Genomic DNA, 122133 nt, shown 5'->3' with positions numbered 1-122133 from the left:
GCAAATCGTGCCTTAGGAATAAGGCAGGTTCCTCCAAGTGCTACATTTCTGACTTTCTCTACTTCACCAGTTGGGCCTGGGCTGAGGGACCACGGTTTGGTTTTGCTTTGTATTCATCGGCACACCATGCACCATTGACTCGAATCCTCCCGACTCTCCGGGGTATGCGGAGGTGTGAGCACAACCCTCTCTGTCTGGGCAGTAACCGGGACACCCCGGTTCTCCCTCCCCTGCCCTCAGTCCAGCCGGGATCCGAGGGCAGCGCCGGCGGAGGAGGATGAGCCGGGCAGGGAAAGGTCCCACCTGGAGACGCCGGGGAAGTGCTGACCGGCGACGGCTCCTTTCCCCCTCGTCCGGTCCTGTTCTCGGAGCAGACTGAGGTCAGACACTGTCGTTAGGGGCGTGGAACAGAAGCAACTGGTGGACTTTTGGAACATCATGAAAGGTGGGTTTTAGAGAAGCAATCCGGAGCGCCGTTACCTGGAGGTGGGGGCGGGGGAGGGCAGACCTCGCACCCCAGCGCTGACGACACACGGGCTGCCTCGCCACGAGGACAGGGTGCCCCTCCACGGCGGGGACAGCAGGTGTCTTTGGGCTTCCAGGGACCCGCGCGGGCCGGAAACAGGAGAGTATACGAGCCTTTGTAGACAAAGTCCAGGGGACGGCGACACGCCCTGGTCCTTCAGCCTCGTGCTCTCGGGGCTTCCCGTGCTGGACCCGACCCCTGTCCCAGGCGTTCGCGGGGTGCCTGACTCCCGAGTTGACATTCCTTGGGCAGAACGGCAGCGGAGCAAAAGGAAGGCTCTTTGGAAGGCACCAGCCCGCGCCTCTGCGCTGCTCTCTCTCTCCTTCCGCCCTCGTGCGAACAGCCTCTCTCGTGGGAAATTCTCCGAGGACGCGGGCCAGCGCCAATCAGGGAGCTCGGCACTTGCCCCCAGCGCCGGCCACCTGGAGCGGCGATGCGGCTCTGGGGCCGCGCGCGGCCGGGACCGAGAGCGCCCCCCCCCCCCCCCCAGCGCCGGGCGCCCGGAAGGACGCGAGCGCAGACCCCGCGGGAGCCGCCGCCAGCGCAGTGCCGCTCAGCCTCGGTAACGGGGCGCGGTGCTCCTAGGCGCCCGGGTCCGGCAAAGGAAGCAAAGGAGGGAGGGGCGGGCCGAGGACCCCGTGGGGCATCGGGGTCCGTGCGCGCGTGGATGTGCCTGGCCAGGGCGTACTTTTGAGGGCGACTCTGCACCCGGTAAGCGCCTCCCGTGCCGCCTCCCACCGCGCGTCTGGATCTGGACCTCAGCGCTGGCGGGCTGGGGCGCTTCCGCGGTCGGCTCTCCCACTTCGCACCGGCAAGAGGTGGGCGACTCTGGCTGCTGGTTGCGATGTCCCCGCCTCCCGGCCGGACTCTCTGGGTCCCTGCCCAGGAGCGCACCGTAATCCTTTGCCTTCGCCCCGCGTCGCCGATCTGCTCCGCGGCACCTTCCTCCCGCCGGGCCCCACGCGGACGTGGCTGCTGCGCCTCGGTGCCCACGACCACCCGAGGACAATGCAGTGGCCGGAGCGCGATCTCTGGGCGCGCGTGAGTGAGGGGTGCGGGGACCCTCTTCAGTCTGGGCGGCCAGGTTGGTCCGAGCGTGTGGTTATTTCTGGGCCCACCTGGCCACCCCAACTCGGTTTGCTGCTGATTTTCCTAAAGTTGTACAAAATAGGGAGGGAGGCGGTGCATTGGCGGGGTGGGGTCAACATCCCTGCCTATGTGTGTGGGTCCGGAGCAGAGACACCGGCGCGTCCTCCTGAGGCCGCAGAGCTGGCGGCCCGCAACCCCATCCCGCGGGGCCGATTTGGCCAGCGGGGCTGGAGGCGCCGACCACAGCGAAGCCGCCGCTCAGTGGCCTTGGAGGAGGATTTGGCTCACGTAGAGAGTCCAGGGAGCGAGCAGAAAGCATTGGGATCGGCCCCGCGTTCTGCTGCTCGCATCCCCTTCGCCCCGAGTCTGGCCCCGATGGGGCGAACTGAGTGAGGGGCTCCCGCAGGCCGCCCTCAGGGGTGGCTTCCTGCGCCCCCAAAGCAGCGAGAGAGGCAGGGGTGGAGCTGTCTTCTCCGCCAGCGCCCTTGGGCTGCACACACCACCGATGTTTCTCTGCCACATTCGGGCATTCCTTTTCCCTGGGTGGATTTGTGGGAACCTGGAAGTTTGCTTTTCTAGCAACTTTGGAGTACTGGGGCAGGTATCCAGTCCAGAGTCCGGGCCGCCGGCTGGCAGTCAGCTGAAACGCTTTCTCCGGTCCCCAGCCCTGGCCCACGCTCAGGGCCTGGCTGGAGAGCAAGGTCTGGAAGGAGGAGGGCCTCATCCGCAGGGCTCGGGGCTCGCGAAGAGGCAGCCAGCCGCAATGGGCAGGGGCTGACTTCGATGCAGTCGGATCTCTGGGCCCCGCTACCTTCCCCAGCGTCAAACCAGACTCGCGGTGTATACTGTGTGAGAGACAGTGACGGGAGCCTTGAGACCCCGCAGGTTCACGCTGCCGGAGATTCGCTGGGATTCGGTCTTCCGCGGGAAAGACACCTCCTTTGTGTGCTGGTCAAGTTCTCGTGAGTGCATTCAGATGCTGCCCCGTTCCTCCAAGGGGAAGACAGAGCAAATGAGTATTCTCTGAAAACGGTTGTACTTTCTCAGATCCCTCTCCGGGTTCCAGCTCTCATCCCTGAGAGGTAGAGGTGGGGGTCACGTTGACACCCAGGCAGGAACTAAAATGTGATCCTCAAGGTTCAGTGGGGACCTGGGCCGGGTCAGCAGCATGACTTCCTCACACCATTCCTACATCCTGGGGGAGGAAATGAGACAGGACCAGGTGTGAGTGGGGAAAGCCTCTGAAGTCCTTTGGGGTGGGGGTGGGGGGCCCACACTCATGCATCGAAACCTTAGTTTTGGGCATCACTGGCATTTCTGCCAGACCTAGAAATCTGCATTTTGTGACCTTGTGGGAAATTGTGCTTGGGAAAGGCTCCAATGCTGGGGCTAATGAGGGCAAGTCCCTCATGTTTTGCTCAAGGATCTCTGTTTTGTCTCCAGCTCGCCCAGCTGTAATTGGACATGAGCTCTGCCCAGTGCAGAGAGCACCTCTGTCTGAGTCCAGCATCACCTGGTAACGGGAGAGCCTGGCACTGGCTCACCCACACCCCAGGCACAGGGAGGGGTTTCCGTGAGAGCCCCTGCTAACTTGGGAAGGGTGCTGGGGCGGATCAAAGGAGGAGCTGGGAGTCCTCCGGGTAGCTTCTTACAAGAGAATGATTTGGCCCTGGCTTGGTACCCCCAGGTCTTGCCTGTTGTGAAAAGTGCGCCGAGGTTTAGGGTCTGTCCTGATGGTTGTTTACACCAAGGACAGGTGCTGCCACGTATGGAGGGCCTTCTGTGTGCCAGACACAAGGCTTTGCGAGGTCAGTGTTCTTATCCCCGTATGTCACACGGGGAGACTGAGTTTGGGAGAGGTTAAATAACTTGCTAAGATCGAGAAGCTGAGCTCGGAACGCAGGCCTCTCTGGTTCTGAAGTCCCAGCTCCTTCCACAGAGCCGCTCTCCTCCCATGAAAATAGTCACACGTGCAGCAGCTGAAAACCCGGAGCCATTGTGAACAGGGACCGGGACTCGTGGTCACAAGACGTATCTGTGACCCCGGTAGACTTCAGGGATCGTGCTGGCCTGGGAAATGCACCCTCTTCATTCCCCTCGGACTCAGGGGTTTAATCCACACACAGCGCTCAGCTCCCTCACATGGAAAATGCAACGTGCAATGACATACTACTTCCGTAACACCCATTTACCAAACTTTCCTACACTGGTGGTGGGAGAATAAATCGGTACAGTTTCTTTGGAGGGCATCGTGGGGACATCTTTCAAAATTTGAAATGCCCATGCCATTGACACAGGGGTTCCGTCTCCAGGAGTTTAACTTGCTGTTATGCTTGCCTGTGGACACAGAGACATACGATAGTCTAGCATTGTTTGAGCTGTGGAAGATCAATGGGCATGCTCAGCACAGGGGGCTGGCCAAATAGCTGGTGGTGCTTCCAGATAGTCACATACTGTCCTATTCACCCATAAAAAAAAAGAAGTAGGAGAAACCTACTCTGAAACTGGCATGGAACAATTTCTAAGATACGTGGCTAAGTGGAAAACATGCTTAGAGCGTTTATAATATGCTCCTGTTCGTGGAGGAGGAAGGAGAGTTCCAGGCTATTTGCTTGTCAGTGTGAGTAGCTATATACACAAAACCGAATAGTAGCTGTTGCCTCCAGGGAGATGGACCTGTAAACCTTTTGTATCTTTCCCATTTCAAACCACGTGATTACATTAACTAGTTTAAAAAATCCTGTCCTTGCTCTGTGCCTGACGGTTCTCTTGAGCTCCTCTCCAGCTGGGTAGTGTGGAGCTCCCCCCACCCCAGATTGCGTGAGAGGTTCCCACTTGAATAAAAGCCAAAGCGCTGTGCGACCACACCGGGCCCATAGTATCCGGCCATCCAAAATTCCTTTCAATATGCAGGCTGCGCTTGGAAAGCTGGGGTGGAAGAGGTGTTCTTAGACCTCTCTGAGCTGGGTAGGCAAGATCTGATGCTCCAGCTTTGAAAGCAAGATGCAGAAATATAAACTGCCCCTGTTTTTATTGCCCTAATGTTCCCTATGCAGGCCAAGCATCAGGAACCGGACGGCGTTAGTGAGGGCACGGGAGGAGCACCGCGGTTGAGCATCTGACAGGGTGGAAGGGGTGTCGGAAGGTTTATTTCTAGTGTTGTGCTTGGGGAGAAAGAGAGATACACTCGAAAGAAACAGTTTGGAAATTATTCTGGGGTTGAGGGCTCTATTGCCTCAGCGGAGGGGTGAAGGTTATTTATGGGAGTTGTCCTGCCATCAATCAGTGTGTCCCTGAATGCTCCTTTGGGTGCTTTTTATGGGCACAGATGCTGGGCTCAGCTGTCGGCCGCCCCCCCCCCCCCCGCCCCGCCTCAAGGATTCCCTTCTGTTGATCATTCATCCTGAAGGCCAGGGGGATGCACCAGGGGATGGAGGCAGGGGATGGAGGCATCGGGCACTGCCGTCCCACCTTCAGGTAGGACAAGCTGTTGCAGGGCAGAAGCCGTGGAGGGAAAGGCTTGCTTCCAGCCGCGGGACATGGGGCTCTCCCTCACCATTAGGTGTTTAGCCTTTTTGGGGAGCATTCTGTGTTGCACTTACTCTGCTAAGCACTCTGCCCTACATTATGTCATTTAATCTCTAGATCGGGTAGGTGGGGGAGCCCCGGCTCATTGCCATCAAGCACCAACACCTTTCTGCTCTCCCTTCAGTGACTTTTCTGTTCCCCGCACAGTAACCTGCAGCAAGGCACGGTGGCATCACACAGGCGCTCACAGACTCGGGCTGGGGTATAACAGCATGTGGCCAAGCATCCCGTGCTTTGGGGGATGATCTGGAACCTTGGCATTCCGGATAGGTTTGCACAAGGCACCGTTCGGGGACAGAGCAGTCAGCCTCCTTGGTTTGGATTCCCGTCTCTCTCCGTTTCTACCTCCAGGTGTGTGTTGAGGGCCGGGCTGAGTGGACTGTGCGTGTGGGGATCCCTGGGGACGGAGGGAGGGAGGGAAGGAGCAGTTGCCTCTGTGCTGATGAGGCCCTGTGTCTGCACCCAATGAGCAGGGTGAGCAGGGTGGTCCCCGAGCCCCAGGTCCGCGCTGGGAGTCGCTCTGCTGTTTGGGAAAAACAGCCCAAGAGCTGAGCTCACTGCAAACCTTTCTCCTCCCACGCAGCTCCCCTGCTGGGGTTCACCTCTGACTCCCATTCCGCTTCAAAAAGAAACAACTTGGATTTCTCCCCAAATAAATTCTGGAGCACACAAGGCAGCCGCTTGTTCTGCCGCTGCCATTGCCCACAGCAGCGAGAGCAAGACGCCGGGCCTGGCTCTCAGCTCCAGCTGCCAGAACCAGCCAGGAGGCCAGATGCCCCAACTATTTTTTGTTAAAGTCCCCTTTTGACACAGAAAGTGTTTACATACCATACTAGTAGGGCGTGATCAGTGTAACCACTTCTATTTAGAAAATAATCTGTTGTTCAAAGCACTGGGTGGGCAGAAAGCCGTGCCCAGCATGGCCCTGGGCATGAGTTGCCCAGAGATCAGAGCAGGAGAGGACCTTTCCCGTCGCCCGCAGGGCTCTGCGGAGCACAGGACACGCTGGGTGGAGTCACAAGCCCCGTGCTGGCTTGTGCGGAGGGGCTAAGGCAAATCGAAGGCTGGCCCAGATGGATTAGTAAGGTCCTTTTGGAGGAGGTGAGTTTGCTAATTGGGCCTTGAAGGCTAAGTAGGATTTTGATAGACAAATTCAGTAGAAGTGGCTAAGAGAACAGCTTGGGCAAAGGCAAAGGGTTACAATAGAATAGAGAGTATTATACTAGAGTAATACAAAAGTAAATGAACATCAGTAATGCCATTGCTTACCCAGCTTCTGCCACAGACATAATACATGGTAACTTTTAGGTCCCGTGTTTTGTCGTGTATAATGTGCTCCCGTGTAGAGTGTGTACCCACGTTCTTGGCCCAGACTTTCAGGAAAAAAATCTTTTGTTTTAATTTTTAACTCAGTTTTTTTTTTATCTATTTATATTCAGAAACAAAACCAATTATCGGACTCAGTTCACCTCACCACTTTATTCACGGTTTTTCACCCGTTCGTCCCTTCCTGCATTCAACACACAGGACCCGTGCGTCTGGGCCGAGTGCTCGGCTGTGCAGGGAGAGATGAAAGGAAAAGCCACGCCCCCTGCACCCTCCGGGACCTCGAGCAGACCTCGGAGACAGGGCAGGCTCTGTTCCAGACCACTGCAAAAAGTGAAGGTTGCAATAAAGCCAGTCACGTACAAAAGTCACGTTTACACTATAATGTAGTCTATTAAAAGCGCAATACCACATATCTAAAAAGCTTACATACTTTAAGTAAAAACTAATGCTGCTGGAAAATTGGTGCCAATAGCCTCACTCAGCTCAGAGTTGTCACAAACCTTCCGTTTGTAAAAGTCGCAGTATCTGTGAAAGCCCAGAAAACCAGCGTGCCTGCACCTGGAAGAGCTCATGAAAGGCGACAAATGCCACAGTGGAAACAGGGACAAAGGGCTGTGGGAAAACGTAGTATGTTTTCAATAAATGCTGATGCTAAAATAAAGAATCAACATGATAAACAGCACCAGGTACCCCCCAAGAGAACAAAAAATTATTTCTTTGGGTTTGGCCAGTGAGTATTAACTACTTTTGTTCGTGTCCCAAAATCCATGGAAATTGTGGCGTTCTCTGGAAAACACTGAAATATTTACATATTAAAATGGATGAATACATGATGATCTTGAAATCAGAGAGCACCTTATACTAGATTCCAACACAGGCACCAAGTTTTAAGAAAGAAAACTGTATGGAACAAAAGATTTCAAGTGAGAACATTGTGTCACCCCATTTTTCTATGAACTGGGGGAAGTCCGCCAAGATTCTGTTTTGGGGCAGGACACCCTCAGCCCAGCAGGGAGGCACCCGGGCTCCCCAGGAGGACGGTGCCGGCGGTCTGCAGGTGGTGATGACTTGGGCAAGGACGACTTCAGAGGAGCAAGGAGGCCAGAAGCAGCTAGCGTTGGGCTGAAACATGAGGGACACATTTTCAAGATGTCAACACATATTTATTGGGTGTCACAGGGGACACAAGGTTGAGGCAGGGGAAAACAAAATAGCCAAAGCCCCTGTTCTCATGGGGCTTGAAGTCATTCAGGGGAAAGGAATTTATCACAAAGTAAATGCAAAGTGACACGGTGGGAGAAGCTATGACACAGAGGTGCACGGCATGGTAAGAGTAGGTAAGGAGAGGTCCGGGCTGTTTGGGAGGACTCGGGAAGCCATCCTGAAGACTTGCTGGCTGAGCTGAAACCTGAGGAGTGAGTGGGCGCTAAGGAGGCGAGGGGAGCTGGGGCTGGGAGAGGAGAGTCCAGGCAAAGGCCATGGCTAGAGAGAACGTGGCATGGTGAGGCACCCAAAGGCCAGTGGACTGGGGTGCAGAGAGAGAGAGGAGGAATTATCAGATAAGCGGGAAAGGTGGTCAGGAGTTAGAGCCTGCGACCTGATCAGCCACAGTAAGGATGAGGATGCTGATTGTAAAGCCACGGGGAGTCACGGAAGCACTAAGCAGGAGGGTGAGGGTCAGATTTTCCCATTTTAGGAAGATCGCCCTGACTATACGGTGTAGACATTATATTTGAGGTGGTCAAGCGTACACACAGGGAGACCTAGTAGGAGACTCTTGAAGTGGTCCATGTGACAGGTGACAGTGATTTAGATGGGGATGTCTGCAGTGGACATAGAAAGAAGTAGGTTTGGCAGGTTTAGAGTATAAAATAGACAGGAAGTGATGGTTTGGATGTGAGAGGCAAGTGTGAAAGTTTAAAAAAAATTTTTAATTTATTGATTTGAGAGAGAGAGACATCAATTTTGTTGTTCCACTTATTGACGCATTCATTGACTAATTCTCGTATGTGCCCTGACCAAGGATCAAACCTGCAACTTTGGTGTACTGGGACAACACTCTAACCGACTGAACTACCCAGCCAGGGCCTTGGGAGGGAGTTTTGAGGATGGGTCTAGACTTCCAGCTTCGTAGCAGTGAGTGGGGGTACCGTTCCCTGAGACAGGAAGCAGTGAGAGAGGACCAGGCTCTGGGGTGAGCATCGCAAGTTTGATCTCAGCCATGCTGTGCTTGAGGGGCCTTTGCACCATCGGAGTCGGGAGCTCAGCAGGCCAGGCAGACAGCTAAGCAGGGGTTTGGAGGAGAGGACTGGCAGAGGCTGGCCCCAGTAAGTCACCGATGCCAGGCGTGACGGAACCCACGGGATGGATGGTGCTGCCCAGGGAGGAGAGGGGAGGGAGGCTTGGAAGAGAAAGCCTGGACGGACTTGCAGTAGGTAAGGATAAGCCTGAAAAGGGCACAGAGAAGGGCGGTCCTGAGAGAGAGAGAAAGACACACAGGAGGTGGAAATAGCATGAAAACCGAGGGTGTAGTATTTCCTAAAAAGAAGAGAAAACATGGCTTCTGCCGAGAAGCCAGTTAAATGAGGACGGATACAAGCCCCTGGGCTTTGGAAACGTGGAGGACAGGGGTGGTGCAGGCCAGCGCCTCGGTGGTGCGGTGGGCGCGGTCAGACTGCAGTTGGTGGGCGAGGGAGGGAAGTGGGGAGTGGATCTTGCACGTGTGAGTAAGCCTTGCTGAGGTTTGGCTGTGATGGTTGTAGTTAGGGTGGCTTCATTATGCTGCTTTTCTTTCTAATCCTCATCCGAGGACTTTTTTTCATTGCTTTTGGGGTTGGGGGAGAGAGAGAGAGGGAGGGAGGGAGAAATATCGATGTGAGAGAGAGACATTGATCAGTTGCCTGACTGGGGATCGAACCCACAACCAGGGTATATGCCCTGATCTGACTGGGAATTGAACCCATGACCTGTTAGTCTACAGGATAATGCTCCCACCAACTGATCCACAATGGCCAGGGCTGGTTTCATTATGCTTTAATGGGAAACAATTGAGCACACGTAAATACCAGTGGAAAAGATCCAGTTGAATGGAAAAGTTGTAGGTTAAAGGAAGGATAATTCATAATGCAAGATTCCTAAGAAGATGTGTGAATAGCATGTAATGTGCAGGTGGAGGGGCTGGCTTCAAGAGGGGGAGGCACCACTCTTTGGGCCAGCTGGGGAGAAGGAGGAGAGGACACGGCCAGGTGTCAGTGTGTTTGTATGGGGCGGTGGGAAGATGAGGGTGTTGCCATCGAAGGAAGGGCGGATGGCTGGGAGACGGGATGGAGGAAGGAGTTTGTTTAATAGGGGTGATGAGCACAGTGAGGAGAAGGAGTGAAGAAAGTGGAGAAAGGTGATGATATTGGACCACTTATTGGCTATGTGACACTGAGCCCATTTTCCCACCTGCAAAATGGGAGTAGTGGCAACGTTGCTTACTCCACAGACTTGTGCCTGGCCTGTAGCGAGCGATCAGCAAACGCGGGCTGCCGCTTTCATCTCCGCCCTCGCCATCGGCGCAGCGCTGCACGCAGAGCGGGTCCCAGTGTAAAACAGTCGTCCCTCCGACCTCCCAGACTGTTAGTACCTAAGAAGTAGATGGACATCGCCCCACCCACACTGGTCTCGCTTCCCATCGCCGAAGCGCCAATCTCTTTCTTCTCTAAGCGCTTGGAAGCTTTTCCGCTACTTAATGCTGAGGGATTTGTACGTGGTGCTTAGCCAGGGCGGATTCTATTAAGGAATTTAATCATATGGGCAGGGCACTGGGCCAGGGTGAAGAGAGAAGAGGTTCAATTAATTCAACAGCCCAATCTCTTCTGACCTCATTCATATACAGAGGACATTCATGCCTTTATTCCTTTCTGTTGGAGCCAGCTTCGGGCCAGGCCTGCCCCCAGGCTGAGATACGGAGATGAAGAGGGGTGGTTCCTGCCCTCCCCTCAGATATTAATCTGATCGTATAAAAATTGTAACGACTGTACCATGTGCTGGGAGCACAGGAGAAGGAGACCCTAGGGTGCACAGACTAGGCAGGGAAGGCTTCCCAGAGCAGGTCGTGTTTGAGCTGGGCTGTGAGGATGAACTACCTTGCAGACAAGGGAAGCTTCCTGGGCATTGTAGGCAGAGGGAGGCCAGAAAGCTCAAGAGTTGGCGGGGGAACTGACACTACACACAATCCAGTAATGTCAGAACGGGAAGGAAGTGTCCGTTATGCAGACGAGACGAGAGGCTAGACCGCAGAGTGGCTGGCGAAGGACCTGGACTTGACCCCGTAGGAGGCGCGGAGCCGCCGCAGAGTTTTGAAGAGAGCAGAGGGACCGGTCAGGAGACAGTGGTGCTAGGGCAGGCGAGGTCTGACCGGAGACCATTTCCAGCGATGTGGGTCCGAGGTGTGGCCGTGGGAGCGGGTGAGCCAAGTGAAACCGAAGCCACCGGCACTGAGGAGGGCATGGACATCGGAGGCTGCGGTGACAGAGAAGCCACCTTTGTGCATATCGGAACTTTCTGGGGTGATGGCAGAGCCTTAGGTGCAGGGGAGGCGATTGCTCCAGTCCTCGGTGAGGAAGAGAGAGTCAGCCATGGGGCAAAGGACAGAATGAAGAATAATCGAGTAGCAAGGACTTCAAAGGAATAAGGATTTTCACAAGATAATGGAAATAAAACACCCACCTCTGATTCTGGGAAGCAGAACAGATTTGTGAAAGATTTGAACAGTTGCTCCTTATTGCCAAGGTCAGGCAGACACCACAAAACAGGTAGGACGGATTTCCAAGGCTCCAGACCATCAGGTACTGCTTGAGGACACCATATGGCAGATGGGTGCCACCAGACTCAAGAGCTCAGACACCAGCTGAGTCCCCATGGTGGCTCCACAATCCCTGATGTTGTCCTGGGCATAGTCCCTTCCCAGGCCCCTCAGAGAACCACTTCCAACCTCTTTGCTGAGGTCTTAATGTTGCTGAGCACGTCCTCTCGCCATGGCAAAGGAGTCGGACAAACGGCCTCCTTCATCTCAGAGAGCTGCTAGTTCAACACCCCTCTTCTCTGAGCAGGCGGGTTTCTGCGTGGACCCACTTCTTTGTGGGGCATCTGCTCTATACTCAGTGCTGTGCTGGGCACACTGGAGGGTTCAGGAAAATACCAGGCATGTCCATGCCCTCAGAGATCTCATGGTCTAATTAGAAGAGCTAGAATAGAATACCTGGAATAGTCAGAGTTGGTAAATACCTTCTATAGTTTAAGGTAGGTGGTTGGGTACAGTCAGGGAAGCGGTGAGTGCAGTGCCACGTCTGGACAGGAGTTAAGGGGGATGGAAAAGAGAGGGTGAAGAATCTACTAAGGCGACCTGCAGGGTTTTGGATGGTAGGGGGGAGGCCTGAGAAGGGGCGGTGCCATTGGGAGAGCCATGGAGTGCTGGGGCAGAGGCGCAGAGCTCAGACTGGGAAATGGGCATTGGGAGAGTCTGCAGGCTTCTCCGGGTGGAGGTGGGCGTGGAGCTATGTCTCTGCTATGCTGAGATAAGGGGAAGCGCTGGGAGGGTGTGAAAGACATGTTTTCACGAAGGGAAAACAAGAGCTAACTGGGAGCCAAATGGAGACAGTGCGAGTACCAGGATGGAGAGGGCCATGCTCCAGAAACTGAAGACTGGGTGAGACTGGCGGTTGATTGGATGTGAGGGGACACGCAGGGGGAGACGACTGGGATGACTCACAGGTCACTGGGCATGGGGACTGGGTGGGTGGTGGTGCCATTCATGAGGAGGAGGAGGACTACAGCAGGAAAAGCGCTCTGGGGGAAGAGCAGGTAAAACGATGCTTCCTGTTTGGGACCATTCGAACTGTAGGGTCCCTCGGGGTAGCTTAGTATCCCGTGTCTGGGGCCACTGGGGAGTATGATTCTGAGACCCAGGGAGAGTTCGGCCCAGATACATAGCTCCGGGAATCATCCATAAACAGGGGAATGAATGCCTAAGGCAGGCGCGCTGGGCAAGGGTGGAGTCTTGGGAAGGACTCGCACGTGTTAGGGGAGTGGCCTCGAAGAGACAAAGAGGGAGGAGTCCAGGTGCCCTGAGTCAGACCAGGAGAAGCGGTGTGGGTGGCACCCAAAGGTGTAATGCCTGGTTCAGAGAGGCCTCCTCTCCCTAGCTGCAGTGCTGTGGTGGGCTTAGTTCCCATCGTCGTGATGTGCCCTACCGGTTCTTAAACAGCTGTAAGCACACCCCTGCGTCCGTCCACCTGTTTTTCCACGCAGCTACATATAAGGCTTACTGGGGCTCAGACACTGGGCCGGGTGCTGGAGACACGAAAGGCAGGCAAGCCCCCTGCCCCTGGGAGCCTCTAGGCGAGTGTTCCTCAGCCCAGTCCCTGCTGACATCCTGGGCCTGGCCATTCTTTGTTGTGAGGGGCCGTGCTGTATTTTCTAGAATGTTCCACAGCATCCCTGGCCCCTCTATTCATGAGATGCTAGCAGCATCACCCCTGCCCCGATTGTGACAACCACAGATATGTCCCGTCATGGCCAAATGTCCCTTTGGTGGACAAAATCACCCCTCCCCAGGGAGAGGATTCAAAGTATTACCAAACAAATGATCACAGAAATAAAAATAAAGTTCCCAGTATAAAGATGCTCTGAATAAAAACAAGCCTAGGTCCCATGACGGAGAATGAAAGGGGCCTGCCTTTGGGTTCGATCATGAAGCAAGGCCTCATGGGTAAAGGAACAGTAAAACTGAGGCCCGAGGTAGGAGAAGGAGCCAGTCACGGGAGGAGTGCGGCGCTCAACCTCCTGGCCAGAGAAGCTCCCAGGGCCAGAAGGGGGGTCTGCAGCTGGAGGATCAGAAAGGAGGGCCATTGGCTGGGGCCGAAGGGAAGAGTGGTGTAAGGTGAGACGGGAGAGGTAGGCATTCTAAGAGTCGTCCAAATACTTGTGCCGTGCTCCCCGTAGGAATGAGACGTGTGTGGGTTGTGTGAAGAAGATCGTCCTCTGCTGAGAGGCTGTCGGTGGGGAAATGACTGTGGTGGTTCGGGCAAGAGACGGGGGGTGGCCTGCAACTCGGCAGGGGAGCTGGAGGGATGCGGATGGACTGGGGCTTGCCTCCGTGTTCCTGAGGCCTCGTGTGTTTTGGTCATACCCGAGGGCTGGCAGTACTGATTCTGGGACCACTCTTACTTTATTCAGTAGCATTTGTGGAGTTCCCGGGTGTGCCTGGCGTGTAAGGCACTGTCCCACACAGCTCCAAGTCTGGGAGGGAGAGAGACACTGGACAGCATCATGCGGAGGTGTGTGATTCTCCGAGCCTGAGATGTCGCGGAAGCCTGTGTGGAAGGGGCACTAACCAGCCTGGGGGAAGGAGGAGAGTCCGTGAAAAGTGGGGGAGGTAGCACCTAGACTGAGTTGTTACAAACTCAGTTAAAACCAGTGACGTGCAGCAGAATGGGCGTGCCAGGCCGGCCCAGCCCCGCATAGACCCGGCGAGGGCCAACAGCACAGCAGGGCAGAAGCCTACGACCCAGGGCAGGGGCAAGTGAGAGGGGGCCAGAGGGCTTGGCAAGGGCCAGAGGGGCTGGCAAGAGCCAGATCATGACAGCAGATGCAACCGTTGGGTCTCAAGGGGCAAGTGACAGTGTGGCAGAAACAGGGGCAGATGAGAAGTGTGGGGTCTCCAAGCTCCTGGTCCAGTGCATCCTCCTCTGGCTACCACAGACTCTCTCTGAAGTCTGGGACTGCCCAGGACCACTGAGTGTCCCCACGGTGGCTCCTGAGGGCCTTCCCCCGCCCCCACCCCTTGCGCACGGAGCATTTGCAATCACAGGCCCGGCCCTCGCTCCCCTGCGCTGGGCTCTCGCTCATGCTGCTCCCTAAGCCCTGAAAGGAAACCCCCAAAAGAGAAACCCCAAGACTGTTCTCACAGTCAAAATAACTACTCTCCACTGAAGTGCTGAAAAATGGGGGGTTTCTTTAGTCAACCAGCAGCTGCTTCCAATGGTGTAGAAACACATTTTATGTGAGAAGATATTCGTGATCTGTTGTTAAATTATGAAGCGGTGTGTACACAGTATAACCCCTCCAAGTACGTGAATATGTCTCAGAGTAAAACAGAATGTTAACAGTGCTTATCGGCAAGTGGACAGAGTTATGGGGGATTTTCATTTTATCCTCTGACTTCTGTACGCTCACAATTTTCTAATGCACAATCATTACTTCTATGGCAAGAAACAAGCAGCAAACAAAGCCGCTCTGGGCATCTATCTGGTTTCCCCGCCCCCTCACCCCCCCTTCCCCAGTGACTGACCTCGGGCTCCTTGTAGACACAGCAGCGTTTCCTCCAGGACTGCAAGCGAGACTAATTCATTAAGTGCTTTCAGCCCCGAAGATGACAGGAGCCAGGAAGGCATCAAGTCTGGTTACTACGACAGCCGGTAGCCTTGATGTCTGTGTGTGTATTTATTAGCGGGACTTGGTGTACCATCCTCCCCCAGGCTCCAGGACCTTTCCCGCGGACTTGGATAGAGATCTCATTCTCAACCTGGCACAGCCCATCGGTCAGAATCAAGTCAGGGCCGGCTCACCGGGGGATGAAGACAACAGGAACCCTGGCCGAGGACGCAGAATGAGCTTGGAGGACTGGGGTGGGCGAGGTGTTGGGTGAACAGAGGGCTCAGGAGCAAACTGGATTCTAGGGTCCCTTTCTTTAAGCTAACAATGATTGAATGCTCTTCCTGCCAAGCATTGAGTATTGTTCTTTACACGCTTTTTCTCCATCTAGACTTCACAACAGTTCTGTCAGGGATTATTCCCATTGTAGAGCTGTGGAAACTGAGGCTCCAAGAGTGTGCACAACTAGTTAGTAGCAGTGCCTAGGTTTTCACTTGGCTGTTCCTTCACCGAACACCCCCTTCCCCACCCTACTGCCGCCTCCCTATTTAATGGATACTGCTTTAAGTCGGGATTTTATTGGAGAATATTCTATTGATTTTGGCTTGGAAGTTGCACAGCATGGAGAAGATGCCATATGCCATTGTTAAGTGGGTGGGTGGATGGGTGGATGGATGGGAATGAGTGGATGAATGAATGAACAAAATGATGACTTTTAAAGGGTCCCATAATCATATAAAGGCAGAGAGGTAATTGCATTAGTGACTGATCTCATAGGTAATTGCTACAGATGGATGTGACCAGGACTCAATAGCTCTGTCTGTTCCCCACCCAAGGTTAACAAGGCATAACTATATGCCTTTAGTGGAAGTCAACACCAGGGGAATCATTTTTTAAATATTTTATTTGTTTTTAGAGAGAGGGGAAGGAAGGGAGAAAGAGAGGGAGAGAAATATCCGAGTGTGATCGGTTGTCCCTTGTGTGCCCCCTACTGGGGACCTGGTCCGCAACCCAGGCATGTGCCCTGACTGGGAATTGAACCGGCGACCTTTTGGTTCTTAGGCCAGTGCTCAGTCCAATGAGCCACACCAGCCAGGACTAGAGAGGCATGTTTTGAGTGCTGGAGAGAACTGGGATCATGTAGGTATGTGGTTCAGTCAGTCCTTGCAGATCAGATGGAGAAGCGGTATCAGTCCTTCCCATGCACAAAGCTAGATGGGTGTTCTTTTCATTTGCAAACCGATTACTGTGTGTCCTAGCACTTTGCCTGTAGGGCTCCATCCTCTGGGTCTAGGGACACAGAGCAGCAGGGACGCCCAGACAGTGTGCTTCCAGGGCCATTTGTGAGGGAAACGCTTTGTTAATTTCTTTTCAAGTTTGTATCAAACCAGCAGCCATTTCTTGGCTCAAAAGAAGAGACGCTTCTCTCCATGTGTGCGCTGTCCGCTTTAGGAACGCTCAAGGTTGGTTACGGGGTCAGCAAGTACAGAGGGAGGGATGCTTTGGTGCTCATTTCTTATCGCCTTACCCACCTTCCTGGCTGAGCTTAGAGCTCACATCATTCCTTTCCCCAGCTCTGAATTAGTCAGCCAGCAACAGGAACGAAGGCTGCTGTGTCCAGGCCGCCGAGGGAGCCTGGGAGAGAAATATCTGGGCCAGCATGCCGGCGCTTGTCTCCCGGGAGCTCACAGCTGCCTTGGAGAGAGACTGGGCATCAGTGTTAGATTACAGGGCAGTGCCGTGGCCGTGACTGTGAAAAACACAGAAGCAAAGGGGCCGTGGGACACTGGCCTGGACAGTTTCTTCTTCTGAAAAATGAAGGCCGTTGGGCTGGTCTCTGCTTTTTCCTATTTGCCTTCTCCTCTAAGGACATGTAGTTCCTCCATAATGTGCAGACTAATGAAGTTCATCAGGGAAGGCTGGAAGGAGCTGACGTCTTCTGAGAAAGGGCACAGGACCCTTGGGAGAACTGCATCTCTGCCTGAGAGCAGCTTCGTGGTCCCTGGCGGTAGGCTGTAGCAAGTCCCATTTTACAGATGTGGAAGCCGAGGCCCAGCCCCCTCTCCCCAAATGGCAGGGAATCCTAATGCGGCCTTCACTGTCTGAGAAGAGATGCTTTCCCGGAGGCCTCAGCCAGGTGTGTGGAGGAGGCAGGCTTCCTCTCCGTGACCTTCCCCCAGACTTCGCCCTTGCTGCTTCCTTCGCCAGCCCATCCAGTTTGGTTTGGGGAACTTCTTTTAAAAATTATTTCTAAGAGCCCTGGCCAGCAGCTCAGTTGGTTGGAGTGTCGTCCCCATATGCAAAGACTGTGAGTTCAATTCCCAGTTAGGGCACATATGAGAACCAACCAATGAATGCATCAGTAAATGGAACAACAAATTGATGTGTCTTTCTTTCTCTTTTCTTTCCTCCCTCTCTAACATCAATAAATAAAATTAAAAAAATTATTTCTGAGAGATCACACGCATACACACTGAATGAGCTCTTTGTATTTTATTTGGGAAATCATAAATGGCTCTCAGGCTAAATGAAACCTGAACCAATCGGAGAACTTCCCAAGGACCTCAAAAGAAACAAGAGTCACAGAGCTGGCGGGAAACTGAGCTGATGCAGACGCCCTGTGGGTGCAGGGTAACCTTGACGAGGGAAGCACTGGCCAGCGTTTTATCTGCCTCTGTGTGTTAGGACGTCGATGCTGTCGTGTGCACATCGACAGGCTCCTGATTGCTCTCATAGCATCAGGGCAGAAGGGGGAGAAGAGAGTTCGCATTGGAGGTGTAGGGGAACATAGCCACACACGGAGAATGAGCATTATTGGTTCAAGTCCCATGGACAGGCTCTGGGCTCCTCAAATAGAAGCAGCTGCCCCCACTCTGATTCAGCCCCCCGACAGCTCAACTTCTACGAGCACAAAGACTCCCTGTTACATTTCACTCCCTTCCTTCCTGTTTCTCTTCTGTGCAAAGCAAGGTGTCAGGTATTGGTAGGGCAACAAACTGGCCCAAGATTCCCCCCAGCTCCAGCACTGAAAGTCACATCCAGGGAGCCCTCCGAGTTCCAGGCGACCCAGGATGGTTGGTCACCCCGAAGGCATGCCATAGCTTTGAATGAAACCCCTGTCACAGGAGAGCGTTCCCTTCGGAGGTGGTCTCACATGGTAGCTGAGAGCGTGGGCTCTGGGTACCTGGCCAGGGTGCATGCAGATCCTGGCTCTGGTCCATATCCATGCCAGACCCCGGGGCAAGTCAGTTGGGCCTCTGGGCCTCAGTTGCATCATCTGTACAATGGGGATAATGTTAATCTCTACCTCAAGAGATTTCTATGTGAAATCATATGAACCAACACATGTAAAGCACTTTTATTTAGAACAGTGCCTGTCTCATAGGGAGAGCTCAGTAAATGTTAGGTACAATTGTTATTTTGTCAGCATATGCCTGTTACAAAGATCATAGACTTTCAGAATTGATGGGATATCTTCATAGATGACATCTCAGTGCCCCCAGATTTAAAGCCCTTCACACGTCACAGTGACACCCGCTTCCGTGTCCGCCTCCTGCCCTCTTTTGCTTCCCCCAATGGTGGTAATTGTTGCAGCTGGTGGAGGTTTGTTGGAACGGCCTCAGAGGGGACGCCACTTCACCTGGCGGCAGGACAGGTCGGGTGTGATGTCTAAGCACCTTTCAGACTTGAATGCGCCCACAAATCACCTGGAGATCTTGTTCAGCGTGGGACCTGATTCAGCAGGTCTGGGTGGGGCCCAGGATTCTGCATTTCTGACAAGCTCCTGGGTGACACCCGTGCTGCCGCTCCAGGGACTGCACATGCTCCGAGAGCAAGGCCACACCAGGGATCAGCCTGTGTGAGTCCTAGCGAACGCTCTGAAACCCACTTCCAGCTAGAGTTCCTCAGGTTAGAGCGTCTGCCCTGGAGGCAGGGGCGGGAGCTGCTCTGAGAGCTGGAGGGGAGCAGCCAGGCCTGGATGCTGGCGGTGCTGAGACCTTGCTGAAGCGTGCCGCAGCTCGTTCCAGCGACCAGGGCTGGTCCAAGGCGAGTGCTTCCGTCGTCCCCTTCTCTCCCGCCTGGGTCCTTAGATTTCCTCTCTTGCGTGGTAGGTGGGGGAGCATAGTGCTCCCTCCACCAGGGCCCCGGGGTCACACACGGTGAGTGCCGGGCCCAGCAGGTGACTGCAGAAAGGTTCAGAACTGCTGGCCAGAAGAGGCAGAAGCCCCAGGGCTGGGCCCCAAGTTACCCCACCCCCAACGGCCCCAGAGTGACCTGGCCTGGGAGAGATCTGCTGCTTCCTCAGCCACTCAGAACGCAGACTGTCTCCGCTTTGGGTGGATGGACCCAGCTCTCCCAAACTGACAACCTGAGCCCCAAAAGAAGCATAAACAGCAGAGCCCTCACACTCGAGACGTCTTCACTCTATAGAGCCCTCTTGCCGTCCCTCACCCCCGCAGCGGAGTGATACTGCCCTCGGGCGGGCGCAACCAGTGTGCTCTCCGCTCTCTGGCCCGTACGAGTGCGGGAGAAGGCTTCCCGGGAGAGGCCAGAGACGGAGCCGGACCACCGATTCTGCCCGCTGCTGCCTGCGTTCCCTCCGGCCAGGCTTGTGCTAATTCGAAAAACGGCTTTATGGCAAGGAGTGCTGAGAGTCCTCTGTGGACCCCGGCGCGGCCCGGGAAGAGCTCCGCACACGCCCCCTCTCCAGTCCACGCGCCCCCACGTCCGCGCTCCGCAGCCGTACACTTCTAACCCCCCACACGTCTGCGCGGTGTTCTGCACATTTGTAGCTGTCACTTCGGATTGCCCCCGCATGGCTGCTCCCCGCCAACTGGGCCTTCTTTCTTCCCAGGACGTTCCCCAAGGACAGCCCGGCAGTGATAAAGCCTTCCACGTTCTTTTGTTCCTCTTACTCGGTGAACCCCAGCCCCAGCCCTCAACCCCTACCTTGCAGAGCCTGCCCAGCCCCCTGGCATCCCCCTCCCTGCGGCAGCCACTTGGGACGCAGCCTCGTGCTTCCCGATGGATTCAGCAGAAGCCGAGGTTCCAAACACAGCTGCCATCCCACCCCATTCCCCTGAAGGAAAGTAATGGCGTTCTGATGCGCCTCCCAGCAAGAATCAGAGTAGCTGCACCCCAGAACTGTGCCATGCCCCTGCCATTCCCACAGCCAGCATGGACCTCCGAGGCTGTTTGTCATTTGTCTGATTGTGATGGAAAACAACGCAACTGCCGTTAGCATACAGTTCAGTGGTTTTGGGCACATTCCCACTGCTGTGCCACAGCTCTCTAGCACTGTTCATCCCGCAGCACTGAAGTTCCCACCCACCCACCTTCATTTCCCCTCCCTCCCCCCGCCCTTGGCAACCACCTTTCTGCTTTCCGCTTCTGTGATTTTGGCTACTTTAGATACTTCGTCTGGATGTTACCGTTCACTGTTTGTCCTTTAGTGGCTGGCCTATTGTGCCTGGCATATGTGGTGTCCTCGAGGTCCTGTCATGTCGTGGTACGTGACAAGATCCCCTTGTAAAGGCTGCGTAATATTCCACTGTGTGTGTGTGTACCACCTTTTCTTTGTTCATCTCTTGATGGGCACCTGGGTTGCTTCCTCAGTTTTTTTAACCCCTTATGTCGCAGCGGGTCACCCACTTTAACACAGTGACTGGCCCCAGACCACAGAGCCAAGCCCACCCCTGCTCGTTCAGGATTTTTACTGTTGTCACCTGGGCTCCGGCAGGAGAATTTTGGGGGCTCTGGTCTGACCTGAGGGTGCTGGGAGGGGCCCGCCGAGATTTCTGCAGGTGGAGAGGAGGGGCTGGCATCCAGGCAGGTCCTGAGGACCGTCTGCCTGTGAAAACATCCCACTCAGGGTTGGGTGTGGTCGGATGTCCTGTGTGGAAGCCCACTGGATTTCTTATATTAGGGAATCGTCGTTAGTTTGGGTTTTTTTTGAGGTGTGCCAGTGGTATTATGTTATATGTTTTAAAAGGAACTGCTTTTCGAAATGCATACCAAAATGCTCACGAATTACATGTGTGACGTCTAGAATGTGCTTCCAAGTCATCGGTAGAAAGTGGGGATGAGACGTGGCTGGAGGCTCATTATCGCATCCCCTCTATGTTCTGTGCTTTATGTTTTCCCTAATAAAGGAGCTTTAACTAAAAGAACTTTCAAGCTTACATCTGGATAGGGCCACACTTTGTTTAGTTGGGATTACCCGGGTCAGTGGGATATAACAACTTTTAACAAGTGGCTTAAACAAGACAGAGGTCTATTTCTCTGTCACGTAAAAGAAGTCTGGCCATGGGCAGTGCAGGCAGTGCAGCAGCCCCGTGGCGCCGTCAGGAGCCCAAGGTTCCAGGTTTCTGTTTCGACCCCTAGAACACGGCTGTCTCAGTCATTGAGTTCACCTCATGGTCCAGGATGGCTGCTGGAGCTCTAGCCATCACACCCTAATAGACCAGGAAGAAAAGCAGAGAAGCCAACAGGAGGACTCTCTTCTGAGTCGGCTCGCTTGCAGCAGCCTTCCCAAGAGACCAAATGCTACTTCCACTTAAATCGAGTTGGTCAGAATTTGGTCACATGGCTACGTGAGATGCGAGGGAATCTGAGAAATAATAGTTTTTTTTGTTTGTTTGTTTGGGGTGGCACAATGCCCAGCTAAAAACTGAGGTTCTCTCAAAACATCCCATCCCCTATGATTCAATTTATGTAACATTCTCGAAATGGCGGAACTAGAGAAATGGGTAACAGATGACTGGTGCTGGGGTTGGTGGCGGGGGGCGGGGGACAGCGGTGACAGTGGTATCAGAGGGTAGCCCCGGGGTCCTCGGGAAGGGGCTGTTCTGTGTCCTGACTGGGGTGGTGCTCACGCGCGTCTCCCCCTGTGATACAGTCGCACAGAACTAAATACACGTGTGCAAACACACAGGCGCTCCTGTGAGACTGGTGAGTACTGAGCGTCACTGGATGCTGGGTCCTGGTAGGCTACTTCGGGGTAGTGTCACATGCCACCACTGGGGGAACCCAGGGGAAGGGTATGATGGGAATCTCTGTTGTTTCTTACCATCTGCATGTTAATCTGCTGTCTCCTCAAAGGATTGAAGAGACAAAAATGAAACAGGGTCCTATCTCACTGATGAGGAAGGGGAGATGCCATAAGCAGTCTGTGCCATAAACCTAACTCTCTGCTGTCAAACATTCTCTGGGAACTCCCAGGTCCGAGAGCCGGCTCTGTGAGATAAACTGCCAACAGGCAGATAAAGCCAGAGAAAAGGGATGCACGTTTATTCATTTTTCATATTATGGGCACCAGAGGGGGGAAGTAAATACCCCAAAAGGCGTGACATGTAAGAGTTCATATGTCATCTTAATAAGGGAAGGGGAGGAGGAATGCAGGAACTTAGGGGAAAGTGAGTGATTTTTAGGAACAAGGAATGAGGAACGGGTCCTTGAAGAGCAGACAGGAGGTGTGATCGTTTGTGACAACGTTTGGCTGTGTGTGACATCGACGTCCAGTCTCTCCTGCGACGGGATCGGTCCTCCCTAGGTGATGGATGGCATTCTGGAGAAGGGACTTATGACCACCGAGTTCCCTCTGGCCCACAAGGGGGGTTCTGAGACAGCCCCTCCACGCATGTGCCGTCTTCAAGCGCCTTCAGCTCAAAGTAGTGAATATACCAAAATGACATGGTTTGGGGGGACGTGTCCTGAACTCCTTCACCAGGATGACGGTGTCCCCATGAAAGCATAAACCTCCAGAGGGCCTGGCCCCAAGGTGTGTCCTGCATTTATGGAGCGTTTACGTCCTCACCTACATGGTCCTGAATGGAGCCAACGAAACGGATCATATTCCACCCCCAGAAGCTTCAGCTCCGAGAAAGCACCAGCATCCTTAGTGGTGTGTCCAAACCACCAGAGAATGAAAACGGTCTTTGCCCAGTTGGAAGGGGCAGTGAGCACAAAGGGACTTTTTGGATCCATAGAGAACTGCAGGGACTACACGAGAGGCAGAAGGACTGGGGTGCACTTTAAACTGACTGCTAAGGAATCTGGCCATGTTCAGGTACCCTTTCCTCCAGGCATTACCCAGCAGCAGCTGCTGTTTCTCAGCCCGGGGCTGCTTTGCTGAACTTAACTGTGCCCCCTTGGGGAGGAAGTGACCTGCCTGAACAGAAGTTTCTGCTCCAGGAATCCTCCCAGAGGCTCTTCCCTTGGCAGTGCAGTGTTCTGAGCGGCCCCAGGGACCCCAGAGCCCCAAGGCAAAGGCCCCTCAGTGGCAGAAAGACTCTGAAGAGAGAGAAGGGCAGAGAGAGGAAGAACAAGGGGTTCATGCACGGACCTGGGAGAGTGAGCAGTGGCCCGGAGTCATGTAGAACCAGCATAAAGGGCCTGGAAAGAGAACGTGGGAGCCCCCTGGCAGGGGGCCACCAGCCAGGCCCGCTGGACTGGGAGCGGCCTTCTGGGCTACTGGTCAGGGCTCTCACCTCTGAGTCCATGAAATCCCAGGGGTGTCCGGGATGGGCCCTGGGGGGTTCCATGATTCCCTGAACCACGGGCAAATTTGGTAAGGATGGGTTTATTTTTCAGGAAGAGTGTTCATGGCTTACATCTCAACAGGGTCCACAAACCCCTAAAAGCTGAGAATGATGCCTGATGATACAGAAAGGGGGCTCAGGGAGGAGTGGGGAGGGAGTTATAGGCAAAGGGCCAGAGCAGAAAAGCCTGTGGGAACAGACTTAGCTGTGGCTCATGGGCTGAGCTGGTACCAGTAGCACTGATTGTCCCAGTTCCCTGTAGGGTTTGATGTCCTAACCTGCCCTCAGTCAGAGCGGAGGTCAAGGTGGAGGTCCAGGGTAGCCAGGACAGCCCGCTTCCACTCCCAGGTCCTGAAGGAGTTCTGCTCCATGCTGGCCCCTACTGATGTAGTCCTTTACCTCAGTTCCGTGAATCCCTCAGGCTCAGAGCCCCCAGGCCTGACTGCTCCACTGGAAAATACTCCCATAGGCCCCTGCATGTCCCCATCAAAGCCCCAGCACACTTGTCATTGTGACTGGGGTCCACACTTCCCTCTACAGGGACTCCTGCCTGGCTTGTCCATAGTTGCAACCCTAGCAGTAGGCTCGCCCAGTGCTGGGCAAATGAGGGACACTTGGTATTTAATAAATATCAACCAGATGGATGGATGGATGGATGGATGGATGGATGAATTAATTGATGGAGGGATAGATGGATGGATGGAGGGGTGGATGGATGGATGGATGGATGGATGGGTGAGTGGGTGGGTGGGTAGATGGAGGGATGGATTGATGGATAGATGCATGAATTGATGGGTGGGTGGATGGATGGATGGATGGAAATATGAAAGAGCATGTTGTCTTATGGGTGAGCACGTGACACCCAGGGAATATTTTGAGGCCCCTCAGAAAAGCAGCTGAGGCTGACCTTTAATCTAGCAGGACAGAACAGGAGAAAGGGGCGTCTGACTTTGTATCTCCGTTGAGGTTAAGCCTAATTCCACCCACAAGACACATTCCGTGGGGTCCTTGGCAGGAAAGATGTATTCTCATTAATTCTTTGCTATAAATTCAAAAGCAGATGAGGCCCAGTGAATGGATGGGAATGAAGGGCAGTAGGGAAACAGTTACACATGCGGGTGAGTTAAATAGGTGAGTCACGGACTGAAAATTACAGGCCCACACCACGCGCATCTGGGCTCTAGTCGGCCAGTCAGCATTCCCAGAGTACTTACTGCGGGCCCGGCGCTGAAGGGCAGGGCAGTGTGGGTCCCAGGCAGGAACCACATGCAACGGAAGCAACCTGCCCCTTCCCCTCCCGACATCCCTCATGGCTGCAGACCCTGCGCTCTGCCCCGTAAGGAGAAATGTGTGTGTTGGTGCAGATGGAGCTCCATCGTTTTCAGGAGGGTGTCAGCTCTACCCTCTGCTCGGCTGACTGTCACACGGTGACATGGCCTGTGATCGACAGCATTGGTGATTTGCCCGCCAAGCTTTTCCGTTTAATGTATTGAACTGAAATAACATAAAATAACCATCTTAAAGTGTTCAGTTCAGCAGCATTTGGTACGTTCGCAGCATGGTGCAATCTCTACCTCTGTCTAGTTCCACATTTCCGTCACTCCCAACAGAACCCCACGCCCGTTCCGTAGTTTCTCCCCAGTCTGCGTTCCGTCCCTGTGAAGTGACCTGTTTCGGAGATTTCACACAAAGGGAATCGCGTAATATGTGAACTTTTGTGTCTCGCTTCTTTCACTTAACATAATGTTGTTGAAGTTCCTCCCTGGTGTAGCATGTTCCAGAATGTCATTCCTGTTTATGGTTGAAGAATATTCCAATGTGTGTATATGCCACAGTTTTCCGTCCATTCATCCATGGACGAACGTTGGGTCTGTGTCCGCCTTCGGCTGTTGCGAACGGGACTTCCGTGAACGCGTCCCCACACGCACCTGTTTAAGGCCCTGTTTTCAGTTCTTCTGCGTGTGTTCTCAGTAGTGGAAACCTTCTCAGTTTTTGCTCCAAAATTTAAACACAAACTTAAATTCGGCTGGCAAATGCTTGTCAAAAGGTCAGTCAAGAGAAATATTACTTGTGACAGGTTGTTAAACTTTGTTTTTTTGATGCAAAACCCTTTTGTCACATAGCTGACCCCAAACCCTGATACGTGAAATGGAAAAGCAGAGACGCTTTGGGCGAGGTTCAGGAGGAGGCTCGATGCCTGGGAAGTCAGCCCCACTCTGCCACCCCCTCCCCAGACTCGTCTACCCGGGAGCTGTGGGTGTGGATGCTCTGACTCTCTGGTACACGCCCCATCGGAGTGTTGTACTTGGGCATTAGATCCTCAGGCTGCCCAGGAGACACAATGAGAAGCTGCCTTTTTATGTTGGTGACAACGCAGTAGCTAACAACCTTCCTCTGTAGATCTCAGCCTCTCTTTGAAGAGGGCCCTCAGGAGAATCCTCTCGAGGCTTGGTGAAAAGCACACTGGAGCTCCTCCTAAACTGCGATTCGTTCTAACGGACCGAGCTCCCTGTTTGCTTTGACCGCTGTGGAGCCCAGAGTTCAAGTTGGAGCCCAGGTGCCGCCATTCCGTACACCAACATTATGGCTGCCCTCCTTGCCATCTTTGTCTATTTAATGTTTATTCTACCGAACGTTACATATTTCGGAAGCACCTAAAACCCTCTGTGGGTCGAGGTGACATACAAAGAACCATTTTCTCACCCTGGCATCCGTGACTACACATGTCTGCCCACCGTGAACTCTGAGCACAGAACCCCAGCTGGCCCGGGGAAGGTCATGGGTGGCTAGGGCAGCTGCCTCATAGCCCACCAGCCGTGGCTACAAGAAGGAGATGCCCCCCAGGACAGGTCAGGTGCAGGGGGGTGGGCCCAAGGCCTTATGTATCCATTATCAATTGCAGTGGAACCACCCCCAAGCACCTACTTGTGAACAGCGCTTTATAAAAGTAAAAGGCAGCGTAAGGATGACCTCAGGCCTCCCGGAATTCTAGAGAGCGAGACAGTGTGTGCCTAAAGTGGAGTGGATTGTCACGTGCCCCAGGAAGATGTTTCTCATACCATGAAATCTGTGGAAAAAAAAAGGACGTGATCCATGTTTTCTATCCAACCAGAAGGACGGTAGCATTCCAAAGAGGGTTGTACAGTTAACATAAAGTCGTGTATGTGTGTGTGTGTGTGTGTGTGTGTGTGTGTGTGTAAGGTAGTAGGTACCAAGGGTCTTGTAGTAGAGTCTGGTACCACCCACCCTGCCTGGTAGCACTGTCCCTTCAAACACCACAGGGACTAACAGACCAGCTAGCCAGACACACAGACACACTCTGGATGCCTGTGTGTCTCAGGCTCCACGCTAGAATTACAGAGCTCAGCAAAGAGATTCCTAGGCAGAGATAAGACTGAGCCAGGGAGGCAAGGAATGTTTAGCTTTCATCTTTATCTCTGAGATAAAACCTAAATGTTTCCATAGAGACTCTTGTGTTGAAAAATGACAGAAAATATTAACAGTGACTATCCTGGGGTATGAATCTGGGTGGTTTTTCATTTCCTTAGACTTTTAAAAAAATCCGTATTAATGTTTATGTTATTAGAAATGAAGTCAATAAAAGTTATATTAAAATAAACATTTAAAATCTTTTATACTGTCGAGAGTCTGCCAGGGGTCCCTAGGCCCTGCCCCAGGTACTGGCGGCAGAAGGAGAAAGAAGAGGTTGGATCGGAGCCTTTTAGAGGAGGGAGCCAGCGGGATAGAGCAGCCCCAGGAGAGCCCAGGCGCCCCCTGGCCTGAGCATGAGCTGACCTCCCAGGGCTTTAGTGAGAACGAGAGAACTTGGTTGACGGGGGTGGGGGGGGCTCTTAGCTGACCCAGGGAGCTGCTTCCTCCCGAGGCCTCAAAAGCCCCGGTGGGACCTGGTTAGTGGGTCTCACAGAGCAGGAGCCCAGGCGGTGACGAGATGATGTTTCGGCTAAATGAATAGACTGAAATGTTCCAGGGAACATGGTTTTGCATTTTGGCAGTTGAGACTAAAAATGGAGTAGTAATAGGCATTCACATTTCCTGCTTATCTGCTCTGTTGGTTTTTGCTCTCCCGCCGTGGATGAACTGACAGATTTATGTTGTTTTCAAGCGGAGGTCCCAAGGCCTCCAAGGGGACCCATGTGAATGATAAAGTGGTGATGTATGGCCGTGGCCTTGGTCAGAGGCCCGGCTTCCACCGGCTGGGGGACCTTGGGGGAATCGCCTCAATAAATGAACCCTCAGCTGATGTATGTGTTAAATAGAATAACAGTACCGTCCCACCTCAAGTCATATCACAGCGTTGCTTTGAGCTTTATATTAGATGACATGAAAACACTGTATAAATGATAAAGGGGTGTGTGTGTGTGGAGTTTCGGTGGTAAATACGATCGGTTCTTTTCAGAAGAGATACGGTTGTTTTTGCAAAGCGTGCGAGCCCTGAGGATTGCCTGGCCATGACCTGCGGTCTGGCCTTGGCTCCGACCCCCACACAGGTTCATGGGGATGTTATGAGACAAGCCAGGACGTACATTTATTCAAAAGAGAGCCCTACAGATAGATGATGGGCCGAAATGGCCAGGACTACACAAACGCATTTTTATGTTATAGGCCAGGACCTCAAAGGCGACCATAACTAGCAGGAGAATATAATGTGTTAAACTTATTAGTCACGGCTCTCTTCAGAATGAGAATTACTTACAATTTGATTATGCCCTTTGCAAGCACACGAAGGAGTTGCTGAGCTTGACTGCCTCAAGCGAAATGGAAAATTTTGAATGTAAAACATACTAATGAAAATACAAGCAATGTTATTTACCAGTGACTATAATCAATTAGCTTGAGGGAGTGACGCATGAACAGAGCCAGATGCGTGAGATGGTGATTGTTCTTCCGTGCGGTGGCCGTCAGCTGAGGCAGGGGTGGGAACCGCGCATGCACTGGTGGGTCTGCACTTCTTCACGTGTGTGGTGCTGGGCCAGCAGCACGAATACCACCTGGGCACCTGCTAGAAACGCACATTCCCCCACCCACCCCGGACCTGCTGAATCCAAAATCCGGGGACTGGGGCCAGCAGTGCATTGACACAAACGTTCTGGGGGATTCCGATGCTCCCTGAAAATTTCGTGATTCTTGTCCCACTACCTGCCCCAAAACAGTTTGCAGTGACTGTCTTTGTGGTTTCTCATGTTTGCTTAAAAGGCCTTATTTTTCATGCCAAAATAACTGAAGTTCTTCACCCTGGTTAAACGTCTGACAGCATCTGGTTGTATAAGCTAGACTAGAGCTGCGTTCCCAGATGTAAACCAAAGAACCGGGAGTGTGCTTCTGAGCATCTTGGTGATGCTGGGACGGAGGGCACCTGTCACTCGCAATGAGTGGCGAGAAGCGGGGAACCTGTAGTTTTTAAGTGCTCTGAGATCTCGGAAGTAAACGCATCCAGTGTGCTTCATGCAAAGGTCTCTCGGTACCGAGTTAGGGAAAGAGTGTAGAGATGGGAAGGGGGAAGCAGGTATGCAGATGACTCTTAACCCCTGTGATTTCATGGAGACAGAAGGAAGATTCATGGTGGGGTGGGGGGGGGATGGAAAAATGGAGAGTAACTGCCTAATAAATACAGGGTTTCTTTTGAGGCGATGAAAATATTTTGTAATTAGGTGGTGATGGTACTAAAGTACCACTGAATTATACTTTTAAATGCTTAAAATTTGAATGGTATGTGAATTTCATCTCAAGGAGTTTTTTTAAATGGTGTTTTGAGGAGGAGGAGTGACTGGACGCCTGTGTTCCCGCTCCCACCTCCAGCCACAGGGCGTCCCGTCCCGGTCGGTCGCAGAACAGCTGCTCAACGAGCTCTCTGTCGGCTGGCCGGCTGCCCTGGGGCCCGGGAAAGGGACTCAAGTGAGCAGGCACCCGGGAACTAGGACACGGTTGGACCGGGGTCCCTCGGGGTGGCTCCCTGAGGCAAGTGCACCTTTTGTGGGTGTAAACCCTCCCCCCCAACCCCCAGTTCGAGATTCCACTGGGATTGTGGAGGGGCAAGTTAGAGAAAAAAAGACTGCGTGCTGTGAGAGCGAGTTGGTTCCAGTCCCCTGTGATGAGCACAAACTGGTTTATGCCGTGAGAGGCAAAGCCTTGCGAGGCCAGCCGCTGCCCCTCGGGGTGGAGAAGGCGCCTCCTGGGCCGACTCCCGCGGCCGCAGACAGCCCCAGGGGGCTAGTGGGTGATCTCACGGGCCCGCGGGGGGCATGCAAGCCTGGACGAGGACCAGACCCCTCTGCTCACAGATGTAATCAGCTGTGATGGGCAGAGGTTGAGGCTGTTTTTCCAATTAGGGCTGTTAGAGGATTCTGGCAGGGCAGCAGTGGGCTTAATTTAACAGACCCGGGACTCATTGAATTAGCAGATGCAGAGGGGATGAGAAGGGCGCTAATGTGAGCGGTGCTGGGTCAGAGATGGACTGGCGAAGGGGGCCCGGGAGGCCAGGCCACGTGGTCGGGCGGGGGGGGGGGCTGCCTTTGAAGGTCTTCTCTTTTGTTGAAGGAGCTGCGCAAGTGGTCGCGGGGCACAGCCTCCGCCCACCCTGTAAGGCAGCCTCGGGGGCTTTGCTCACCGAGACCTGGATTCCTACGGGCCATTGCCCAGCTGCCGCACGGCTTCTCGTGTCCATCCGCCTCCCCGGGGACACTGCAGCTACTTCCGCCTCCTCCCCTTCCTAGAACCCACGGTTCCAGGCCCCACCCCACCCCACCAGGCGGTGGGGGAGGGGGTCAGAGTGGGGAGCCCAAAGCCGTGTTGCTTCCGAGTGACCTGGGTAAGTCGCTTGAGTCTCTCTTGGCTGGTCGAGAAACACAGACAGTTCTGTGCTGTGGACTCCGTTGTGAGGATGAACTAAGTGCGTGGTTAAGGCAGTGCCTGGCACTTGGGGGCGGGGGGGGGGGGGCACTCTTCTGCCGTGACCTCCTGCGCTTCTCCCGACTCTGCCTCTGGCATCGGCCTAAGTACCACCAGCACTGGAACACCACGGGGGTTGGAAGCACCACCCCCCACCCCCGCACGGTCAAAAATCCACGTATAACCTTTGATTCCCCCCAAGACTTAAATTCTAGTAATCTGCTGTGGACCAGAAGCCTTAACAATAACGAAAAGTTGATTAGCACACAGTTCGTATGTTATATGTCTTAGATACTGTAGTCTAAGAATAGAGCAAGCTGGAGAAAAGAAAATGTTTTTAAGGAAATCATAAAGAAGAGAAAAATAAAGCCCTGGCGGGTGTACCTCAGTGGATTGAGCACTGGCCTGCAAACTAAAGGGTCAGCTGTTCAATTCCCAGTCAGGGCACGTGCCTGGGGTGTGGGCCAGGTCCCCAGTAGGGGGCGCTTGAGCGGCAACCACACATTGATGTTTCTCTCCCTCTCTTTCTCCTTCCCTTCCCCTCTGTCTAAAAATGAATAAATAAAACCTTAAGAAGAGAAACTACATTGGCAGTACTGTGCGCATGCATTGAAAACCGCCTGCGTAGGAGTGGCCCCGCGCAGTTCACACAGTGTGGCCTCGGGGTCCACTGTGCCGACATGGCCGAGCCCGGAGAAAACACCTCGCGGCACCGCCCTTAGAGGGGCTGATCTTGGGAAGGCGAAAACCCCGCACTTGTGAAGCACAGGGTTAGAAGGACAAACAGACTGATGTTTGCTGGATTCCTCTTCTGTGCCCGAGAAAGAGAGAAAGGAAGATGCTGCCTCTTGGGACTTTTACGTAGGAGGTGGCCCAGAACGGAGCCACGCGGCGGTGACAAAAGCTGGCTGCTGGGTGCCAGGACATTCCTTCCACTCCCCTGCCTGTGGTCCCTTTCTTTCTCTGACTTAACAAGCGACTTGCATCCGCCCCATCCCTGTCCCTTCAATGCTGCCAGGCAAGCTGGCCTCTTCTGTTGCCTGGCTACCGGGCAGGTGGTCCCCAAATATGGAAGAAAAAAGCTGCCTAACCTTCGAGATTGGCCACAGACGTCACTGCAGGAGGAGAAGTAAATATAGAACATCAAGGGGTCATTCGCTCAGAGCCCAGGCTCGCCGGCCTGTCCTTGCTGAGATTCACCAGATCAATTAAAGGCGCCGTAATTCGGCGTGTCAGGGAGGCCATGAACAGAACAGGTCCAACCTCTCCTGCTAGCTCCCGACCCCTGCCCCGAATCCCACCCCCAGCCGGGGTCCACCTGCCCTCCCTGTCCACCCCCAAGCCTCACCCAGGCCTCCGATGGATTTGCTCCTCCCTCGCCTGGGACATAAGTCACCACCGCCTGTTTCGAGAAAACCAATTAAGAGACCATAAATTGCTGTTGACTAGAAAGGTCGCTGCACAGGCTATAAATACAGGCGTTTCTAAAGCATGTGTGGGAGTCGGCAGCACATTCCCTCCCTCACGCCCACGTCTTCCAGCTGAGGTTTTCCTCGGACACAATGAGAGGACGCCCCGTTGGGGACCCAAAAAGGCTCATCTTGCAGCCTGCCGTCTGTCCAGGGTGCACCTGGGGATCCTGGGCCTCTGGTGGGACCTCAGGCTTTGTTTTGTTGCTCTTCATAGCAAGTGTTTCTTCACAATGTATCAAAGGTATGTGAGTTCAAGGTAAAAACTTGGAAAACATTGAAAAGCAAAATGGAGAAATAACAACATACAGTCCTGCCTTTTAAAAAATCAGTTAGCCCTCTGGATATATTATTCCTACTCCACCCCCAAGCCGTATGGATACAGAATTGTTTTTCTTCACAGAAACATGCGTGAAGAGCGTTAGTTAGTGATGCCGTTCTGTAGCCTGCTTGCTCAGCAGTATTTATGTTAATGTGATTTCCCCAGGATATTCCACAGGGACCTAACGTATTTAACTTTTCCCTTGCTATGAAGTGTTTAGATCCCTTCCAGACTGTCACTCCTATATAAAGCTGCAGTGAATGGTATTGACTGACAGTTTGCAGATAGCCATAACTACTACTTTTTAAAAAAGAGTTTATTTATTTATTTCTAGAGAGAGGGGAAGGGAGGGAGAAAGAAGAGAGAAACATCGATGTGTGAGAGATCCATCAATCAGCTGGCCTTGGCCTCTCTCATGCCTCCAGCTGGGGACCTGGCCCACAACCCAGGCATGTGCCCTGACTGGGAATCAAACTGGCAACCCCTTGGTTCATGGACCTGCGCTCAGTCTACTGAGCCGCACCAGCCGGGGCAAGAGGTCATGTTGTTTTAACCTAAACCACCAATTAGCACCTTTTCACATGTCACGGAAGGCTCCAGACAACCAGGAGCCTAATCTGGAGGGGATGCTCCTTCCCCCACCCTCAGCTAGGCCCTTCTGAGCTCCTCCCCTTCAGATTAGTGCCAGAGACAGCACTGGGTCCCAGGTAGATCCAGAGCCAGGCACAGGGTGGCTGGAGGGTCCCGGTGCAGGGCCCTTTCTCAGGGCCCGGTGGATGGGCTGGCAGGGAGAGTTGGGGTGCCTGCACTCGCCACTGGCACCCGGCCTCCAGCTCTGCCTGCACAGTGGCCGCATGAGGCCTGCTGCCAGGAAAAGGGAGCGAGGCCTCCCTAACCATCAGGAATATGGGAGGATGAATTAGATCAAGTCCATTAGGCGAACTTGACGTCCTTTGACTTACAAAACAGTCTTATTAATAATGTGGGAAATGAGATTATTTCAGAAACATCAAGTGGCCATGAAATAAGTGGTATCAAACCCAAAGCAGAGTCGTCCAGCTCCTAGCAATCTCTTTAGCCTCATTAGGCTCCTCTTAATTTGTGGTCAATAAAGTGAACTCTGCAGCTGCTCTCTGAGGCCTCGGAGCAAGGTGTGCTCGCCCTAAGCACATCTGTTCTGGAGACTCGCTTGATCTGAAGTGGACATAAATGACAGCTCTTGAGGTACCTGCATACATGTGTCTATGCACTCATTCATTCACTCACTCATTCACTCATTCATTCGGTGTTTATAGAGCTCCTAGCACATGCTGGCCCCTGACCAGTCACGTGGGATACTGAAATGAACAAGACGCAGCCCCATGCCTGAGGGCTCCCTTCCCCACATTCTTTTGCAGTTGAATGGATCTGTAATCAAATAACTACAAACTCGGAGAGCAGTGCTAGTGGAAGACACACAGCACCTATTCCAGGTGGGTGGGGTGGGGGGGGTGGGGGGGGGATGAAATCAGGAAACAGTTCCTTCCCAGAGGAGCTTTGCCCAGGGAGTGGGGGTGGGGTAAGAGTGAGGGCTAAGTATTTCACTCTGCAGAGCCCCCAAAGTGCCAGGCTTTATCCTGGGGGAACTGGAGAGGCAGGCAGGGGAGGCACCTGATGAGATGTGCTTTAGGGAACTTGGTCTGGTGGCAGGCTGAAGGGACAGGGCGGAGAAGGACTGGAGACAGGAGGGCACTGCAGGGGCCGGGAGAGAGCCCCCTGGAGGCCGCACTTGCTGGCGCCGCTGAGGCCAGCTGTGCCCAAACCCGGCTCTCCGGGTGGGAAGCCCGTGGGAACACAGAGCTTCCTGCCTGCAGAGATTCTGACTCTCCCCCCCTCAGTCTGGATGGAATCTGGGCACCTGGGCGGTAACAAAATTCCCCAGGTGACACTGGTGCCAGCTTGGGGCGCCCTGGTCCAAGTGTCCTCCATCCAGATCAGAGGTTCTAGAACACATTGAGTAAATCTATAGGCTTTGTAAACCGTAAAATGCTGTGCAAATATAAGCAATGCGCTTCTCAGGATTCTCCCCTGTGATTTTGTCAGCTAGCACCCGATTGCTTCTCTGATGGGTGTCCTCAGCGGCAGGTTTGACCTTCACTCTCTGACACTCCCGGGTCTGCTTCCCTGGTCCTCCGGCAAAGCGGAATTCTCCTCCAGCCAAGGGCAACAGAAGGGAGCCACCGTGAAACCGAGCAATCCCCCTCCTTCCCACTACCCACTCACCGGTTCCTCTAGTAGCAAACCCAAGGGATAGCCCTCCTGTTTTAAATGAGACGGTTACCCCCACACTGCCGCTCTCTGGGCAGCATGTCCAGGCCTCAGCCCTTGCTGCGCTCTGCGATCCCTAAAGCAGCCTCCTCAGTTAACACGTGTCAGCCTCTGGCCCCAGGATCACACGACTCATCAATGGCACAGACTGGGTTTGAACCCAGGACATTGGACTGCTGGGATCCACAAAGAGACCAGTCTGTCTTGAATGGAAGGCTCATATTTTGGATGGCAGGAAATAATGGTGAACAGAGGTAGCAGCAGGCACAGACAGGAAGAAACAGATGATTAAGAAAATTCAGGAGACAAGGAAAAGGTGTCAAAGTTAACGCCAAGGCTCCAAGCCTTGGGGCAGAAGGAGCACCACCCACAGAGGGAGGAAGTGTTTGTGACTACAGCTGATGTGTTTTTGAGGGGCTGTTACGTGCTAGTCACTGCAAAATTAAGAGCTTTTTGTGGATTTTCTCAGTAGGCCCTCTTAATTGGTCTATGACATAATTACTATTATCCCCATTGTAGAGATGTTTGAGATGGAAAACCGAGGCCAAAGTGGTTGTGTAGTTTGTCCAAGGCTACAAAGCTAATAAGCAGTGGAGCCAGTGGTTCAGCTCAGGTCTGGCTGACAGTCTGCAGCATCCACACTCGTAACCCAGTGCCGAACAGCCCTTCCGACCCACCTGCACGGATAAACTGGGGCGAAGAGCGAGTTAGTTGGGTGGGCAAGGCAGAGCTGGCCCCCGGGAAGATGGTGGCCTTTGGAATGCCAGAGAAGGAAGAGACAGAAGAGATAACATGGAAGAAAGTGGTGGAATACAAGAGGAAAATTCCCCAAAGCCCAGAAGAGTCATAAATTAGGGATGTTGTGCAGGCAGCCAGCCAGGGAGAAACGAGCAGAAAACAAAACGAAGCGAATTAGAATTCCTGCCAGCTATTTTGTCTGTCTGTGTTCCTTTTAAGGCCACTGCTCCCTAAATCGAACAGCCCAGCAAAGCTCCCCTAATGCCCCGCTCAGCCTGGATGTCTCTGTCCCAGACGGAGGATGTTGGTCTTTAAACCGGGTAATATATTATCTCTTGATGAGATGAACACCCAAAGAAAGGAAGACCCAAGGAACTTAACGTCCTGGAACCTGCACGTTGGAAGTAGCCCCTGGGCCCGGGCAAGAGAGGCCCTGCCCGAGGGCTCCTTACTCAGGCCACGTCCTCCCGGGGACCGCACATCCGGGCCCTCCCTTCTAGGTTACATGCTTGCCCGGGGCAAACAGTCCTGAGCTGCTTCCAGGGCCTGTGCAGCCCTCTTTCCCTGGTCTGTCCTTCCTCGGGGACGCCCACTCCTGCGCCTGGAGGGTGGCCGGCCGAGGGGCAGTCCCCTGGGGACAGGGAGTGGAGCCTGGACATTCAGGGTGGAGCAGTCACTCTCAGATGCAGAAGGTCAAGTTCACTGGACCCCTCAGCGCTGCATCCCAGACGTGATCATTCGTCATTAGTCTGTGCGAGTCTCCTCTCTCGTTTTGTTTATTTCTTCTTCTATTCTCATTCTCGTTCTCCTCCTTTCACAGTCAGCCTTTCTAACACATTTAATGCGCATCCACTTTTTGGTCTTTGTGTTTGTTTTGCTTTATTCATTGAGGGCCATTGGGCACACAACATTGTGTTAGTTTCAGGTGTGCAACCTGTTGATTTGCTGCGTGTCTGCTTTGTGAAGTGGTCGCCACGGTGAGTCCAGGTAGCATCCGGCACCTTATATAGTTACAAAAAATTTACTTTTCTTGTGATGAGAACTTTCAAGATCCCTCATAGCAACTTTCCTATATATAATACAGTATTATTAACTGTGGTCACCAACTATGAGGGGGGACCCCCCAAAAATAGGAATAATCTTCTGGAGGGCGGGCTCCTTGTAGTACAGGCTTCCCCCACTAGATGAGCATTCTAGAAACCCATCTGCATCACTGTGCCAACTGGCGTTGTTGTGAGAGGCTGCCTTCGGCTTCAGTGAATTTTTTTTTGAAGGCTCTTTCAGCATGTCTGCCCATTTCATGATGGCTGATTTACTAGTGCACCTGCCCACACCACGCTGAGTGTTCAGCAGTTTTTGACCAAAAATGGCATGACCCCCCACTCCCTGCCCTCCCTATCCACTTTGCCCCAAGCAACCTTTTTTTTTGTTCCCCTGGATGAAGAAAGTTCTCAAAGGGAAACATTTTTCTGATATGGAAGAGGTGAAACAGAAAACAACAGAAGAACTAAAGTGCATCAAAATAGATGAGTTCAAGAACTGTTTTGAGTGGGGGAACACATGTCCCAACAGGTGTATTGCATTAAATAGAGAGTACTTTGTAGGTGACTGATGTTTAAACATGTAAGAATAAATACACAATTTTTTATAAACAAATTCAGGTTTTTTTCCAGTTCCCCCTCATATACATTACTTCCCTATGACTTATTTATACATGAAAGTTTGTAACTTTAGTCCCCCTTCACTTATTTCTCCCACCCCTACTCCCTGCCTCTGGCAACCAAAAATCTATTATCTGTACCTATGAGCTTGGGGCTTTGTTTGGTTTTGCTTTTAGTGTGTGTTCTTGAAAATATGAATTGATCTCTACACTTACATATTTTTGAAGATTTTATTTATTTATTTGTAGAGAGGGGGGAAGGGAGGGAGAAAGAGAGGGAGAGAAACAGCAATGTGTGGTTGCCTCTTGCACGTCCCCTACTGGAGACCTGGCCTGCAACCCAGGCTTGTGCCCTGACTGGGAATCAAACCAGCGACCCTTTGACTGAGCCGGCACTCAGTCCACTGAGCCACACCAGCCAGGGCTGTATGCTTCTATCTTAAGTTTATGTAAGCAGTATTGCACCTCTCATTCTATTTTGTTGTTGTTGTTGCCGTTTGTTTTTGTCTTTTTCACTGAGCACAGTGCTAAGGCTATGCTTGTTGCTGTGTGTTGCTGTGGCCCATCTGGTTCGTCGCTTTAATCAGTTGTGGTCTCCTCCGAGGTGTGCGCCTCCCTGGCTTTCCCTCCTCCCTCCCAGTGAGGATCACTGAGCTCCCTCCCAGTGAGCTTGCTTTCAGTCCCCTGCCCGCCCCCGGAAACACAGTGGTGAACGTCTCATGGATGACTCCTCATGGGTGTGTTGAAAAATTCGAGAGACAAAGGCACTGAGCCTCAGACCTGCTGAACTCACAGGACCACCAGTCCTTGGGGCATGCTACCGTCTGTCCTCAGCTCTGTCCCCACAGAAGGTGGCTTTGGCGGTCCTGTTAATGGTTGGGCTCCTTCCCTGATCAGACACACGCCCAGTGGGGCCACCTTCCTTAGGAAGATGAGCAGGGGGCAGCGTCAGCACCAGAGGGCGCCCCTGCGCTCCTGACTCCCCAGTCCCAGTGTGAGACTCACACAGGAGCCTCAATAATGTTGAGTGCATATTTAAAGGATTTTGGTCTGTAGGGACCCCACTAACTAGCCCACACTAGGCTTCTGCACAGTTCAGTTGGGTCCTGCCTCCCCATTGCCACAAGCGGGTCAGCAGGATGATCTTGTCATCCCACAATGATCTTGTCAAACTTGTTCAACCGCCGTCCAGTGGCCTCGCTGGCCTGAGGGGGGTCAGGGTACGGGGGGGGGGAAAGGGGAAGGAGTGTGTGGCACTGGGAATGGACAGGCCCAGGGGGAGCAGGGAAGGGAATGGGAAGGAGGGGTGCAGGGCCGCTGAGAGAGGTGTCAGCCATGCAGGTAACAAGGGCACGTCTCCAGGGGAAGGGTCAGAGTTCTCCAGTGGAGCACAAGAGAGGCAGCGCGTACCTTCCCCCACTGCACCTCCCTTCCCAGAACAGAGAGCAGCTCTTGCCCAGCGCCCTGCTGCTGCTCTGGGCCCAGGGTTCTGCACAGTGGCACCGAGAGAAGGGAACCAGGACGAGACAGGCTGTGGCCTTGGAGTCTGTCCTCGGGTTCTTGGGCGGGGGACCTCAGAAACCCAGGCAGCTGTGGAGGTCGAGAAAGAAGCCCTTCTTGGGGATGTCTGCTCCAGAGGCTAGGGGCCACCACCTGGTGCCAACGTGAGCCTGTCTGTCCTCCCAGCCTCCCCTCCAGCTCTCTCTGACCTTCCCCTCTCTTCTCCGGCAGGGACTGATGCCCTTGGCCATGATGCACCCCCAACTGCTGGCTGCTCAGGCTCGGCCTGTGTGACTGAGTCATTGCTGCCCCAGCTGTTTCACGTAAGTCATGTGAGGCTCAGGCCAGCCCCTCTCCGCACAAAAGAAGGTGAGGGGTGTGGGCGGGGAGGGAGCTCCGGAGAGTGCTGGTCGCCGAGGGCAGGCCCTGGGAGTGCTTAGTGGGCAGCAGCTTTGTCCTCCTCAGCTACCATCAGTCCATGAGCTGGCCACCACCGAGTCCATTCTGCCCAGCTGTGCTCGGCTGTGGGAGGGCACACAGGGCCTCTTTCTCCTGTCCTCGGGGAGCTACTCAGGAGGAGACTGCTGTGACGGGAACCCCACGGCACCAGGCCCTGGGTCCTCACTCAGGCTCTTGCTGTGCGGGACCAGGCAAGCCACTTAAGGGTCGGGCTTCCCGCCCCCCTGCCCCCCGCCCCGTGTGGGGGGTTTTTGTACAGTGCAAAGAAGGTGTTAGTTCTCTTTTGCTGCACAACAAACTACCACAAACCGGGCAGCGTAAAACGGTACACACTGATGGTCTCACAGTCCCTGTGGGTCAGGACTCCGGGCGTGGCCAGCTGGGTCCACCGCTCCAGGGTCTGACATGAGGCTGCATTTAGGGTGTCCCTTGGGCTTGCATTTGCACTTGAAAGGTCCACGGAAGAAGCCCACTCTCACTCATGTGATTATTCAGTTCCTTTTGGGCCATTCGATAGAGGGGCTCCACCCCTGCTGTCCCTTGGACTGCAGGACGGGGGCCACCTTCAGTTCCTTGTCACATGGGTCTCCCCAACATGGCGACTGGCTGTGTCAAGACCAGCGAAGGAGAACGTGGACCAGCAAGAGAGAAGCCAGACTCTTCTGTAACCTATTCACAGCGGCGACATGCCCTCACCTTTGCCGTGTTCTGGTGGGTGGTCGCAGGTCCCAGGCCACATCCGGCCCTGAGGGGAGGGGAGTGCACAAGCCTGATTGCCTGGGGCTCATCTTATAGCCGGCCGGTCGTAGGAGGGGATGCAGATGAAATCATGCTGGAAACTGGAGAGTTATGTGTACGTGCTCTGAGCTGCTGTTATCATTTGCATCTCGTTGCAACGAGAACACGAGCCTACGTGAAATACTGGAGAGCCACGTAGGGTGTGGGAATTCCAAGGCTAAATTGCGCCCTTGGCTCTGGGCCCTCAGGGACACGGGCGGGGGCCTGGCCAGCTCACTGCAGGCCTCTGCCCGCACCTTCTTGGTTTCCGGTTGTAAGGCCAGACGTCAGCAGCCACAGAACGGCTGGGTCTGCCTTTTCCCCTCAGATAACTGTGTGTGAAGGACCTTTTAGCTTACAAGGGGCCCTTGCACGCATGAGTCTCACTTTTCGCTCACAGCCGTACCCGTAAACTCAGGTTCTGGCTAATCCCTCTTACAAATGAGAAAGGTGGCCAGTTTCTGAGCTCGGGTGGCTGGTAAGTGGTACCACTGGGCCTCAGAGGGGGCTCCAGACCCACGACTGCCGGCCTGCCCTGCCCACCCCCACCCCCTGCCATGTCCAGGCTATTTCTGCTCTACAGCCTCCAAGGTGCTGAAAGGGGGGAGGCTGGGCACCGAGGGCAGAAGGAGGGAGAGCACGGTTCCCACATGGCTTCATAGTTCCCTGTCTCCTAAACCGGCTGGGCACAGCCCGGGGGGCCAGACCAGGACTTCCAGCAGAGCGGGTCCCTGCTGCCTCCCCCACTTCCGGTCACTCCATGCATGGGCTCTCATCGGTGAGCAGGGGAAGGTGGAGTAGTGTTTTAGTGAAGGTACACAGGTCCTCCCAAGGCCACACTTTACCCCCCACACCAAATGTTCAGCAAACCCCTGAAGTCTGGCCCACCGCGTACCTGGGCAAAGTCTGGTCTTCAAGGATGGTGCTCCCGTCTGCAGAGAGGATGTGAGCTGAGACGTACAACTTGCTGCCCCCTGGTGGTGGATCGGAGTCATAACCGCCAGGCCTGCGGAAGCAATAGTGTACTGGGAGAAGATGACCAAACTTGTGTCAAGTACCCGCTGCTGTGTGTCAGGCACTGTGTATAGTGCAGCAGGGAGATGAGTGTAAAACAAAGCCCCTGATCCCAGAGGACTCATAGTTTAGCGGAGGAGTCAAGATGTTCGCACGTGAGCGTTGACAAGCGTCCTCCCAAGTCAGGGTTGGAAAAGTGGCACGTGGAAAGGCATTGCAAGAGGAGCAGAGAGAGACAGACAGACAGACAGAGACAGAGACAGAGACAGAGAGACCCTCCTAAAAGCCCTTCCGGAGCCCCCAGCGTCTCCAAGAGAGTTAAACCCCTTGCCTGGCTTGCAGCCTCTCCAGCGTCGTCCCTCCCCGACCCTGTCTGGGCCTTTCCAAACCCCTTACGGGTCCGGGACCCCCATGTCCTTTCACCCTCCTGCCCTGCCCACCCTGTCTACTGGACAAGCTCTGCTCAGCTTTTAGGAATCTGCTCCCGCGCAGTGTCCTTGCTGGTCTGTGTGTCTCCGGTTCTGTGTCCTACGCCAGAGCTAAGGAGTGTTCAGTGTCTTTGCATCATGAGGCTATAAGCTCCTTGAGAACCAGACCTGCCTGAGGGGCAGAGGATTCATGGGGGGCAGACAACGGAGGGTGAGGAGGGGAAACGTGAACAGGGGTGAGCCTGCAGGGAGTGGGGCGGGGCAAAGCTTTCGACGTTTGCTGTGCAAGTGCGCGCCCAGATCACCGTGTCCCGCAGGCAGTGTGATGCCAGGGAGGCTCTGGAGGAAGAGAGGGGCGTTGGGGACGATGAGAGGCTAAACGGTGGGTGGGGGGTGGTGCCCAGAGAGAAACCAGTGAGATCCATTCCGAAGCCATTGCTCGGGGGCAGGCATGACACGCAAAGTGTCGCCACTGATGCGTGGGGAACAGAAGGCAGGGGGAGCCGGAGAAGAATCTGAGGGTTTGAACGCCTGGGCAGGTAGGGGAACATCCTGTGGCCTTGTCAAACTCTACTGTGCAAACGAATCATCTGGGACCTTGCTAAAATGCAGATTCTGACTCCTTAGGCCTGCGGCAGCGGGGGCCTGAGATGCTGCATTTCTAACCCCCCCCGGGGGCTGCCCGGGCTGTGGTGTGAAGCCCACTCTGTGAGCAGGTCGAGTGCATTAGCAGCAGGGCCGGGTGCATGCTGTGCTCTAGGACGCACGGTGAGGAGCAGATGGTGCCTTTGGGTGAAGAGAAAGCGCCCCCTCTGCCAGGCGAACACAGCAGGGTGTGTGGCTCTGTAGGCAGAGTGCAGCCTGTGGTCCTGCGCCCACTTGCCCTTTAAGTAATGAACAACCAGCACAGCCCTTCACAGCAGCTCGGATGGAACCACTAACAGAGGCTGGGGGTGGGGGAGCCTGTGTGGAGTGCGGGCGATGACCTCACCTGAGTTCCAGCTGCCTGCCTGCCTGCCCACTAGCAGCCGGAGACAGGGCCGGAGCCCCAGCTGGGGGACTTGTGGGCTTATTGCTGACGAAGCATGCAGTGCGGGAAGCACAGTAGGTGAGGTGGAGCTCAGGGACCCATCGGACACGTGGGGCCTTTCCCAGGGGTAACACCCTTCTCCCAATGTCTCCGCCCCTTCTGTTGTCTTGCAGGGCACCGTTTCCCTGTTGAACATAAGTGCTCACGATCTTTCTTCCATCCTCAAAATGCCGAGGCCCCTCCCACCTTCTGGCTCTGTTGGCACCACCATCCCTGGTCCCCATGAGCCTGGGCCCCTGGGAGAGCCCTTTCAGTGGCCTGCAAAGGGAGTCAGCCTGAGGCCAGGCCACCTGGCACCCCAGGTTGCCCTCCATTCCATGAGCCCACATTAGCCGGGACATGGCTCCCCAGACCCGCTGCAGCCTTCCCGGAGCCAGAATGCCACCTTCCTGCTCCCGGGGGGCTCGCCTGGCCCCTGTTTTCCACAAGGGTTGGGAAGAGAAGAGAGACCCCACCCCCACCCCCAAAGGAGTACGAGTTTGAGCGAGGGCAGAATTAGGTAGAACTTTTGAATTCAGACCATGTCCCCTCACCTTGGTCAAAGTCAGGGACCCTGGTGTTTGCAGTCTGGAGGGCAGTGATCGAGGGCATGGCGTCAGGGTGAACCAGGCTGGGTGGGATCTCAGCCAAGTCAATCAGAGGCGCATTCGGCTCATGCCAAATGGGGGTGATTAAGAACCAGCCCAGGGGTTGTTAGGAGGATTAACGGAGATAACCAGGGGCCTGCTTAGGGCGCGGCTTCACTCAGACTAAGCCGTCCACAAGCAGAAGCCATTTTTCTTTGTGTCTTGGAGCCTCGGGGTGGTGGAAGGGGTGCAGTCTAAGCAGGGTGTGAGGAGAGGGGACAAGCAAGGGAGAAGAGAATTAAAGGAGAGAGAGAGCAAGAAGCCTTGAAGCTGGGCAGACACAGGAAGCAGAATTACGCCTTCAGCTAACATCCTGCCTGCTTCCCATGCCCTCTGTGCCATGAGCCCCTGCGGGAGGCTGGCCCTGGCCACAGCCACCCCCGGTGTCCCAGTGCCCGGGACCCTCCAGACCTCCAGCGGCATGGAGAGCTCCAGGAGGGCCTCCTGCCCCCGCCCAGTCCCCGCATCTCTCCGCAGAGTTGGATGGGGCGTCGGGCGGATGACAGCGGGAACGGTTGTGATCACGGGCGGAATCCTGGCTGCGGTCATCCTCCTCTGCATCATCGCTGTCCTGTGCTACTGTAGGCTCCAGGTCAGTCCGGGGCCAAGGCCAGCAGCCACCAGCAAACGGCGTCCCCCTTGTGGGGACAGATGCTACAGGCCATTTCGGGTGACAGAGCCCAAAGCCAGGGAACGGGGAAGGTTTTGGTCAAGGGTGCTGGGGTGGGGGGCGGTCACAAGGGAACTCCCCAGACCCCAGACAGCACACTCAGGGCACCCAGTGAGAGCTCATGGTGCTGTGTCTCCTGCGAGACTGAGATTTCAGGGGTGCTGGGAAGGGCCCCATTCTGGGGAGACTCCGAAAGCTGCTCCCAGCTGCCCTGCACCCCAGCCCTGCGCTCAGTATGATTGTCTGACCCTTCCTCCTGGCCTCCCGGCCTCCCTGCCTCCCGGCTTCCCTGCCTTCTTGCCTTACCCAGCCACCGCTGAGTGAGTACACTGGGAAGCAGGGAGAGGAAGAGGGAAAGTCTTGCGAGGTTGGGAATCCCTGCTCGTGGGGCGTGGCCTCTGGTGCTGAGCTCGCTCAGCGAGGGAGCAGGGTTGCCGGTGCGGTGCCGCTGAAAGGGGGCCCTCCGCACTCTCCCCTCAGTATTACTGCTGCAAGAAGAGCAGAGAGGAGGATGCAGACGCAGAGGAGGAGGACCACGACCGGCCCACCTCCCCCGGGGTGCCCCCCTGCAATGCCTGCAGCTCCCAAGCCCTGGACGGCAGAGGCAACTTGGCGCCTCTCCCCGGCGAGCCCTGCGGCCAGCCGTGCGGGGTGGCAGCCCGCCACTGCGCCACCTGCTCCCCGTACAGCTCCCCCTTTTACATACGGACGGCGGACATGGTGCCCAATGGGGGTGGAAGCGAGAGGCTGTCCTTTGCTCCCACGTACTACAAGGAGGGGGGCCCCTCGTCCCTCCAACTGGCAGCACCCCAGAGTTACCCGGTGACGTGGCCGGGCTCTGGGCGTGAGGCCTTCACCAATCCAAGGGCTATTAGTACAGACGTGTGACCCTCTCCCCCCGACCCGCCCACCCACCAACGCTGACACCCCAGCCGGAGGCCTCCAGCACGCCACAAGGACTGTCTCTGTTCCCTCGGCTTTCCTTGCCCTGCACGGGAAGGCTCACCAGGACTGAAGCCATCGCGTGCATTGAGAGCCAGGGCAGGGCCCGGTCCCCTGGCCCAGAGGCGGGCCTGACAGGTTTCTCTGTTGGGACGTTCCTCCGGCCAGCTCCAGCACCCCCGGCCTCTCGTGCTTCCCTCACGGCCCCGGCTTCTCCAGACGGCAAGAAGAGGGGAGGCTCTGCAGAGGTCTGGAGGCCCCCAGAGTCCTTGGGGGCAGGGTGAGAGGGGCCAGGGGGCCACTAGCACACCGCAGGATTTGAGAAGGAAAAGGGGAGAGCTAAAGGGACCCCTCCGGGACTTGTGCGCTAAGGTGAACCCAAAAGCCAGTTCACAATCTCATTTTGTATTTTTTGGTTGTCATAGAGACCGCAGAGCCCAAAGCTGCTCAGACCAGATGTGGATTCCTGAGCCCATCCCAGCTCTGCCCCTTCCTTGGTGGCGTGCGCTGGGTTGGCTTTAAAAGCACGAGGCAATTGCAGGGAATGCACTAAAAAGTGACAGTCTGGCCCTGTCTCCCCCAAGTCCTTGCTTTGCTATGGGAACTAGCTGCCCAGCTGAGAACCCTTATCAAGTTATGTTGCCAGGGTTCGAGTAGCTTCACGAGTGAGGTCCCGCTGATGGCCTCCAGGGCCAAGGTCCCCCACACTGAGTGGCATGCGTGGCTGCAATCCTGCGAGGGCGTGTGCATTCTCAGGTGCGTGCACACACACCGGTCACCACCCGAACACGGGCTTAGTTGCCTTCGGGAACTGCAGAGAGGGAGAGTCTCGAATGCAGTGACTAGAAAAAGCCATCTGACCCCCCAGCCACCACGAGCAAAAGGTGATTGAGGGGACCGACCCCCCCACAGCACTCAGGTGGCTGGTACAGGATGGTGCTGCCATGTCAGCCCCTGTGGGCTGTGACGCAGGAGAGCCAGACCAGCCCTCCCACCAGGGCCAGCTGCCCTCACTCTTGAGGACAAGAGGGATCTGACTTAGCAATTGGATTCAGCCTGCCGCCGTCTCTCAACTCTCAACGGGCCCCCCACCCCGCCCCCTCTCTGTCTCCCCATGAGGGCCTGCTCATCGCTGTCCCTTCCTAGCCCCAGGTCCAGCTCCCTCTTCCCACTTGATAACTCAGCCACAGCCTTCTGCCTTTTGAGTGAATGCGCCCGATGAGTTTCCAGTTGCCTCTGCAGTAAGGGATGGCAGTACCCCCTCTTAAGGCATAACTAACCCCCACCCACTCCCGAGTCACTGAACGCTGCAGAGGGCGGGGCGGGTTAGCAGCTGGCCCCTCTGCTGAAATCTCCGCTTTGCGTTTGAGAAAGTGCAGGGCGAAGTCGGGTCCGGGGAAGGGAACCCGCCAGGCCTCTGTGCCACCCTGCCGCTCCGTCTGTAGTGAAGGCGTGCCGGGTTGAGCCTCAAAGGACCTCGGTCTGGTCACTCTTGGGTCATCGGCTCTCGGACCAATCTTCTCTTCTCTGAGACCCCGTTTTCTCCAGGGAACTGAGACCGGGCCCGATGGACTCCGAGGGCCCGAGAGTGCGCCGGGAAGCCAGGGCTAACTGGACCGGTCTGCCGGGTCGGGCTCTCCCGCCCTGGCCCTGCGCTCTTGCCAACTGCCTGACCCTGGGTGCAGGCTTGCGTGCTGGGGGATGGAGGACCACACACATAGGATTAGCAGGCAAAAACCCCATTCTAACTGTCCGTGAAAAGCACACGTTTGTCTGACTCTCCTGTGAGTGGCCTCAAAGGGTAGCATTTCTCTTATCCCGGGAGGCAGCCCCAGGTGGGGGTGATGAGACCCATCCCCCGAGTCCAGAGGGACCAGCCAAGGACAGCAGCTCTACCGTGCCCCTGCCACCGCCTGCCCCTGGCTGGGCCGAGTGCGCCCCAGCAGCCCTCACCGCCCTTCCTGACCACCCGCCCCAGTGCCTTGCTGCCCTGGAGTCCCACGGCCAGTCCCCTCCAGCAAGGGCTGCCCCTCCTCCCCCCAAAACCACGGTGTCACGGTACCTCCTGCCTTTGCAGAAACCAAGACAACCTGGTCAAGTCACCCACTTCTCACCCCTTACCTCTTGGGGGTCCCCACGTGAAAAGCATTTTGTGCGGCCCGGTCTCCTTAGCTCTCCCAGCCTAGCACCCTGTCCACCCACACATGAAAATCTCTCTGGGGGCAGCGGAGAGGTGGTGGGCCCCAGCTCTCCCCCACACAGGCCCACGTCGCTCAGGGCCTGGGCTGGAGATCGCCCGTCCCCCTCCCTGGAGCCGCGAGGGCTGCACCTGTGCAAGAGCCAGCTCACCCCACTCACCTGCGCCCTGCTTTCCAGCCGAGGGACACTGGACACTTTGCAAACTGCGCCCCCCACAGGAAGAGGGGAGGCTGTTCCCAGCCGGTCCTCCCCGCCAGCCTGTCCCCACCGGCTCTCCCCTGCACCTGCCTCGGAGTTCTCCTCCTGCATCTTTGATAGGTGGGAGTCACAACCAAGTCGACGTCAATAAATGAGGAGTTTGAAATAGAAATCCCACCGGGTCTTCCGTTCTTCACCCGGGGCGGGGCAACCGGGCACAGATGTGGGCGTGGGAACTCTTTCTCGTCACCCAGAATATCCATTTCCAACACCAAAGCTGTCTACCAGCCTCCTCTCTCTTCCGGCGTCCACACCAACCCAGTCCCTCCACTGCGTTGCCTGCTCTCCCCACCCCATCGCCTGGGTCTGAGCGCCCACCCAGGGGGGACGTGTGGTTCGTGGGAAAGGGCTCCTGGAGGTAGCAGTGGCCCTGCCAACAATGGGGCGCCTTGAGGGGGAGCAATCCAGGCATCAGCCCCTCCCTGCCCCCACTGCATCCTCGCTGGCCAGGCCTGTGGTGTCCCCACCTGTAGCTCTGGGTTCGGTCACCCAGTCTGAGGAGACCCAGAGTGTCACGTGACCAGCTCCTGCGTGCTGGGAAGGGAGGGAAGAGACTTTGGGGACCGGGTCCTCAGCCCTGATCCCCTGCAGAGACCATGGAAGCGGGAGCAGTGGGTGAGGACTGGGAACCAGGAGTCAGCTTTGTGCGGAGAGGGAGGGGGAGGGGCAGCGTGGATCTGTGTGGGCGCACAAGAGTGTGTGTGTGAGAGAGAGAGACAGAGAGAGACAGAGAGAGATGCTCTCCTTCTACCTCAAAGCCACCTGGAGCCCTGCCTACAGCTGGCTGGGCAGCAGGCAGCCCGGCCTCAGCAGTCCAGCACCCCTCTCTCCAGAGGACCCCCCCCCCCCACAATCGCAGGTGAGCTACTTCCCCAGAAGGTCCTTTCCCAAGTGTGGCTGGTCCCTCAGGAAAGACTGGCCCAGGCCTCAAGGGGAGCATGTGGCCCCCACACTTCCTGTCTATCCTGTCATCCACTTTCCCCACCCCTCACCCTGTTCACACTCACACACACACACACACACACACACACCACCAACAAGGGACCCCAGCCACAGCTGGGAGCTGGGATGTAGGTGATGCAGCCCCTCCCCCAGACCCAGGGCTCCCAGGCCTGCTCCGCCCAGCAGGCAGGACAATCTGGGTCTTCGCAGGTGTCATCGTCCCAAGGCTTGGTGGCTGGCTCACGCTGGGCATCGATCACCTTCCCTCCAGGTCTCCTCGGAAAATCACAGGCTCATCGGCCCTGGCCACAGACACCTGGTCACCAGGAGGAACCTGGGGGTCTGGTGCCGGCCTGCAGGTACAAGCCAGGTGCTGGCTCCACCGCATCCCACCCTGATACCATGGATCCTCCCGGGCTGGGTGTTGCCTTGGGCCAGAGGTTTCCTGCCTTTGGGAATCACACCCTTATCCCTAACGAAGCACCGCTCCCCTGAGAGGGGGTGGGTCCTGGGTCTAATTCAACGTCCCAAAGTGGAAGCAGAGGCCGACCCTCCCCACAGCGTCCTGTGAATTCCGTCTCCAAACACAAAGGCCCCGACCAAAGGGATCCAGAGTGACCAGGAGACTCCAAACCCCAGGCCCCTGAGTGCTGAGGGTCTCACCAGCCCCTCCCCCTCCCCTCCTTCCCCCTTGGCCTCCCTCCCCCCACCCAGCCCCCTGGGCCCCATCTGATAGGGAGTCATGAGCTGGTGACAATGAGTGAGGAGGAACCCAAAGGAGAGAAATTAAGGATTGAGAATTTTAATTAAGGGGAAAGGGGGTCGTATAAAATATGTCTGAGATAGACATTGGAAAAATACACACAAAACTGACAAAAATGGCTTCCTCTTGGGAGGAAGTGGGCAGTCGATGAGATGGGAGCAGGAACAAAGCCTTTCGATGTCTCCCTTGTTATCTTATTTTCAACTTCTACCTTTCAAAAGGGTTTTTTTTTTTTTTTCTGAGTTAAATAACACCAAAAATGTGCCTGAGGAGAGGGTGCATTCCCGACGGTCACAAGGCGTCCAGGTGTCGGCCAGGGAGCAGGCCCTGCGGGGGATGCCTGCAGAGGCCTCTGTGAGAGGCGCCGGGTTGCCGGAGAAGCAGCCGGCTGGGCGTGTCGTGACCCCCTAACGTGCTGCCACACTTGAGTCCTTGCGGCTCTGAGGCTAGGACGCAGCTGCCAGGGGGCCCCTCCGGGGGCGCTCCACAGGCGCAGGGTCCTCTAGGACACAAGCGTGGCGCGGTTTTCTCCCCGAAACGCAGAAGTCTAGAGGGAAAGACAGTAATAATTGTTTGTTGCGGTAAGACATGGGTAACGTAACGTTTACAATTGTAACCACTTTGAGTTGGCATTACACGCCCAATGTCGTGCAAACATCACTGCTGTTTCCAAAGCTTTTTTGTCACCCCAAACAGAAACTCTGTAAACACTTATGTTTGGATTCTTTTTCACAGCTCTATTTTAGTTTTATATTAAAACAGAGTTATAAGGGAGGCTGCTCCTGCCAGTCCTGCCGGAAGGAGGGGGCTCCTCCGTAGGAGGAATCCTACGGAGTGTGATGAGGAATCCTCTCTTCCCCCTCCCATGATGAAAGGCCTTAAGCACAAACTGGCTTCAGGGAAACTCCAAAAATAACAGCGTTGGAATGTAGCTTTGCAGCTTATTCTGAGGGAAAGGTGAGGCAAGGCCTGGGCAGGCAGCATCTTTTAAGGTGAAAAGGAACAGGATTTGGACAGCAGAGAGAATGAACCAGCCGGGAGGAGCAAAGCCCTCTGGGAAGGCAGCGCAGAGGCCAGGCCTGCTTGAGCCACAGCTGGCAGCACTCACAGGGGCTAGGCCCTGCCAGTCAACAGGCCGGAGGTCTCAGGCCGACACTCACACATCCCCAGGCAGAAGCCGTCCACCTGGGCAGCCCCAGGATTCATCTCTGCAGCAGGCCTCACTGCACTGGGTGTGCTTGCTCCACGGGGCAGCCACCTGTCCCCACATGGTCCCCAGCTGCCACAGTGGTGGAGCACTGGCCACAGAGAAGGAAGTGGAAGGGAAAGGGGAAGGAGAGCCAACCAGTTGCATGCACCCCAGATTCCGCACAGGAACTTCAACCAAACTGATGTTCCAACGTACACAGGGTCTGCGAACCCAGCCCGTGGGGTTTGAGTGTGAATGCCTGTGCATCAGGTGTCCAGAAAGGGTCCATGCCTGCCCCTGCAAAAAACAAAAACAACAAAAAACCCTAAAGAAAAAACAAACGGGAATTTTCCCAGTCCTGTTCACCCCACCTGGGATAACTTTTCAATTACAACTCTGACCCCACACACCAAGCTTCAACCCAAAGTTGACATGTTCTTCACACCTTTTCCCTGATTTAATGACTTCCTCCTGGGCCACCCCTGGAAGGCGCCACTCCCTCTTTCGGCCTCTCTGTGGCGTTGGAGGGTGGAACACTGGTATTGGGTGTACCCCTTATCTCCCAGGGTAGACAGGCGGTCCGAGGAGGGTGGTTTCACTGCTGCCCACCCCCAGCCCCCCACACGGTGCTCTCTGCACAGTTTGCAGTCAGCCCATCTACAAAGGAAGGAGGCGGCCGCCGCTGCTGCAACCGGAGGTGGGCGTTTGGAAAATCCTTTGGGAAAATCCTTTGTTCTTCGTTCTCAGGCTCCTCTTATCCTTGGACTTGAGCCTATTCCACTGAAAGCTCATATTTTAAGATACACAAGCTCCTGAAAATTCCTACTTTTCTAAACTAAAAAAAAAATCAGATTTTCAAAGTTGAATTCAGGTCTGATAGAAAACTATTCTATGAGCTATATCAGTTTGCTGTTTTGAGTTGAGCAGGGAATAACAGGGACGGAAAGCCAAGGGAAGGGGGAAGAGGCTGAGGCTGGTGTTCAGGTGCTGCTGCTCGGATTCTTGTTTAGTGACATTCTAAGGCAGAAACTGTTGACACACAACTGAGTGACAACCACGCTTAGGAACACATTTCCTGTCAGCACACCCCAGGCTAGGAGCAGTTCCCAAGGCTCTACTCACAACCCCACTCTCCCTCTGACCCAAAAAGCCTCATGAAGTAGGACTAGCGCCCGAAGAACGTGCAAGAACAGCAGGTTCTAGGCTCAGCCTCTGCACTGTATGGCGTTACTTAGGGCCCCGAAGACGCCTGACCTATATACACAGCGTTCCTAGGCTCCTGCATTTGCCAAATGAGGGCAGTTTTCTTTACCACAATAGATGACCATAGGCCCATCTCTATAAACTTGCCATTTTTGGAAATAAAGAATCAGTCAACGGAGAAAATTTAAGATTTATTTTCGGTAAAACCAAACAACTGATTTGAATAAGGCACATTCTTCAACACCCGTAAGAAACAAGTGCAAAAGCAACCCCAGTTGGACAGCTGAGAACGCCAAGAACTTGGACCCGAACACTGGCAAAAGTCCACTCATTTTTGTTCAATAGAGAAAAAATGCAGTTGTATTTCAAAGTCAATATGCTGCTTCTTCCTCTGATGGCAGGGATGGCAAATAGATTTGCACTTCGAGTAATCTGATCAGCTGTGAGTAGCTGTGAGGAGCTTCCTGTTGCTGAGGCTGGGCGTGAGGGAAGGCAGGCTGGGCCTAACATCCTGCCCACTCTGCCCCACTTCGGTGGCATTCAACAGCCTGTGGCTTCCCGAGTCCACAATGTCCCTTTTAATTCAGTAAGTGCTCTTAGCCAAGGGCAAATTTCGTTTATGAGCCCCGATGAGAAAACAGGGGGGAAATCATTTCCCAAGGCAGGAACCAATCTCTGGATTTTTAAAGACATCGAAACAAGCTGAGATACAGACTACAGGTAATACTGGAAGGGAAGGCACCAAAGTCTCATTTATCTTTACAGATTGTTTGCAGGTTAGGGGATGCTGCTTGTGTTCTCAGGCCATTAGGGTAAGGCCAGTGCTCTTTCTTACTCTACACATATATTTTTGAAGCCAGGTAGAGAAGCAAGTGGTGATAGGGCAGTTTATTAGTTAGAAATGAGTTTCAGTAGTCCAACCTCAGTCTCGGTGAGGCAAATTTAGGCCACAACCTAACACCGAAACTGTCAACAAGTAGGAAGAAGGCATATTTTAAAGTCCTCCGGGGAAACTGTTTTACATGGATGTCTTAGTTTAGTTCTCTCTAGGATTGATAACATCTTTTCTGCAAATTTGCTATTATTCATGTGTGTGACTCTTAAGGCTCAGTATGTGATCATCGCATAGAAGCCTTTAGAAACAAATTTAAATTATCATTTTGTATTTCCTTGGGTTGTGATTAAGGGATTTGTAATCAATGGTATTCTACATTCTTATAAAAAGACAAATATGGACAGTGGTACATAGTGTTGAGGGTGCTTTAATTTTGAAAAAGAAAAACACAAGAAAACCACTATGGCTTTTCAACAAATTTAAAAGTGAAATATAGTATGCTCAGACTGGCAAACAAAATATTACAATGAACACTGATATTAACTATACATTCGACTTGAAAAACAGACTTAAAAATTGCTTTTATGAAATAATATATTGGGCACTTTACAATTATGTAATGGCTTATTTTTATAATTGTTTTATTTTTCAAATGATAAAAAGTTTTCATGTTGCTATTTGAAAGTACTTCTTTACAAATAAGCTACATGGGTATAAAGTCATTCCCATTAAATGATAACTCTAATCAGATACAAAAATTACATTTCCTATTTAACATGAGTTTTTGAAGTCCTAGATGCCTGTATATGCTGCGTAAACACTTTGGTCAGACATATGCCAATACAGTCCTGGTGAAGATCATGTTGCTGAATCATCACGTTCATGTGTTGTATTTGTTTGTTATTTTTTAATGTCAGTGCTCATTATGCCACCTGTCTTTAACAGATCAAAGTATAATTCAAACAATTAAAAACTGTGAAAAGGTCAAAACCACCTCAGTATCTACCACCGTTCACAGGGGTCCTCAGTTGGATAGGGGCAGAGATCACAACATGCTGAGCTTTACCACTGTAAGCTGGGAGGCTTTCAAATGAAATTCATTCAAATTATTTGATTAAAAAAAATAGAGACAATATCATTACTACCTCTAGTGATATGAATCCCCTGGAACTTCTTTGCCAACCCTTAGAAACTAACTGGAAAACCTAAAATTTATCCCACAGGGACAAAATTCAAGTCCAGAGACAATTTCTTATTCCACCAGTTGCTTCTAGGATGCTGGTGTCAATCAAAAAGTGTTTATGTTAATATATGATGTAATGAGAGCTATTCTGTGATAGTAACTAAACAGTGGTGCCTGGGTGTCATATGCCCACAAGTTCTTGTTCTCAAGTCAAATAAAACAAAACCTGTATTATATGAATGAAAGATGAACTACTGGACACACAAAAGAAAATCTGGAAACTTGAAAAATGTGAAAAATAGAATCAAGTAGAAATTAACCTAAAGAGTCTATTGGATAATACATTTTATTTGTTCCTTTAAAAAATATAAAGTTTTATGCTTTAAAAATAATTTTTTCATAAGAAGACTCAGAGCTAATATACTGCTTCTTTTTAGTGATTTCTGAAGTAGTCAACAGAGAACTGACAATGGTTTCAGATGACTGCCCTTATCCATGGAAGGAAAAGGTTTTTCAAGAAAGACTGAATGGTAAAAAAGTTGTAACTTTTTTGAAATTTCCTTTTCTAAATCATGTTTAAAGGAAATAATGAAAAACCATATTCCACTGAATGAAGAAAGAAGAGCCTCTGTTTCAACCCTGACCCGAGTCATTAGACACACTGACATTAGACACACACAGATCACATGGTTCCTGCGAGGTCCAAGGCAGCCAGGGCAGCTGGCCCACAAAACAGTTCTGCAAGGCACCGTTGGTTTGTGAGTAATGCTAGCATCTGAGAGCTAGAAGTGCAGGAAAAAAGTCGACTATGGTATATAGATCTTTCTTCAGTTTATTTCCTCTGAGAGTATACTGGATTGATATGCTATTTGCCATGCTTTAACTTTTTATTCAGGTAGGCCTTTCCTCAATTCTGTTAGAAGGTTCCTTCATAAAATCCCAAATGAAAATAGTTCCTTTAGGTGTGCCTCTCTTTCCTGCAACAGATATTTTCAAACAGATTCTTCAATAAAGATACTGATATCTTCTGTTTCCAAAATTCCTTCCATTCTTTAATCACATGACTTCTCTGCTCTCATACCAGCAGAGAGGCCAAAACCTAGTTGAAACATTCTAAGAGTAGCTGAAATGGCCCAGGAGCATGGTGGTAGTTCCCAGGACTGCCATGTAATGGGACAGACCCTTCATCAGGTCAAGATCATTTCCTAGAGTTCTGCTTTCAGAGTTGAAATTAAACAAACAAGAAAATCTACTGTCTTTGTAAACACTGTCTCAACCTAACAGTCACAGAACATAGGTCCAACAATTAACCATTGACCATAATGGTCTATTGACCATTAGAACCTCTTAGAAATTATCTACCATTTTTGCTTTCTCTAAGTATACTTCTCTTGCATTTCTTTAATTGTTAGCTGAATAGTACTTCTAACAAGAAGATAAATAAATGAGGTGCGCTACATAATGTTCTATTACACCTTAACAAGCAAACAGTACAGTAAAGGTATGTTAATGTACCTATATAAATTTTACTATTCATTTGGTTATTAAATTTTGTTCCTCTTAAAGGACACTCACACTCTCATCCTAGACAATTATAAAATTCCATTCAAGGGAGAGAGAACTGATGACTAATGAAAATTAACAAAAGCATCAGAAATATGCTAGCAGATACAACTTTAAACATTCTGTTCATCTATAGGTCTTTGACTTCTATAAAAAAAAGTGTACAATAAACACATATTGTATCTTCTTCCTACTCATAATTTTAATACATTCATTTTTTCCTACCCATTTCCTGTCTTCTAAGATGGTTTCTTGCTCAATCAGGGGTTTTCAAACTCCCTTATCAGTGGAACTCTCTGTTCCAGCAGAATCTTATGAAGAATCCCCATGAAAGAGCTGAAGAACAGTTTGGATACAAAGGGGTGGGGGGCTGGGTTGAACAGTAGACACAGCGTGAAAATCACAGCCCTGGACAGTTCAGAAGAGCTGAGGTAAAGGTGCAGCCAATTAGCATTCCTTCATTCCCAGTGATTATAGACAATCCCCCACCAGTTCCCATTAAAAAAAAAAACATTTTTTGAGTACAGCTGCTTTTATCTCAGCTCATGGACAGAAGAAAAAGCACAGTGACTTACATAAAGTATTTAGCTATTTGAATACAAATTTCCTTTTTTCATACCATTCAAAAAGTGCAAATTAGTATAAAATGTAATCCCACCACTAGGCTATTAAAATGAGCTTTTGAAACATTTCCCATACGATACAAAAATCACTCTGTAGTTACTCTCAGAAGATTGTTTTCCTGTGCAATAATTCTGCTGCTGTATTTTTAGATTAAAAAAACAACCCCACAGTTATATATATATATCATGCTGTATTTCAAACCCGATTTGCTTGAAAGGCAAGGAAACAAAGTCAAGTCAGCTTTTAGCTTGGCCATGCTTTTAGCTTAGAAAAAACTGCAAGAAGTGAAAAATAAAAGATTCGTTTCCCTCAAAGCGGCTCCCCTGTGGCGATGTCCTCGCATCCAACACTCTCCTCCCGCGGCCACGCATGGCCTCGGGGCCGACGGGGCCGGGCCCACGGCCTCCCGCGCAGGCGCGCGGGGCTCACAGCCCGCAGCCCTGCTCCTCGATGAGCCGCACGGGCTGCACCGGCAGCACCAGGTGGGAGATGCGGCTCCACAGCCCGCTCAGCTTGTCCGAGTCCATGCGGTTGAAGGAGTGGGGCGTGTTCGAGTTGGTGAACCGGGCCCAGAGAAGATCCCTCACTTTTTCTTCCGTTTCCCTCGGGCCCACACTCGCTTCTAACGTCTCCTCCTCGAGGAGAACCGTCAGCACCAGGGCCACGTCCTTGAAGGCGGCGTTCTCGTGGTCGCAGTACTTGTAGAAGATCAGCGTGGAGCCCGCGGGCAGGGACTCGAAGCGGTGCACCACGGCGGCCTTCCGGCCGTCCTCGAAGCCGGAGCTCAGCTCCATGTCAACCAGCAGCTTGACCGTGTCGCTGTCCTCCGAGGTCCGCCCGGCCCCGTCGATCTGGATGGCGGAGACTTTCTGGGAGGAGGTGTAGGCGTCGGCGACGCGATGGCTGAGGCACTTCAGGGTCTCTCTTCCCTCCCGAGCTGCCGTGAAGATGATGGTGGCCGGCTCCGTGGGGTTCGAGGCGTTGAGGTGCTTCTGGAGGAACTTCCGGCCCCGCTGCCACAGGAAGGAACTCTGGCCCGGAAACGTTTCCTTCAGCTGCCCGAACTGGGCCAGGAAGGCCTCCAGGGCCGGGTTCCGGGGCGCGTGCTGGGCCGGGGAGAAGTAGCTGTGAGCGGAGCTCAGGATCAGAGCCACGGCAACCAGGACGCCAAGGATGGCGGGGCCTGTCAGGGAATGGGCAGGATAGACGGAGGGAGAGAGAGAGACGTGAGTCGGAAATCAAGCCCGCGCTGCGCTGACACGAGGTGCCTCCTGTCAGGTTCACTGGCTGTGGTGAGTGTCTTTGGCCGAAATCCTTTGAACTTTCTGCTCTTAAAACCTAGCTGATATAGCTCCCCCCGCCCCGCCCCCCAATTTCTTATCTTTAATTATCTGAAGATACAACGTCTTGGTTCCAAAGTAAAAGCTAAGTTTATGTATTTGTGGCCCCGAGGTCTTTGTTGCTGCAATACTGTATAGAGATATGATTCAGAAATGAAGTATCCGGATAGTCTCCCTTCTCAAAGCGCCTAGGCTGCCTGCACCAGGACGTTTTTTGTTAAATGGTCCAGGTGTAACAACGGCGCTGGAGAGGTTCACTCGCACCAAACAGGCAGTTTGGGTTCTTGTTTACCCACCGCCTTTCCTCCTGTGGCACATGCCCATTTGGCTCAGGGTGGTGAACTACGCCAGGACCCCCAAAGGGAAGCCCCCTAAAAAGCTCTACTGCTCTCTTATTGCCACCTACTTTCTAACTTCAAACAAACAAACAAACAACATGATTAAGCTGTTTAACTCTGCAGGTCTTCTAGTATGTTTTCTGAGGATTTCTGAGTGTGAATCAACACCATACTAAGACCAGCGTGGTTCTCACCATAGCTCAAAAACTCCTTGTTATTAATCTTCCTGATGGTGCCCTGTGCATTCTCTTTGTTTTCTTCCAATGTTTGTGTTTCTTCCAATGTTTGTGTTTCTTGTTGATGACTTTCAGCTTCTGAGGGAAAAAAAAAGAATGTTATTTTTAGACAGTACACCAATGACAGTGTGTATGCCTTTACACTTCTTACCAAACCAAAGAATTATTCGACTGAGAGGATTTCTATCCTTCGTAAAATGTTCTTTTATACATGGCTAACTTTTTTCCTGTCTTTTCCTTAAAGTTCACTTATTTTTATTCTACCTAGAAGAATAAAAGGCAGTGCTATAAAATTCCTTTAAGGATACTGTTGCTACTTTCATAATTCCTCACAGGCCCTTACTTCAAGAACAAAGAAGCAAGGATCCTAATGTTGCAGCCAAACCTATCTATGTAAGTCAACCAAAAATGTACAAAATTAAGAAGTGATTTAAGAACTTCCAGCTGTACACAACACTCAGCATTACGCGACAGTGACGCTCGAATTATGGTGCTCAAGTCTCACATGGCTCCTCGGGGCCCCAAGTACACAAAGGACAGAGGCACTAAGTTTAGTGCCAGGAGAGATTACTGTACAGTTGCAAAATAGCTCACAAAATCAAGTCTGAAACTCTTAGTGAAGGAGGTAGATAAAGCAAGGGCTACAGGGTTAAGAACGTTTATCAGCTATATAAAAATGTAGTTGCGGGTGAGACACCAATCTTAAAATGTGGGGTACAAAGGAGCACAGGATTTTGTAGCACTCTAAGGTATTTCACTGTAGGGCAGGGGTGTCAAACTCATTTTCACCAGGGGCCACATCAGCCTCATCATTGCCTTCAAAGGGCTGAATGTAATTGCAACTCCTTAACTATTAAGGAGTAGTTACATTTATACAGTTCCGAAATTATTTTGGCCCTTTGAAGGCAACTGCAAAGCTGATGTGGCCCCCAGTGAAAATGAGTTTGACACCCCTGTTCCAGAGTGTAGAGGTAAGTGTGCTTGACCCCAGCAAGGTAGCTCACTCAATAGTGAAAGCTGAGTATTGCCCATAAACGTCCTGGAAAAATAACTCAAATATCATACTGTATTAAGTAAAGAAATAGAATCATCTTCACTTGCAAAGGATAGTTCATTTAGTCATATCACACCACAAAAAATAGATTTTTAAAATATCCTATCACAGAATTTAAGGACTGAAAGGATCTTTTTTTATATATTTTCTTTCACATTTTTAAAAAAATTGTTGTTCAAGTACAGTTGTCTCCACTTTCCCCCCATCACTCCCCCAGACTGAAAGGATCTTTAATGATCGTCCACTCTGGCCTCCCACCTTACCTATTATGGCCAAAGGTCCAAGGAGGTTAAGGGTTTTGCCCAAGGCCACATAGAGAAATGTGGCTGAGATTAGAACAAGGTTTCTCATCTCCTAGATTAGCTCATTCTATTATATTAAGTTGCTTCCCACAAATAAACTACATTTTAAAACAATATTTTCATCCTCTACTCAGTGAACCTGCACACTGGTGAAATTCTGATGGCATTTAATGATCCATATAGCTTTCATTCATTTCTTCAATTAACAAATATTCACGGACTTGCTTCTCCGTGCCAGGTGCCACGAAACACAATGAATGAGAGAGACATAATCCTTGCCTTTGCTGAAGTTACAGACCATCCTAATGATTAATGAATGAAACATATATTTGAGATCAGTCATGGATTTATAGTGAAACATAAATTTCTAGCCCTTAAGTCCCTGAGGAACAGAGTGTCTTATATTTTATACTCCTTTGCACTGGTAAATAGGCATTTCAGGCTGAGCTCTTCAGAGTACTTGGAAAATACAAATCCATACATACAGTCACAGAAGGTGAGAGCTGCAAGAGACCAGCTGGATACCAACTTGTTCAACTTCTTCATTCTATAAATAGGAAACTCAAGTAACAGGAGGTGAAGAGATTTGCCGAAGGTCACCCAAGGGGGAAGGCCACAACTAGAGTCCATGGCCCTTGACTTCCAGTAAGGACTTAGCACACTGTAACTATTATCTTCATAAGGGAAGATATGATGCTTGTTCTTAATGTACAAGCTGGGGAGGGGACTAGGAATCAGATAGAGAGAAATTAACTGATTTGCCCAAAGTCCTATAAAACTGAAATGACTGCATTAATGGTACTTGCACCATAGATGTTGGTTTTTAAATTTCTCATCTCTTGATTTTTGTAGCATTTAGTTTCCCAAAACAAAAGATTTTTAAAATTGTTAAGTGAAAACATGCTCATGAGAGATAAAGAAAAAGTCAGAGGTGAATTTTTTTAAAGTCATGCCCTTTTTTTCCCCATCATACTACACTAATACAATTAGTAAATAAATGAAACCATTGTTTAAAAATGCAGTTTATTTAATGGAGTGGAATGAGTTAGTCTAGGAGAGAAGAAACCTCATTCTAATTCCAACTCAGCCATATCTTTTTATGTGACCTTGGACAAGGCCCAAGGAAAGAGATGTTCTCTGGAAAGGACCCTGACCTACGCTGTATCATCGGTAACAGAGCAATCAATACAACACGGGACAGAAGGTCAGTGGGGACTCTCACCTGGCTCCACCAGTCGCCTCCTCAGTGTCCCCTGGCTCTCCAGCCCTGCACTGGAAGGACCAAGACTCTGGGCTCCCAGGGAGTCTACAGCAGGTGGCCTCTGGGAAGCTCCGGGTCTGCTGCTCACTTCCTCAGGGGGGTCCGAGGAGCTGCTCCCTATTGGTGCACCTGCTCTTTCTGCCTCGTCACCTGGAGAACAGTTGGGTTCTGGATGCAAGGGTTCTTCACTTTCACCCAGACTTTCTGAAGAGAGTTGATGCTCTTGTTCACCATCCTGAAAACTCTGGTTGGTCTCATGTTCTGTTTCATCCTTTGGGTATTGCCCACAATTTATTTCATCAGGACTTTCTGATGGATCAGCTGTACCTGTACTTCCTGAACCTATTGTTTCAACCTCTTGGGGGTCTTTGTTGAGGCCAGAGGCAGGGCTCAGGGCCTGAGCTTCTTCAACGGTACTTGCTGTGACTGTTGTTTCCTGTGCCTGAGAATTTATGGATGGGTCATTTTCCAAATCCTTTTGAGAGTCTATGGAGATAAAAATGTATCATTTTTTAAAGATTCCTTTTTTGTATTTTAACAAGGTCCCCAAATAATAAGTAATATTTATATAGACTTTTATGGTTTACAAGGCATTCTTCCTAAACATTGTTTCTCTTGACATCCACTAAAGGAGATTAAGACAAAACAAACAAATTTATTATGTTAATGAATTTAAGAAACAATACTAGTGTAAAACTATTCTGAATGACAGAACCAATGTTTGGTTGCATTAAAATATCCTCTTCCCTAATGAAATAATGGATCTAGGCAATTGTCATCAACAGCAACTAAACCATTCCACAAAAAGCTAATGAGAAGTTTTGTAATGGATGACCAGAGTGACAACTGCTGAACCACCTGATCAATCTTATCACACAAAGAGGGAAAACCAGCCACCATTTGCCTCCTGATTCAGTGCAACAGGAAGTATACCACCTAGGAACTCTTCCTGTACAACAGCTGAACCTGATTCTAATCATGCTTCTAGAGCTAACTACCAGGATCCAAGAAGTACAGGGATAGAGGAATGCATTAAATTATGCCTCAGGAATGCAATCAGTAAAACCCAGAATGTGGGACATTCAAAGGAACAAAAGATTCTGTTTAGTAAGAGCAAGAAATAAAAATAAATGTCAAGAAAAGGAAAAAAAGGATGGGTGGCCTGCTGATTAAGAGAGACATCAGAGACCCATCAACCAAATGCAATGTGGACACACTGTTCAGACCCATTGTCAAAGAAATCAATTGTTATAGGAATATTTATGAGACAATCAGGAAAATCCGAATGCCAGAAATTTGATGGTACTAAGAAATTTTTGTTCACCTTTCACAACAACAAAGGTATTGTGATGGTATTTTTTTAAAAGCATCCTTATCTTTTAGAGATAAGGATTCAAGTATTTATGGCTAAAATGATAGGTCTAGATAGAATTTGCTCTAGTTAAATGGTATGGGGGAAAGGAGAAGTGGGGGAGGCTAGATGAAACAGTATTAGCCATATGTTGACAGCAGATGAAGCCATTTGATGGCTCCATGGGATTCATTTCATCCCTCTCTCTACTTTTACATTTGAAATTTTCTATAATAAAACTTTAAAAAATTAAGCAATCTAAAAGATACATCAGTTAAATGCAGTGTGTGACCCTACTGCAAAAAGAGAAAAAAAATACAACCCAGCTGTGATTGAGACAACTGGGTAGAGGTGAGTAACTCACTGGATATGTGACAAGTTAAGGAATAACTATTAATTTTTTTTATGTGTGATAATTCTATTTTGGTTATATTTTTAAAAATATACTTTCAAGAGAAGAAAACTGTTCCCCAATAAAATAATGTAATGTCTTGGATTCACACTTAAAGATTCCAAGCCAGGCCACAAGTTCCACATTATGTAGGTAATAGTTGAAGTTAGATGTTGAATACATGGGGGTTCATGATACTGTTCTTTTATGTTTTTTAAAAAACATCCTTAGTAAAAGATTTAAATAAATATGACATTCTTCTCTTCTGAAAATCTATATTTTGCCTATTTTGTATATATCCTCTGTATACACATAAGTCAGATGAATTTAAATTTCATCTTTCCCTATAATTGAAAAATCCCCTCTAAATATATAGCACATCACTGTTTTCTTAATTTTTAAAACCATCTTGATTTTTTAGATAAATAAAGATTTGTCTACAGTCTTTTTCTGATTCATTGCATTTTTCCAATACTGTATAGGTCCCTACTATGGGAGTTTCTGAAACATTAATTTTACTTACAATTAAGGTCTGGTATTATGGTAAATTCAATAAATGTGAAAGAATAAGAATAACCATAACAAATTAATGAATTAAGTTAATTTCTGTTTTACTTCCAAGCTTCAGGCTTCGGTCAGTTGTCAGAGATTTTCTCTCAGCACAGCCCTAGTTTCCTACAGCACCAACCTCAGAGCTGCACAAACTTATCTTACCCTCTGCAGGATCCCCAAGTCCTCTGTCTGCCATGTTTGTCTTCTGTCTCTTCAGACTTCGAGATATTTTTCGTTACTATCTGGTTTTTCTTGTGAAGATGTCTTGTTTTCTCCTTGTCCCAAGTCCCAACAGACTCATGCTTCCCGTGGACCCAGGAAACAAGGCATATATACAGTCACTAAAATAAAATGAAACAAAAGAAAGTAAATGACTTTTTATTCATACATAGGAGAAATGCCAATTTCAACTTATCTTTTTAGTATGAGTAGTGTTTCCTGTATCAAACGATTTCTAGTGAAGAAAAAATGTTTTCTGCCTTTCTTGAGGATCCCATTCCACATTCTAGACTACATACAGAAAACAGCTTCATATAATTAACTTTGAATGCCATAATCTCCTAATATATTCCTGTGTGGCTGAAAAGATAAGACCAAGTGACCAGAATCTTACAAAGGACATCTATGAAACTGAAGTAAAAAGTAATTCTAAGAGTAGAAATTGAAGTCACTGCTGAGTTACTCATTGCAGATGTCCTTTATGTCTTCAGTTTCTGTCCCATATAAATTCCTCAGACTTTGCCTGTCCAGAGTTTATCCTTAACAGGTAACCCTGCACAGGGGCCACCTGCAAACTAAGATAATTGCCTGGTATTTGGAGTAGGAAATACACATTTGGAGTTCCATTACTGCCTTCTTAGTGGTATTCTTTTGGAAAATATAGAGAAGTAACCCTTTATACAATGCCTTTTTAGGCAGTACTCAAAGAAGACTGATATATAAATTATGAGCTACATACAAGAGGAATCAAAAGCAGAGGAAATTTATAAGCAATAAAAATTATATCACTTTATAGTCAAAATCTTTTTTGTTAAAAACAGTATCTGAAGTTACCTAGCCTTCAATATCTGTAAAAATGATTAAAGACTGCCATGAGGATTAAATACAAAAATGTATGTTATCCTCAAAAAAATTAAGAACCATCGTATGATCCAGCAATTCCACTTCCGAGTGTTTGTCCAAAGACTATGAAAACACTAATTTGAAATGATGCACCCCTCTGTTCATAACAGAATTATTTACAATAGACAAGATATGGAAACAACCAATGTGTTCATCAATGGATGATTGGATAAAGATGTGGTACATATACACAATGGAGTGCTACCCAGCCATAAAAAAGAATAAAATCCTGCCATTTGTGACAACATGGCTAGACCTAAGTGAAATAAGTCAGATGGAGAAAGACAAATACTGTATCATTTGACTCATATGTGGAATCTAAAAAAAAATGAACAAATGAAAAACAAAACAAACATGCAAAGAACAGATTGGTGGTTACCAGAGGGTCATGGAGGCAATTGTATGGTGAAGCATGGTAACAAGACTGTTAGTGGTGATCACTGTCATGTATGCAGATGTTGAATCATAATGTTGTATGTCTGGAGCTTATATAATGTTATATACCAAGTTTAACACAATAAAAAAATAAATATATGTGAAAGAGCTTTGTAAAGTGTTATTTTGACAGGCTAGCCTTCTTTGTCTCCTTCTCAGCACAATTTTGTAAAATGTAATCTTAAAAATTAAAATATTTATCCCAAATGCCTAGCACAGTGCCTGGTATAGAGTAAGAACTCCACAGTTTAATTGAAAATAATATGAATGAACGAGTGCATGAAGAGCAGTGCCAATTATCAATGGGAAGGGAAGGGAGGAGTTAGGGACAGGCCTCCTTTCTGCGAGTGTAGACCTATGGACTATGTGACAAAAATTGGATCAGTTTGTTCCTGGGAGAAGAACTGACTGGAAAAGGGCATGAGAAAACATTCTAAGGTCAAGAAAGTGTTTCGTATGTTTATTGAGGTGGTGGTTACAATTGTCATCAAATTTAAAATCTGCATTTTGTTGCATGTAGAATATCCTCAATAAGCTTTATAATGGAATGTTTTCAAAATATATTAATTGGCAACAAAATGTATTACTATAGGTTGCAGCCAATAAATAATCTGCAGGCTTCTGGCCAAGTTGGAGGTCTAGATAGATATGCTTTACCTCCTCGCACAACCAAAAGGATAACAACCAATTTAAAAACAAGAAACAACCAGAACTGCTAGAAAATCTAACTGTATGGAAGTCCGACAGCCAAGGAGCTAAAGAAGAAATATTCATCCAGACTGGTAGGAAGGGCAGAGATGGGAAGCCAGGGGGAGAGAAACAAAGCAAGGCGGTGGCTGGTGGACTGGGAAGTCCAACATTCACGTGCAGATAAAAACTGGGAGGAGCAACTAGGGGGCCAGACAAGTGGCACAACCAAGGGTTCCAGCGCCAGGAAAATAAGGCATCAAAACCTCTGGCTATAAAAACCTGTGGAGGGTTGCCATGGTGGGAGAAACTGTCAGTCTCTCAGGAGAGTCTGTTGGAGGGTCCTATAGGGTCCTAGAATGTACATAAGCCCACCCACCCAGGAATCAGCACCAAGGAAGCACCTGAAAGGGCCCCATTTCCTTGTGGGAAGTAGGGAAGTGACTGAAAGCAGGGCAAGAGCCATGCAAGCAGCACTGTTCCTTCTCTGACCCCTCCCCCACATACAGCGCCACAACGTGGTGAGGTGGGTTGCCCTGCCCTAGTGAGTACCTAAGACTCTGCCCCTTACAACATAACAGGTGAGCCAAGACAAAGAAATTTGGTCCAAATAAAAGAACAGATCAAAATTCTGGAAAAATTACTAAGTGATGAGGAGATAGCCAACCTATCAGATGCAGCGTTCAAAGCACTGGTAATCAGGATGCTCAGAGAAATGACTATGACTGCAAAATAAAGGAAGAAGTGAAGGCTATACAAAGTGAAATAAAGAAAAATATTCAGGGAACCAACAGTGAAGGGAAGGAAACTGGGACTCAAATCAACAACTTGGGACAAAAGGAAGAAATAAACATTGAACTGGAACAAAATGAAGAAACAGGAATTCAAAAATCAAGGGGAAGCTTAGGAACCTCTGGGACAACTTTAAATGTACCAACATCCCAATCATAGGGGTGCCAGGAGAAGAGGAAGAGCAAGAAATTGAAAACTTATTTGAAAAAATAACAAGAGAAAACTTTCCTATTCTGGCGAAGGAAACAGATACAAGTCCAAGAAGTTTAGAGTCCCAAACAAATTGGACCCAAAGAGAGCCATACCAAAACACATCAGAATTAAAACAATAAAGATTAAGGATAGAGAATCTTAAAAGCAGCAAGGCAGTTACCTACAAAGGAGTTTTCATAAGACTATCATCTGATTTCTCTAAAAGAAAACTTGCAGGCAAGAAGGGACTGGAAAGAAGTATTCAAAGTCATGAAAAGCAAGGATCTGCATCCAAGAGCAAAACTCTCATTTAAAATGGAAGGGAAGATAAAGTGCTTCCCAGATAAGGTCAAGTTAAAGGAGTTCATCATCACCAAACCCTTATTATATGAAATGTTAAAGGGACTTATCCAAGAAAAAGATCAAAACTGTCAACAGTAAAATGACAACAAATTCAACTATCAACAACAACCTAAAAAAACCTAAACGAACAACTAGAACAAAAACAGAATCACAGAAATGGAGATCACATGGAGGGCTATCAGCAGGGAGAGGGAAGGGGCAGAACGGGGGAAAAGGTACAGGGAATAAGGAGTATAACTGGTACGTACAAGATAGATGGGGGGGAGGGTACAAATAGTATAGGGAGAAGCCAAAGAACTCATATGTACGACCCACGGACATGAACTAAGTGGACATGAACTAAGTGGGGAGGAATGTTGGAGGGAATGAGGGTACTGGGCAGAGGGGGATACAGGGGAGAAAAACATGGGACAACTGTAATAGCATAATCAATAAAATGTACTTAGAAAAACAATCTGCAAAGGAACTGCCACAGGTATTCCTATAATCTTGCAAATGCTTGAGATAACACCTCCCTCGCCTCAAGGCACAGGCCATTCCTGTATCTCCTTGCATTCAGGCCCTTTGTAACATGTCACGTGTCATGCTGTGGTATCTGGGAGATCTGGAGGCCACTACTCCTGAAACACGTCAATCTTTTGAACATGTCCAATCCATACCAGGAAGCGTGCGCATTTAGAACCTCCGAGCTGCGTAATGGAAGCGAGGAGCCTCGTCCTAATGGAAATGGGGATGTCAGAGACTTTCTGCTGTGGTAGGAAAAACCACTCTATACTACATCCATCAACAGACACCTTGGAAGGCATCTTTTGTAAAAATGAACTGATGAAGACCCTGTGTGCTTCTCGTGGCAGAAAAACACTTATGTTTAGGGAAACCCTTTCACGGTCAATGGTGAAATGTTGGTTTCCAGTATGTGGAGGTGACGATTCATTTTCCACTGTCAGTCATCTCCACTTCCCGGTGACTCTGAACACTTATCATTTTGCTTTGACTGTCTCCAGGAGGGCCTGAGACAGGTTAGAGCCGTGAGGTTTCAATATCCCGGGACTGCCCTAAAGAGCTAAGCAAATTTGCCTCACTGCTTCCTCTGTAGATGCGGCTACGGTTCGTGCTCCATCTCCTCGGACCAATGGTGCTGTTGCAACAACCTGGCAGGTGTTCACTGTCGGGGGCACTGACTGACTGGCCTTTGTACTGCAGGGATTCAAGCAAGTCTAGTGGGCTCCACCCTACATGTTGTAAGGGTGCTCTACAAACTGATGCGTATTACATATTGTTATACATATAAAAATGTTATGAATAAAAACTTGAAAGTACCCAATTCTCTTTATTGCCCTGTACAGTTTAATATATATATAAGATTAAACATGAATAGAAAGGATGACATAAACTTCCACTTAGTGCTTGCTTCAAGGATGGGATTCAACTACATCTATAAAGCATCTTAAAAGAAAGAACGGATAAATGTGGCAAAATGTTCTCGTGACCTGGGTACATAGGTGAATGTTATTTTATGCCTTTTTCTATATGTTGGGTATAGTTATTTTTTTAAATGAGTAATTGAAATAAAATATATTGGCTTCTGAGGGGAAAAGAATTGATAGAAAAGGCCTGCAGTGGTCACTCTAGGAGCCCAAACGCAATGAACTTACATTCCTGAGTCACCATCCAACCACAGTCCCCCCTACATTTTGTTACAGCCAGCCGTGGGGAGACAGGAAAAGAAAAGCTGCTGGGAAATGGCAGGACCTCCCCAGCCTCTGCTCCATCCTGGCCAGGGGGAGTAGGCAGCAGGAGGGGAGGGGATGGAGAGCTGGAGAGGACCTGGAGAAGAGGGAAGAGGCAGGTATCAGGACGCACTGGTACCCGCAACACTGAGATGCAAATATTTCTTTTAAAAAGGAGAGGGAAATAAGAAGTTCAGCAGCTGAGAAGAACATGCGAGAATCGGTCCATCCAGGATGGTAGTTTAGACATAAATGCCATCAGGACACATGTGTGGCAGTCAGGATCCAACAAGCATGTCTTGTCTTCTGGCTTTAAAAGTTTATTTTAATGAATGATGCCATTTTAGGCTCTAGAGCTAAAAAGCTGCAGATTACCTTGGCCCTCAAACAACTTACAATCCTGCTGTGGAAACAACCCCCATAAAACGTACACAATGACAATAACTGCTAACGTTTATTGAGCGCCTTCAAAGCACTGTATGTATTAACTCAGTTCCTCTTCACAAATATCTTATGACACATGGGCTGTGATGATGCCTTCTCTCTTCCGGATGAAGAAAGTGGATACAGAGGTTAACTCGCCCACGGTCCTTCAACAGTCAGCACTCGAAGGTCAGTGGGCTGCAGGGCCACCGTGGTTCCCCTACAGCAAGCTGTTTTCGGGTGGCATGCCCGACAGTCCACAGAGAGCCAAGGGCTGCTAGGGGAGACTGCAGAGCCGGAAGGGGTATGACTCATCTCGCTTTACGGAGGATACCTGCGACGTGCTGATGGCCACGTACTCTTTAGGTGCCACAGAGTGCTTTGTTTGCCTGGGCTTGCCTGCTCGCCTGGGATTCCTTCTCCTATGACTAAGAGATGAATCTTCCCACAGTCACCCACAACCCAGGACAGCTTTCCCTTGAGGAGACATTTTCTTCCCCGTCTGCCTCAGCATGTTTCCATTAACCTTCCACTCCCAGGTCTGCCATAAAGTATCACGAAGTAGTTATGAAAGTCATCTTGTAAATGTCCTCCATCATGTGTAAGTGGTGTATCAGCTCCTCCACAGTATGGAGGCACAGAGTGATGTGGCTCACATAATCCAAAAGAGTGGATAACCCTCCAGAGCATTGCCGTAAAAATTAATTTTAAGAACACTCTTATACTTTAAAACTCATTATTCATTAACTTGAGTATTCTAGAATAATCTACAATATTTTAAACCAAGTGTTGTCTTAACTGAAATGACCGCCGCTGAAAAGCTGCAAAGCTTTCTAAATTTCCTCCCTTGCTCAATTTTATGAACTCTCCCACATGTTGTGTCTGGGAGCAAACCATATAGCAGGTATGTGGTAATTACATCTGAGGGCAAAGTACCCCTTTCAATGTAATATTAAAATTATTTTTTTATTCTTTTGTGTATATACTCACATGGCATATACATACCTTAGAGAACTAGAACTGTTTGTAACAAGGGCTACATTAGTGCAATCATTTTAATTAATGAGAAAAAGTGTGACTGAGTTGTAACCTGAAATATCAAGTGACCCTCAGTCTGATGGGGAATCTGTGTCACCAGCAAGGTACAGTGACAGTCACCACCTCGCAGCTTTATGAGCACTCAATCCCCATGCTTTTAAACCAGTGACGAAACGCCATGCCTATGCTGCTGCCATATGGCTCCAAGTACAGCCCGCAGAGCACCTACACAGGTCTCCCAAGGCGCTGTTTGTAAATGCAGATTCCTGGGCCCTGTGGGCAACCCAAGGATGTGTAATTTCTGTAAGGTCAAGAAACTCCCCATTTCTGATAAGCTCATCCAAGTACTGATTTGAAAAACAATGGCATAAATCTACTTAATTTATCTTTAGTACAAAAAGGAGAGCCTGGTTGAAATAAAAAAGACTTTTTCTCTATTTTGCTAATAACTATAATTCAACATATATGGAGTGTTTCTCAGTATATATCTGAAAATATTTAGGGGACAATCATGTTAAACTTCATACCATCCTCAAAAGCAATACCTCAAAGAACGTGCTCACTTTTCAGAGCAAGCTTCAGGATAGTGAAGGAGTTCTTAACCAAGGGTTGGTGATAAACTACTAGTGTTCACTCGGTTCAGCAGTCCACACAGTTTATTCAGCAACATAGCAGGAGAGAACTTGCACCAGGACAGACATAGGGCAAACAGATACAGGTGGGTCTCCGGGGTACATTCTTTATACAGACTAACAAATCACCTCAGGTTTCGCAACAGGTGGCAGGCAGGATCTCTTACACAGAAATGGCCATTCATTCCTCACCTCTTCGTCCCTAAAAGAACACTCATTTTCTTAGGGGAGATAGTGGGCCTTATCCAGGCACTGCCAGCCCCATTTCCCCTCTGCCTGGCTTCCCAGGCCCCTTTGTGACCAGTACCTTCTAATGAGATGTATGAAGAAATTGGTGAGGGGCTTTTAAGAAAGATTTTCTTACCAAATAAGACAGGGTCTTGAAAGGAGAATCCTTTTTGCTCCCTAATTCCAGCCTCTGGGACTGAAATGCCTGAAGCGGCAACATACCACATTCCAATCACAGAAGATACCAGGAGGACAGAAGTCAATGCGATAAGGATCCCAGAGGGGTAAACAGAAAGAACCTGGGACCTTGAGAACATTGCTGAGTTGCTACACAAGCACTGGGTTATCTAGCATCTTAAGTGGAATTTTAAACTTGCTCGGTGGCCTCTGAGATGTTTTCAACCATTTCTTCCTAAGTTTCTTAACCCGAGCTCTGGTTCTGTGGTTCTCACAAACAAGTAAAGGCCAGAATATGGCTGACGTCTAGCAAGACCGTCTTAGTTTTAAGAAAGATGCCTCCCTTAGACTGCGCCTAATGTATATGGAGCCAAGCTCAATAATTCCTTTAGTTACCTATCTCCTACAGATACTTTTCCGTTTCCTGGGTAGGACACTTGCAGCTCAGTCACCACAAAGACAGGACAGACTTTGTTTATGCAGAGCCAAGTCGGTGTAGATAGTGGCGTTTCTGCATGTCTGTGTGTGTCCCTGTGAGGTGCTGCCTGGTAGAATGTGACTTACTCTAAGTGACCAAGTATCGATAATGTCAACGTCACACTAAGGCCAAACTGAGGCAATGATGAATACATGGTTATATATGAATAAATTATATATATATACACACACACATAAAATTGCTGATTAATATATAAGAGGCAGGGTTTAGAATAATGTAGTGTCTTACTAAAACGCATAGTTCTTTTACCAAAATAATCTAAAATCCAGCTACAATGAAGATGCTCTGCCACAGAAGTCATCACTAGAAATATCGTTCTGGTGGACATAATTAGAGGCATCTCCTCCAGAACTACCTTGTCATATGTCAGCGATTAGGCTGTGGAGCTTTTTAGAAAGGGTCAGCTAATTCCAAAACACAGGGAACATGAAACAATCTGGTTCTAGATGAACAGTCTGGCTGCAACACTGATCAAACTCAAGCTGAACAAAATAGGTGTAGACCATGGTAACAGACCCAATGATTTAAGCAGTTCCCCAAAGTAGTGACCGTCTGGACCAGATTTAAAAGGACTAATTTTTTTCATCTTCCTTGGGTTACTAGTACAAAATCCTCTAGACTTGCCATGATTTTAACTGGTTTAAGAAGTTACTTGCTTTGGCCAAGTTTCTTGTTTAAGGTCGTGTCTGTTCTGGTCAAAATCAATTGTAATGCAGGGTTAAAACCAGCAATTCTAGAGTCATGTATCCTTTTTCTAACCAGCGGAGGACCCAGAAGAAACGGGTGGCAAGCTTTTTCAAAGGTCCACCTGGTAAGATTCTGGGGAGCCCACTCAAGTGGGAAAGACCAAGGAAGAACCAGGCTTCTGTTAGCAGGATTATCGGGATAACACTCAGGGCAATAATCAGCCCTGTTAATACGGTCCAAGAATACCTGGTAACATTCATTTTCAATAAGCTCAGTTTGGTACAACCAGTGGCCCAGTTCTAAACTAGGGAACCACTGTTGTCCACAGTCAGGGCAATGGGAGTTATCGGAGAACATTTCGGGCTCCAGTTGTAACAGAAAGTAATACAACACTAAGAGAAAACAGTGACAAAGACCCCCAAACAACCAGTCCTATCACACGTGTGGTTTAGCAATTTCTCAGTCCGACTAATACTACTTGGAGAGAGTTAAATTTGGCTTGCACCTCCGTGCAATTCTTCAAGACTTCGTTGTCTATTTTTCACTCAATTGCCACTCAGTTTCTCAGCTCAGCGACTGATCCAGCCTCTAACGTTATCAGTCACTTGCTAGGAGCACAGATCTCAGAATAGCTCCTTCTAATCCCAGCTAAATTAGTTACTTTTTCTTGTGCGTTAATCAGCTGATGATCGCAGGCAGAGGCACTTGGCCCACGCTGCTTTGCCGGTCAGCTATTAGGTCTGCTTGGTCAGAGAGAGGAGCTGACGGGTCCAACGTATCTTTGTGGGCGCCGGCAGTCCTGCCGCTGGGATACACGTACCCAAGTGTTAAGGTCTTGGCACTTTACAGCGATGTAGGGGGGTCAGGAAAAGCTGGGAGAGTCCTCTTGAGCGTGGATCCAGTGAAGTCTTTCTTGGGAGGACCTTACTCAGGACCCCGTCAGAGAAGGAGCTGACGCTGAGTTGGTTGGAGGGTCTGGGAATGCTTCACACACCTGTAAATGATAACACTTCAGACGACTCATAATGGGTTTTGAGTTGCTCACAATATTATTACAAACATGCACTTGGAACGCATTTGGGTTCAAACCAGTTTATCTGCTGGGGGTTATTCTCGTGCTTATTTGGGCACACGGAAGGGTTTTGGTCATTTAAGATTTGTACTAGTGTAATTTTTTTTAAGGACTGTTTTCTTTTTCTACTCCTTTGTACTTCAGGAATAATCAGGTCTGTATAATCATGTTTAACCTGGTAGAACTCTGAGATTTCTTGTACACGTCTTTTGTGAAGTGGGTGCCAACTCTGGTTCTCCTACCACGTAGGAGAACGGTAACAATGGTGACAGCCTTTCTATAAGAGACTTCCATCCACCCAGGAAAAAGCTTACAAAATTATCAAATAATATTCTTACTAGGCAACAACAGGAAATTGGATGGAATCCTTTTGAAGGCTGAAAAAGAAACCAGCAGGGGCCAGTCTCCTTGCCCACATCTATTCTAACAGGGCTGTGCACTCCGTAGGTTTCAGAGGGCAGGTAAAGGCACAGTCCCGAGCAATTCTCAGAAAACACGGAAAATCAGTTGGAATTTGCAGATGTTATCATCACCTTTGCAGTCCTTCATGGAATGGATGTAACAAGTAAACAAGGCGGGGTAGGGTGACAAGGCAGGGTAGGGCGACCCACGGAACAACCAGAGAGCCACCTAGGGGTCCCACAGATCATCAGAGTACGTGGCATACCTTGACTTTCTCCGATGTTGTTTTATGAATTTTGAGGCTTGACGCTGCGAGAGTGCTAAGGAACACAGGGAAGGCACGAGCGTTAAAACGGTACGAAGACGCGGCCTGTGTAGCAGAGGGAGTTACAGCCTTAGTTGTGGTAGTCAAAGCATTTTCCTTACAGGTCATCAACAGTAGCTGTGCCTCTCAGATTTTCAAACGGCAGGCTTAAAAGGCAACTGAAGGGCAGCCTCCGACAGGGCTGCAGCAGGGGGTCAGTATTCTGACAGAAGCCCCAGATGAGGGGCAGACAGCGTTGGTGTAGAGCTGCTGGTGTGTTTTCTGAGGTTAGGTAACAATTTTTGGGTGAGAGCTACAGATTCACCTCCCCAGGCAGAATACACAGATGGCGGGGGTCCCTGACTCAAAGACCTCTGTGCTGACCAGAGGGCATATGGCTTTCCCTGAGGGTCTACTGGTAAGAGCCACCAGCAGCAGTTTTAGCTGTACTGGGAAATCTCGGGTGTCTAGTGCACGGAACTTGTACACGACAAATACACCCACATGATCATCAGGTTTAACATAGAAGTGAGCAGTAAAGTTACATGACTGAGTCTGACATTGAAAAGATACAGAATTTTGGATTTTTAGAATGAAAAAGGGGCAATTCAATTAATACCACAAGATACTATTCACATTCACCAGACTGGCAATAATAAACAAGTGTGACAAGAGGGGCTCCATAGACTCTAGACAAAAGCACCCCTCCCCCCAGACATCTCCATTACCAGGGTCAAGTGGAAACCCTAAATTTAGCCCCAAATGCTCAGAATAGATCCATCCTTACCCCAATCTTCATTTCTCCAGCTTCAAGAGTCAAGCAGGCACTAGAGCTCCAAGTGTTCCTTTATCAAGAGAACACTAGCATTCCATAGGCTCCAGACAAGACTGCCCGCTCCTGGTTCTTTTAAGTCATTGCCTCTGGGCAGGAGTCAAAGAGGGCTCAGAGTAAAAGCCCCAATGACCAGCCCCCTCACTCATTCCTTAGCCTTATCACTGCTGGATGAGTGAAGAGGGCCTCCAAAAATGCTCTTGGCAAGATTCACAAATTCCACGCGACCCCTGCCCCAACAGCTCCACTACCAATGCCTGCTTGAAAGCATCAGGACCAACCATCTCACCATACCTGTGTCTTTTTATGTCCTTATGACTTATGACACGAAGCCCAGAGCTTCCTAGTCACGGTTCCCCTGTTTTTCTAACCCCCATAACTCCAACAGCAGTGAGATAACATCCGCTCCCCTTGTTTTGATCATTTTTCCCCATAAAACATGCCCCATTTTGATGTATTAACTATCTCAGTTATTAGCCCCTACTAAAATATTAACTCCCTAAGATGAGCACTTCTGTCTACTTACTGCTGTGCATGCCCAATAAACATTTCCTGATTGAATAAGTAGCATCCTGAATCCTCAAACCCTAACAACGAGAGCATGAACTGGTGTACTTACTTTGGAATTAATTTGGTGTTAATCTAGCAAAGCCAAAGATGTCATGTCTTAGAATTCAGTAATTCTACTCTAGGCTTTTATACTCTAGAGAAATTTGCATATGTGCACTGAAAAACATGAATAAAAAGATTTATTCGTGGAAGTACTGTGTATAAGCCCAAATGTCCATGAACAGCAGGATGGATAAATAAATGGAAGCACCACCATACAGTGGAATACGGTACACAGAGACATAGGTGAGACTCAAGAATATACTATCGCGCTGAAAGATAGAAAGCAAGAATCCATACACATGCATTCCATTTACGTAAAGTTTCAATACATTGTTTAGGAATAAAGTTAAAAAGAAAGAGATAAGCACAAGGATAATTATTACCTTTAATTGGAGAGGGAAGGAGATGCAACGGGAGAGGACAATCAAATCTTCTTTTTCCACTGAATCATAAATCCTAATAGCTTACATAACCCCTATTCGATCTTTTACAATTTAAAAAGAAAGGGTAGAGTGAGAATAGCAACGGGCTAGAAAAAGAGATTAACAGGCAAACGAAACTCTCACGGTGCGGACAAGGAGAGCAGCAGCAGTCCTCGGCCCTGAGGACAAGGGCGTGGTGGGGGAGTGACACAGTGAGGCAAAGAGGAGCCTTAAGGGAGGATCTGGATCTTTGTTTGTCTCGTAAAATTGTGAGCAACTGTCTTCATAGGAGTAAAGTAAAACAGGCCTAGCCAACGCTGTTATGGGAAAGACAGTTTATCTTGGCGTCCTCCACTGAGTCACAGAGGCACACGTCTGTCTGAAGAGGGGGTCTGTCTGAAGAGGGGATGTTATCTCACAGGGAACCATCCAGGAAGAGACGGCCCAGAGAACCTCACCTGACCAGGTATCCAACAGTAATCCTGCCTGTGGCATAATACTTACTGACAACGGCTAACACTCACATGGAGTGCCACTATCTGTTCAAAACACTTTACAGGCATTACCTCACGTAATCCTTACAGTATGAAGAAACAGAGAGGTTGAGCAACTTGCCCAAGATCACACAGGACATAAAGAAATCAGTACTTGACTCCAGGTAGATGCTTCTGGGGCCTGTACTCTAAGCCACTACAAAATACCACCTTTCTGAAGCAGTGACTATTGTGCTTAGAAAGCCTTCCTAAACTCTTTGCAAAGTTAAAAGAATACTCTTCAATTGTGTATCTATACTGATTGAGGTGGATGTGGGGGAAATGATCTCTCATAATTTTTCACTTCAACACAAAAAGGTTGAGGATAGATTTCAGGGAGTCCTGAACCTCCTGAAATTATGTATAATTTTTTTCATGTACACATATGCATGTTTTTTTCCCCAGGAAGGAGAGTACTATGTACTTCTAGACTCCCAAAGGAATCTGAAATGGCTCAGAACCATTAGGTGGTGCTTCCTTCCTCAACTCTATTAACTTAAGGGGCAAGTATGATTATGATCAGACTTATAGAAATGCTGAAAACATCTTTAACTGCCATTACTCTACTGACTATTAAACACAATTGTTTAAATTATTAAAGAAACCACCATGTACCAGGCCCAATGTCACGTTCTATGGATAGAGAGAGAAAAATCTTACACAACTTCTAGATGACCAGGGAATCCAGACTAGCAACAATTTTAGGTAAAAGCTGAGGGTTTTTACATGGATATAAAAAGACTGGAGAGATTTTAGGAAATTTAGGAAGGCCCACACAAGAAGCTATGGAATGCCTTTATTTTCTAACCAACCTAACCAACAACAGTGGGCAAAAATCAAAGTTTAAAGAGTTTCCCCACTGCACAAATACTACACAAAAGAAAAACTCAAATCAGTTTTTTGTGCGTGTGAGAACTAATGTAAATTTAAGATTCTTCCTGAAACTTTATTAGATTAGAAAATAGTACTTTAACACCAAAATAGAAAATGCAGTTTTACTTAATCCATTGAAATTTACATACACTAACAATGGCAGCTTAATACATATTAAATAATTTACCTTCTCTAATATCCTGATTGTATTTCATTCTCTGCTATTTCTTGAATAGACAGTAAGCAAATTAAAATCTACCCTTGACAGACAAACATTAATCCCTTATTCTTTTTGGTGGTAGGGTAATATAAGTTTTGGAATGAGTCAGGATTGGTGATTTCTCCAGGCAAATATATCCCTTACACTTCAGTTCAGCCCACTCCTCCTAAGCTATATAAAATCAAAGATAGGCACATAGAAAGAATTTAAATGCTTTAAACATTCTTGAGTTCCCATTTTAAATATTTTCTTCAATAGGAAGGCTAATCAATAATCAAAACTGTTGACTTTTTTTGGTACAAGACAGTTTCTTTAAGATTCAAAACATCTTAAGTGAAGCCTTTCAAGTTTCATAGTTCACAACCAGTTTGGAATTGAGATGATGGGGGATTAAGGAGGATGAAAAAAGGAATCACTCATCTTTTAAAATTCATATAAACTAAATTCTATGTCAAAATATATTATGAAAATGAATGCCCCTGAAAACAAGCCTAAGTTTTGTGAAGCAGCACTTCTGATCTGGCTGAGTCTTGCGGGTGGGAGAAGGCCCCAGATGACGATCTTCAGCAGCATCTAGCACACACACTGTTCCCTCTCACAAGGGACAGATAAGCCAAAGGGAAAATACGATCCTGTCTTAGGCAACAGCTGCAGAATGTTCTCCCCTCACCCCAGGACTGACCAAACAGGTGTGCGCGCGCATTGCTAGCATACCATAAGGGGGAATGCTGGCTTCGAAATGCGTTCGTGCACTGCCATCTGCCTTGCCCTAAAGGACTAACAGTCCAGGGTTCAAATTTTCTCTACAGCTTCGATTTAAAACACGGGCTGCTAAACCTTGTGTTAACATGCAGCTTTACACAGGGAGGCCTCGTGCCAAGCTTAGGTTTTTCTGTACACGTACCAGCTCTGTGTCTGTGTTTAAAACTAGTTTCTAAGTCTTGCCTGCTTCCTCTCACTATACCCACTGTTAACACTATGCCAGTATTATTATTTTCACAATTTTCCAGACACTGTACATATTTCCCGAGCACAGAAAGTCTTCTTTCCCTTCCTTCCCTTCTTACTCCCTCCCAGCTCCCCTGACTCGGATCTCAGGTCTAGGTCGACCAGTAGAGGCAAAAAGCAGTGCACGAGGGATCGAAGAGTCTGCTAAGATTTTCCACAGTGGGAAGCCTAACTGATGCCCAGTTTCAGCTCAGCTCCCCCAACCACCTTTAGTGTCCACATCACGCCAACACACTTTTATTAAACGTTTTAGTTTGAACTACAGCCATGTGCCACGTGATGAGGTCAACGGCGGACTATGCATAGGACCACATATAGGCCCGTGGTCCCATTAAGGCTGTAATAGAGCTGAAAAATCCCTATCACCCACTGACTGTAGACACTGCAGCCCAAAACACTAGTCCTGTGTCTGTGGTGATGCTGGTGTAAACCAACTGCACTGCCACTTGTATAAAAGCAAAGCACAGAGTTACGTACAGTACATAATACTACGTTACTGGTTTGTGTTTACTATACTACCCTTTTGTGTCTTTTTCTCAGAGTGCACTCTTTCTACTTATAAAGAAATGTTTGCTGTAAAACATCTCGTCTTTACCAAGACTCTTGACTGCATCATTATTTATTGTGCTTGATTTAATCTCAGGCTGTTTAGTGCAGAAACATGCTACACAGGCTTGCAGCCTAGAAGTAACAGGCCGTATACACCATGCAGCCTGGGTGTGCTGTGGGCTGCACCGTCTAGGTTCCTGTAACTGTGCTCTGTGATGTCCGCACGACACAATCACCTAATGGCGTAACTGCTCAGAACGTGTCCCTGTCGTTAAGTGGCGCATGACTGTGATTTCAAAAGCTGCAAAAATATGCAGAGTTCCCCTATACCTTTATCCAGTTTCTCCTAAAATCAACATTTCATTAACCGGTACAATTGTACTGAAAAATAAATTTCAGTACAATTATAAAAACACAAGAAAGTAACATTGGTAGAATGGTACAACTAACTAAACTACAGACTGCTCAAATTTTACCTGTTTCTCCACTAATGTCCCACTTTTGTTCCAGGGTCCAACCCCACATTCCATTTAGTTGTTAATTCTCCTGAATCTGTAATGTGAGTTTCTCCAATTTTACTGTCTTTGGTGGCCTTCCCTGGGGTGTGTGACCCCGCCATGTTTGAAAGCACTGGCCAGTTATTTTGTAGAACATCCCTCACTCTGGGTTTGTACAATGTTTCCTCATGATCAGAAACAAGAAGTGATGCATTTTTGACAAGAATAACACCACAGAAATGATGACCCGTCCTTCTAGCTGCATCTTCTCGCTGGGTTCCTGGCACCCACTGCTGATGCAAACCTCAATAGATTGCTAACATGGTATCTCCAACTGTTGAGTTACATTTTTCCTTTCTACCTAATAATTATCTTGGGGGACATACTTTTGAGACTAAGCAAATATCCTGATTTTCCTCAAACTTTGACCCACTAGTCTCACAGGCAGATTTGTCCACAGTAATTACTACAGTATTGTTTGCCTAATGGTGACTTTCTATTTCCTGCTTTCCATGTCTACTCATTGGAATTCTTCTGTAAGAAAGAGTTGTGCCTCCTCCACTTAATCCACCACGTTACCCTGGACTCATGGATACTTATTTTACTTTATTCTATGCACTGAAGTCCCCCGCTATCACTTTCATCTTGTCACTCAAATTGTTCCAGCAAGCCCCAAACTTTTTGTGAGCATTTCCTTAATTTCAAGCACCACAAAGTGCTCCAGTCTGATCTTGTGTTTTCTCTGCCTCAAGCCCTGGAATCGACTACTCCAAAAAACTCCTGCCTCCTTTCATGGGAAGGTCGCGTTTAAAAACTACGAGCCAGGGCACTCACCGTGCTGTGTTCTCACCGTCGGGCCCAGAGCTTGGACAGCCACCACCAATATTTACTTCCTTGTTAAATCATTGGCTGGAAATCATGAGCATTACTTGGGAGCTGGTTAGAAATATAAGTTCTTGGGCCCCACCCCAGACCCACTAGACCAGAATCTCTGAAGGTCTGGTGCAGGAGTTTGCATTTTAGCAGGTTAACAGACTCACCAGATGGTTTATGATGCGCTGTTTTGACGAGGGAAAGCTAGTTTTCCTTCACTATAAACCCTGTATTTCCTTTACTATGTGTATCCCTCATAAAAAAGGGGAAAATTAGTCTTCATGACTTGGGTATAAATCATATTTTTACTGCCACAACTAATAAAACTATAGGTGAATGCCTCATTTGTTAAGATACTAAACACTTCCCTATTCTTATTTTCCTATTATGTTTTTAAATGTGGTGGCCACAGTGGTAGCTACAAAGTACAAATCCTGTTACTTTCACACGAAGGTTGTTAGTCAGTGCCCATCAACTCCTGCCTATACATGTGACCTAACAGCCACATGGGGACTGCACACATCAAGCCCCTTGCAGCACCGGCCTCTGAAGTCGGGCTGCCTGGGCCGGACCGGCCTGCTCCAGCACGTAGCCTCTGAGCTCTTCTCTCTGCCTCGGTTTTCTTCCCCCCCGAGATGGAATGACTGCCCGGGTGGAAGAGGCACTGTGAAGGCTGGAGAAAGCGTGTGCAGAACTCACAGCTATGGGGCACAAAAGAAGTCCTCAGAAGCCTTATTATTGTTTGAATTATTAAATAAAAGTGCATCCAGAGGTTTTGTTTTTTGGAGTGGGGAAAGCAGGGAAAATTGTGCCAAAGGAAAGTCCCGCTCTATCTTCACTAGCAGGTTAGAATAAAGTACAGGACCCGAGAGCTCTATTTATATAAATAGGACAAAACCCTCAGAAGTTAACAAACCAATGTTTTAAATTCCACTTTTTGTAAAATTGTTTTTAAAAAAATGTTATGAGATTGATATCAGGTATTCCTATGGTCAAGGGCTAAGGAAAATATAAAAAATTAAAACAATTTGATCTGTTGAGGTAGTGGAATTATGAGTGCATTTTCTTCCATTCTGTTTTATCAAAATCATGCACCAACAACTCCTTTAATATAATAGTAGTAAAGAGCAAAGTAGCCCAATTAGTAATAATATCATCCATTTATTGAGTCTAAGCTATCCCACTTAGTATTCCAAACAACCCTGCCTATCTCCACTTTCCAGATGAGGAAATGGACTCAGTGATAAAGCAGCCTGCCCAGGTCACACAGCTGATAGAACAGGAATTCAACTCAGCTCTGACTCCAAAGTCTAAGCTCATAACCAATGTTGGGGACGTGCTTCTTTGTTCGCAAATGCTGGATTGGCTGTGCCCAAGTGTGGGTAAAGTATAATCACTATGTGGAATTATCTCCTGTGGGACACAACAGTAGTCATAAGATCTGGAATAGTAATAAAATTTTAATACAGTTACAATTCTACCTGAAAAATGAAAGACAGCATAAAGCAAACAAGACTTCTCTGAGCACACTTTCCTCCCAAAAAAACAGGTGGCTCAGAGAAATGTGAATTTCCAAAGAATACCATTTAAAATAACCTTAGGCAAAAAATAAATTTTATATTCAAGACACATTATTAAAATATCCTGTAATCCTCAAACAATTACCTAAATTCTTATGTTACTTTATTTGTGAATTATAGAAACTCTTGGCCTAGTATTACCGTCTCTACGCTAGGAGGGAAACTAAGTGATATAGAACTAGAATGAGTCACTCCTGGTTTCGTGATACGCTATCAGCAAAACTGGTTACCAAGTTATGGACTCTGCATTCAGCATAATAAACACTGCTGGGAAGAGGCGTTCCAAGTTTTCACATCGTGTCATTTTCTGATCCACACAAGGTTTTTCAAGAACATTTTTAGTTCTTCCACCATGAAGTTCTTCCACCATAAAGTTCTTTTTTAAATTAAACGATTTTCGACTAGCCATTCATATTCTAAACATGTGCTTAGCTGCCACAGCCCTAATTCTTAAACAAAGAGTCAAGAAAAGGATCTCTCATAGAGATCCAAAATAAAATGTTTTAAAAACCTAAAGACAGTTAAAACGGAAAGCAAAACCAGTAGGTTGCATCAGGGTGAGATAACTCATTTCGGCGTTTCAGTGTGAAGTCTAGCAATTACGCACTACTGATAGAATAGGAGGTGCTAAACACTTTCCTGAAGGAGAGAAAAAGAGGGTAAACTTTTTCATCGGCTATGAAATACAAGTGGGAAGACAAATATGTAAACAAAATGGTAACTGTAGGGTCTCACTAAAACTTAAACTTTGCCCTTTTTAGCGCCATTAAGATTACAAAAAGTGAGTGGGGGGTTACTATCTAACAGGAATTAAGACAAAAGATGGGCTCTTGTTAGGTACGGAAGTAAAGGGAGTAGCCGCCCGGCACAGGTAAATTTCCCGTTTACACTTTCAGCCTCATAGGAATTCTGCTCCTCGTCTCAAAGTCCAAACCAAACATTTAACCCCACCCTACCCTATGTAATATTTACACGATTGTTTCTCTTTCTTTGTTTCTCTCTTTTTACTCCAAAACAAAAATACCCCCTACCTGCTTCGTTTTAAGGTTTTTGCAGTAGGCAGGTGGGGGTGGGGAGAGATCGTTTCCGAAAGATTTTTCAAAAACAGATCAGATCAAATATTAAAACATGGAAAAGTTGTATACAGATTTCGTGTACTTACAAATTCCAGCAGAGTTTTAAAGCGACCACGGTCAATGTCAGGGGAACACTTCCAGCGTTCTGGACCACGAAAGCAGGCAGTACCCCTCGGACGCCGGCCGAAGAGAATGTCGCCTGTCCACGTGATGATGACCTCTGCGGGTAGGGGAGGCGCCCGTGGAATGCTGGGACTGGTAGTCGCTCTGCCCCGCCCCCTCAGTTTACACCCGCCCCCCGCCCCCCTTCTCCACTGCCCTGCGAGCCGCCGGCGCCGGGCTGTGGTGCGTGCGCGCAACAGAAGTGCAGACGTCCCGGCCTTCTCGTGCTGCTGTATGACAGACAGGCAAGGCGGGCATCTCTGCAAGAGGACCCTAACTCTTACAATGACCCCCTAATTCATAGGCTGCAAGAACCCAGGGAACCAACACACTGAGAGGCTCCACCCAATGATAGGGGCCAGCACCACTCAGACGACTTGAACCCGGCCTCTACCGTTTCGAGGTGCGTGTGGTCAAGCTCGGTTTGCTCCTGTCCAGTGGGGTTGTTGTAAAAGAGCTTATGTAGTAACGGTGTCTGCTAAATGATAGTAGCAAATGATGAATAAAAACAACTACTATATGGATCTATTAATTTTATAAATGTGAAACCTGAAAAATGGGAAGAACATATTAATGTGGTCATTTAATCTGATTTATAATTTTTGTATATCTGTCTTCCCTAATACCCTACGGATAAAGAATACACTCATTAATTTAATTAATGTTTAATAACTATATGAATTAATGAGTACAGGGGTGGGCAAAAGTAGGTTTGAATTCAACCACCCCAGGAGGCAGTAGGGCTAACCCCACTGAGCAGGTTTTGTCTACTGATTTTCAAAGACTACAAGAATGTGTAAATAATGAGGGTGAGCAATTTGAGCACTCACAAGGTTGTACCTAAGTGCAGTGTGCCATCATGACATTCTTTTGAGTTAATAAAGCTGTTGTAATAATCACCACCTAAATGTCTTCCCATACAAATAACAGAAAACCTACTTTTGCACACCCCTGTATATTGTTATAATCATTCTTTCCTTACCTGTCTTCTTCGATTCAGTGAATTACTCTACATATTTCAAATTCCCAAAGCAATTGCCCGACATCCAGAGCTCATGTCTCCTGTTGGTGGCCCAGCAATCCCCTTACAATATTGGCGATGAGTCTACTCTCTCTGTAATGCCACCTGTTTTGGACACACCTGTAGTTTGGGAAACATCCCCGGCAGAATATGTGATTTGCCTAGCTTTCTCTCACAGTTACGATGAAAGGTAGTATTTGTAGGGGTTGCTAGGTGAGGGGGGCAGGTATGGCAGAGGTAGGGTTATGTAGTCTTATTACTGAAGATGAAATGGGGAAAATCCTAAGCAAATATGTTAAAGTTACCATGCCTCTGATTTTACTTTTGAACCCATGATTCATTTCTTTGGGAAGCCATTCCTAAGCTTTACAAGCATTTTTTTAATAAAGAACTTTTTAAAAAAGGTTTTATTTATTTATTTTTTAGAGAGGGAAGGGAGGGAGAAAGAGAGAGAGAGAAACATCAATGTGCGGTTGCTGAAGGTCATGGCCTGCAACCCAAACATGTGCCCTGACTGGGAATCGAACCTGTGATGCTTTGGTTCACAGCCTGCGCTCAATCCACTGAGCTACGCCAGCCAGGGATTTTACAAGCATTTTTAATGATGAAATAACAGATGTACTGATTAGTCGATAATATGTAGAACCTCTTGTCCCTTCTCTTTTTGATATTTCCCCAGACCTAAGTTTTATAAGCCTGTACCCAAAAGTCACTGTCCTGGTAAATGTATTCAAGAGGCTTTTAATATATGCATTGATGTTCATAATAGAATGTTGTATATTAACACCATAGTTTTATGTCCTTTAATAGTTCTATTACAGTGCTTATACTATATCATAATGAGTAATATAATAGGCACCTTATAGAGAAAGCATTACTTAAATAAAAACCAGGTATTAACTAAGTACCAACACTTTTCAGCATTTTGTCAGAAGTCCTACAAATTTTCCAAACATACTATCTAACCCAGCCTGACAAGGGAGACTATGCTTTTAATTTTCCATTAAAAGGTTTCTTTTCTTCCTTTTTTTTTTTAAAGTAGCCTTTCCATGTGACTGTTCCTCCAGTTTCTTTGGCTATATTGTACACAGTAAACCAAACAAACTAAAACCTAGGTGACTCTGTAAAGCATGTAATTCCTTTTGTATGTGGCCAAATATATGGCCTATCAGTGAAAACACAGAACCTGTTAAGATTTCATTAAATTGAAATTTGTGCTGTTTGAACAAATGAGTTGCTCAGAAGCATTCTACAATGATTTAAAATACTTGAAATAACCAACACCTTCAGAACTTTGAAATCATTGTAATTTGTATCCTGATTACAATTTAAAAAATCTTTTCATAAAAATCAATTATAAAATGTGTATTTTGAAGGTAACAATCTTTCAGTAATCAGACTTGACACTAAATTCCCCTTCCTTCAGTGTATGTAAACTAGGTTAGATATTGCAGGTTCTCTGCATCCGTAAGTATGGTATACGGATATGAAACAAATTCATGCCTTTTTATTCAGCGAACTAAACGCAGGAAACCCTAACATCAAATGCAGCACATTAAGTCATGCCCAGAATCAAAGTAAAAACAACGGATCACAACTTAAAATTACAACTATCTTTATGTATTTGTTCATAATACAGCAATAATAAGGTTCCGGCAGAGTGACGATGGAATACAGCTTGCATACAAAAGCCAGGAAGGACCACTTTTGCTATGCGTACGTTTCCCGAGTGTAAAGCCACCCCAGTGTGCCTGCAGTTTCGGTTGTGTGCACTCTCAACAGGTGACTTGGAATTTAACTGCTCTCACGAGCAGCCTGAAACCAAAACGTTCTCAGGAAAAGATGACACCTGCAAAAATACTGTTGTCAACATCACTCTTGCTGGGAACATTTCCAGCCTTGGCTAAGGGAGCAGCCGGTCAAATAGGTTTCAGGGAAACTGCGCCACAGTCTAGGGATGGAAACGTCTCCGTCCCCGCCACCCTCCGCCCTTCCAGACACTCGGCACTGGGAGCCGGGCGCGGGCGTCTCCGGGCACGGGCGTCTCCGGCGTGCGGGCAACAGTTGCCACGAGCAGCTGGGCTCAGGACACGCAATTTGCCCAGCCAGCTGTCCCTTCTCCGCCGTCCCCTCCCTCCCTCTCCCAAAGCCGAAGACAGCGACGCCTTCCTCCCTCTTCTCCTCCTCTTTGGTGCCTTCAGCCAGGAGGCGGGAGTGACCCTCAGCAGCTGACCCAGCGCAGACACAGCCTCTCCTACAGCCCTCGGACACACCATGGGCCCAGAGGCGGGTTTGCAGCACAGCAGCGACGACGGAGGCGGCAGCCCCAGCGACTCTCAACTGCCCCCCTGACCTCCGCGACCACCGCCCAGAACCCCGAAAAGCCATCGCTACCAACGGTTAGTGACTCTAGGGCCCCCCCAAGTCACCTTCGTGATAAACTCAAGCTACGACAACAACTATGGCGGGCGAGGGGCGGAGGGCGGAGCCGGTGATAGGATGGGCCACGTACGTCACACCCAGGCCCCCCCTGCGGGAGGGAAGGCGCCGGCTCGCCCCTCAAAATGGCGGCGGCAGTGACGCGCCTGCGTACGAAATTACTTCGCCGTGGCGCCACGGCCGGCGGGAAGTGAGGTTTTCGGAAGAGCCGCCGGAAGTGTACGGTGGCTCGGAGCCCCAAGTGGCCAAAGTAAAGTCCCCGATGGGAAAACGAGTCCCGATGGAAGAGTTCCGGCCCCATTCTGTAAAAGAGGAAGTGAGAGAAAGCGCCTACAATCTTCGGTCTCGGCAGCGGAGGCAGTCGTGGCTCCAGGAAGCGGGTGAGATGAAGACGCGAAGAACTGCTCGCCTTGAGCAGCAGTCCTCACAGCAACCTCTGCAACAGCCGTCGCCGGTCATGGCCCGGAGAGGGTTACGGGACTCTCATTCCTCAGAAGGTGAGAATAACGGAGGTAACGCTCCCGCAATCCCCGTAGCGACCACATCACCCCTGCCGGGGTTCGGGTGGCTCCTACGCCCGGACAGTAGTACGACCCCTGGTCGGGTCCACCTCGACCGCAGGTGGGAGAGAGGCACAGGCGGGAGGACTGGAAAGGCAGCCGTGCGGAGCAGTGAGCAGGGCCCGGGGGCTACGGGGGCTCTGCGCATCCCCGGGCTTCCGTTTAGTGGGTGTCAGGATTGCCTCTTCCTGCGGGGACGGCGAGTTAGGCGGCAGGCGGTTTCATTTCGGTTTCCTCTGTCCTGTAACGCTTGCTGCTAAAGCCACTTCCATTTCCTCCTTTGAGTCTCAGAGGCCAACCTTCCCCAGCTGTGAATTATGATCCTAATCCAGCCTTCCAGCCTTTTTCCATTACTATCGCACGTGGGGAGAGAGGGAGGAAATTTGTGAGTGGGTGTTTTGCGGGATAGTGTAATTGGTGAACTGGCTTGAGACTCCACTCAAATACATAACACTGAAATGAGGCGTCGGTTATCCTGAACTTGAAGCCCCCTGGACCCCCAAGTCCCCTGGACTTGGGCTGATTGATCTTTCTCAACTGTGGTGGTCTGTGCCAAGAATTCGCCACATTGGGGGCCCGCTGTGTAATCCCAGGGGTTAAGTAGCCCTACAAAGCAAAATTCTTAATTAGTTTTCATCTAAATGGGCCAAAAGTATACTGACAAAGTGAGTGTATAGTTTTACGTGAGTCACAGGTGAATCAACTCCCTTAATCCGTCCTCTCCCACCTTGCACCCCCGAGTCCCCACCTAACCGTCACAGTGATGTTTCCCGTGAGCTGCCAGTAAAGCACCTATGAGGTAAGAACCAGGGGATTTGAATCACAATGGGATTACAAAGACCATTGATGGATATGAACAGGACACGGATTTTCGATTTTTCGGCTTAGAGCTGAGTAAATACACTGCACATTTGCTGACACATTTGAAGATGCATTGACTTTGGAAACTTTATATTAAAGATATGTAAGTTACTATAGGGTGTAGTCACCCAAGACAGTTATTTGTGTGGAGAACAATACAGTAACTAATACATAATGTAAGAATGAACTCTGTGTTTTGCATACTCACAACTGTAAATCTACTCTTGCCCCACCCTGTAGGTTTTTTTAACATTATATTTTGTCGATTATGCTGTTACAGTTGTCCTGATTTCCCCCCCTTTGCCCCCCCTCCCCCCAGCACCCCCCACTCTCTCAGGAAATACCCCACCATTTTTCACATCTGTGGGTCATGGGTGTAGGTTACCACTTCCTCTGCTGTACTTTACATCCCCCTGGCTATTCTCTAACTACCAATTTGTACTTCTTAATCCCCTCGCCTCTTGGCCAGTTCCCCCCCACCCCCTCCCATCTGGCAGCCATCAAAACGCTCTCTGCATCCATGATTCTGACTCTCTTTTTGTTTTTCTTTAGTTTGTTTTTTAGATTCAGTTGTTGACAGATTTGTATTTTCTGCCATTGTTGTTCATAGTTTTGATCTTCTTTTTCTTAAGTCCAACATTTCATATAATAATGGTTTGGGGATGATGAACTCCTTTAGTTGTGGGGGGGTTTTTTTGTTTTGTTTGTCTGGGAAGGTCCTTATCTGCTCTTCGATTCTAAATGATAGTTTTGCTGGTTAGACCATTCTTTTTTTTTTTTTAAGATTTTATTTATTTATTTTTAGGGAGGGAAGGAAGGGGAGAGAGGAGAGAGGAGAAGAGAGAGAAAGAGAAAAAGAGAAAGAAACATCAATGTGCGGTTGCTGAGGTTTATGGCCTGCAACCCAGGAATGTACCCTGGCTGGGAATCGAACCTGGGACACTTTGGTTCCCAGCCCGCGCTCAATCCACTGAGCTACGCCAGCCAGGGCTTGTTAGACCATTCTTAGTGGTAGGTCCCTGCTCTTCAGGGCTTTTAATATTTCTTGCCTATCCCTTCTAGCCTACAACATTTCTTTTCAGAAATCAGCTGACAAGGTTATGGGAACTCCCCTGTAGGTAACTAACTGCTTTTCTCTTGCTGCTTTTAAGGTTCTTTCTTTAACCTTTGGCACTTTAATTATGATGTGTCTTGGAGACCCCACTCTGTAATTTTATTTCTTAAGATTATAACATTTCTGACCTGTCATATGTATTTGAAGGAACATGTTATACTTGAGTACTTATGTTCTATGTCTCCTTCAATATCTGGAAGAATGCTTTGCACATATTTTTAACAGTAAATATGTTAAATTGTACTGACTCTTTCACAGAGCCTACTGTAGTTCATGTAAGTTAATTTTTTATCACATAAAGGCTTTACCTCTATTTTAATATATCTAGAAGGATCTAAACATTTTTTACTCTTCTGCTTTCTTCCACATCATTTGTGACACTCTAGCCCAGTGATTTTAAACTTTTTTGATCTCATGGCACACATAAACTAATTACCAAAATTCTGCAGCACACCAAATAATAATATATTTTTTTGCCAATCTGACAAAAAAATAGGTATAATTTTGATTCATTCACATCAGATGGCTATTATTGTGTTGGCTGTTGTCATTTTTTATTTGACAATTTAAGGGAAAAGAGGTCAGTGCCCCTAATTAAATAGTCAGGTATTGTGTGTTTCAAAAATTCTTGTGGCACACCAGTTGAAAATTGCTGCTTTAGCCCATATTTTAAATTTTCTAAAGTAATATACCCTTGCTGTAAAGCATGAGTGAGGAGTAGTTTATTTTTTTTTGTCTTAAGAGTAGTTCTGACTAGTTAACTTTGTAAGTTTGATAAACCTGATTTCACATTTCTAAAGAAATTAATTACTTGCATTTTTGCTCATATAATGCTGTTAATGTGTGTAATCTTTACCCAGGTCATATATCTGAATTTTAACAACTGTCATATCTATTCTATAGAGAATGAACCATCTCCGCAAACCATTCTAAGCCAAATAGCCTTAAAGAATAATGTGATGAGAACACGAGAGGCTACAGGTGAGATGAGTGATTTCATTTTTTTTCCTTACCTGCCAGCTTTTTTTATGTACAGATATGGTATGATCTGGGACTCATCAGGAGTCCCAGATCATACCATAGTCAGAGTTTTAGTGAATGTTCATAATAAGTATTTTATTGAACTAAGCAGTGTGTCAAGAAAAGACAGTATGTATTTAAGTACCTAAGTATTAGCCCCTTCATATATGTTAAGTCAGTCACAGAACTGTCACAAAGCCCTTTTCTTGTCCCCAAGTACCTCACTGTCACTCCCCCATGTAATAATTAGCTACCCAGTGATTCGGTTGGGTAGACTACCTCATCTGCCTTTCATGTGGAGTGGATTAGATGGTCTCTGTGGTAAAATCATGACACGGTATGGTCAGTTTTGTGAGCTCGGTCCTGCATTTCGTCAGGTCTAAGATATCATCTTAAGACACACCGTCATTTGTTTTATGCACCACCTGGAAGGAAGGGATGCTGCCAGACTGTAACATACCATCGACTGTGTGCTGCATCCCAGTGTCAGAGCTGTGAACTTGTTACTGAAAGTGTTTGCATCTCGTGGTATCAGTGTAACGCGGAAGTAGGCTGCATTTGATAATCTAAGCTTTAAACACTCAACTGCTTGTAAAAGCAGGGGAAAGAATTCACTTCAGTTATTAATGCTTAGTATCTTTTGTTTTAGTTCCATTTATTTTGTTGGCTTTTTTTTGTTGTTGATATTAGGACACTCCCGTAACAAATGATTATAGCTTTTGAAACTGATCATTCTAGGATTTTTTTTTAACCCAGATCCTGACTTATTTTCTTACCCATTGCGTCTAAGATTACACTTTAGAGTTTCAACTGTCCTGTTCTCAATTTAGAACAAAATATATCTGGGTCAAGTTCGGTTCCCTTTATGTTTAATTCCTTGAATAGCCTAGACTGTGTTAGGATTATAAACCATCATAGAAGATGCTTTGAGTAATCACTGCTATATCCAGAGTTTCCAGGCCATTTGGAAAAAATATATTCTTGAAATTTTATTTATAGTAGATTTAACTGCATGTCCTTTATTCCTGGAGAAGCAATAATTTCTCATTTGTTAAACTTATAAAAATGGTGGAGTTAAGTGAATTCATGTACCAAAGACTGTTGAGCAGCAGCCTATAAACCATTTAAAAAATATTATATAGTAGAATGCCTTGCATAGTCTTTTCAAGTTCACATTAGGTCTGTATTTAAGGATTGATAATGAGGTACATGGCTGCATAATCTGTGGAAAGACCCCTGGATCTTGGTTGATTTGCCCACCCTTAGCCTCAGGCTTTATCTATGGGAGTTACTCACAAGGCCACTGCAGAAATGATACAGTACATGCAGAATCACTTTGTGCACAATAAGACGAAGAGATACAAGGGGTTTTTTTTCCCCCTTTTCATAGCACTTTACAAAAGATGTGAAGTTAATAAAATTTTGCTTAAACATATCTTTTCCTCGAGAAGCTTATGCTGTAATTGGAAATGGAAAAGACAAAACATTTCTCAGTGTAGATGACACTTTGGTGGAACCCATGCATAGATTCTCGGGACTATGTTGCTAGTCCGCTGTTCGCACAATATAACTAGAAATCAGGTTAGTGCATCTTTGGTAGATTAGAGGTACTCAGGGTTCTCTTACTCTAAAAGGTGCTTTACAATTTTTTTTCTCCATCCAGTACTTGGCATGCTCCCATCTCATGCTTCTTCATGAAAGGAGAAAGAGTTTAAGAAATCGTTAAGTAAAGGCTTGTAAAGTCTGTCTAGCAGAGGAGTTACTAAACAGGAGCCACTCTTTGATAGAGGACTGCTTCAAGTACGAGATTACGGATAGGCCCTTTCCCTTCCTTACAGAACCATAGACTTTCAGTGCAACTTAGTATTTGGAATACTGTATATTCTCTGATTGTATATGGGGCCACTGGGGTGCTCTGAGAGAAAGTTATCCAAAGGTGCCCTTAAGAATGAAGACCTAAACCAAGAGGACAGTTTCTAAAACAACCTAGTAAAACAGCGACATCATTGGTCCTCTGATACCTCCTCCTGGTACTGTCGCTTTCAAGTATCTTACATAGGGCTATGTGTGCAGCAGCGTATACAGGAAATGCTTCTTAAATGAAAAGGATGGGGGCTGAAATAGTAATTGATGACTATAGATAAAATTGAGTTTTAGCTTCTGATTAAACCCAAAAAGGGTGGGAATACAGAGCAGAAAAAGAGGATGGTAGTTGTAGTAGTGGGAATAACAGATTTCTTTTTAAGGCTAATTATTTATGTTCTAAATACCTGATGTATGAAGTGCTAGCAACTGAGATGTTTCATAGAATCTTAGAGCTGGAAGATTGAGGGAAGTCATCCCTAAATCTTCAAAGCTTCTGTCAGTGTTGGTGTCCCTTTGTCCACAACCATTCAGGGACTGACCACCTTCAAGATACAGGAATTACTCCCTCACTGTCTGTTGTGTTTTGGAGATAAGACTGATAGTTTTATTTTTAATATTGAAATAAAAAGTGCTTTGCTGTACCTTTTTCTTTTTGGTATTCTGCCCTTTTGAGCTACACAAAATCAATTCAAATGTTTTTCTGCATCTCTGTCTTTAAGATGTACAAAGACATGCTCAATGAGTGTTTTTTTGAACAAATTGATGACGGTCCTTTCAGGACTTCTAGATGCTGTAAAGGGGAAATTGCACCAAATCAGTTTTGTAAAAACGTGGGCAGTCAGTGTAATGGAGGGGCCGTGATAGCCAGGTCTCTGTGCTTTTTGCATTTCTCATGCGGAGCCAAACATAATGCTTTTTTATAGAGACAGCTGAAATCAACCCAAGTTTAGGTATATATTGGGGTTGAGATTGTTGTGTGAGGCTCTTTGACAAGGCACACCTTGGATTTCTAGGCTAACATTAGCATTCCATTTACTGAAATTGGCTTCCCCATTAACCCTGTGACATTGAACCATAGTCTGAAAAAGGCCCTGGGCAACGTCAATATCTTACCCTAAAATGAGAATTTACAGTCTTGGAGGGAATGTATTAATTCTCAGGGAGTTAACCCTGAAATAAAGTATGGCGTAAATAGTCCACAATAAGGGTATACCTCAAATGGAATTTGGTTCCTTTTTAATTAAAAAAATTTGTCAATTACAATTGACATTCAGTATATTAATTTGAGGCGAACAGTGTCAGATTTTCATTTTTAATTGAGAAATTTAGGGGAGTTTTGTTTGGTGTTCCTTTCCTTTTATACAAATATGGTCTGCTGAGAAAAACTAATTTTTCCCTCAAGTCAATACATTTTTTATGGCAGGAAACTTGTCTCTAGTTCACAAGTGTATCCTTATACTTAACATAATGGAAAGCTCAGAGAAACCTTTTTTTAATTAATAGATGATTATATAATAAATCTAGTATGTGGAGTATCTTATTTTATATGTTCTTGAATGTTTCCCCCCACATTAGTGATGAGTGAAGATATTTCAGTCAACCTGCGCAGACCCCCTCTGAAAAGTGCAAGATCTGGTAAGAAGTTATTTTGTTGGTGGGTTTCATGTTGTTATAAATACAGTTTTGTTCTTCTGTACAGTAGTCCCTGTATTCCGGTAGCTCAGAATTCACCATGAAATGTACCGTGAAAAGGCTCCCTGCGCCCTCTCTTCTTTACCCACCCAGTCTCATCAGAGGTGACATTTTCACATAAGTATAGAAAGGGCTGGCTTCCTCATCCTTTTTAAGAGGTGTTTCTTGTATGTCGCTATGATTCTTTTTGTTAGCATGATAATTTTAAACTAGGGTCAGGGACTTTTTATTCTTCCCAGTATAAGGCTAATAAAAAGTTCAGTACTGAGGCTTTGTGGCTCAGCACATGCAGTTTCTCTGCCTCAGTTACGTTTGTTCTTGTCTAAAACCTTGAAAGGGTGTTACCCTTAAACTCATTTCACGACTACAAAAGAAAACTAGTAAAGTCATTCCAAATAGTCTACTTCTACTTCCCTTGCAGAGTTTTTTGGCCCCTAAGTGTGCTTTATTATGGGAACTAACAAGGAAGCTTCTTTACATCCACATTCGATTTCTACCTCTTGGTCATATTCTGTAAGAAAAAATTAGGTGATTTTTTTTTATAACTATCAAGTATTATAATGATAAAGATCTGCTAAGGTTTTGATGATGAGCCTGTGGTAAAGAACCATATGATGCATTTCCTTTCAAGCTCTAATCTCTTTCTTGCTATCTCTCTTGCAGATTCAGCATACAAAACAAATGGAAATACTGAAATGAGCGAATTAGGTTTGTTAATTTCTCATTTTTCTAGGTTCTTTCTGAGGATTCTGATAATCAGTAGAATACAGGAGGACACGCTTTCCGTCACTGGTTTGAGAATGGCACTTTGTTCATTGTCTGGGCAGTGGAGCACTGACTGTCCCAGCGACCCAGGCCTTATTTTGTAACGCTGGTGTTAAAATGCACTCAAGAACAAGCACATTTTAGTTTTATTTAGCCTTTGTTAAATTTACACTGTTGAGAGAAAGGAGATAACAACTTACCAGTTAAGGTTTTTCTTGAAATATGAAGTGAATTTGGGATGTTTTTCGTAGTAAGTTCGGTGTCCTTTGTCATGTCTGTTGACCTGGTTTAAATTCTTTTCAGTGGTGGGCGAGGTTTGTTTTTTTGTTTTTGTTTTTATTTTTGTATAGGACATAAAATACCAAGATCTGTGGCTTTAAGTGAATCTGCATTGATTGTGGTTGGACTAGGTTTTAAGTTAAAGTTCTTTTCTAAATTTGGAGGTGGGTCAGATGGAGGGAAGCTTCATTTTTCTTTATAAATAGTTGCAGCTCTTTTTAAATTTATCTTTCACTTAAGCTCAGGCTAATTTCTATAGAGACTTTAGGATTTACAGTGTCTGGGTCCTGAAAGTGATTCGTGCAGCACGTAGCTACCCAGTGTACTTCTTATCATCCCCAGGATTTCTCAAGTGCTGTGTTTGCAGACTGGAAAAAAAGAGCTTATAAGCCAGACTCTTTTTTTAAGCTCTTATTTCTTTAACTAGAGATTTGTGGGGTGTGTTGGTGTGAGGAATTTTTTTTTTCTTTTATGAATTTATTGTGATGATTAAGTCAGGCTCTTAATTGGAAGAGAACTTGGAGATAAAATAATTCTGCACTTTTACTTTCTATTCTAGAGTTAGAAATCATTTTTATTAGGATTTTAGAATAAAAGATAACTTTAAATCAAGCGTTTTCCAGTTTAAAGGAAATTTCTGTGAGATTAGTATAAGAATAGAGTATGTCAAAGGGCTGTTTGTGATGTTTGAGTACTAGTAATATCCCCCAAACTGTTCTTTAATCTCTTCTGCCTGCTGTCTCACTCTGACTTTTCAGAAGCGTGGTTGGCATTAAATAATCTTGCAGGTACCATTCTTAAAGGTGTCTGTACCAGGAGTCAGCAAACTATTGATTCTGAGTAAAATCTGACCTGCAATCCTGTTTTTTTATACAGCCTATGAGCTAAAAAAAAAAAAAAAAAAGATCATTACATTTTGTGAAATATCTATTTCTCATATATTTATAAAAACTGAAAAAAAGAGTTTTTTTTTTTTAATACAGAGAACTTACATGGCTCAGGAACCTAAAATATTTGCTGTGTGGCCCTATATGGAAAAAGATTACCAACCCCTGACTTATACCAATGGCAGGACTAAAGACAGCACATCACCCAAATTGTCATTTGCTTGTTCTAAGAGTAAATTCCGAGAGGTACATACTGGACATGGATTTACTGTGACACTCCACGGTAGGTTGTACTGGCGGCACAAGCGGACAGGAGACACGGTGGCTCTTGTGTTCTACCTAGTCTCCTCCTCGAGAAAGCGTGACAACCTCGTTTATGAAATCTTGTATCTTTGCCCCCTAGAGAAAACACATGGTAAGCAAAGTTTTATTCGCTCAGGTACCCTTCACTCCTCACATCCCACAAATCTCTAGGAATAGGGAAGTTTATATAGTAGTAGAAATGTACCTGGAACTTTGTGTTTTCCTTAAAGACTGCGATCATACAAAAGAAGATGAACAAAGTGTTACAATTGGTGGCTTCACCAGAGGAGATGGTTGTAAGTGATCTCTTCCAGTACCTTTCCTGACTGGGTGGGGAGGCCGGAAGAGTGACAGCTTAGCAGCACATTTCGTTATTGCCCTGTGTCTACAAGTTTGTCAAAGCCACAACTTTTGTAATTTCCTAAAATAAGGTTTTAAAATTAAGGCTATTATTGCCCCAGATGGGATTTGAATTTATCAAAGCTTCTGTATGAACACAGGGAAGAGTAATAATATCTATCTATCTGTCTAACACACACACAAAACGTGTGAGGCAAAAGTAGCTTTACAATAGTGAATACATGAAATACGGATTTTATTCTTGTATTATTATTGTATTATTTTCCAGATGAGCAACCATGAAGCTACTTTTGCCCCACCCTGCATATATTTAGTGTGTGTGCATATATATTTTTTATTTAATGTTTTAAACTTGTGTACGTAACAGCCAAGAAGTTTAAAATAAAGGAAGCTGAATAACAAAAGAGGGAAATGAAATTAAAACTTAAGTAGTCATAGATGCTGCTGATTCATTATCAGATTGCATGGAAATATTTTGCAGCTTAGGTTAAAAAGGTGAGAACATGGAATTTTTAAAACTTTTGTATGAAATCTAATTATTAAGCACTAATTTCAGATGATTTTTCTTAAGTTACTAAGTAATGTTTTTTTATTAGAGTTTGAGAAATATGACCTAAAGCCTTAACTTAAAAGCTTTTATTCACCGATCCTAAAATCTATTCGTTCATTAAAACAAACTTTTTTTTTAAGAGAGAGATGAAAGAGGAGAAGGAGAAACGTCGATTGTTATTTAACTTACTTATGCATTCGTTGATTGATTTTTGTATGTGCCTGGACCAGGGATTGCAACCTTGGCGTATCAGGATGATGCTCTAACCAACTGAGCCACCCAGCCAGGACAATGTTTATTTTTAACCACCTGCTATGTCAGTGTCTGGCCCAAATGCTAGAACCAGAAATATTGAACCCAAAAGAAGTACAAAAATTATTAAAAATTAATTAATGTAATTAATCAACATCAGCAAGCTAAAGAAAAATTATATGGGTAATGGACAGATGCAGGGAAAGCATTTGACAGACTCCAACACCTGTCCATTATAAAAACTCTCAGTAAACTAGAAATAGAAGGAAACTCTCTCAGCTTGATTAAAACCACAAAAAAACCCTACCGCTAACAGACTTAGTGGTGAGAAACTGAAAGCTTTGTAACATCAGGTGCAAGGCAAGGATCCCCTCACCACTCCTTTTCAGCATTGTGCTGGAAGTTCAAGCTAATGCAGTAAGACATGAAAAGGAAATAGAAGGTATACAGGTTGAGAAGGAAGAAATAGTAAAACTGTCTCTATTCACAGAGTCCATTTTTCTGGTGATCATCTATGTAGCAAATCCAAAAGAATGAACAAGAAACTGCTGAAACTAATAAGCAGTTATAGTAAGGTTGTAGAATAACAAGGTTAATATACAAAAGTAAATCATTTTTCCTATATACCAATAATGAGCAAAAGGAGTTTTTTTAATTTAATCTTTATTATATTTTTTCGTTACCATTTAGTTCCCTTATACCTTCCTCCCCGCAGCAATCACTACATTGTCGTCCGTGTCCATGAGTCCCATTACCCTTTTGCTCAATCCCTCCACTCCCTCACCTCCCCTGCACTAGCTGTCAGCCTGTTCTCCACCTATGAGCCTGTCCCCATTTTCCTTGTTAGTTCAGTTTATTCATTAGATTCCACGTATGAGTGAAATCTTACAGTATTTGTCTTTCTCTGGCTGGCTTCTTTCACTTAGCATAATGTTCTCCAGGTCCATCTACACTGTCACAAAGGGTAAAGTTGTGTGTTTTTGTTTTTTGTTTGTTGTTGTTTTTTACTGCTGAGTAGTAGTCTACTGTGTAAATGTCCCATAGCTGCTTTATCCACTCATCTACTGATGGACACTTGGGCTGCTTCCGTATCTTGGTGATAGGAAATAACCCTGCAAATGAACATGGGGTGCTTGCATTCTTTCAAATTAGTGTTTTGGATTCCTTCTGATATATTCCCAGAAGGGGGATTGCTGGGTCAAAAGGCAGATCCATTTTTAATTTTTTGAGGTATCTCCATACTGCTTTCCACAGTGGCTACACCAGTCTGCATTCCCACCAGTAGTGCAAAAGGGTTCCCCTTTCTCCACATCCTCTCCAGCACTTGTTTGCTGATTTATTGATAGCCTTTCTGACAGGTGTGGGATGATATCTCTTTGTGGTTTTAATTTGCATTTCTCTGATGATTAGAGACATTGAACATCTTTTTGTATGCCTGTTGACAATCTGTATGACCTCTTTGGTAATTTGCCCATTTTTAATTGGGTTATTTGGTGTTGAGTTTTGTTAAGCTCTTTATAAATTTTGGATATTAACCCCTTATCAGATGTATTGGTGAATATGTTCTTCCATTCTGTACATTGTCTTTTCATTTTGTTGATGGTTTCCTTTGCTATGCAAAAATTTATGTAGTTGTTGTTTTTAAGATTTTAATTTATTCTTAGAGGGGAAGGGAGGGAGACAGAGGGAGAGAAATACCTATGTGTGAGAGAGACACCAGTTACATCTCGCACGCCCCCAACTGGTGACCTAGCCTGCAACCTAGGCATGTGCCCTGCCTGGAAATCAAACAGGTGACCTTTTGGTTCACAGACTGGCTCTCAATCCACTGAGGCACACCAGCCAGGGCCAAAAACTTTTTAGTTTGATGTAGCCCATTTGTTAATTTTTTTTCTTTTGTTTCCCTTGCCTGGGGAGACATATCTGATGAAATGCTGCTGCAAGCATTGTCCGAGATTTTGCTGCCTGTGTCTTCCAGGATTTTTATGGTTTCAGGTCTGACATTAAATCTTTGATTCATTTTTGAATTTATTCTTGTGTGTGGTATAAGAGTTGGTCTGGTTTCATTTTTCTGCGCGTATCTTTCCAATTTTTCCAACACCATTTATTGAATAAAATATTTTTAGCCCATTTTATGTGCTTGTTTCCTCTTTTGTTTGTCGGGAGTTTTTGTTTCTGCTTCAGTTTCACCATGTGTAATCTCTCTATTCTGCTGCTCTAAATCTTCCTGATTTGGTTTTGGAAGATTGTATGTTTTTAAGGATTTATCCTTTTGTCCAAGTTGTCCAGTTTGTTGGCATATAGTTATTCATAATATTTCCTTACAGTCCTTTGTATTTCTTTGGTGTCAGTTGTTATTTCTCCTCTTTCATTTCTGATTTTATTTGTTTTTATCCTCCTTTTTTCTTTTCTTGGTGAGTCTGGTTAAAAGGTCTGTCCGTCTTGTTTATTTTTCAAAGAATCAGCTCTTGGATTCATTGATCTTTTGTATTTTTTTTTTTGACTCTATTTCATTTATTTCTGCTCTGATCTTTATTATGTCCTTCCTTCAACTCACTTTGGGCTTTGTTTGTTGCTCTTTTTCAGGTTCCTTTTGAGTGTGAAGTGAGATTGTTTATTTGATCTTTTCTTGTTTTTTTGAGATAGGCCTGTAATCTGAATTTTCCTTTTAGGATTGCTTTCCTTGTGTCCTACAGATTTTAGATCTCTGTGTCCTCATTTTCATTTGTTTCAGTGTATCTTTTTATTTCTTCCTTGATCTTTTTGTTGACCCATTCATTGTTTAACAACATGTTAGTTTCCATGTCTCTGCATGTTTTTTCAGTGTTCTTGTGATTGATTTGTAGTTTCATAGCATTGTGATCAGAGAAAATGCTTGATATGATTTCAGTCTTCTTAAATTTGAGACTAGTTTTATGTCCTAACATGTGGTCTATCCTAGAAAATGTTCCGTGTGCACTTGAAAAGTACATATATTTTGCTGCTTCGGGGTGAAGTGCTCTGGAAATATAAATTAAATCTACTTGATCTAGTGTGTTGTTTAAGGCCATTGTTTCCTTGTTGATTTTCTGTCTGGAAGATCTATCCATTGAAGTCAATGGGTGTTAAAATTCCAAACTATGACTGTATTTCTGAAGATCTCACTTATTCACAGCTAGATGTGGTCTGGGTTCCTTCCCAGCTCTGGTGCTGTGGGGAGCCCAGCTTGGGGTTCAGAGCCCGCTGCTGAAATATCCCTCTACAACTTCAGCTGCCACCTGTGGCCGCCCAACCAGACCTCTTGTGGCTTCTCCACACGCTCTGCCAGTCTCCTTGTGGTGAAGTGGGTTTTTTTGTCTGTCCTTGGTTATAAGGCTTCTCTCCAGCTAGTGTTCATTTGGTTATTCAGGATGATTTCTCTACAATTTAGTTGTAAGTCCAGGTTGGTCCTGGGAGGAGGTTAGTATAGCTTCCACGTACTCCTCCACCATCTTGACTAATCCTCAAGAGAAACTTGAAATTGCAAACAAAATACAATTGCTATCAGCATTCCCCCAATTGAAATACTTACATAAATCTAATAAAAGGTGTTCGAGATTTGAGAAAAACTACAACACGATTGAATGAAATCAAAGAACTACTAAATAAATGGAGGAGATATTCTCTTTTCATGGATAGAAAGACTCAATATTGTCAAGGTGTCATTTCTTTTCAACTGAATCTATAGGCTCAATGCAATTCCAGTCAAAATCCTGGAAAGTTATTTTGTGACTGTTGACAATCTCATTCTGAAGTTTATGTGGAGAGACAAAAGACCTGAAACAGCCAGCACAATGTTGAATGTAAAGAGCAAAGTGGGTGGACACTACTCAAGACTTACTGGGAAGCTACAGTGATCGAGATGGTGCGGTGTTATCAAAAGAACAGACACAGAGATCAGTGGAGCAGAATAACGTGCCCACAAATAGACCCGCGTGTAGTCAGCTGATTTTTTTTGACAGAGGAGCACAGACAATGTAATAGAGCAAGGAGTCCTTTTGACAAATGATGCTGGAACAACAGGACGTCCACATGCCAAAAGAGTGAATCTAGACACAGACCTTACCCCCTTCACAGAAATTATCTCAATGTGGGGAGGAGGGGCGGGAAAGGCAGCTAACTGCTTGAACAACAATAAAAAAATAAATAAATAAAAATTAGATTATAGGCCTAAATGTAAGCCCAAAACTATAAAACTACAAGTTAACATAGGAAAAAACCTAGATGACCTTGGATATAATGGTGGCTTCGTTCTATAAACCAAAGGAACAAGTCATAAAAGAAACCATTGATAAGCTAAACTTTGTCAAGAACTTCTGCTCTGTAAAAGACATCTGATAAAGGACTATTATCCACAATATACAAAGACCTCTTACAGCTCAACAATAGGAAAACACTTTGATTTTAAAGTGGGCCTAAGATCCTAACCAGACACCTCACCAAAAAGATACACAGATGGCAAAAATCCATGTGAATATATGCATGTGAAAAGCTACTTCACATGACATCAGGAAAATGCAATTTAAAACAAGAATGAGATACCACAATGTACGTATTAAAAGTGCCCGGAATGCAGAGCACTGACAAGGCTAAACCCTGGTGAGAATGTGGAAGAGCGAGCTCGTATTTATTGCTGGTGGGAGTGCCACGTGGTGCAACCACCCTGAAGGAGGCTTTCCAGTTTCTTAGAAAACTAAGCGTATTCTTACTATATGATCCAGCAGTCACATCCCCTGATACGTACCCGGAGAAGTTGAAAAGATGTCCTCACAAAAACCTGCACACAGATATTTATAGCAGCATAATTCATAATTGCCAAAACTTGGAAGTAGCCAAGATGCCCTTCAGCGGATGAATGGATAAACAAATCGCTGTGTCCACACAATGGCATATTATTCGATGCTGAAAAGAAATGAGCCATGAAAGGACTTGGAGGACCCTTAAATGCACATTACTAAGTGGAAGAAACTAATCTGGAAGGGATACAAACTTGTGATTTTCAACTACATGATATTCCAGGAAAGGCTAAACTATTGAGATAGTACTTGAAAGATCATTCGTTGCCAAAGGTTTCGGGGGTGGGGGAGGAAGAAGAAGTGAAGTGCAGGATTTTCAGGGCAGTGGAAATAACGTGTGGTATCATAGGGAGGGAAACCTGTACTCACACGTTTGTCTAAGTGCATACATAGATCAACACCAGCAAGAGTGAACCTGTGTGAATTCCGTTCTTTGGGAGACAGTGATTTGTTAATGTGCGTTCATCAGTTTTAACAAATGTGCCGTTCTGGTGGGGATGTTGATAGCAGGGAGATCGCAGGTGTGGGAGCAGGGAGCATATGGGACATCTCCACTCCATTCTGCTGCGAACCTTAAATTGCTCTAAAAAATAGTCTTAATTAAAAAAATTTTTTTGAGTGCTTACAATGCGCAGCTATGAACAGGACCAATGGAGTAGTAAAAGGGTAGTAGACCAGAAATCAGAAGAACCAGTATTTAAGTCCATCCTTATCACTTGTTAGTCCAGACACCCTTAGTCAATTCGTATGGTTGAGCCGTAATCTAAAAAGTGTATTTATTCTCGTACCAGCCTGGGAAGCAGATAACAGACGTGGAGCTTTCGGGGGTTTTTTTAAACTAGCACCCATAGGGACTGGTGTAGTTATCAGCATAGAACTCAGTGTTGCACACACAGGTTACTTTGTAGAGTACAGATAGACCTGTGGGTAGAGGAAAAACCAACCTTCAGATTGTAATGCCTATCAGCCTTATTTCCTAGAGCCTGGAGGGAAATATTAGACTCTTTTTTGATCTAACTAAACTACAGTTTAGTGTGTCTTTATCTTCACGTTCCCTAATTTAGATGCTCTTAATTTATACCTAAGCTTTAGCGTTTGACACCACATCCATGTATGCTTTTCTCTTCTAGAAGCCACCAGTGTCCAGCAGAAGTCCAGTTTCTCTGAAGAAGGTACTTTCTTTTAAAATGTCATTCAGTACATTCTACTTTTTTGTTAATGGTACAAGCAATCTCGATGGATACTTAAGAGAACAGAAAATAGTGTCTTTTTTCTCCAGGGAAAAATATCCATGCTTATCTGAACTGTCACATGGACAGATGAAATAGTATAGAATGAGCATGGATAGCCTTTATGTGCGTTTTAAGTGTCTGTCGTCTGAGTTAATAATTTTAAGCAAAGCTAGTATTTTCAGTTTCTGACGTGTGCTGGCTTTTGATTATTTTTATTAAAAGTTTTCCAAATTCTCATAATGAGTCTGTGTTTGAATAGTACGGTACAATTTAGTCCGTTTTTAGGCCTACCATAATCTGAAATTGGTCCTTTGCAGGCTGAAATGTTTGTGTTTGGCCATCTGTGTAACCTTCACACACACATGCATGCGCAAATACAGACACGTATGTGTATATGCACTAATTTTTGAGTTTATGCACTAATAAGGTAAAATCAATAAAGATTTTTCAGTACTTGATACTCATTTTTTTTACTTTATTTCAAAGCAGCAGAATATAATCTTATAAACCAAACAAATCTTATATTTGTTTGGAATATAATTATATGCCTTAGAAAACATAAAATAAATGAGCCTAATTTTAGCTTATTTAAAACTTTATGACACAGAATGGTAAACATAATAAAGCACAATTGTATATATGATAATTAAAATGATTCATTTTAGCCCTGACTGGTGTGGCTTAGTGGATTGAGCACTGGCCTGGGAACCAAAGGGTTGCTGGTTCGATTCCTAGTCAGGGCACGTGCCTGGGTTGTAGGCCAGGTTCCCCGGTATGGGGTGCATGAGAGGCAGTGACACATTGATGTTTCTCTCCCTCTGTCCTCCTCTTTCCCAAAATAAATAAATAAATACATTTTTTAAAGATTTATTTTAATGTTGAATTGCTTGTTTTTCTTTTTTAATCCAGACCTTTAGAGCATTAGAATAAAGAGTTTACCGGCATATCCTTGATTGATTTCTTTTCAGGGGACATTGAAGAAGATGATCAAGACAGCTGTGACAGCACCCACACTACTGTTAAGGTCAGCTCCACGGACTCTGTTGCCTCTAGAGGTAATATTGCTTTATACACATGCAATGTTTGTCTTAGGAGCTGTCTTTTTAGTCGCAATGTAAAGGTATTCTGTGAATTTGCTTCTTATTTTTTTAATGTTTCTTTTTCTTTTAATTCTTTTTTTTTTAAGATTTTATTTATTTATTTATTTATTTATTTATTTATTTAGAGAAAGAAACATCAATGTGTGCTTGCTGGGGGCTGTGGCCTGCAACCCAGGCATGTGCCCTGCCTGGGAATCGAACCTGCAATGCTTTGGTTTGCAGCCCACGCTCAATCCACTGAGCTACGCCAGCCAGGGCTTGAATTTGCTTCTTTAAAAAAATTTATTGACCTGGCTGGCGTAGCTCAGTGGATTGAGCGCGGACTGGGAACCAAAGTGTCCCAGGTTCAATTCCCAGCCAGGGTACATTCCTGGGTTGCAGGCCAGAACCCCCAGCAACCGCACATTGATGTTTCTCTCTATCTCCCTCCCTTCCTTCTCTAAAAATAAATAAAATCTTTAAAAAAAATTTTATTAAAACTTTTAAAGTTGTATACTCTTATTCTTTTTTTTTTTTAAGATTTTATTTATTTTTAGAGAGAGGTGAAGGGAAGGAGAAAGAGAGGGAGAGAAACATCAATGTGTGGTTGTTGTCTCGCACTCCTAACCGGGGACCAGGCCCACAAACCAGGCAGGTGCCCTGACTGGGATTCGAACTGGCCACCCTTTGGTTTGCAAGCCAGCACTCAATCCACTGAGCTACACCAGCCAAGACTAAAGTTGTACACTTTTAAATATTTATTAAAATTACTGATTTCATTTGTATATCTGATTAGTAATATAATGTAATGTAATGCCTAAACAAATAAGTCATTTTTTAGCCTGATTTGATATTTATGGGATACAATATTTTTGTGCTCACAAGAAGAGTTCTTTTTAATTTTTTTTTTAAATTTGGAAATTGGCCTGTCCTTTTTTTTTTTTTTTTTAAAGATTTTATTTATTTATTTATTTATTTTTAGAGAGGTTAAGGGAGGGAGAAAGAGAGAGAAACATCCATGTGTGGTTGCCTGTCACGTGGCTCCCACTGGGGACGTGGCCTGCAACCCAGGCATGTGCCCTGACTGGGAATCGAACCTGCAATGCTGTGGTTCACAGCCCGCGCTCAATCCACTGAACTATGCCAGCCAGGGTTTCTTTGTAATTTTTAAAAATTTTGATAGGGAAACTGATCACATTGGCATTATTAGTACTCACTATACTATCAGGAGTGTTAGATTTTTGGAATTTTTTTAAATTTTTATTTTAATCATTGTTCAAGTACAGTTTTCTGTCCTTTACTCCCATTCCAGCCCACCCACCCATCCCTCCCCACCTCACCCTCAGAGGGGGTGAAATTTTTCCACCAGATTTTTGGAAATTTTAATAGATACTTTTACCTCTGGATTCAAGTTTTCAGTTAGAGTTTATCTGAATATTTTTACTCTTTTGATTACTCCTTTTTCTCTGGGAAAATGTGTATTTTTTAAACTTTTTTATTGTTCAAGTACAGTTTTCTAAAATGTGTATTTAAAAGGTCAAATGTGCTCTGTATCGCACTCCATGTATTTTTTATTTTTTAGATCAAACCAGCAGATCCAGTCAACATTCTGAATCGTTGTGGCAGCCACCACAGAGTAAGTAAAGCCATATTTTACACTCACTCAAGCCTACCTGTGGGCTTGGTCGATGCAGTTCTCATTTTTAAAGATTCTTTTTTGCAAGTTTAATGTAGAATGTTGAAAAAGAGGTATGGTGAATGCTTTAAAAGCCTCATTCTGCATCTTAAATTTGCTTCTTGAGTTAATCATCTCTATATTCAATATTGAATTTGAATTTTAAAAAATTTTAAAAACTTTCAATGATTTGTTGAATATTCTTGCAATATAAATTTGTTGATTATTTTTAATTAACTAATGTAATAGTTTGAGTCTACTTATATAGATATATTCTAATAAGGATAAACAGTATAACTCTTGCAAAAGTTTGGAATGATGAATAAAGAAGGTATAAATAAGGTATAGTAAAAAGTTAGTGGTAAGCTACATAGTAGGTATATAAAAGTTTTATAAACTTGCTTACAACTTTGTAAATTTTCGTAATAAAATCGAATACTGGGAAGTAATATGCTGTAAAGCTAATAATGATTTGTTTAGGATAGTAGAATCATTAGCGACATTTTTCTTTTTTTTTCTGTGTTTTGCAGATTATCTGCAATTAATATGTATTTCCTTTAGGTTAAGCAAAAATGATACTGTCTTTTCACAATTTTATCCTTGATTTAATTTTTTATCCTCACCCATGGACATGTTTTCATTGCTTTTAGAGAGAGAGGAAGGGGGAGAGAAAAATGTTGATGCAAGAGAGAAGCATCGATTGGTTGTACCCACACCTGGACTGGGGATCGGGGATCGAACCCACAACCTATGTATGTGCCCTGGCCAGGACTCAAACCTGCAACCCTTCGGTTATAGAATGACACTCCAACCAGCTGAGCCACACCAGCCAGGGTCTTTTTTCACAGTTTTAAATCTAGTCCCAGAATTTGAGTTATTAATAGATAAAAAATATCCTTGTATATATAAAATCTTCAAAGACTATTTTTCTTTTCACATCACCTTTTTAAAAATACGAGATTTTTTAAGAGAAAAAGTGTTGAGAAATCTGTTCTCTTTTTTGTTTCATTTTGTTTTGTTTATTGCTTTACTAATTTTATTAACATGACATAAAGCCCCTACACTTGATAGAATTGTTATGCTAAATACATAAATGAATCCTCTGTTCTTTTAATAATATAAAATAAATAAGCAAGACATGAAAATTTATTTTTTTTAGAGAGAGGGGAAAGGGATGAGAAAGAGCAATACATCCATCAGTTGCCTCTCATACACATCCCCCCACTGGGGTTGTGGCCAGCACCCCAGGCATGTGCCCTGGCTGGGAACTGAACCAGTGACCCTTTGGTTCACAGGCTGGTGGCACTCAATCTACTGAGCCACACTAGCCAGGGCTAAATGAAAAAAATTTTTATAAAGAAATTTTTGCTCTCCATATCACCTCAAGGAAAATTATCATTTGACTAATAGGTTTATTAAACAAATTTTAAATATTATAAAATATTTCACTTTTATCAGCTTCAAGGTTTATTTTGTCCCAAATTTTGCATATAGCTGAACTTTCAAATCTGCTAACACCTGTTGAATTGATTCCACTCTGAATCCTAAGGTGTCAGTTTCTTCTTAGAAATTTTTCTTTGCTTCTCCTAACATTGCTTGTGTTGCTTCTTGATCACGACTAATGAAGGCATCACCAATTTGATAAGGTGTCATTAAGCCATCATCATCTGCAAGCATGGTGCCCTCGCAAGCATCTTTTAAATTTTGGAGTTGTTTCTGTTTTATATCTGTTTCTTCCTTCAGCTCTGTGATTCTACTTGTATTCTGTGCAAACGCATTTATCATGTGTTGATTTTCGAAGTAACATTGACATCTGTAGCCACCTTCTTCGTGGTGGCTGCCAGCTGGGGGACTGTGGGAAATGTTTTATAATCACTGTGTTCATGGAATTCCACTTGATACGTACATTTCTATCAGTTTTCAGTAGGCTCTGGGTTCCTGGCTTAAAAACTTGAGAGGTAACAAAATGAATAAGCTGATGAAACAAAAATCATTTGTGAAAAAGATACTGTGAATCAACTTAAATATTTGCCCTTTGTTATTTTAAATCTTTGATTTTGGAAGTTGTTCAAGTATCTTCCTATTTAAATCATGCTACACTCATGCATTGGAATACTGTTTAGCTATGAAAATGAATTAATTCTGTATACTAATGAATGTAGGTGATCAATGTGTATTTCCTTGAATCTAAGATACCACTGATTTTGTGCATCATGGAGCAAGAAAAAGCATCCAGTGAAATGGTGACATTCTGTTGATTACGTAGCCCTAAATCTGAGGTGCTTTTTTTAGAAAGAACTTTTTAGCACATTGTTTGCGGGTAGTTTTTATCGCGCGGTCTGCTACCAGTCAATGTAAAACGTATAAATACGTTTCCCACATACAATGTGTTAGAATCAGTGAAAAGAAATATAAAAAGTTACGTGTCTTTTTTTTTGAAAAAGCATTTTGTTAGTATAGAATGAAGATAAATCTGGAACAAATTATGTCTTTTGTTCACCATGATATTTATACATATAATGTTTTGCACATAGTAAACACTTAATGGATATTTATGAATTTTTAATTTATGCCTTTCTTGAAAGGTGCATTTCTTTTATAGCTAACATATAATTGCATTTGTGTTCAGAAAAAAATTAACTTGAAAATAAACTTATATCCACAGATAGAAGTAACTCCTTTCTTCAGGACAGATTTGGAAATCTACCTGTTAGAACTGTAATTCCATTTTCTAGTTCCATTGTATCACTTTACAGTTGTCCTTAAAACCACCCCAGAACGTGTGTCTTTTATTTCATAACTCTGTAGTGTCCACAAATCTGCCTCTGTGGATTTGTACACAGTGTTACACATAGACGCCAAGGTTTATATATCAGCCTGCTACTTTGAGATGTATAATTTAAGTTTCCTTATTTGTACAATAGGAATAACAGTGGTATTCACTACATAAAGTGAGAGAATTAAGTAAAATTACACTGACCTGGTAAACATTCGGCATAGTCCATCATCATTTTGATGGTATTGACCCTAAAGCTGACTTCTGCTTACTCAATTCTGAAAGTGTGAAGTTTAGAAAAAGGGAAACAATTATGTATTGTTTATGTTTGGGACTGAGGAAAGAAAGGGTTTTGGTTTCGTTTCTTTGATTTATAATATCCATACTAAACAAGCAAAACATCTATTTCCAAGCATAGCTCTGGATAAGCAATACTCAGTGCCAAGTAAGTGGTTGGTGGGTGGTTCTTTAACACTCGCCCAATTCTAACTTGTCTCACTCTGCCAACAAAAAGTACCAACAGGATTTTAATCACTTTATTCCCTTTTTGCCTTTTAACTCACCACACATTGGTACTGCATGTGGTAGTTAGCAATGCGGAAATATGTTCAGAAATATTTTACTGAAAGTAATTTATTTGCAAGAGTAATGGTCAATTTTTTCATCTTAAATAACATTGAAATCAAGTTCAAGTGTTCCTGAAGGCAGTCATTCTCACAGACCAGAGCAAAGGACTTGTACAGATTTGTTTCTTAGGTGATTTTACAGGGGTCAGTAAAAGTAGGTTTACAGTTGTGAGTACATGAAATAATTTATTCTTGTGTTATTAATTATTATTGTATTATTTACTATTATTATTACTAACTTTTGCTCACCCTTGTATATTTATTTGCTACCTATTTTGCTGGGAAATCTTGAATCCTCACAGATGTAGTCCTTTGACATTATTTAACACTGGAGTGTGCTATACATTTTTAAAATATGTTAAATTATATATATATATTTTTTTTAAAGATTTTATTTATTTATTTTTAGAGAGGGAACGGAGGGAGATAGAGAGAGAGAGAGACAGAGAAACTTCAATGTGCGGTTGCTGGGGGTTATGGCCTGCAACCCAGGCATGTACCCTGGCTGGGAATCGAACCTAAATTATATTTTGATATATGTATTTCCTTCAGGCCCGGGATCTCACAAATCGCCTGTGGAATGGGTTGAACCAACTCCCCACAGAAGGTCAAGGATACCAAGTAAGTTGCTAAACCTCTGCTCATTATTAAAATAATTTTATTTGCTGTTTTTCTTGATTATTTAACATACAAAACGTGGAGTTCTTCAGATAAGCATATAGATTGTGATTTCATGAGTAACAGGAAGCTGTGATCCCAAGTTCAGCTGTTTCTGTCCTCGTGGACTGGCGGGGGAGGTAGTAGGCATGCAGTGCACCCGAGCGGTGTGAGCGAGGCACTGGGGGCAGGTCCGAGCCCGACAGGCTGCCCGCCCTCTGCACCAGCAGCACGGTCTGTGTATGATGGTGAGCGTCTACTCTTCGGGCAGTGCCTGGTTTTTATATTTACTGGACTTTGTTTACTTTTATGTAAGTAAACTTGGAATAGCTTTACATACCCATTATTTTAAGTAATAAAGGCTGAAATCCACAGATTGCATTTTCATGTTTAGGTTTAGGATGGATTAGAAGTCAACAAAATTTAAGAAATACCATAAATAGATGTGTTAAAACCATCATACTTTGAATTCAGTGTCCATCATAATTTCTGTAGCAGTGTGTTTACGTTAAACTTTGACTGTAAAAAAAAAAAAAACACGCCTCAAGTGACCCTTAAGGTCTGTCCCTTCTTTACTCATCTGATCACAGTAGGTCTCAAGGCATCAGGTATCCCTTTGTATTTATTTATTGATTTTTAGAGAGAGAGGGAAACATTGATTTGTTCTTCCATTCACTTTTGCATTCATTGGTTGACTCTTGTACTTGATCAGATCCGTAACCTTGGCGTACTGGGGTGGCGTTCCAACCAACCGAGCCACCCAGCCTGCGCCTCCCCTTTTATTTAGGTGATGTGAAAATCCCCATGGTGTATCTCTTCCTCATGAGACGGACTGTAATTGGACAAGATAAGCTCTGTGGCTTTGCTTTCCATCAGTAAAGTAGTACTGGTCTCACTTCACTTTTCCCAGCAGTCAGGCTTTACCCCACGTACACCTCAGTTCTTCAGCTGTCTAAGCTGGGTTAGCTTTTGCCCTTGCCTTATTGTCGGCTGTCATTTCTTACTGCTTTGTGTACCTGCTGCTAGAAGACCACTTTCTCTTATAATTTGCTCGTTCTGTCCTACTAGAATCTAGAAAACAAATACTAATTATTCATCTTACCAGGATTGTAAGAAGATAAAAAAATTAAAAGTAACTTTGAAGATCTGACAGATACCCTTGGAAATAAAAATGCATGAGCTTGAGTGTATGCTCTATGAAAAGCTCAAAGACACATGTTATTTCTTAATAATTATATATTCTGGGTAATTAATATCAGATTATTAACAGATAAGTAAAGTATAGTATACAGTATTATCAAAAATGTGTAAAATTTTTTTTAAAAAGTAAAACTAGGAGAGTTTATTATATAAAGTGGACATGCTGCTCAAAAGAAAGGTCTGTATAATTTTTATTTTGTCCAATAAAATACTGCAGATGCAGTGTAGAAGGGAGAAATAATTACATTGAAGATCTCATTGGAATGTAGAAATAGATCTTTTAGTTGCTAAATTGTTTTGTTTTTAAATAGCTTTGTTTTGTATTTATCTGTTTATATTCTTCCTTTGTCTTAAGTTAGTATATTTATTATGGTTTAAGTTGTTGTGTACTGATTGATAGCTATGTATTATATGTATGTATATATGGCTTTGAGAGTTACGTGGAAATTATATGCCATGTAAGCTTGCACATTGAGGTGCAGATAGCACCCTGGCCAGGCGGCTCAGTGGATTAGAGTGTCGTCCCAGTGCACCAAGGCTGCGGGTTCAGTCCCCAGTGGAGGCACATGCAGAAATCAGCCCATGGGTGCGTGGATTGGTGGGACAGCAGGTCAATGCCCCTCTCTCTCTCTCTCTCTCTCTCTCTCTCTCTCAAATCAATTTTAAAAAATAATGCAGATGACAGAATATTTTAGCCCTTAACCACACGAGGACTCAAAGAACACTGAAGAGGAAAACCATTCTTCAGTGATAGTAGAAGACTACTATGATTTTTGAACAGCCTTATACATTCCTCTTCAATCCGATACCATTTTTTAAACATTTTTCTTAGCATTCCAAATTTCATGTCTCATTGTCTTCACTATACATTTTTGCCTACTTCACTGAGAAAAAAATTCATTATCAGATTAGGGTTCAAGAACCTGGGACTTCAGATCCTTATTGTCACCTCGTGTTAGCACAGTTCCCCAGACAGACTGGTCCTCGGTCGGGTTTCAACCTGCATCCCAGCTTTGGGAAGAATAGCGCTGCTGTCTTGGTTTTCCCTTTCTCCCGGGTGATAAAGCAGTGAGAACAGGGAAGGATGTCTGTGGAGAGGTCAGAATTCCGAGTCTGTGTCTCATTAATATGCATGCTTCGGAACCTGCCTCTAAAAGCACTGTAGAGAAACGAGGAAAGTTTGGGGTTAGAGCTCTTGAGTTCTAGTCCCAGCTGTCCTACAAGCTAATTGAATGATCCTGGTAAAGTCAATTAACTTTTGTAAACTTCAGTTTTCCTACCTTTTAAGTAGGGGCAATAGTGCCTATAACCAGTTTATTCTAATGGACTTACCAAGTATGTGAACACAATTTTTCAATTCTATATACCACATAAATAATTACTGCTTATTTATTGTTAAAAATATATTATGTAATGATAATAATTATGAAAGATTTGTGCCCTCTGCTTTTTTGTAGAATGATTGATAGTTACCATACTCTTCAGACTGAAAAAGCTTGAGCTTTATCTTTTAAAAAGTTGTTTGGGGTTTTGGGGGTTTTTTTGTGTTTTGTTTTTTTTCTTTTTAGGAATTTTTGTGACTGTCCCTAATAATATTTTTAATAAGCAGGATAGAGATTGCCTTTTACACACTGCCCTGCCTCAGCAGTATATAGCTCGCTAAGTTTGTGTTCTAGGAATTATGTATTTACAGCTTACATAATATTTCATCTTACATAACTGTTATTTAGCTATTCTTCATTAAAATGATCACAGAGGAGCACTTAACAGCATTTTCATCTGTTCCTCATTTCATCTTTGCAGCCATGGAGTAAGGTAGTCAAGGTAAACATTATCTTGATGGATATTTTCTTAATAAAAAAATAAGACAATTATATTTTACTTCACGTGCTCTTTCATTATTGGTTCCTCTACTTATTCTCAAATTTTTTAACCATTTATTGCAGTATGATTGACATACACTTAATGCATACACCTTCATGAATTCGGAAATTAAATATATATACATCTGTGAAACTATTACCATAATCTATGCCATTAACATCTATCACTTCTAAAAGTTTCTTCCCAACTTCATTGTTTTTTGTGTGTGATAAGAACAGACATAATATCAACCCTCTTAAAAAAAAAAGATCAACCCTCTTAGCAAATTTTTACATATCGAATACATTATTGTTAACTGTGCTGTACAGTAGATTTCCAGGAATTACTCATCTAGTGTAACTGAAACTTTGCAACCCAGATGACTAATACCCCTCCATTCCCTCCTTCCCCGGTCCCCAGAAACCACCTTTCTACTCTCTACTTCTATGAATTTGACCGTATTTTAGATTCCTCATGGAAGGGGTATCCTGAAGTATTTGTCCATGTGTCTGGCTTGTTTCACTTAGCCGAGTGTCCTCCATATTGTTGCAGGTGACAGCATTTCCTTTGTAAAGGCTGAACAGTGTTTCACTGTGTGTGTTTAATCTGTTCATCTGTCTTGGCTGTGGTGAATATTACTGCAGTAAACATGAGTGTGCAGTTACCGGTTCAAGGTCCCGATTTCCTGTACCAAAAGGGGAATTGCTAGACCGTATGAAGTTCCATTTTAAATTTTTGAGGGGCCTCCACACTGGTTTTCCTAATGGCTGCACTGATTTATGTGCCCCCCAACAGTGTACAGAGTTTTCTTTTCTCCAGATCCTCTTCACATACCTCACTCTTGTGTTTTGTTGGTAAGAGCCATCCTAACAGGTACAAGGTGACTTTGATCATGTAGCTGTGCTTTTTGGTTTGATGTAACCTCACGTTCCATCTCTGCTTTTGTTGCCTGTGCTTTTGGTGTCATATCCAAGAAATCATTGTCAAGGTCAGTAGCAGGAAGCTCTTTCTCTGTTTCTTCTGGGAGTTTTATGGTTTGGGTTCTTAAGTTTTTAACCCATTTTGAATTGGTTTTTGTGGACAGTATATGATAAGGGTCCAGTTTCACTCTTTTACACGTGGGTATCCAGTTCTCTAAACACCACTTATTAAGAAGACCTTGCTTTGTCTGGCACCCTTGTCTAAGATCAGTTGGCTATGTCTGTGTGGGCTTATTTCTGGACTCTCTTCTCCTCCATTGGTCCGTGTGTCTGTTTTTATGCCTGTACCATCCTGTTTTGATTACTTTAGCTTTGTGATATATTTTGAAATCAGGAAATGTGATGCCTCCAGCTTTGTCATTTTTACTCAAAATTGCTTTGGCTAGTTGGAGTCTTGGTGGCACCATATGAATTTTAGAATTGTTTCTTATTTCTGTAAAAAAAAAAAAAGCCATTGGCATTCTTACAAGGATTGCACTGAATCTGTAGATTACTTTGGGTAGTATGGACATTTTAAGAATATTCTTCAATTAGCCCTAACTGGTTTGGCTCAGTGGATTGAGTCCCAGCCTGCAAACTGAAGGGTCACCAGTTTGATTCCCAGTCAGGGCACACGCCTGGGTTGAGTGCAAGGTCTCCAGTAGGGGGCACACGAGATACAACTACACACTGATGTTTCCCTCACTTTCTCATTCTTTTCCCCTCTCTCTCAAAATAAAATCTCTCTTTAAAAAAAGAGTATTCTTCAATTTATGAACATGGGATGTATTTCCATTTACTTCTGTCTACTTTAAATTTCTTTTGTTGGTGTTTTATAGTTTCCAGTATATAAGCCTTTCAGCTCCTTAATTCCTATTTTATTTTTTCTGATGTTACTGTAAATGGGATTTTTTAAAATTTTGTTTGTATTAATTTTGTTTTCTTAATTTACAAGTTATATAAATATTATAACTATTATTTAGCTATTTATCATTAATATCTTAGTATAGCACTCACAACATTTTTATATATTATCTCATTTGATCTTTGTAAACGTGGCGTGAGATGTTCAAGCTAAACGTCATCTGTTGGATTTTTTTAGTGCATTTCTTAAGTTCGGTAACCTAATTTAGAAATGTCTAAAAGATGTAGCTTATTAGACTCAACTAATAATTGTAAAACAGAATGCCTGTAGAGTTAAGGTTGATGCCATTTTGATACATTTGGGGTTTTTTTGTCATATGACCGAAAAGAAGGTTGTTTCTGGATCTCGGCAGTGCTGATTTTATTCACCCGGTTCCGTTCAGCATTTCCCAGATGGAGGCTGTTCAGAAACACCAGGAAGATCCACCAGAAAGATCATTCATCTGTGAACAGTTGTAACTCCAGACAAGTGGTAGATGTTAGCATTGGTTAGTGCGGGTTATTCACATGAGTGGCTTCACCAGTCTGCCTTCTGAGCCGTCTCTCTTTGAGGTTAAAACCTGTGGCCCAGCCAAGAAGGATGGAGGGAGAAAGGAAAGAGCTATCATAGTTTTTCATTAGTTTCCTAAATTAATGGTCGAAGCAGAGATTTGATGAAATTGTGAGAAAATTATTTTTGAAACCTATTGTTTCACCACAAACCTAAAATGGATATACTTGCCTATTAACAGAAATGATGAAACATTTTTAATGTATTTTTTATTTTGTCTTTTTTTTTCCAGTTATAGGTAACATTTAATATTTTATTAGTTTGAGCTCTACGACCTAGTGGCTAGATGTTCATATAACTTACAAAGTGACCCTCATACGTTCAGTGCCCGCCTGACCCCACACACAGTTACTACAGCGGGATTGATTGTGCTTCCTCAGCCGGGCTTCACGTCCCGACCGCAGGGCTGTCGTGCACCTGCCAGCCTGCACGTCTCAGTCCCCGCACTGTTTCCGCCCAGCCCCCACCAATGTGATTTTTTTTTTTTTAATTACTGATATTTGAAGTGGCCAGAAGCACCGGGAAACCTTCGAATCGGTCTTGAGGTAGAAAACAGGGTTGGGATTGGGCTTTCCAGCAGAGCCCCTCCCCTGGGCAGCTCCACGTCCACAGCCCGTGCGCCCTGTGTTCCCTCCTGGCAGCATCCGCGCCAGTCGGGCGTCGTGCGTGTCGCTGTTTCGGAAAGTGTGCGTTTCCCTTCATCACAGTTGTGCGTATTCCTTGGGGCTTGTTAACTTCATGACTCCCGGGCAGTGATTTGGGGCAGGCACTTCAAGGCTTCCCCACAACGCGGACGTGTTCGGTGTACTCGGTGCTGGACCGCTGCACGCAGTCGGGGGTTGTCCGGGAAACAGCGCTGTGTCTCAGGGAGCTGCCATCCTAACGGGAGCTTCTGCTGCTTTCTGCTTCCGGCTGAGCTGCACATTTTTTTCTCTTGGTGGAATTTGTACTTTCTTTCTTTGTTGGAAATAACTTCAAGTCATGAAACATATTGATAGTCTGTATCACTCTTATTCTTAGATAACAGCATTCAGAAATCAAAGCCTGGAAACCGGCCTCCATCACCCTTCAGCCAGTGTAAGTTTGTTTACTTTTTATTGAGTCTCTAAAACTGGTGATGCATGATTGTTTTCAATTTTTTTTGACAGCAAAATAACTTAATGCTATTTGAAGAATTATATTTTAAGCACTTCAGCAGAACAAGTATTTATGTATATATTTTACTAGCAGTGAAATTCTTTAAGGATAAACTATATGAAATGACATCTGGTTTTCTCCTTCATTTTGTTGTCCATGAGACTGAAAGTAAAAGTTAATAACTAAAGTTGCTAATACTATTAACTGAGTGGACTTTGCTGAGTCAAAAAAAAAAAAAGTCCTCACAGAGCATACGTAATGGAATTACCTTCAGTTTTAAAGTGCACGGCGCTGTTTTTGAATTAGATTGCACCACTTACCACTTACCTTCTTTATAGCATTGGGGGAAAGTGTTCCTTTCCAAGCCTGTTTATTATCCTGAGTGAGCACTAAGAAAATAACGTAACAGTGATTCTCAGACTTTTGGTCTCGGTAACACTTTCCACTAGTGAAATTAATCTTGTTAAAAAAAAAATAATATGGAGTTATACAGATCCATATTTACCTAAAATTAAAATAGAAAAAAAATTTCTTATACTTTATTTTTTAAATAATTTAGTAAGAAAATTGATGTATCATTTTATATTTTTTTCTAATCTCTTTAGTGCCTGGCTTAATAAAATGGAGCTAGATTCTCATAACTGCTTCTGTATTTAGTCTGTTATAATAAATTATTTTGATATAACTGCTTCTATAGGAAATACAGCTTTATAAAGAAACATAGAATTTTAATGGTTTCAGGTAATTGTGGATATTCTTATTTTGATACTCTCCCAAACTCAACAAGTGTCAGTTTCTAAATGTTGTTAGAAATTTGAAATCTGAAGCCACGTCAGTGAACTTTTTGTGTTCTCTAAAATCCACTGGTCATCGTCGTGCTTTCGATAGAGTATCATGCACTGGTCACCTGGAAAATACTGATTCACTAAGTTACGTAGTTCTTCCAAATGTTGAGACATTTGTAATAGAGTATAAGAAAGATTACATTTGTTAGTACCACCACCAAGCTCAGACAAAAGTCTCTTAAGAACTGGGAGCTTCCAAACTGATAGTGGCAGATACAGTATTTCCACAACCCTGATTTTCACCGGAAACCTTGAATTTCATAATTGGCAACAAATGTTGTCAGTTGTCAGGATCACTTTATTTTCAAGAAAATGTCTATCAAATATGCAAGTCTGGCTAACGGTAGTTTGTCACTTGTTTCAATGAGAAACCCCACGAAAAGGCACTAGCTCAGCCCACGGCTCAGTCTCAGAGCGTTCTTCTCCCGAGACCACCGTCGTGCCGTGCTCTGCGTCAGAGGCGCTTCGAGTGCGCTTCCCATTTCTTCACACAGTGTTAAGATTTGTGCTCAAGGGTCGAGTTTTAATAAGAAGTAATTTCAACTGCTTTATGAAGGACATGCTTAAGTGGAACTGACAACCTTGACTGCATGGCCGTGAAGGGCACAGGGACCATACCAGCACAGTGTGGCACCCCTGCCCTGGGATTCCTTCTGAGGCATCGCTCGTTTTTCCCACGGTGGTTTTTTCACTTTTCCCTCTAAGACCTTTTTAGCATTGAAGAGACATATGCATGTTTATACACGGAACTTAAAAACCGTAGGTATGAGATTTTTGAAAAAGCATAATAAATTGTTTTTTTTCATTTTTTAATTTAAATGTTTTTATTTTTAAATTAGTTAATACCAATGTTATATTAGTTTCAGGTGTTCCAAATAATTCCGAAATTATTTAAAAAGAAAGTAAATTATCAGCTCCCTTCTTTAAATTTCTCTTTTGTCTAATGGTTATAAAGCTTACTATTGGTTTTGCAATTTACTTGCCCTTGAATCTAAGAAACTTATATTTGTATCTGTCATTTTTTTTTGCCCGAGCAGATGTGACTAGAGCACCCAAAAATGCATCTGTCTCCGGGATGAAGTGGTGGTGGTGGCTGATACCACCTCTAGTTGTTCTTGCCCTTGTGGTGGGTCAGCAGTGGTACTCGGTCGCTCCTGAGGTAGAAACCGCTGCTGTTCAAGGGTTCCAGAACCAGATGAAACAACTTATGAGTAAGTACCAAGGCCAAGACGAGAAGCTGTGGAAAAGGAGCCTGACATTCTTGGAAAAGCATCTCAACAGCTCCCAGCCGCGGCCTCAGCCTGCCATCTTGCTGCTCACCGCTGCCCGCGATGCTGAAGAAGTGCTCAAGTGTCTGAGCGAGCAAATTGCTGACGCCTATTCGTCCTACCGCAGTGTCCCTGCCATCCGGTTCGACGGGACAGGCAGAGCTGCGCAGGACAGCGATGCTGTGAAGCTGGAGATGGACAGGGAACTGAGCAACGGGTTCCAGAACGGCCACAAGGCCGCCGTGGTGCACCGCCTCGAGTCCCTGCCCGCGGGCTCCACGCTGATCTTCTACAAGTACTGCGACCACGAGAACGCCGCCTTCAAGGACGTGGCCTTAGTCCTGACTGTCTTGTTGGAGGAGGAGACACTGAAAACCAGTCTAAGCCTAAAGGAAATTGAAGAAAAAGTGAGGGATTTCCTGAAAGTCAAGTTCACCAACTCGAACACACCCAATTCCTACAAACATATGGACCTAGACAAACTGAGTGGGCTCTGGAGCCGTATTTCCCACTTAGTCCTGCCTGTACAGCCTGAAACCGACCTGAGACGGGGCCTCTGCTTTTAGCGGGTGACAGAGGAGAGATCGTGTCTCAGTCCTGGGAGTTTTTCAGACTTTCTAACCGGAGACAGAATTCAGAGCTCTTCTTGAAAGAACTAGTTTCTTTTTAAAGGAAGTTAAGTTCTTATGTAAACGTGGAACATGTAAATCATTTATCCAATCTATTACCTGTCATTTGAAAGAAACATTTCCCTAATTCCATTGACACTTGTATTACTGGTGTTTGAGAACTCTAAGTTATGTGCAGTCTCTTAGAAGATTGATTGAGGTTCTAGGTTGAATCATCATTGCTATTGTATGCCCAGTAAGAAAGACTAGACACTTCCTGCATATCCTCCCAATTTTTAATCGACTTGATACAGTTCGTTGAGTTATTGTAAGGCAGTTCCCTAAATGCAACTGGGGGTTTTCCCATTTTGCCTTCTTTTATGTCATTTAGGTGCGAGTTCCTTAGTTTCTGCTTATAGGAACAAAAGGAATGAAAGGTCATCTGAGTGTGTGTTTGGGGTTGTTTTTTTTCCCCCTTTGTTTTTGGAGGGTGGGGAGGAGGAGGCAAAGGAAAAGAGAATTTGTAGAATGGGGAAGGAAAGGGGTGAAAAATAAGTCTTTAAGATGAAATGTTAAAATAAGCCTTGGAGACTTAGATTAGTCAAACACAGTTATCTGACCTCCACTCTCGGTGACTTCTGTTGGGATTTGTTTTTCACGTGTTCTTTTTTAACCTTTTAAGAAATGTTTGGGCCTCCCAAAGATTTCGAAGCATGTATTTCACAAGGTTAAGCATGCTTGTTCTTTTGAGTGTTAAGGGCAGGTAAACGCAAAGCAGTTTATTTTGGATATGTTTTGAAGCTCTGTTTTGAATTAAGACATGTAGTTTCTGGGGGAGGGAGGTGGGGGAGGCATATAATTTCAGGAATTGGTAAGCTGTTTGTTAACCAGCTTTCCTGGGTTATTGAAGGATTTAATCTTCCATGTGTCCGTGTGTTGCCATCTAAACCCTCCAGTGACACCCTTGAACAAATACTGTGTAAAGGTTTCTCTATGCACTTGATATATTTTATTAAGAGTGCCTCAGCCAAAAAAGAAAGTGAACTTTACCATGTATGAAGAATGTTAAAATGTACTGTTGTATATTGCTGTGCTATGGAATTTCAGTTGTAACTTTGCATCTGTAACAGCTTTCTCATCTAGCAACTGCTTTGGTTTTCTTAGAATCTTAAAATTCTAGAGTCACCTTTTTTCATTGATAATTTTTTTTTTAGTTACCAACAAACCCTTTAAATGAACATATTGTTTTAGAAATCTAGAGCCAGTCATTGGCTTCACCATTTACTTTCTGAGCATCTCATGACTGGCAGTAGAGTATGGTCTAATTTCTTCCTGCTAGGACCACCTGTATTCATAAACTTGCACTCCTTACTATAGTTTGTTCCGGTCAGAAGTCAGATCGATCACCTGATTTCTAGAGGATTTGAAAATAGTTTTTGGAAAGGCTTATTTTATACCTATATATTATATGGAGAAACAAATGTTTTTAATAAATGTTTCACTGACCAAAGTAATTTTAAAGTAATTAATTTTACTTACCTTTCAGGAAAAATAATTATAGCAGCTGATCTGTAAATGACTTTAAAAGCTATTTTAGTAATTTAAATAAATTTACTTTTCTTAGTTTGTACTTTCTGTATGTTTTGTAAACTTAATGATTCATAAACTTTTTAAAATTAATCTGAGAGTTTTCTTTACACTTGGCCAGAAGAAACAAAGGCCACAGAATTGGACCCCTTCACAAGTACATTGGTTAGAAGTATGAGCACCATGATTTTCTGTTTTATCCAGGGATTTTGAATTGTCACTAAAATGGAATGAATTTAGGTATTCCTGATTTAACAAAAGAATCCATAGCAGTGTTTCTGAAATTTTTAATCTCACCTCCCTAAAGAGCCCTTTTCAGTGTATTTTTTCTAATCGTCTGCCCCCATGAAAGTCATACCACATATATTCTGTATATCTGTTCTAGGATCATGTTTATTTTTGTGCTTCATACAGATGGAGAGAAATATTATTTTTCCCCCGTAGAGAATGCATGCTCAAGAGCATCTGTGTTTTAAATCATTGCTACCTAACACATCCTATTTTCTGTTTATCACTCTTTGCAAGGGAAAATTCAATGTCATCAGCTTGAAAATAGGGACTAGGGTCTCTAGAAATGAGTCACACTGTGACTTTGGGTGACAGTATTGGCCCAGGGAATCCCACAGTACATTACTGGTCATGTGAATTTCTAGAAAACTTAATTCGCTTCCCTTTTAATGACTTCCTTGTACGTAAGGAAGTTTCGTAAACCTCCAATCCCCAAAGCAAAGATGGAAGTAACTTGCTTTTCGTTCTGTGAGGAGAACGATAGAAGAAACGGTTTGCATAGATCATGCCTGAGCCAGAGAGAAAACCCCGTTTCCCCGTGATCTTGCGTCTTCGGAAAGTGGCCTTGGTGTTGGCCGTGTAAGGAGGCGTTTCTCACCGAGTGCATGGAGGTAACCGACTGTTCTGCCCTGTTGTCCCCACCAAGGCCACAAAGCAAAGTCTTACCGTATGACAATCCTGCTGTCATTAGCCTCCTGGAATGAATACATGAGCCCTGAGTCTGGAAAACCAAAGTGAAGAGGAAACTGTTGAGAGATATCTCTTGGAACCTGGAGTGCTTCATTTCCTGCCCTCTGCCTTTCCCCAATGTCATGCTCTGCTAATTCTGTTGTGTCTTAAGGCCTTCGTTTTTCAGACAAGGTCACTGAAACCTTCCCTCTTTCCCCCTCCCATGATACTGGTCTGGCTGCCTTGTCTCCACTCTCATTCATCCGGCATCACCAAGGACTGCAGGCAGCTCACTCCCACGCCCTTACGCCTCTCAAGAGCAGGAGTGTCGCTGATACACACACACTGACAGTCCCACCGAGTGCTCACATATTTCTTGGATACGAATTGCACGCCCTACCTAGGGAGCTGGAGTAGGTCATTTGTCGCTTTCACAGCATTTTACCTGCTGTTTTTCCTGTTATTCCTAAACCTTTCCCTAAAGCTTTTATGACTTTCGTCCCGGAGTCAGAGTTGCTTCGCGTAATTTAAGACCAATCCTCGAGGTGCAAGGAAACTAGCCCTTTTCCAGCAAAGCAAGTGAGAGGATCCTAAGTGAGAGGTCCCCAAGGGGAAGGGGAAGGTTAAGAGACAGAACTGGGAGGCCCTGAGTTTTCTCCACAGTGAAATTTGAGTTTGAATTTTCTTAACTAATGGGTTTCCTTACATCTTCCCATAGTGTAGTTAAGATAAAGAGGTGGTGTGGAGGGAAGATGAATAAGATATCCGAGAAGTGGAATTATGAGGTTTGGTAGTTAAATGTGGTAACAGGGAAACTATTAGAATGCTTCACAGGGGACTCTTCAAAATGCTGTACTACTAAACATCTTTCTATTTCCCAAGTATCTTCTCTCCCCAAAACACTAAGCACACAGTGGTAGACTAAGTTCTTCTCTCTGTGTGTTTTTATGTTGACTTTCAGCAGTTTGAAGTAGAGATAGTCATGCATTTAGTCCGGGATTGTCTGAATATACAAATAAAAGCCCTGTCAAACCAGCAAAAGAGAAAGGGAAGACGGGTGGGATTGTAAGGCTGTATGTCTCAGACCCCAAGACAGGCAAAGACAGGAACTGGAAGCCTGCTCTGGGTGGAGACCTCAGCAGCCATTCCTTCTCTCTCCTTAGGGTTCACCACCCTCTAGCCACTTCCCCTTTGTGACTTTAACACACTGTAGATGTGAATCTGATTGGATGATCCCTGGCAAAAAAACATAGTTATACATAGTTGGCTATGTGACCCCTTTAACAGGGACCAGGGGTGGGATGGCAGTTTGCCGAGATCAGACCAGAGAGTAAATAAGCAGAGATAGTTAAAGGACAACTGAATACATCTCCAAATATATAGAGACGTATATAATGTGATGCTA

At 46.2% G+C, this 122133-nt stretch overlaps 4 protein-coding genes and 1 pseudogene across 7 annotated transcripts; 2 read left to right on the top strand and 3 right to left on the bottom strand.

Annotated features, from left to right (window-relative positions):
- The first annotated feature begins 1022 nt into the window (after positions 1-1022).
- Positions 1023-46963, top strand: FAM163A (family with sequence similarity 163 member A). Of its 3 annotated transcripts, none has more exons than XM_028530969.2 (4): positions 1023-1237; positions 38624-38715; positions 43264-43378; positions 43937-46963. In XM_028530969.2, exons 3-4 carry the CDS (start codon positions 43286-43288, stop codon positions 44342-44344), a joined length of 501 nt encoding a protein of 166 aa, XP_028386770.1. In that variant the 5' UTR covers positions 1023-1237; positions 38624-38715; positions 43264-43285; the 3' UTR covers positions 44345-46963. The 3 variants fall into 3 exon arrangements, with proteins under 3 accessions (XP_028386770.1, XP_028386771.1, XP_035871746.1); XM_028530970.2 differs by lacking the exon at positions 1023-1237 and adding an exon at positions 1340-1567; XM_036015853.1 differs by lacking the exons at positions 1023-1237; positions 38624-38715 and having other exon boundaries at positions 42679-43378.
- Positions 46964-51122: 4159 nt separating this feature from the next.
- Positions 51123-82040, bottom strand: LOC114511891 (torsin-1A-interacting protein 2-like). Of its 2 annotated transcripts, none has more exons than XM_036015852.1 (5): positions 81927-82040; positions 62145-62323; positions 59650-60174; positions 57030-57149; positions 51123-56340 (listed from the first exon to the last, which is right to left on the bottom strand). In XM_036015852.1, exons 2-5 carry the CDS (start codon positions 62176-62178, stop codon positions 55583-55585), a joined length of 1437 nt encoding a protein of 478 aa, XP_035871745.1. In that variant the 5' UTR covers positions 62179-62323; positions 81927-82040; the 3' UTR covers positions 51123-55582. The 2 variants fall into 2 exon arrangements, with proteins under 2 accessions (XP_035871745.1, XP_028386519.1); XM_028530718.2 differs by lacking the exon at positions 81927-82040 and adding an exon at positions 71808-71935.
- LOC114511991 (torsin-1A-interacting protein 2) lies at positions 69403-71809 on the bottom strand. Its single transcript, XM_036015854.1, has one exon. The coding sequence runs from the start codon at positions 71342-71344 to the stop codon at positions 70949-70951; it is 396 nt and encodes a 131-aa protein (XP_035871747.1). The 5' UTR covers positions 71345-71809; the 3' UTR covers positions 69403-70948.
- A 187-nt stretch (positions 82041-82227) lies between the features above and the next one.
- TOR1AIP1 (torsin 1A interacting protein 1) lies at positions 82228-119814 on the top strand. The gene is made up of 13 exons (XM_036015855.1): positions 82228-82405; positions 84663-85959; positions 88901-88978; positions 92459-92518; positions 93239-93283; positions 101916-101957; positions 102986-103072; positions 104679-104732; positions 105422-105527; positions 107961-107992; positions 108726-108794; positions 115347-115403; positions 117346-119814. The coding sequence occupies exons 2-13, from the start codon at positions 85485-85487 to the stop codon at positions 118140-118142; spliced, it is 1902 nt and encodes a 633-aa protein (XP_035871748.1). The 5' UTR covers positions 82228-82405; positions 84663-85484; the 3' UTR covers positions 118143-119814.
- On the bottom strand, positions 106198-107782 carry LOC114512072 (annotated as a pseudogene).
- Positions 119815-122133: the final 2319 nt, after the last annotated feature.

Source organism: Phyllostomus discolor, chromosome 14 (assembly GCF_004126475.2).
Source record: "Phyllostomus discolor isolate MPI-MPIP mPhyDis1 chromosome 14, mPhyDis1.pri.v3, whole genome shotgun sequence".
Lineage (NCBI taxonomy): Eukaryota > Metazoa > Chordata > Mammalia > Chiroptera > Phyllostomidae > Phyllostomus > Phyllostomus discolor.
Note: the sequence above shows the minus strand (reverse complement) of the source record. Positions and strands in the feature narration are given on the sequence as shown.

What these genes read in the sequence shown, in the direction of transcription:
- FAM163A (XM_036015853.1), top strand. Translation starts at nt 43,127, where the DNA reads ATGAGCCCCTGCGGGAGGCTGGCCCTGGCCACAGCCACCCCCGGTGTC. An exon ending in TGTGCTACTGTAGGCTCCAG is followed by an intron (nt 43,379 to 43,936) that starts GTCAGTCCGGGG and finishes CTCTCCCCTCAG; the next exon opens with TATTACTGCTGCAAGAAGAG.
- LOC114511891 (XM_036015852.1), bottom strand. Translation starts at nt 62,178, where the DNA reads ATGGCAGACAGAGGACTTGGGGATCCTGCAGAGG. An exon ending in GAGGCGACTGGTGGAGCCAG is followed by an intron (nt 57,150 to 59,649) that starts GTGAGAGTCCCC and finishes TTTTTCCCTCAG; the next exon opens with AAGCTGAAAGTCATCAACAA. An exon ending in CAAGGAGTTTTTGAGCTATG is followed by an intron (nt 56,341 to 57,029) that starts GTGAGAACCACG and finishes ATTCCCTGACAG; the next exon opens with GCCCCGCCATCCTTGGCGTC.
- LOC114511991 (XM_036015854.1), bottom strand. Translation starts at nt 71,344, where the DNA reads ATGTTCTCCGATAACTCCCATTGCCCTGACTGTGGACAACAGTGGTTC.
- TOR1AIP1 (XM_036015855.1), top strand. Translation starts at nt 85,485, where the DNA reads ATGGCGGGCGAGGGGCGGAGGGCGGAGCCGGTGATAGGATGGGCCACG. An exon ending in GTTGTGGCAGCCACCACAGA is followed by an intron (nt 104,733 to 105,421) that starts GTAAGTAAAGCC and finishes CATTGCTTTTAG; the next exon opens with AGAGAGAGGAAGGGGGAGAG. An exon ending in CAGAAGGTCAAGGATACCAA is followed by an intron (nt 108,795 to 115,346) that starts GTAAGTTGCTAA and finishes TCTTATTCTTAG; the next exon opens with ATAACAGCATTCAGAAATCA.